We start from the raw sequence: 144,179 nt of genomic DNA, 5'->3' as shown, positions 1-144,179 counted from the left end.
TCCTGGGCTGTTCTTGCTAGAAAAGAAAACCCAGAACCCCTTTGGTAGGAGACACTTTACTTTGGGGAATGAAAAACTGGGAGGGAGTGGGATGGGGTGGGGCATGCCTTTCTAACTGGTCATTAGGGTGCTTTGCCCCAGTGATTTTTTTCATTCCCAAGTCATGGATTTAGGACAAAAGCAGAAGTTGAAGCAAATGCCTCTTCCCCAGTGCAGTGCTCATTGGCTTCTCCCCAGGGCTCTTAACAAGCCATGCCAGACTGGGCTGCTCCGTGAGATATAGCGGGGGGATAGGGAGTGGGACTTACGGCCAGTCACCCGTGGGGCATATCTAGATAGCATTTTGGCCTCTGAAATATGAGGTCTAGTCACTGAGACTCTGGCACCTTTTTTTCCTCAACAGTTGCAATGCAATGATACAAACTCTGCATTTTACTCATGAGGTGATTGACCCAATACTCTGTTGACTTAATCAAATCAAAGGCAAAAAGAATCATTCTGATAAGACCGTAGGCGTGTCTTTTTAGGGTGTTTATTTTGCTTGGATAGTATTTCCTTAACTCATTGAATTTCTTTGGCCCCCTACGTGAGTGTCAGGAAGACAGAGGCTGGTTAATATATTCTGTGAACCATCAATGAGTGAGGAATAAGCCCTTAAAGTGTTTCCCAAGCACGTTTTTTTTAAAAAAAAAAAGAAAAAGAAAAAAGAGAAAAAGAAAAGAAAAGCCATAAAAATCATAGTACTGAAGATTGGTTGGCTCTGGGAACTCATTCACTCAGATGTATTTTTAGGCTTTTGTTTATCTTTCTTGATTGATAAAGTAATTATCAAAATGCGTTAGAAAATAATAGCCAAATGGTGAGAAAAGGAACAGTTGGGGGAAGCAAAGCAATGGAGGAGAAGCATCCATAGACTGTACTTGAGGTTTTCCAATGAAACCCCATGAAAATTCATCTTCTCTTTTGCCTTTCCCTCCTTCGGGAGGGGGTGCTGGATAGAGCCTCCCCCCATCACACAGTATCCGATGAGCTCCCCCAGAAACTCTGCCCTTGGCTTCCCTTCCCCGAGTTCCCCTCCTCCTTTCCCCACCTTTCTCCATCCCCCTCTCCACTCTGACGTCTGCCACAGGCCAACCAGAACCCCAGCAGATGTTTGTGTTCTGTGCGCCAAATGGGAACCCGAAGGATCAACCAAATACCAGCCCCGCTGAGAGGTGGAACCAGGCCATCTGACATTAGAAACACAGAACATCAGTCTGTCCAGCAGGCCGGGTCTTCCAGGGAGCAGAAGGAGGGCTAGATAATTAGCTGGCACAGGCTGCATATTGGCCCATTGCTCTGCCTTCTGAAAAGCACACAGAGGCCTTTCACAGAGGCTCAGGGAGGTTGGGCAAGGCCCTCCATGAGTCTACCACCCCAGCTGGCAGTGCTGGCCCACGATGGCCTCCCTTCATGCCAGAGCACCATGTGGCACCCCGACTGTGGCTCCTGGCCCAGGCCCGAGCAGGAGGTTAAGGACCACTACCATTAGTAGCTTGGAAGAGCCATGTGGCCCAATAGACATCCCTGCCCCCCCACACCACGGCAGGACCAAATAAGGAGAATGGACAGCGTGTGGGTGTACAGATGGGAGATCTCAGTTTCTGTTTCAGTTCCACGATTTACCCTTGTGTGTTGTTGGCTGTATTGGTTTTTAAGGTCTTCAAGGTGTGGTTTCTCCATCAGTGATATGGAGATTATAATACCTACTTTTGGGGTTACTCTCAGGATTAAAGGATGGCATGTATGCTAGCTCTGGGCCTATTTTCCCTCAGGCCCAGTCCGTACCTTCCCCTACTCCGCCCTGTCCACCAGGGGACCGGACCCAGGCTGCATTCAGCCAATGGGAATGTGGGAGGAGGTATCTCTTTCCCTCTCTCTCCTCCTCACACAGCTTCTCCAGCTGCAGCCAGTCCCCTCCAGAAAGCCTCTGGCATCACAGCCTCCTCCCTTTGTCCCTTTAGCCTCAGGGTGACCTCGCTGTCCCCTGCATAGCTCTGCGGCTCACCCCTTCACCCAACCGCCTTGCATGAAAAAGCCTGCTTTCTGTGTTCCCGGTTGGACCCTGGCTGATAGAGTGTGCAAATGTGCAAACATGTCACACGTCTGCATGGAAACAGACCCCCGAAGATCTCATTCCACGGAGGGCACGGGGGCAGGGCTACTCCCCTGGCTCTTCTCACCCTGGGCATCAGATCTGGGACTTTTCCCACAAGGTCAGGATCTTCCTGGGGCCAGTTGTCAACCTGAAACAATTTCTAGGGAGGTCCCTCAACTTGGGGAATTATGAAGACAGAAAAAAATAGGATAAGAATTACATATGTTTTTTTTTTCAAAAATCATACATTAGTTTATATGCTATAATTAAAAATAGCCAGCAGCCTTCTGCTGCCCCTTCCATTTACTCTGTGCTAAGGAACATGAGGTGATGGGGTCTGGTCTGGCTAAGGCTCTTCTAGGTTTGCTGACCTTTCTCTGTGTCTCCCGCTGTTCCACGCCAGCTAGCGTTTTGCTGTTTCCCAGCCTCGGCCGTGCTCCGGTTCAGTGAGTGAGTGTTGAGCTGGGTCATGGTGCTACCAAAAAGGGCAGTCTGGGTCTGTCTCCTTCCTGCATTGTGCTCTGGCCCCAGGGCCACTTCTCTGTCTGCCTCCCATCTTCTGGTTCTGCTGCGTCGTGGGGATGGAGAAGGTTGTACCTCCTTTTGGCAGGAAGAGTAACTTCCTCATTGAGGTCAGGATTGAAAATGAATTTCCCCATTGGGCAGAAAGAAGGAGGCCCACACTTCCTGTGTAGTGTTATTAATTGGCGGCCCCTCCCCTGCCTGTGGCCGTTCTGGATCCGGACTGTCAGGCTTAACCATTTCCTGCCCGACACTGGGAAAGCTGCAAAGGCACCGTGGGAACCCTAAAATGCTTTCTATTTAATGATCAGAACTCTTGGGCCATCACTCACTGGGTATTGAGCTGCTTGTGCTAGGCCTGCTCCTGCCACGGGCGGCGGGGGGAGAACCGGGTGCTAAGAGGTCCTGGGGGAAGGGGGGGGGCAGGAAAGACGAGTCCAGAAGAAGCACCAGGGCTGAGGAAGATGGGACAGCAGCATACTCAGTCCATCTTTCTCGCTCCTGTCCCCACGGACAGAATTCTGTTATTTCATCTCCTACAGGCCTTGAAAGAGTCTTTACAGGCAAGGCCTCTCTCCTCCCCTTTGTCTAGAACTCACGTCATCCTTGTTGAGGTAACCGAACAGCATGGGAGCATCTTAAACATATCTGTGACTTTGTGAATGACATTGGCACTGAAGGATGGAGTTGGGGGTCCTTCGGTTGGCACGTTGGTGCACACCCCAAACCTCCTGGATCGCATTCCTGCAATTTGGGAGTGATCCCTTTCTCACGGATTCCTAAATCATGACAATTGAGAGCAGGGAGGGACTTTACCGTTCTTCTGGTTTAATGCACCCACCTCCCATGTGGAGGAGCCGAGGCAGGCTGAGTGGGTTGGCAGATGGCTAGCGAGCGGCTGCACATCCTCAAGATGAGATCCTGGGTCTTCCTGGACTCTCAGTCCAGCGACCAGCATGACAGTTAAAATGGACTATAGGTTTTGCAGCCTCGACAGGGGCGAGTTGTGTTCCACAGAAGTGAAGCTCAGAGAAGATGAATGGAGCCCTGGCCAACGTGTACCTATGGGCTCTCTGGGGGAAAATACGTGGATACACAAGGTTAACATAAATTTTGCTGATACGCAGGTGCACCTCATTATGCAATATTTACAATTTACAAATAATACAAAGTATGCAACACTGTTATGAATTCCTTTGGCCAAATTGATTCTCACAGAATTCTTTGGTTGGTTTTTGCTGAATTCTCATACCTGTACTTGGTCACAATTGCCGAATGAGTGTTTGGTGATGTTTTCCTGTATGTTAACATATGAGACAAAAGTGAAACCACAAAGACATAGGTTGGAACTTGGCTCATTCACCATTGACGTGAGTGGCTTCTTTTCTAAATCAGATGTTATTTTTCAAATACTGGGAATGTATTTCCTCAAATTTTTGTGCGACCCACAATGGACACCCGTGGACATGACAATGAGGTTTCATTCTCATCATTAGCATTTTCCATCACTTAAGCCTAGACAATTCAGAGGATAATCAATCAAGCCCTGATTTCTAGCATATGCTCATTTCCATGGTGTATTTTCACCACAATCAATTGCAAGCTAACAAGGTGATGCCCCTGAACTTGGAGTTGGCAAGACCCCACGCAGGTGCACCTCATTATACAATATTTCCACTATTTAGATATAAGAGGTATAAATAACCTCAGGAGCCTGGATAATAGTATAATGTGGTGAAATAATTGGGAAATGATGAGTTCGGGGCATCTATTAATTTTGTTTTTAACAAAACTTATTTAATTGTCATGCATATAATTTAATTTTTAATGATATCTGTACTTAACAAAATGTTCCTGGAAATGGAGAATCGGCTCCGCGAGCTGATAGTAGAGGCCTCCAAGCCACACACCAGCAGAAGAAGGTTGGGGTTGCCTCGGCTTCCTCTGGGTTTCCGCCCAAGGCCACTGGGCTGAGGCAAGGGACGATGACCGTGAGGACAAGAAGGCTTGAGCAGAACTCAGGCTGAGCGGGTACAAGATGGATTGAAGAACATGGATCAGATCCTGGGTAGGAAGTAACTCGAGGTGGGTTTTTTGGTACATCTTTCCAAAAGCTACCAAAAGCAAAAGTCAAGGAAATTGAGAGGCTAGAGGGGGAAAGAAGAAAGAAACAGGATGGAGAGTAAGGACTACTTTGTAAGATGTCCTTCGTGGAGAAGGTGATCTGGGGGCAGGAAATCCCAGGCCCGCTCTTGCAGACAGCTCCAGCCCTGCCCCATGTGGGCGGTGTCCCCGCATGGACGGCACCGTCCAGCCCTTGGCCACCCCTCTCGGTGAGGACCTGACCTCTTACTGCTTTGGAAGGAGAGGATGAAGTTACCAGAGCTTTGGATCCATTTTTGGATCAAATGAAAACGACAGGCTAATCCTTAGTGCGCTGCTCTCCTCTTACAGATGCTGGCCTCACTGTCGGGGCGGGGCTCCAGGTCTCTAACCGCAGGGCCTGGGGACAGCACAGCGGCTGGAAGTCACGTGCAGCTCACCACGCCTGCAGAGCCCCTCCTGACCTCCGTCAGCAGCTCCTTGGTGCCCCTGCTGGGCCCATCTTCCCAGGCGACTCCAGCGTCCCCTGCCCTGTGGGACCTTCAGGGAGGGCCTCTCCTCTCTCCTCCTTGCTGCCACAGCATTTGTTGTCACTCACTGCACCTTTTGGGTTGCTTGTCCACATTCCCAACGGGACTGTGGGCTCTTGGAGGGGAAGAGTCTTCTCTTGTCAGTGCCAGGTGCATAGGAAGTTCTCAGACACTGTATCACCTGGTTCAGTGATTCTCAAACATGTGTGCGTGCGAATTACCTAGAAGAACTCAGGCGTCTAGGTGTCCAGCTCTTTATCTGGCTCAGGTCATGATCTCAGGGCCCTGGGATCAGGCCGCGTCAGGCTCTGCGCTCAGAGGGGTGTGTGCTTGAGGATTCTCTCTCTCGGCCTCTCCCTCTGCTCACAGGCACACACTCTCTCTCCCCCTCTTAAATAAATAAATCTTAAAAAAAAAAAAAAAAGAATGGGACCAAATGCAGATTCTTAGACCCCGGACGAACAGTTGTGAAATTCGGGTCTTTAATTAAAGAGTGGGTGACATTGATGCACCTATGTTCACAAGCCACACTTAAGAAATACAGATTTGTTCAAACTTCATTTCACAGGTGGGAAAACAGGGCTGGAGACGCAGTGACCTGCTTCCCCGATGCTTAGCTACTTAGTGCAATGGGGCGTCATGGTGCTCTGAGCTAGCACTGCCTTAAATTTTTATGAAGTGAATTAAGCAAATCACAGCCACACTGATGATTACTCTTAGGAACATTAAAAATATCTTGAGCTAAAATAATTGCACAACACATCTTAAAACAGTGACGAGACTCTCCGCAGTAAGATGCCTCTACCATACGGGTATGCATATGGATGTCACAGGTACCTTCCTCCTATCACCAGCAGTGTCGCCTTAGAGGTTGAAGTGCTTTCTTGCTGACCTAAGAACAAATCCCTCGGGGGCACCTGAGTGGCTCAGCGGGGTAAGCATCTGCCTTCGGCTCAGGTCATCCTCCCAGAGTCCTGTGATCCAGTCTGGTGTCACATCAGGCTCCCAGCAAAGCGGGGAGTCTGCTTCTCCCTCTCCCTCTGCCCTTCCCCCCAGCTTGTGCTCTCTCTTGCTCTCTCTCTCTCAAATAAATAAATAAATAATCTTAAGAAAAAAAAAGGAACAAGTCTCTTGATTTCTGCCTCTAAAATGTCATTTACCTCCATGGCAATCACAAGAGGCTATTTGGAACAAGCTCTCTTTCCAGCAGGTGTCCTCTGCCCACCTTCTGAGGCTCGGTTGGCGGCAGCAGGCACAGGGCCTGAAAGCAGACTTGGTGTTCAGGTGTCTGGTTCATGCCTATTTTTATGAGCAAATCCTTGTTTCATCTGTCAGTTGTTTGGCGAGTGCCATGCATGCCGGTTACTGCCTTGGGCAGCAGGTGCCATCTAGAGGGCCCTTGTGACTGCCACCGCGCTTGACAGGAGCGAGGCAGCCCGGGCCGTGGGGCAGCTCTGCAGGGACCCGCTCAAGGTTACACGGGCCCCAAGCCACCCTGCCACATTGGGTTTAGCGGAGACAGTGGCCGAGGGAGCCCGGGCAGGACAGGAGAGAGGAGAGCTGGCTGGTTTCCTAACATTCAGCTTCCTTTCTTGGTGGGACTCTAAGCAGGAACTCCTTCTCGGCCACAAGGTGTCAGTAGTGGGCTGGCCAGGTGCTAGCTCAGTGCGCAGCCCGGGGAGGAAGGCCCTGCTTGGGAGACCAGGTGTGGCCAGGTGCCCTTTGCAATTTCCTCGTTGGGAGGAAGGCCCTCTGATTAAGTTGCCCCAAGACCCTCCCTTGGTCCTGCCTCCTTGGTCCTGCCTCCATCTACCTGCAGAAGAGCAAAACCACCGCTGCAGGACTTCTCCCCCAGGCCTGAACCGGAACCCGGAGAGGTCGGCACAGGTGGAGACAGAAGAGGGTAGGATGGTTATTTTCTTTTTTTAAATAGGGACATGAGTCCTGGCTGGTTTGCTTTCTAGCCGTGAATGTGCCATATTCCGCATTTTCCAAATGGCAATAGTCACAGGATCATTACATAGACCAAGTGACCCAAAATGATTCGCAAAGTCTCAGGTACTCCATCCACGGGGCTGCCGTTCTTGGGGTTTATCTTTTGGCCCGAGCTGTGCGACACAGCTTCCTCCAGACCGGAGGGACGGACAAGCAAGGCAAGAGAAGGGGCTCCTCTTTTCCATGTGGGTCGCCAGGGTCCCCTGCAGGAGCTGCGGCCACCAACTCCCGATCTGGTCCTGATAGAGTCGTCTTCCAAGAAGGTTCTTCCCGGATGCCTTGCCATGGCTTGTTTCCAAGCGGAAAGCTGGCAACGGCTACTCACTCTTCCTTCTTCGCTGAGCCTGCTTTTCCATGTTGGAAGAAGATGAAGTGCACATTTCAGAATGTAAGTTTTTCCTGCAGGACACTATCCCCAATGGTGGAGTGATGGAGAAAAATATTAGATGAAGTCAGGGGATAACTGAGTAACATACTGATTTATAAACTCATGGAATGAAATGAAGGCGTTTTTTCCACTGGTGGGGTTATTTATTATGTCCTTGCTGGCCGGATCCCAGGGTTGAAGAGGCTTTGGTTCCTGAGCAATAGAAATAGCAGGAACCAATTTTCTCTATGGCGCCTCTTTCAAAAACACAGAGCTCAGCTGAGGCTGAAATATAGTCAGTCATAGGCCCAATTCAGGACTCTCCTGCTCCTCACCTTATTGGGGTGAATGGGGGCCGAGGCCCAGATCCCATCACCCTGGGATGATGGCAAAGAAGAGGTGGGGCTGTCACCACCGGTCACTGTGCCATGGAGCCTTTCCTGTGGCCCATGCCTTGGTGGAAATGAATGACCCCAGAAATATCCCATGAAAAACTCTGATGGGATTTTTTTAAAAAGATTTTATTTATTTCATGAGAGACACAGAGAGAGAGGCAGAGACACAGGCAGAGGGAGAAGCAGGCTCCATGCAGGGAGCCCGACATGGGGCTTGATCCTGGGACCCCGGGGTGACGCCCTGAGCCAAAGTGAGATGCTCAACCAATGAGCCACACAGGCGTCCCAGATTTCAATTATAATTTTATTAAGTTATATTTCAATTTATGGAAAAGTGGCACCATTATGATACAGCTTTTCCTTCCGTGAACATGGTGCTTCTTTCCATTTATTTCATCTCTATCTTTCAACAAAAAAAATTCTGTTTCCTTGTAAAGACTTTGCACATCTTATGTTAGATTCATTCCTAGATAGAGTACAGCTTTTTATTGCTATTGTGATGGTATCACTAAAAATATCTACATTTTCTAATTGTGGCTGGCACATAGAAAAATGCATGTGTGTGTGCACATTGATAGCAGTTGACTAAAGCCTTATTAGTTCTATAGATTATCAGTTGTTTTGGCTTTTTTTTCAAGATTTTATTTATTTATTCATGAGAGACACACACAGAGAAGCAGAGACACAGGGAGAGGGAGAAGCAGGTTTCCTGCAGGGAGCCCGATGTGGGACTCGATCCCAGAACCCCGGGATGACGCCCTAAGCTGAAGGCAGACGCTCAACAGCTGAGCCACCCAGGTATTCCTTGTTTGGGATTTTCTAGGTAAACCATCATACCAAATAATGCCGGTATTAGTTATCCCTTTTTGACCTTGGCATGTTTTATTTCTTTTTGTTTTCTTACAGTGCTGACTAGCATTCTGAGGTCATCCTGCAGACAATGATTTGCTTAGGATCACAAGTGAGATTAGTTTACAATTTTCCTTTCAGACACAGTTCTCTGCCCCTAAACTACAAGGGCTTGCACCTAGGAAGCCAGGAATATCTCTTATTTATCACTAGGGGAAGTCATAAACATGAAAGTTATTGCCTTGAGATACAAGGAGATGGTTAAGAACAGAGAAGCAAGGGAAAGGGATGGTATCCGTGTTGGAGAGGAGGAGGGCGTTGGGTCTAAGTCAAAGTGAACCGCCAGCCTACCCAACAGCTGCAAGAACTTTTCTCACTTTACTGTTGAGGTCTTCCCCACACATCCCTTAGAATGGGGGGAAGGAGAGGCACACTTGGTGGGGGGACACCTCCATGCTGCTTAAGAAACTCGGCTACAGAATAAGAGTTCTGTGACCTATGTGCGTGGGGTGGACATTTACTTTGTTTCCTCAGTGTTCCTTCCTCAGATGACAGCACTTTCTTCCTTTAGAGAATTGCTCCTCCATGCCTATGGCATCAGTTCTGATGAGGCCACCAGTCCCCGTATGCCGGCTCACACCCCTCAACGAGGGTGGGCATGTGGCCAAGCTCAACCTGCCCCTTGACCTTAACCATCAGTGCATATGGTGGACAGGAGACCCAAGTTGGCCTCAGGAGAGTCCTTCATGAGATGCAATGTGCTGATGGTCTTAATGGATCTCCACTTCCTTCCTCTTGGATCCTGAGCTGGCAGGGATAAGTCTGGAATTGCCTCTGGTCATTTCCCTTTCTTCTGTCCTCCCTGCTGGAAAAGAGTTTCTTTTCTTTTCTTTTCTAAAAAGATTTTATTTATTTATTTTAAAGAGAGAGAGAGAGAGAGAGAGAGAGAGAGGGGTGGAGGGAGAGGGACAGGGACAAGCAGACTCCCCACCCAGTGCAGAGCCTGATATGGGAGGGGCTCAGTCAGGGATCATGACCTGAGCCGAAGGCAGACGTTTAACTGATTAACCGAATGAGCCACCCAGGTGCTCCTGAATGGAATTTCTCGAAGGAAGAATGAAATCAACACAAAGAAAGAAGCTGAGATGGAAAACAGAGGAACAGTCCTGCTGCTGGACTTTGAGTCCCAGCTTCAGCCTTGCCCTTATCTAGTTAAGCGAATGTGATCCCCCCCTCCATTGGCTTAAGCCACTTGGAGTTGCACCCCCTGATCACTCATGAAATCTGCTGAATAAAGTCAGGAGCGAGGGTCGCCAGCTGCCTCCATGTTCTCCGTACAAATCCCTCTTGTAGTCGGCACAGCCTGTGACAGTTGGTAGTGCTGACTCAAACAAGCTGCCATCATTTACGGGTAGGCAGGAAGGGGACAGGGCCCCCTAAGGGACACGCGAGCCTGCTTGTTACACAGAACCCTCAGAGTCCTGTGCCACGACAGTGGTGGACACATCAAACAATGGAAAGCAGTACCAACACCAGCACATCTGTGACATGCTGTGGACACTCAGGTGTCCTTTTGGTTTTTGCTCGTTGTGCTTAGAAGAGGGTGATACTTTGCAGGGGGTCCCCCCTCAGGTAGGCCATTGTTGCCAAGAATTATTTAATAAAGGAGTGGGCTGGGGGACCCACTTTCCAGTGAGGGGGAGCCTTGTTTGCCACCTAATGCCTCTGCACCCCCACACACCACGAGTCCAGGCTTGCTGATGTGCAGCTGGGCTTACTGTCCAGGTGTGTCAGCAACGTGCAGAAGAGCGAGGCGAGACCCCGAGGGCCAAGGCAGGGGTCCAACCTACAAAATGGTAATTTCTGTTCATTTTTCTTGTGATGCTCAATGTGGTTTTAAAGTTGAGTGATTTATCTGAGGCCAAAGAACAGGGTTCTTGAAAATATCTTAATTTTTTCCTGATAATAAAACAAACAACACTAAGAACTGCAATAAAAGTTAAGCAAGTGATACTCTAAAATGCCAACACCCACAGATCAGCACCCTTCATATTTTGATGTGTATCTCTCTCAGACTTATTTCTATCCAAGAGCAAGCCCAGAAGCTGAATCCAGATCAGATTGGAGGCCTCCTGGAGCCTTTTAAGAATAGTTGTTTTTATTTATTATGACATATTTCAAATATATGATAAGTATAGAAAAGGGTGGTGCAAAAAGTCCATGAACCGGAGGCCCACATAACAAAAGTTCACATTTCTATTTTTTCTTCAGATACCTTTTGTCTTAATAAGCACAATGTTGCAAATTTTTGACATCCCCCTCCATTCCTTTCCTCTCCCCCGGAGATAACTAATTTCCTGAAGTTGAGAGTTTCTTTTCCATATGTGTTTTATACTCTTTTAATGTATATTTGCATGCTTGAATGATAATAAGGTATCATTTTGTTTTTTTTTTAAGGTTTGTACAAATTATATCAATATGTATCATCTCCTTCAATTTTATTGCACTCACCATTATATTTCTGGCATTTGTTCTGATGCACACTGACACACCTGTATCATTTGAGTTACTGTATAGTTTTCCATTAAGTGAATCTATCAGAATTCCTTTATCCATTCCCTTGTTGATAGACTTGGAGATTGTTTCAAGGGTTTTGCTATTCCAATGTCACCACGAATATATTCCTTTGCACCTTGTGAACATCTGTGAGAGTTTCCAGAAGTGGAATTTTGGTGCCGAACTATAGGCCTATTTCCAACTTTATTAGATATGATCGTATTTCCCTCTCAAATAGTTGTCCATTCTGAACTGGCTGTGGGCACTAGCCACTCAGATCCACACATTCTACTTGGATTTGGGTTGGCGTGAGTCTAACTACAACTTGCGCTGTCCCCTTTGTCTTGGGGCCAGGAGGCTGTGGCTACCTCCACCACTGCCATGGATCAGGGGCTTCCTCGCAGGCATAAGGTGACAGTGATTGTTCTACAATGTTTGTGAAGGCAACCGCAGTGGTCCCTTGCACTGCCATGTGGATGCCCATTGCGGTGTGCTTCTCTTACTCCTCCCATCCAGAGGCCTGTTTCCCCTTCCTTGAACCTGGACTGGCCTTGTGACTTCTTTGACCAAGAGACTGTGTAGGAGTGACCCTATGTGACTTCGGAGCCTCAGCCTCTTGTCCCCCTTTTGGAATATGATGCTGCTATGTCAGGAAGCTCAGGCTGGCTTCCTTGAGAGTGAACAATTGCTTGAAGAGAGGCACCCTTATTGGCAGGCAGCAACTGCCCGATGTGTGAGTGTGGCCATCTTGGCCAGTTCAGCCCCAAGTGTGCCCCAGGTAAGCCACCAGATGACTGCAACTATGGGACTCACCCCTGGCAAGACCAAAAGAGCCCCCCCAACACTGAGCCCAGCCCAAATTGCTTGGGAACAAAATAAATGGCTGTTGCTTGAAGTCATTAAGTTTTAGGGTGGTTGGTTCCCCAGCAATACACAACCAAGGCAGTGCCTCTTCCACATCATGCTGTGTATTTCTTGCCTCTAAGCTTCGGTGGCAGGGCGTTCCTGTCACTATTGAGATGCAAGATGCTAGGGGACCCACCTGATGCCTAAATAGACACAATCCAGAAAAGTGTTTGATTTGCACTCAATTGATGTAATGGCAATTGGCAAACGAGCACCAGTAGGAGATGGGAGTCAGACATCAAAGCCTTCTCCCTTCTTCCCCCGGGAAGGACTGTTTGGGGATGGGTAGTGTCGTATGGTCTCTCTGAGACATCCTGCAGGACCGAGCCATCAGTTTCGCATGGAGCTGTGGCCAGCTTGGCGATGCACCTCCTTGTATTTGCTCTCTCTCTTCCCCCAAATCTTTCTTCTCTTCTGCCTCCCTGGAATTCCATTATGTGATAAAGTCTTAGCATATAAGCTTTTGCTCAGCCTCTGTTTTCTAGGCATGTGGGCCAAGACAGACAGTTCCAAGAGTGGCCCTAGGAAGCAGTCCCCAGGGTGGGAATTTGGAGCTGAATTGCCAACTTGGCTGAAGGCAAAGGGCCCCCACTGCTGGTGGTGAGCAGACTGGTGAAAACCCCTGGTGTGCAGTGATGCACTGAAGCTTTCACCGGTGGTTAAGAGCAATGACGTGGAGGTAGAAGACGAGGCACTGATGAAGCAATATGCCACGGCGAGGGATGGCCTGTGCTTTCCAAATTGCTCCACCTTAAGATTATGTGGCAAGTTTTAAACTAACCCCATGCTTAGGTCCCACCCCATATCTATGAAATGAAACTGTCTATAGGTGGAAACCAGGTGTCAGTATTTTTTGAAGATCACCAGGTGACACTTACATGCAGGAAAATTTGGGAACCACTGAGATAAGCATTTGCTGTGGCTTTTGATGGGTAGAATGAGGTAAGTAGGATTGTGGTGAGTGATAGCATCGCCACGTTTGATAAAAAAGCATTGAGGACAGCTGACTCCCAACCCACATGGGAGTTGCTGCGGAAGCCAGAGCACCTCTGTGGCAACCCATAACTTTTATATCCTGTATCTATGGGACAAACTGTGCTGAAAATCAACCCTGAGGTCTGATAATAATAGTAGCAGAGCTGCCAAGCCTACTGAATGCACAGCCTTAGGTCTCCCGTGTTAAATTCACAGCCCTAACCATGAAAAAGAGTGGGACCCTGAGACTTGGGATAGGGACACTGACTGCAAGCGCTTAAGGATCTTCATCACCGATTCTCCTTAACTCTCCAGGCCAGCAGCAGCAGGCCTCTCTTCTGTGATGTAAAAAAACAGCTCCTGGGTGCCTGGAGGCAATGTAAAGACATCCTCCAAAGCCTCACAAGGTGGTACGTATACTCTTCAAGATCTGCTCTCTGACCCCCACCCCAATCCCTCTTGTCTCCAGGTCAATAGTCACACTCAAGTCTCAGCGTCAAATGAGGGAAGTTCGGTCCCTGCTTTGAGACCATGTGTCTACACACCAAGGGTGCAGGTCCTGGCTTGTGTGTGCTGCAGAAGCAGTATGTGCTCATGTGAAGTGAGTCTTGAGCAAGTGGACTGAGGAGGAGGCACTGCAGGCTAGATAAGGACGACTTGGTGCCCGTGGCTCTACATGTCAGGATTCAATATTCCGGCAAGAATACTCATCCTAATAGTTTGCAGATACCACAATGATCTACAGTAAAGGACGGGGCAAATCTCCTGCTGCGCTGTGTGTGTGTGTGTGCGCGCGCATGTGTGCGCACCTGCTGAGAAGGTGTTTTATCCTTGGCTTCCTTCAGGTGGGCTAGGCGGCAAAAAATAGAATCTCTGCTCATGTTTGTGCTTGACATCTCAGCAGCTTTTTAGAGGCCTGTATCCCAAGTCCCTGAAAGAAGTAAGAAGGGTCCATGTGGTCCGAGGCCTGGCCTATGAGAGGTGGGTATTACCTAGGACACAGGCCCAATCCCAAGGCCAGACTACCCAGCCATGGGTCCTCATGGAGGGGCCAGAGGTCTTACAGGGAGACAGGGGCTCCTGCTAGTCCAGCAGGTGGTCTGGTTTGCCCCAGGAATGTGCCTCGAGCCTGTCTGCCATGTGCCCATAGAGCAGAGGCGTTTGAGGAGTCAGCGAGATGTTTGCTGTTCGTGGAGCACCCAGTGCCGAGCCTGGCTCAGAGGAAGAGCCAGTTTGCATGCCTTTTTCTCGCCTGCTTTCAGCTGGAGTGAGACAACCACTTTCCCAGGCTCTGAGTTTCCTAAGGCCCTGCCCAGAAGTTTCTTCCAAGCTCCCATTGCACACTGCTGGTCCAGTAAAAGCCCCCCGCTGGGAACTGGCCCATGTTGAGAAACCTGCCTTTTAGAGGGGGTGCCGCCCAGCTGCATAATCAAACATTAGGAGCCCAAAAGAGAAATCACTGCTTGGAATTACATCCAAAGCCTTGACCAGCTCTGCAAGTCATAAATCATATTTTGCTCTCTGAGAACAGTGGGTCATGAGGACCTCCAGGCCCCCCCTCACCCCCATACACACACTAGCTGTTCCAGGCAGCAGTCAGTGTGAGCAATGAGTAGGAAGGCCACAGCCCATCAGGTTCAAACCTTCCCTGCCCTGGGGAGGGGAGGAATTCTGTGTCAGAAAGAAGGGGACAGGACCTCGGCGCGCTTGGTCTTAGCCTTTCCCAAAGCCCGGGCCTCCTTCTGGCCCCCTCACCAGACAGGGGCCCGTTGGGGATGCTTGGAGCTTTTACGGAATGCCTCTTAAAGTGTCTCATTTTAATGAAGAAATCTTTCATCTGCCATCCTGTTTCCAGGAGACAAGTTTGGAAGGAATTTTCACAAGTCACTAAGGCCCTTGGAAGTGTGTTTGCTGGTGGAAAAATGTAAGGCCGAGAGACATGCACGGAGATGTTCTCACTGGGGTGGGGGTGGAGGAGGCAAGAGGAGGAAATAAAACACCAAGAAAAAAAAATGCTTCCATAGCCAAGAGTGGGCAGGGTGCAGAGGTGCCACCGAAAGGGGCAAGTGACTGCAAGTGTATAAAGAATAATTCAGCCAGGAAACCCGAAGTCCCTCCTGGGGGAAATGACAGGCAGCTCTAAGAAAGGCTGGGGGACCGGAGGGCAAGAGGGGGTGGACTGGAGGCCGAGTGGCATCTACTCCCCACCCGAGGTAGGCCACTCGCGCACCTGCACCTGCATGACACGCTGGGCCCAGGAAGATGGTCAAACTGTCTCCTCTGAGCTCTCGGAGGCAAAAGGAAAAAATAAGCCAATGAAACAAGACAGCTTCCCTGTAAAGAGGGGTCCCGGGGACACGAAGAGCAGGTGTGCTGGGTGTCCAGCGGGGGCGGAGGGGGGGCCTGGAAGCCTGGCTGCGGTCCCCCTGCCTCCCAGACGTCTCCCAGGTGTCTCCCACCACCTGTTGTGCTGCATGGTGCACATAGGGAAGAGCTCCCCTTGCCCCCCCCTGCACCCCTTCTCCCAGGGCTCCCCTGCATGGGCCCCTCCACGGGGGACAGGACACCACCCTGGTGGGAGGGAGGGCCCTTCTCGGAGGTTCCCGCCCCCCCCCCCAACAGGGCTGAACGTGTGCCCTGCCTAGAGAAGCCAGGCCTAAGGGGCCTCGTTATGCAGGCAGGAGTCCAGAGGGGCGCCAGGGAGATCTGGGGAGTGCAGGGGGGGGGGGGGGTTGTGCAGTTCTCTGGCTACACTACGTGCCCTGGGCCCAGGTGCAAGGGGGTTACGGGCAAGGGGTCTCGCTGAGGCAAAGCCCCCCTCCTGGATCACTAGGTCACCCGAAGAGCCTCCCCCAGGAGAGACAGGCCTGGGATGGCGGGGACTTACTCTCGGGGGACCCCAGCGTGTGTTTCCTGCAGCTGGTGATGAACAAAGCAACAGTCCCCCCGACCCCCCATTCACAGTCCACACAGGCCCCCAGGCCCGGGTAGGAGGGAAGCGGCCACCGAACAGCCCGGGAACATTGGGGTAAAAACATCAGCCTGAGCTGCGCACAAATGGCATTTGCCGAGCGCTGCTGCTTACCTGGTTCTGCTAACAAGACACTACCTGTCGGCGCGACAGCTTGAGGATGTTATCTTCAGCCTGCAGAGAAAGAACTGGAGTTTGCAGCTTGTGCTAAGAGTGATAGCCTTATTAAGTAATGGGATGCGCTGATTAGCTGCTGCTAACAAAACATCATTGCCAAACCTGTCAGTCTGAAGCCCGCAGGGGAGCTACCTACGGTTCAGAGCCGCTGCTCCACCTCCCAATCCCAGGGGATTTTATGGAAATATTCCTCATTTGAATAGCCTTTGCCTTTCACCCTTTTTTACTGCTCCCGCTAACAGGTTAACAATAAGTTAGGAGCCACTCCTACATGGGTATCGAACCAACCTTGGGGAAGAGTTCAAGGAGAAAAGCAATTCTGCTTTAAAAATGACTTTTTTATGAAAGGGGTAATGGGAAAATGTGCAAGTTCATTGAGCACTAAAATGAATGGAAGTTCTTAGAGATCAGAAAGCAAGATCTGTCCAGGCTCAGTGTGTGTGAGGCTGCTTTAAATTGCAACAGTGGAGATTCTCTTTTCTGATAACTTGCCTGAGAAAATTAACTCCATTCTGATCTTAAAAGCTACTATCCCTCTGGGCACCTGGGGGGCTCAGTGGTTGAGCGTCTGCCTTTGGCTCAGGTCGTGACCCCGGGGTCCTGGGATTGAGTCCTACCTTGGGCTCCCTGCATGGAGCCTGCGTCTCCCTCTGCTTATGTCTCTGCCTGTCTCTCATGAATAAATAAATAAAATCTTTTTTAAAAAACCCAAACAAACAAAACAACAACTACTACCCCTCACGGATTCTTAGGAGAGGCCCATGAGGTAAGTGGTCTTCCCAGTCTCTGCCACCTAAGCTCCTTCTTCTTCTTGGGGCCCCGATGGGTCCTCCCAACTCAGGACTCTCAAGACTGCAAAAAAGAGAATCTAGTTATAAATGGCTTATTCTGCTGCTAAGGCACAGACCCAGGAGCTCTTGGAGAGAGCCAGGGTAGGGGCGGGGGAACATGGACCTCAGCTAGTCCAACTCCCTGGTGTCCGGAAAGGGAAAGCAAGTTGCCTAGTGGCCTCAGTTGGTCAGTGGGAAAGCCAGGGCTAAACCCCAAGTTTGGCTTCTGGTCCAATGTACCCTCTGTCACTTAAGAAATAGGGACGAAGGCAGGGGCAGTGCATGTACATATACACATTCAGAGCACTTGTAGGTGGTTTTTTTTGGGGTGTGGCCCAGGGACTAGACATATGAAAGGCTACCTAGTTTAGATCTGTGCCAGAGGAGAGAGGGGAGAGATGAACTTGGAAATGGTTTTGTTTGGGGCAGAGCAAGTAGCAAGGTTAATATTTTCAGAATCAATTAAGTTTTAAGCCAATCAAGAGCAAATAGTGAGAGAGGCTTTGGAGGTCTGTACCCCCAACTCTCCCCAAGAACTGTCCCCAGGTCTTCCACTGGCCTTAGCCAGCCACAGAGAACACTGGTATGGGAGGACCGCTTCCTGTCCCTGAATTGTTTCACCGAGAACCGTGCTGCCTTTGGGGAGGATCCTTGCAAAGAAAGCACCAGGGACAGGATGGTGGCCTCTGAGACGCAATTGGCATGTCAGGGTGAGGGTGGGCTCAAAACCCAGGAGCAATCATGACCCCTGAACAGCCAGAGTCACAACCAACCCGCCGGAGTAAACAGCTAGAAGAGGTTTCCAGATTCAACTGACACTGTTTGGAAGGCTTTTCCAAGCACTGCAATTTATTTCAATCCCCCTGAGCACCACAGGAGGCGGCCCTCCCCTTGGGCCTGATTACTAACCAGGAAGGAAATCCTAGAGGAGAGACTGGTCCAAGAGGACCCTGGGCAGACACCCCGTATCCGGGGCTCTGAGCAGCTCTCACATTCCTTCCCTGCCTTGGGCTACCCCCTTGTACTCACCAGAATAGGGAGGTCAGGAACTATAGTCACTAGAGAACCCCAGGCTCCTGGAACAGGTCCTCCCAGCCAGCTCTGTGCCAGCAATGGAAGTGCTGCCTGCAGCACTGTGAATGGGGACTTTTCGGCCTTGGCTGTCAAAAGACCCCCTCTGAAAGGCTTTTCCTTGCCTATTCCACCCATGGGAATTAGATCTAATGAAATAATAATGAACACAGGGAAGTTGATCAGAGAAAAGATACACAGTCTCATGTAAATTCCATTCTTTATTAAAATACAGAAATACCTTTTACAGCATGAACAGAAAATACTGCATTGTCTTGGAATCTTAAGATTTAGAAATTTTATTGAATCACTCCCAGGCCCACAATACACTGTATTTGAAAAAAAAAAAATGCTGCTTCAAAAATGAAAGGAAAAGCAGTCCAAAATATTAAAATCATTAAGGCCAGTAGTGTTTATTGAATGAAACTACATATCTGACTATAGTGTACCTACTGGTCACTATTTAAAGGAATATATTAAAATAGATCTCTAAATAATGAAAGAATGGACCCAACAGAACAAATTTACATACAATAACAAAAAGGCTTTGAAAATTTTTAAAAGCACGTTTTGATACGATGCTTATATATAATCATCTATTTGTTAAAACACTGTACATTGTAAAAAAAAAAAATGAGCACATCCACCCACTCCTAAAGAACATGCTTGCTTGGAGCCTACTTATTACAAATGAGAGATCTGTAAATATATGCAGTAAGAATACATATATGTTTATACACAGATAATTATCTGTATGAACAGCATGTGATACAATTAAACCAGAGGATAAATAACTCTAATAAACTACATTTTGAGGCACATGAGGAATAAAATTCATGTTCTTTCTAAGTTACGGACACAGCATCTCCCCCCCCCCCCGTTTTTTGTACCTTAGTGTAATGCTTATTTGCATTTAACCTAGTTATCTTATGTTTGCATGCTTTGCAAACTGAATTACAGAACCAAATTGCCTGTTACAATTTACCATTACGTGACACAATTACATAGGAACATTGCGAAGTGAGAGGATTGTCCCGATATTAGGAAACACTGATTTCATCATGCTTACAGAGAGCAAAAATTAAGGAGAGGCTTTTTCCCCAGGTGACAGAGTTTACTGCTCTTTCTCTCCGATGTAAATGCTGTTCCCCATTATGAGTTCTATTCATTGATTCCTGGTCTGCAAAATTAGATCCATTGAAATTAATGGAAAAAAAAAAAAAACCCTAGGCCCTAAAACTACGCCATTTCTTAAGCTCAAAGCTCCACACTCTCCAAGCACTTCTAAATAAAGCATGGAATTGAAGTAATGTTCCAGAATTCCATTATGTCCACAAAAAGTGAAAGCACAATGAATTTTCAAGTATTTCGAGTACCTGCAATACATATACCAGGCCCTCCTTGCACACGTGCCTCGGCACGAGCCAATGATGCATAAACTTTCACTGGATGACCTTTATCTCAAATTCCCAAACCTAATCATAAGTACACACATGAATATGCATACACACACCCTTTTAAAATCTTTAATTAGAAGGGAGGAAGGCCATCTAGGTAGAGAAAAGGCAATGCAATCAACCTTATTTTTCTCTTAGGGAGATGGGGGGATGACCTGTCTGTACTCTTGGTTTCTGGCTCTTTCATGCAGTGCATGGTTAAGGACAGAAGCTTTGCCAGGAAAAGGGTTTGGCTGCCCTTCTCCCAGGTGAAGAGAGATCAGAAAGTCTCCCGTGTGGGCATAGTGGGTAGAGAAGTAAAATAAAGAGGTGGAAACATGAGATTAACTGAGCCTGAGTTGAAAGAAAGAATCTGACGATAAACCCCTCAACTTCGAAAACAAAAGGCCTAACATTTCAATCACCATCATTCAATCTCACGAGCTTGGAGAACATGGATTTCCACTTGCTCAGATGCCCTTGTTCTTTAGCAAAAGCCTCGTCAGATAATTACAGCCTGGCCTAGCTAGGAAAACACAAACCTTTTGGCCCAGTGACGCTTTGTGATATTACAATGGCACTTAATTAACAAAAAGTTTTCGCCGTTAGTGTGAAGAGAAAATGGCAACAGAAGACAATTATCATGAAATGATTTTGATTCATCCATTTTCACTGTGTGTATGGAATAAAAAGCCAGTTTATCAGGAAATGTATTTAAAGGAGAAAATCTTTATATTAATAAAATTACATGTAGGTATAGGCAGGAGAGAAACACTGTAATCAAATGATGTCTATAAAATGGAAATATTTGCTACATAAAACAAATGATCTTTCAACATTTCTGGAGGATGAGATGAGAGGAGCTAATTATTTTTTAATCCTCAAGTGATCAAAGATCTAGCCGGAAGATGACAGCAAATTAAATATTGTGGTTTCGAATATGCTGGATAATAAAAGAAATTAAAGTCCTCCAAATTCTCACACTTTGGCAGAAACACTTTCAGGCCCTGTGGTGGAAACAAGTTTGACTTCTAGAAAGACCTCGAGGGCATGTGATTTGCTGAATAAAGGCCAGGAACAGGGCATCCCCTTTCCAGAATTTTGCTGCCTTTCTCTCTCCTCTAAACCACATTTTCCTTTGAGAAATATGTCATCATCTTTCCCTACCCAGACTTAATATTGCACACTTCTCAGCAGATCTGTAACTGTCTAAGAACAAAACCCTACCCCAGAAATTCTGATAGAGGTCACTGTGCCTCATCTTCGATCGGGGCTGGCCCTCCTCTTTTAAACTGAGGCGCTGGCCTGGCTTTGGTCACAGGGGGTGTAGTCAGTGTTAAGTGGGTCTGGACAAAGCCACATGTTCCATTAAGAACTGTGGAACGATCTGGAATTGCTACTGCATGTCAGAGTGACCCCATGCAGATCGCAGGAGGCAGCGCAGCGGGGAGAAACAACTCATGCTTCTCAAGAGGTATGTCAGATTGTCTCCAGGTCACTTGGCTCTTGACCTTCAGGACCGAATGAGGAGGAATCCCTAGAGGGTTGGGCATCTGGGCCTGCACTTGAGGAAGGTTGATGAGTTATATTACTGAGACATCAGGGTGAGTCACAGAATGAAGCATTTAAAAGGGATAGGGACTCAAAAAAGAAATAAAAATAAAAGGGACAGGATTCTTGGTCCTAAACTGAAGGATAGATAAGAGGGCTAGACCTTGAGAAACAGAAAGAGCAAGTGGAGATGGGGCCGGAGGCATGTCAGAGCCGAGCAGTGCTGTGAGCAGGCAGTGAGAGGGCAGTGGAAGGCAGGCGAGGGGCAGGACTGCTGGGCCAGCAGGGGAAGAGGCCACCTGTTTGTTCTTTGTTTCTCTCTCCATCCCGCTCTCCTTCCCAAAAAGCATTTGAGAAAAACAGAAAGGGGGGAAAGAAAGAATGGAAAGGAAGAAAGGAAGAAGGAAAGAAAGGAGGGAAGAAAGAAAGAGAAAGGAAGGAAAAAAGAGAGAAAAGGAAAGAATGAAGAGAAAGGAAGACTGAAAGGGAGAAAGTAATGAGAAAGGATGGCAAACATCACACTTATGTGGCTTGGAGGAAGAGTTATGGGCCCACGAGAGAAGAGGATAAGAACATATCCAGATGAGGTCAGGCAGGGGGACAGGCGGAAGCTACAAGCCATAAAACACAAGCGTGAGGAGCCAGCAGCCCCACTGGGCTTTGGTGAGAGTGATGACTGTCTGTGCTTTAAAGGTCATCGGGGTGCCCCCTCCTTTTCCAGCTGAGGAGATGAGGGTATGAGGTTGGAGAGTTTGGCTCCTTTGCACCGCCCCCATAATCTGCCCTCACAGAGTCACGTGGGACCCATGAGAGAAGATGTGGAGATGGGCAGTCCAGGTGTCCCCAGTGCTTCTTCCTCCCCATTCCCCTGGGACTTGGGGGCTCTAGGTGTATTTGCATATGCTCACGATATCCTGAGCTTATCTTGCTTAAAGATACAGCAAGACTACTTTAAAGCGAACCCTGTGGATGTTTACATTTATCCAGATGAAGTGGCCCTTCAAAGGAGTCTACGCATTGCAGCTCCTTATACTGACGCCCGCCTAATATATTTAAGAAATGAATTGTGGATGTTATCGCTTGAAGTTTTTGACCAACTGAGGGAACACACAAGGAGAAGACAAACTAATGAGATATGCCCTTTAAAATCTCAAGTGGATTGATTACCTGTGTTGCTCACCTGACACCACCCCAGGGGCTTTGGCGTGCTCCATAAAGAAAAACCATCCACTCCCAAGGGACGACAGTACGCTTCCAGCCACACTTTGGAAGGGATGTGTTCTGGCTTCTAAAGATGACCCCAGAAGAGATGTATCTGAGCAGTGACAACATCCTTGGAACACATGCCCAGGCTTTTAAAAAGAGATTTCTTTGAAGGTGGAACACTCTACGTTTTGGTGTGGTTATGAAATAATCAGTCCCATGATTCTATTCTCAATGTTTCTATGTAACGATTTTGAAAAAAAGAGAGAGAGAAGTCCCAGATATTTCTGAATCCGCTCTCAAGGACGGAAATGGGTAAAGAATAGAAGAGGACACGGGAAATTTCGCTTCTAGCCATCTCCTACAGGCTGTGTCTTCTCAAACAGGCCTGCTGCCATCTGCACGCACGACAGAGTGGCTTGTGCGGGAGGCCCGGTTTGGTAGACCTGCTGTCTACCAAGGACTGGGTGGTGGGGGGTCACGGAAAGAGCACCCTGGCCCTCCCCGAGAGATAGTTACCTCCCTGTGCACTTTACCTGCAGGTGGGAACCCTACTCGTTTGTGAGGGAGCATGTGGACTGAGAAGGAGAACGAAAGATGTTTTAGGAGTAAAGCCGTACATACTGCTCCCTAATGCTCACAGTAGACCACAGGCCAGTTGGAATGTGAGACCTTAAGACAAAGAGAGACAAGTGAGATGCAAGTGGGTGACTGTGGAGGTTGGGAGAGCCAGGAAACGAAAGGCCTCATGCTCTGCTTTGGCAATTCTCCTTTCCATAAAGATCATGGAGTTCAAAGAGAAACGAGTGGCTTTTCGACAAAAATATGAAACCTGGCCAAGCACGCGTTCATTCAGTTCATTAACAAGGTGCCGTTTATATGGCAAGGGCTCTGCAAGGGGCTAGCTGGTATCTACTTTTTCCAAGCGCCAAGATTTAAATATTTTCATAGAGAATCTGCCCCATAACCCAGAATTCTATCTAAGTGAGCTACTTAAACCACATGTCATGTTTAGTTTGGGGTCTGATTTCTAAATCCTTGCCAGATAGTTCTTCTGTTGAAGACAAAATGCCCTAGGAAGCAGTATCTCCCTTTGCAGCCCCTTCGCAAACATCCCCCAATTCCCACTTCTTGTTGCGTGAACTCACAGCCACACGCTCACTCGTGCATGCACACACAAGCGTGTAATGCAATTTGGGCTTGGGGTCATAACTGTGTCTTTCGTACTTTCACAACGGACCATGTTCACTTTTCTATCATCAATTATAACTTGTTTTTATCTCAACTAAAGCTTCCTTAGTTCATTATATCACTAATGAGTACAATTAAGAGATAGGCCCTCCACGTCTCATAGTATATTTTTTCACAGTTAATGAAGCCCACGGCCTTATAGACTCCTTCACACAAGCCTGCGTAGCTCACATGCGTATGTGAACACAGCCGGATTTACAGCTGCACTGAAGATCTCTCAGGGCACCCGTGTGTGTGTGTGTGTGTGTGTGTGTGTGGCCACAAGAAATGCAGCGCTGATGAATCTGATGGCCATGACCTAGCTAAGGTCCACATTTATATCAAGTGTCTGCTCCTCTCCCCTAGTGTAGCGGAGCTGGGGTCTACCCGCCAGCGTCGGTGTGTATTGTAGGTGTGGGTACCGCGTGGACAAGCTCTGCTCAAAAGAGAAAGGCTGCGGGGTTGGCTTCATCTCTGACGCCTGCGTCTGATTCACAGACATCTGTGTCTCCCTGAGAAGCACCTTTCTCGCCACGAAAACTGTCCAACAGGGACATAAGCCACTTCCTCCGGGAGTGGAGTCCCCTCGAATGGGAAGCCGTCAGGGGGCTCTCGGGGCTGTGGGGAAGGCGATCCCACGCTGGATGGGGAGGCAGGGCCCGCCTGGGATCTGAGGGGGCTCCCGGGCGATGGGAGGCACGTGGGGTCACCCAGGTGACGGTGCAGTGGCACCCCGTTAGTCGGCTCTTTCACAGGGAGCTCTTGGGAAAGGCGGGGCTCCGGGTGTGCCCCAGAGAGGCACCTGAGGCAAGCGGCCTGCCTGGCCTTGTGAAGCAGCCTCAGTGCGTGGGCCGCCCCGACGGCCCAGGTGGGGTGGCGGAGCCACAGAGCCGGGCTGCTGGGCCGGCAGCGCAGAGCAAGTCTCCGTGGTCCGCTTAGACCCTTCGGACGGATGGTGTGGCTGTCCCCACACTGTCCGGGGTCGTCCCTTGCCAGGCTGCTGCGCCGCCCTTCCAAGGCCTTTGGCTGGACTGAGGCCACATGCCCTCACCACCGCCTCGGGTGCACGTCCTGCCCACTAAACTCAAGTCCTTGGTCACCCCTGGGCATCCCCAATTATCTTCAGAGATGTGACGAAATTCTCCTAAGAGAAGGCCTCACTCTTGCGTGCTCCTTTCTGTCTTCTCCTCTGGAGGAACCTAAACCCAGGACTGAGCGGAGGCTGAGGCCCCCCGCACCCCACCTCCCACCCCGGTCCAGGCCCTGTACGCAGGGTCTTGAAAGTACAGGTCTGGGGCCCTGAGAGCAAACCTTCCTCTAAAAATGTGCTTGTGCCCAGAGCTGCTTCTAAGCTGGGGGAGATCCCTGGAGCCCGGGAGAGCCGGCGGGAACGTTCCTCTGAAGCACAGCGTTCTGGTGAGGTCCATGTGTGAGGACAGCGCCGGAACCACACAGGAATTTACCGCAGGAAGACTCCCAGCTGTTGCTTATTAGCATTAGGACAAATTACACAAAGCAAATTGTTAGCAGACATGTTTCCGTAATATTTAACTGGTGGCAATAAATCAGAGAGATTCTCTTTCAAGTGAATGTTAGATTCCCCAAAATCCAGCTTCCAATTGTCCATGAAGGAACCGTCTTCCATTAGGGGAGCCACGGAGGCGAGGCCTCCCTGGAGGCCGAGGCTCCCAGTGCTTTTCCCTTGACAGCTCGGCGGCGCGCGGTGGCTTTGGAAGGCGCTGGAAGGCCTGGGGTGTGTGAGGGCAGCGGGCGACGCCCCTGAGGTGACATCACCAGACGGAAACAGGAATGACGGCATCTCTGGACGTCTGACCATCTCTGGGGGCTCTCAAGTGGCCTTCTCATGCCACCGGCCTAGGACACTCAGTGCTTGGAGTGTGTTTATGACAGAAAATAAACCGCCGTCAGGTTTTCGCCGCTCTCCTCAACAAAACATGGCAGCTCTGCAAAGGTCATCTCACCTACTCCCTCACAATCCCATGTCTGAGGTTTAAAAAAAAAAAAAAAAAAGGTGAGGCCCACCTCTCCGTCCTGAGGCCCACCTCTCCGTCCTGGTACGCCGCTAGGGAAGCGCTGAGGAAGGGCCCGTCGGAGAACCTTCTCCGTGGGCCCTCACCTGCTCACAGGTGGGGAAACTGGGAAAACCCGGCCAGTGAGAAATAAAGCGGGATCTTCCCACCTGCTGAGACCTTCTGACAATGACTAAACTCAAGTCCCTGGTCACCCCTGGGCATCTCCAATTATCTTCAGAGATGTGACGAAATTCTCCTAAGACAATCTCAAAAAACAATTTAAAAAACTGATTTTAATCCAAAAAAAAAAAAAAAAAGAACTGTTCCACACAGCACAGAAATACGAAAAATAGGTTATTGCCACTTCCAGGCTTGGGCTGTTAGGCGAGGTGCTCTTTCATTGTTTTCCTAAGAAGTTTATAGTTGCGTCTTCCCTCTCTCACTGGGTTCCTTCTCCAGCAAACCAACCTCAGCTCAGGGCTCCTTCCCAATATATCGACTTAAATAGCCTATTTGGTTCTCCCGAGGAGCTCTTCGTTCCTTTTTCCTGGGGAAAGGAAAAAGAAAAAAAGAAAGCTTGGCAGCCCGGCTGAAGGGAAATGATGGGGGCCTGGTGGACGCTCTGGTGGGTGCTAGACAAGGCGCTCCGGACGTCGGGTCCCTGCCCCGGGGGGCTCCCAGGCTAGGTGTGCCACCTCGGCACAGAGAGCCCGGGATGGGCTGGGTGGGGGCAGGTCAGCGCCAGAGGGAGGCGGGCCCAGAACCCCCAGAACCATCCCCGGCTGCCTCTAGGGCACCCCCTGCTCACAGTAGAGGGGGGCTTCCTCGTCCTAAGAGGAGCCCAGAGCAGGTGCTGGGGAGGCGTCTACACCAGATGGAAGAGCTGACAGGCTCTCAGCCTCTTCCTTAGGCTCTTCCAACCACTGTTGGACACACACACACACACACACACACACACACACACACACACCCTCTTTTACCCGAAGCCTTCACAAAGGGATTCATATACTTATGAAATATTTAAAATGATTCAGGCAATAGAATTGCCTCTACAATTTTTTTTTCCTTCCCAGTGTTTAACAGACACGGGTGATTGGAAATGTCTGGCCATGAGCACACACACTCACACACTCTAATTTGGAATTATGCAAAACTATATCATTATTCACCACAACCTGAAGCAAAGCTACCGCCACGGAATGACAAGTACCCTATCTGCACAAGTGTGAGGCTCCCCAAATCAGCTCACATTTGGACGAAAGTGACACACATGGCCTGACTCTTTAAGGTCCATTTAGAGGAAATGGCCTGGCATGTTTTACATTTGCTAAGCTATTTAGCTGCCTGGTTTGACAAGATTTTTGAAAGGGGTGAAAATTAATTATAATTGCAGTATTGCTACAATAATTTGGTTGGCTAATTGCATTTCAGTGCAAAAAACAGGCAAGGAGGCATTTCCTCCCTGGGTTATTTTCTGATATGGCAGCGTTCATTTTAAGAGTAATGAGATTTTTAAAAAGTCAAACCTTAAATATCATGGCTCCAGCAATCTGTCCTCCTGCTTCAAGTTTCATGCAAAATGAGATCGCACCTCGGTGACAGCAGTTACACGTGAACATGGATCCAGTTTTCTCCCAGACTTGAGATGAGAAAATCCCTCTCCCCCAAACACTACTCCAAGTATCTCCTTGACCTTGTTTGGGGGTGATTTTCATTTGTTGGGGGGCACCAACGTTCATGCTTTGTAGTGAGGGAGGCACTCGTGAGGGTGGGTAGGAAGTTTTGAAGGTCTCTCCACGAGGTATATGTTGATGGAAGAGGCAGAAGCTTCAGAGGCCTGAGCAAAAACGCCACAGGTGGAGACAGTGAGGATCGGTTGTCGGGGGGCTTTCTGGATCTCACCATTTTCACACTGGTGGTGCTGAACACGTAACCTAGCCACGGCCTTTTGAGGGAACTTATCTGACTCTGGACCAGCCGTGAGCACTGACAATGAACAAACATTTTATCACTTTAAAATCTTGGAGGACTCTGTCTGGGGCCTGATTCAGGGTAGTTTTGTCAGGTGTCGAAAGCAGCAGACACCAAGCCCTTGCACAGCCTGATGACTCAAGCTCAAGTAGCGAGCACGTCTAGGACATTGTCCTTCCCGTCTCTGTCATGCTTTAGGTCTAGCCACCGGTTGTGTGTTCAAAAAAGTTATTTTGCTATGACGCATTTTCTCAAATACTGCTCATCAGAGCGGGTCTGACGGCATGGCATGGACTCTTTCTTCTGATCTTCCTCTAAGTTCTAACTGACTTCTAGAAGATCCCTATGCAAATCTCCCCTGGCTGCCCTCAAGGCTGTACAGCTCCTGTCCGGCACCTGGTTGAGGGGTGAAGGGAGTGAAAGCCCACCCCGCTCCATAGAGGAAGGTGTGCTTCTCATCTGCATTTGGGCCAAGGGAGGCCCCGCGTTTTCTTTGATCGTCACCCTTCCAGAGATTGCAAGGCCTAGTTTTCATCCCCTCCCCTCCAGCACTGCGAATGTTTTTAAGGAAGAGGATATGCCCGCGTCAAAGGTGAATTCGTTTTGAAGATATGTTTCCTCTTCAGCAAGGGAAGATGAATAAAAGAGGGAAAGAGAGAAAGGAGAAGGATAAAAAGAGGAATGAGAGATGAGGATGCCCTCTGCCTAGTAACTCGGGGATTCATCGTCCTTCCTTAGACACAACTGTGAAGGGGTAAAAAAAAATCAATTTTTTTCCTATTACTTCACGGTGAAGAAGGAAAACCTATTTGTAAACGGAATTAAATGCACTGATAGCATATCTGTGTATTTGTTGAGAGCTAGAAAAAATAGCCAGCGATACAACTACATAATCCAGCAATGTCACTAAAATCACTCTCTCATTTCGAAGCTTATCTCAAACATTTTTTCCTTCTTCTTCTTCTTCTTCTTCTTCTTCTTCTTCTTCTTCTTCTTCTTTCTTTTTTTAAAGAAACACCCATGGCTAAGTGTCACCAGGACTCTTTAGCGTGCCAACACATCCACACCCCAGTTAGGACTCTGAAAGGGAAGGAACTCCCTTCAGGAAGAACAGACTTCCAAATTCTTGACTTTGCTGCTTGTGCATCTCAGGTCAGTCGATAAGGACTGGCTATGAGCTAGAACGTTCTAGAAGAGTGTTTCTTCCCAAGTTGCAATCTGTGGTACGGACTGTGGAAGAAATTCCCCGTTTGCGTAGGTTAGATCTTACTCACCGAGACCCTAACCCGGCCACCGAGAGCCAAAGCAGCAGCTACTGCTGCAGGGAGGGTCCTGAAACTTCATTTGCAGTCTGCCCTCTAGCGAGACAACACAGTACTTCAAATAACGAGGAATAGAAAAGATTTTTTTTTCCCTTTCTCTTTCAGGGAGCAAAAAAATTCAAGTTTTCCAGATAGTGCAAGGTGAGGCATGTTTCCTCAGAAGACAGCTTCCAGAGCTGAATTAAGCAAGGCTCACAGGGATAGGTCCCCCGGGCTGAGTTAAAGACAGGTGGTGCTGTGGTAGTGTCCCTGTAGAGACAAAGATCTTTCTTCTCACATCCCTGGAACCCTCCAGGGTTCTCCTTGGGCAGTGGCATTGGGTTCCCTGACCTCTCATCATAAAAATAGGACCCATTCTAAGAGCAACCAACCTATCAGAAACGCTCAAATAATAGGCTTTCCATAATTATTATTATTATTATTATTATTTGGCTAATCATTAACACAGAGGAGCCTTTCAGAAGGGCCACGTTGAATTTTTAAAAAGGCAGCGATGCACACGTTTTATAAAAAGACCAAGTCTTTGTGGCTGTGATTTTTCAGGTGAAAATCCATCTTGTGGAGGTGGCTTGGACGTTGGTAAGGCAGATGATCTTGAGACTGGTTGTCTGGACTTTGCTTCTGTCCTTTTAAAAACCTTCAGAATTTGGCTTGCTTCAGTTTATCAATATGGTAACAGAGTTTCAGCGCGGGTCCCAGTTTCAGACCCAAGTACTTCATGATCATATCACTCTTCAGCAACAAGAGAGCATTGCCATCGATCTCCTGGTGGAACAGGATCAGAAAAAAAGAAAATCCAGAAGATGGTCAGATTAATCCAACAGTGGCTACGGTTAACTGGTGGTTGGGGGATGAGGTGATGGAATATGGATTCACTCGGGCACGCATTCTCTTAGTCCCAGGGCAGTATCTTCTTTAAGAAAATAAATTAAAGCAGGCCAATACCATGTGCCCCTCTTCCCATAATCTCCCTGAGGTCATATGACACACTGGATATTTCATATTCCTGCTCCCTCGATTGAAGGAACCAAACCTAAACCCAGTTATGCTCCCAATGTCCCCCATGTGATCCTTCTCTCCTCATCTCCTCTAGGGCTAAAGGAGCAAAACATCTGCAATGGACTGAATGTTTGTGTCCTCCACCCAAATTCAAATGTTGAAATCCTAACCACCCCCCTCTGCCCCAACCCCCGAGTGATGGTATTTGGAGACGGGGACTTTGGGAGGTAATGAGGTCATGAAGGTGGAACCCTCAGGAATAGGATTAGTATCCTAATACAGCAAGATGGTGGTCTGCAACCCAGAAGAGGGTTCTCACCCCGATCTTGGACTTCCAGCCTCCGGAGCTGAGAAGTACATTGCTCTTGCTCAGGAGCCAGCCAGTCTATGGTACTTTGTTACAGTAGCCTGAACAGACTAGACCAAGTGTCATCCGTCAGACCCCAAAAGTAGCTGTTACTCTTCCATTTCAGGTGCTGGTGTGAGGCCCTGGTATTCCATCCATCACCCTAGTCTCTTGTTTCTTTTCTTGGTAAGCCCACCGACCTTGAGCTGATTACCGAATTGCTAATTACACAATGACGAGGGAGTTCAGGGGTTTAATAATACCAGGTGGCATACAACTAACTCATGCACCTGCTTCATCCCAGGGTTTAGCACAAAGAACTACTAAGGGGATGCCAACCCCTCGAGGTCGTGGTCGAGGCCGTTCCTATTTGTCTGAACATGGTAAGTCTCCAGAATGTTTGTTGAATTCATGAACCTAGTAAGGCTGGGTTTCCTCGATCACCTATACTGTTATTTTCAGGTCACAAGAGACAAAAGGTAGATAGTTTGGGTTCTCAGGTGGCGGGAAGAGGCAGTTACAGGACTCCTACAACTGTGCGAGGGCCATCAGCCCCTCTCATGCGTCTAGCCAGCCAGCCGGAAGCACCTACTCCATATCACTCACTCTCTGCGTCCTTGGCAAAATAGCAGAGTGGACAAATCTCATCTGCGGGCCTCATCTTCTCTCTTTACCCCACCCCCCCCACCGGTCTCCCACCATCCCCTACCACTCTGGAAGAGGGCCAGATCTGTCTCAACAGAACCCACTCTGTGGTCCTTGCTTGCAAGGCCCCACTGTCCAGCGATGTCAAATATATCTCTAATGAAATGTGAGGGTCGGGTTAGAGGAGGAGTCTCCCCAGATCTGAGAATATGGTTTCTATGACAGAAGCACCAAATAAAGACAGGACAGACAGGAGAATATCGTGGTAACTGTGCTAGGCCAGAATAATGCTCCCATCCTTCCCCTCAACGTGTCTATGTCCTACTCCCCGAAACTATGAGTATGTTAGCTTCCCTGGCAAAAGGGAATTATGGTTGCTAATGAGCTAGCTTTATTTATTTTTTTTAAAGATTTTATTTATTTATACATGAGAGACAGAGAGACACAGGCAGAGGGAGAAGCAGGGCCATGCAGGGAGCCTGACGTGGGACTCGATCCTGGGTCTCTGGGAACAGACCCTGGGCTGGAGGCGGTGCTAAACCGCTGAGCCACCCGGGCTGCCCTGAGCTGGCTTTAAAATCAGGGAAGTATTCTGGGTTACTGGGTGGGAGAGACCGTGTAACCACGGGGATCCTGAAAAGTGGAAGAAGAAATCAGAAGAGAGAATCGGAGTTGGCAGCCTGGGAAGGCCTCGCCTGCTGCTGCTGGACCTGAGGCCCAGGGCCGAGGCACACGGGCCAAGAAATGAGGGTGGATCCAGATGTTGGAAAAGGCAAGGAAACGAATTCTCCCTGGAGTTTCTAGAAAGGAATTGTCAGCCCTGCAGAGGCCTTGATCTCAGCCCCACGGAGATCCCCGTCAGACCCGTGACCCCCCTGAACTGGAAGATAATAAAGCTGTGTTGGTCTAAGCTAGATGTTGGTGGGAACTGGTTAGAGCAGCCATAGCAGCAGATGGGCAGAGTAATCCTGGCAGGTGAGGTCTTAATTATTACCTGTTTGTTTTGTTTTGTTTTGTTTTCATTGACCGTCTTTATTTCAGAATCTCCTAAATAGTTTTAAGACTACGTGCCTACACGCACTGCTGGTAAAGGCCAAAACGGAGGAATAGATGGGACAAAGCTCCCTTCCTAAAAGCCAAACCAAGTGGCTGGCCTCGGCGAGGGGCGCCCCCAGGACCCTGCTCCCACCCCCCCTCCTGCAGCCCCGGCCCTCCCACCCCCAGGCCCGGCCCCCACCCCGCACCTACGTGCTTTCTGAAGAGCTCCACGTGAGGGCCCAGGGCCTGCGGGTCAGCGTCTTTCACGAACCGGACCACATCCTCCACGGTCCAGGTGGAAGGGTTCCTGCTCCTCGGCCGCCGGGCGTCCTGCCCGGCCAGGGAAGGGTTCGAGGCTGGATGGGTAGGCACAGAGGAGGACGTGAGACACAGGACAGGGCCTACCTGGTGCTGCCTGCCCCCCACCCCCGGCCCCAGGCCGCAGCACCTGTCACCTCCTGTGACAGGCCCCTGACACCCCTGGATGGGTAGGCACAGAGGAGGACGTGAGACACAGGACGAGGCCTACCTGGTGCTGCCTGCCCCCCACCCCTGGCCCCAGGCCGCAGCACCTGTCACCTCCTGTGACAGGCCCCTGACACCCCTGGATGGGTAGGCACAGAGGAGGACGTGAGACACAGGACGAGGCCCCGCGGCCTACCTGGTGCTGCCTGCCCCCCACCCCTGGCCCAGGCCGTGGCAGTGGCCTGAGCCACCTCCTGTGACAGGCTCCTGACATCCCGTGACACAGAAAGGCTGGGAGTGGCTGCTCTGGCCAGGAGCCTGGAGCACACAGCTAGACCCCTTCTGGAGGCAGGGCCTCCCATCCAGGCCTAAGTCCTCTGTTCTCCCAGGGAGGGAAGTGTTAGAAAATGGATCTCCTTCAACAGGCTGGGATCCTCCCGGTCCAGGTTGGGGATCTGCAAACCCTTCCTGCCCAGCTCTACCTCAGTGAGCCCCGGGCCTCATGGAAGCGGGTACTTGGTGACCAGAGAAAGCTTGCCAGGATCCGTGTCCACCGGACCCCTAAAGTGCTGGGAGGCCAAAATGAATGCAGATCCTCTCGGCCTCCACTGGTGACACTGAGACAATACAGCCATGGCAGGATTGAGGTGCATTCTGGTCCCTGTGCTGGGTCCCTGTCCGTGAGGGGCCGTCCTCTGTTCTGCACGTGTGACTGCTGCAGGCAGGCACCGAGCACCTTCACGGCCCCCTGCTCTCCCGCGCCTTTGCTCCAATCTACCCCACTAGGCTGGGACGTCCTTGACAGCGAAGGGCCTAGTCCTGTGCCTGGTGCGGAGCTGGCCTTGACGAACGGTGGCTGCGTGAGTTGCACTGTTGCACATGTAGGTCTCCCACATGGCAGATTAAAAGGTGCAGGGCAAGTGAAGGAGGAGGAAAATAAGGTATCAGATGTCTGGCGCTTTTTAGGCATTGACTTTTTTTTTGTATGTCCCAAACTACCTCATCCTCTTTCCCCAGGCTCAGCATCTCCTCCTACCCCTCAGGTTTCTGAAACCACAATGACATCTCTATTTCCACTCTATCTCTCCCACCCGAATCTGCTCCCCACATTGAATTATTCTAAAGCTCTTAGAAGGATGCCTCTGACCCCTCCCTTCCACCCGGCTTTGCCTATCTGGGAACCTCTTACCCAAGCCCCTGCAATGGTTTTCTATGGACATCCTTGCCCTGGGATCTCTTCCTTCTACAGAAAAACTGTCTACTGGCTCAGTGCGTTCCCTAGACCCAGCTCTGTCCGTGCCTTGCCTCGGCATGGATTCCAGAGTCCCCACTCTAGGTCAAGGTCAAGGATTCTTTTTGATCTTAATCATATCTCTCCTTCTGGGACAGAGGGGAAGAGTTTTGGTGCCAAGAGAGACCTAGGAACAATCCCGCCGCCCTCATTGTTAGCAATTTGACCACGACTCAGCTCATTAGCTGTAAAATGCAACGTTGTCCTCCAAGAAGGGCAAGTGTCAGGACTGAAATGGGATCAGGCCTAGCCCCGGAGCAACCATGCATCAGATGCTCCAGAGAGGGAAGGAGGTGCCCTGCCTGCCTCCCTTGCCCCTCCTGTACCCTCCCTGCCCCCACCCAGGCACACGGACCAAGTGTCTCCCCAGCTTCCCTTCTCCGTCTCTAGCCGATGCTTTTGGCTTTTCTCTAAAAGCATTTACCCTGGTGCTTTTCCACAGATGTTCCACCAGCCATCAAAGCCCAGGCGGGCTCCTTTACAGGCAGCATGTCTGTGTCCTGCCACCTGGATATCACTTTCCTCTGCTTTTAACCCCCACAGCTTTGTGCCAAGATGCTGTCCACGATGGCCTTATATTGCAAATAGACATGCCTGTAACCTCCAGTTCGGTTTACATTTCTTGAGGATGATCATTCTCATCCCCCCACCCCTACCCCATTCATTCCATAAACATCCACAGAGGGTCTCTTCTGTACCAGGTCCTGGGCAAAGTGTTTGGTGAAAAACAGGATCCTCTTGTTACTGGGTTTATAATCACTGATTCCTCCACAGTTCTAAGTAGATGTGTTTGTAAATATGGGCTCAAGAAGTGTAAAATGAATCAATATATTTTGTAGAAACACTGTACATAACTCCTACAAAAACCTTGAGCAGGTAATCCTTCATTCTGTCTTTGGACCAGAAGAAAGTGGAGGCTCGAACAACGAAGCAGTTTCCCTACAGAAGCATCCTATGGCCAGAAGCCTCAGTTTCCCTTTGCCTCCTCCAGCCTCAAACTGCAGTGATTCCCTGATGTCTCCTACTTGCTCCTCTTCTTAATGAGCCCGAGAACGGCACGCTTCTCCTTCAGTGCTGAGCAGTACAGCATCGTGTTTCCAAATCTGCCCTAAACTCACCACGGTTTGGCTGAGAATTGCATCTATTTGGAAGTTTCCCCCTGCCTCTTCCTTGCTGGGCCCGGAAGGGTCCCCGAAGGTGGGTTGGCATGGGGCATGTGGCCGGGCACCTCTTAATGCCCCCTGGATGCTGATGCATGCTTATTAGAGAGATTTCACCGCGTTTAAAGACATCTGCACTCAACATGGGGATGGAGGTCCTATTCGCCTTGGATCTCACCCCATGGGAGCTCTGGCCCTAATCGGGGTGACAATAAAGGCTCTGATGACAGACGTCCTGGGTGCTGAGAATGATTCTAGATGGATCAGAGCAGAGGTCAGAGGGAGGTTTCTGTATCGTACAGGAAGGAAGAGTACCAGACCGATTCTGCATCGTCCCAGGGAGCCCAGGCCCCTTGTGCAAGGTCAGGGTACTACTTTGCTAGGCGGCCAGAGCGGGGGCTGAGAAGGAGGGGCGGGCTTGCCCTCAGTGAGGACGGCTTGTCTTTGCAGTCCAGGTCATGGCCGTGGAGGGAGGCAGCCCCGTTGGAAGAGGCTCCGCTCCTGGAGCCCAGGGCCCGCTGTGGGCATCACTGGCCCTTGCTGGATGCAAGGCAGCAGCCCGGCCGGCGTGGAGCCTGTCTCGGGGCCCTCTGCATCGTGCAGGGCAGAGAGCAGCGGGAAGCCTGGCACACCTTGGGAGTTGCTCAACATCCAAAGCACATAATGTCACTGTAGAAGGAAGAGAAATGGAACTTTCCAGTGGCAGGTTTGTAAAGCCTCTGCAGTGCCGTGTGCTCTCAAAGATAATAAATACGCCAGCACCCCCTCCGGTGGCGGTGAAGGTGTCAGGAAGACGGATGGGTCGGGCCTGACACCGCCAGGCCAGGCAGGGGTGATTGGACAGCAATAAGGCATGATGGATGTGAAAAGAATCCTGCTCGTGGAGCACCAGGGCGTGCGAAGCGCTCACCGAACGCCTTTATGGGGAGGCAGCGGCGTTCTCCAGCTCAGGGAACTTTGTGCACGGCGTGTCCCTTTACTGGAGCTGCCGTGAAGAGTGAAACCCGGTTGTGAGTGGATGTGTAGTGGAAGATGGGGTGGTTGTTTCTAAAGTCGATCTCACACGCCCAGGAACGGAGTGCCCGTGAATCAGTGTTCAGTGCAACCCCAGGCGTTGCCGCGGCCCAGGTACTTGCACTGCTGTGGGTGAGTCCCTGTGTCTCACACATGCCCGCAATCACACACATCATGTCCTTTTGCTCATCCATAATTCAAAGAAAGCTTGTTAGTTAGCCGTAGCATCATGTGGGAAAATGGAATGAGCAATGGGCTGGGGGTCAAAAAATCCCCACCACCCACCAGCTGTGTAAGCACCTTTGTGCTTCTGGGTGTGAAATGAGGGAGGTGGGAAGAATGTCTAAGGCTCCTTCCCTCTCTGCCATTGTTTTGGGCCCTTTATGCCACAGGCTGTCCTGCATGACACTGAGGGAGTCACCTTCTCATGGATCAGAAAGCCTCATGGTTGTGTCCATGTGCAGAACACACTGAACCAGGAGCCAACAACCCCTTCCTGGCCCTGACCATTCTCAGTGGACTTTGGTTCCTTCATCTTGTTTCTCAAAGTATTGTAGGACTCAAGTGAGTGTGTGGCTTCGGGTTGGAGCCTGATGACAAGCATCTTGAAGCTCATCAGTCTCCAAAAGGACCCCTTGGCCCTCTCAACCCCTCTAGCAGCTGGATCTGGGTTGGGAGGGATGGGGGTGAAGGCAAGAAAAGGGTAGATCCGTTCTCAGCTCCTCCTAGCCACCTGGTCCCTGTAGAATGTGTCCTTCCTAGAAGCGAGGCCATGCAGAATGTGAGAGGGGTCCAGGCTAGCTGGGCAACATAGTAGTTTAAAACAATGTTGTTTCTCATTATTTCTATTATAAGAATTTTCAAGACTCCGTGAGGTGAGAAAGATAGGAGATGGGAGAGAGTCTGACCAATCCTCAAATTTTAATCAGGTTTTTCTTTTTCCCCCTAAAGATTTATTTATTTTAGAGAGAAAGAGAGCATGTGAGCTAGGGGAGGGACAGAGGAGAAGCAGACATGGGGCTCTATCTCCTGATCCTGACACGGAGATCAGAACCTGAGCCGAAACCAAGAATCCGATGCTTAACCAACTGAGCCACTCAGGTGCCCCTCAGATTTTTCTTTTTTTCCTTCAAGAGCAGCGGACATACTATATGAGAAGAGAGGATGCCCCTAGAGGCAAGGAGAGCCCACAGGCCTGAAATGAGGCCAAATTGGGCTGGATCCTTCTCTACCACCGTAGACACTGGACAAGAAATTTGACCTCTGCTGAGAACCTTCCAGCCACTCCTTCTCCCCACTGCCCCTGCCCAGTCAACGCCGGCTTCCCTGGTCCAGCTGGCTCCACTGTCACTCCTCAGGGAAGCCTTTCTCACCTCCCTGGAGTAGGCTCAGTGGCCCTGCCTAGCTGATTCTCTCATAGCATCCATACTTCTCCTTTGGAGCGATAGTCTCAGCTGTCATTAAGTTGGTGCGATACTGCCATTGCACATGGTCAGAGAGCAGGGCCCACGTGTGTCTTGCTCACAGCTCCATCCCTAGACCTGAGAGAAGCCCCCGGCATAGTATCTGCTGGCTGAAACTGAGCAAAGCCTCCTTGAGTCTCCATTGCCTCACCTATCAAACACCTGCCACGTTATGAGGATTAAATGGGATAATGTGAAGCATTAAACAGTAAGAATTCATCAAAAGGTAGTTGCTATTCTTCTAATCGCTATTATATGTCATTCTCCAATGGCCAATAGATTTGTCTTCCTAAAGTCCATGGCCATCAAATTACCTCCCTCTTCAGAAATATCTGGTTCCCACAAACTAAAGCCCAATTTGCCTGACCTGGACCCCAAGTCTCCCAGCGTGCTTTCCCTCGGCATTTCTGCACAAACTCTCTTCTTGCCCTGGAATGAATAAGCTCTTGCCCTGCCTTTGCTCACTTCAGCCCCTGCACATTGAGCAGGGGCCTCATTCTCCTTTCTTTTTTCTGACTGAGTGGTCTCTCTGTCTATCCACCCAACACCTCACCTGATGAAGCCAACTCTAATCCGTGGGAAGCATTTGGGCAGTCCTACCAATGTCGTATTTACTTCATTTCTTGATTCTGAAACTTGGACCTAATTGTGGTTGGGAATCCTACAGCATGCAAAAGTTAGGAAGCTTTTGTTATTTGAAAACTTTCTAGCTCTTGGTGCTGTAACATCTTGGATGAGAGACGGGGAAGAGCTCTCAAATTTTTACCCAAGTATCAGCACAAACGAAGGAAATGTGTCCTGTGACGACATCCCCTCAGAGTCCACTGGCAGAGGTCATAGGTACGATATGTCGAGACAGCAGGAGGCAAGGGTAAGCACTCCTCAGAAGGCTGAGAAGTTTGTCGTGTCATCTATACCTACTCTCCTGCCTGCAGCTCGTGCAGTTTTCTGGCTTCCATGGTTTTAAACTATTTTGATTAGCACCACAGGAGAAAATCCATTTTTAGGTCCCTTCTAGGGTTTATGACTTGGGTCAAAGTCAAACCCTCTTAAAGAAGTACAGTTTCTTTACATCAACTACTTTCACTTGGGATGGAATTCCAGAGCAAGACAGAACAGTTTCTTGGGTGAGGGAAAACTTAATAACCCTCCAGAGGGCCCACAGTAAGCGTCCACACTGGCAGCCAGGTGACAAATGAGCAAGGAAGCCAATGGTTTTCTCTCCTACTTTAATATACTGCCACTCAGTTGAGCATGGCTTATCTCCATGGGTTCCAAATGTGTTTAGCTGTGCAAACTTGGTTCGAGCAAAGCATATGCAAAGCCCACCCTGCAAATGTGAAGAGGCCCTGGTTAAAGAGGGTGGGGTGTTGGAGTCCTATCTGTTCCCATCCCCTCTTCCTTAGCCCCCAGAACCTCAGCGAGACCCCCTGCAGCCCACTGACCATAGCTTGGAAATCCTTGGGGTAATTTTGAAAGACGCAGGCTTTGGAGCCAGTTAAAGTCAAATCTTGGCTCAACATGTGAACGACCTTATCTGGATCTTCGCTTTCTTTACCTGTGCGCTGTATACGATAATACCCACTATAATAATATACATGTACTGTAATAGTAAGTTATAAAATTAACTGATAAAAGTCATAAACGATGTATGGAAAGTGTCTGGCTCATCGTAGGTGCTCAATAAGTAGCTATTTAGTATAGGCCTCAAATAAGCAGGCCCCTTTTCTGGGGCTGTGGAGGATTCAGGGATGAGCAAGGGACCTTACAAAGCTGAGGGGCTGCGTCCTACCATGGGACAGGAAAGAGGAAATGCTAGAGATGAGGGAAAAAAGTGCTACAGAAGGAAATCGAGGAAATGAATATTTCTAATCTGAAGGTGTGGTTGGGACTGTTATTGCCTCCCCAATATCTTTTTTCCACTTCTTCTTTTGTAAGAGAATCCCTGATTTCCAGCTGGGATCGTGGCTGCTTAGAATGAAACCGTATTTCCAGGTTCTCTTGCAGCTGGTGGCCATGTGACAACTTCTGGCCAACGAGATGTAAGCAGAGCGGAGACCTCTTTCAGAAATGTCAGCACTGCCCTCGGTCCTCATATTCTCCTACCACCTCCTTCCACCTTGATGCTAGAATGATAACTGGCTGGCTTTTCTGGTATCAGTGGTTCCATCTAGTGTACTGGTTAAAGGAATTGTTGGAGCATTTGAGAGGTAATGTACCTACAAAGGGTGAATAATTTTATTTTTCTTCAGTGTAACATAGAGGCTCAACAATGACTTTCAGCTGCTACCTCCTGCAGCAGCTTTACTCTGAGGAAGCTGGGCGGCTGTGTGATTTTTTAAATATCCTATAGCTCAGAAGGGTCTTGCTAATTGTTCATAATTTACTCTGATTTGCTGGGTATCAAAGTTCTCACTAATATTTCTAAGTTTTTAAGAGATGGTCAGTCTTCAGGATATAGTTGGCAATTTGCTTGGAGTGGAAGTTAGCAGGCACTGGTGGGCTCCAGCTCTCTGATTTTACCCAAGAACCCAAGAGGAAGAAGTCCTAAGTGGGGCTCTCCTCTTCAGCTAACGATAGAAGTTCTCTTCATCCAAATCACGCCTTCTTCTTACTCCTTGAATCCTATAGTTAAGACCTAGGGCCAGATACCCCACCAACTTTAACGGAAGAGACAGTTGAGAGGTGTGCTCATATGATCCGTGACTAATAATGTTTAGTGAGCTCTTACCATGTCCTAGGTCTTCCTAGGTCTTGCACTAAATACATATATAAGCTTATTTACTCCTTCCAACAAACCTAGGAGATGCTATTATTATCATTCTAATTTTACAGGTGAGGAAACTGAGGCACAGCGTAGTCCAGACTTCCAAAAGGTCATACAGTCAGGAAGAGGTGGGTCCAGGATTCCAGTCCCGTGCATCTGGCTCCACCATCCATGTAATTATCCACTATGTTCTACTGCCTTTGTTCATTAATGCAATACTGAAACTTTAAAATAATTTTTTAAAAACCCATAATTCACAGTGGACGCCAAGCTATCCCTGGAATGAGAGCATTTCCATGCATTGCGTCCCAACAAGGTACCTTTAATGGGTGAGCCAGAGGTGGTATTACAACCAGCACTATGGAAATGTTTAACTCTGGTATTTGTATCCTGCAAATGTCACCCACTATGGGAGAGAAGATGCTTTAACTGATATCTGGTTCTTCTTTCTCCTGGCACAGAATTTGATCTACATCTTCCAGATTCCCTTAGAGTGAGGAGTGGCAAGATGGCCACCTCTTGCCAATGAAATGTGAGTGGAAGTCGTGGGCATCATTTCCAGGCTCTAGGGAAGAGCATGTGCCTTCCTGCTTACTCTTTCTTTTTCCTACCCGCTAAGTGTTGGGGGGCATGGAGGCCACAGGGAATAGCCGAGCCACTCAATGGACAAAGCTGAGCTCACAAATTGGGATGCATCTGCCAACTGAGAGCACCCACCTTGGACTCTTGAACAAAAAATAAATTTCTGGTGCATTTGAGCCACTGTACGTTTTGGAGTCTACTTATGCCTACAGCCTAGCCTACTCTAATTTACCACTTTCTTTACTGTGTTCAAAGGTTGAAATTAGCTGCCTTTAAAAACAACAGACATCCATGAAAGGGCTTCTGATTTCCCAGTGTTCTCATGTTCAGACGGCACGGTTCCCCCCTCCACTGCCCCCCGCCCCTGTCCCCCTACATGCAGTGATCCCAGGGCAAAGGCCGAGGAGGTTCAATCGCGGGGAAGTCAGAGCATGCATTACATTACCACATCTGTTTCCTTCAAGAGAGGTCCCGTTTCTCTTGGGGCTGGAGCCTGGGGGCCTCAGCCCAGGTGCCAAGAGGCCTCCAGAGGACATGGGGCTAGAGCGGGGACCACCGGCAGTGGTGACCAGGCCTCCCCCAAGATGGCCATCTCCAGAGTTCTGCCTCTTGCAGTACAGCGAGGAGGAGGTGGGCAAGGAGCCCCTGTGGCTAAAGGCGGAGGCGGATGGGTCCACACTGTAGCGGTTCATGCCTACAGGGTTCACCAGGCAGTCCTCAGTGGTGACTGTTTTTGCTAAGTGAGAAAGCAGGACAGAGAAGTAGAGATCAGAAAGCAAGTCAACAGGCTACTTGACAGTTTTGGCAAATGTTTCCCCCTAGCACAGCTGTCACCATCTGCCGGGATGAGAGATGAAGTAGAATGGACCCCACATCACAATCCCAAATAGTTCACCTCTCAACAGACTGAGACCCTTGCCTCACCAACAAAGCATATTATAGTAGGGATGGGAGATGTGCCTCCCTGTGTTCAGAGGAAAGTGATGATTTTGGCTACTGATGACTTGAAAGTAAAATTCAAAGGTCTTTATCCTTGCATGGTCTTGCTCTTCCAACAGTCTCTCCCAGCCTGTCTCTGCTCTCTTTTCTCTTTGCCCACTAACACTGCCCTCCTCACCTGGCCCGGGAGGCTTTAGAGAGATCAAGCAGGAGTCACAATATCCCTGAGTTAAAGAAACAATATGACCTGGGTGGAGATACAGGGGCAATGGTGCTTCCTCCCCACACTTTTAGTCCCAGAACACATGAGGGTACTGTCCTTCCTCCAAAGCCAACAAATTGGAGACACAAATGCTGATCTGGTAAGCCCCATGGTCCTCCCTTGCACCTGCAGGTAAGAGGTAAAGAGCCAATCAAAAGAGCAAGAGGAGTAAAGGACCTGAAGAGTCAGCCAACCTCATCATCAGCTCCCCTTTGTCCAAGTAAATCATGACTTTCTACACTTTTAAGGCTCAATCTCAGTTTGTTGAACTCTGTCTGTGAGTTCTACCTATGGTCAAAAAGTGTGGGGTGTTTTGTTTTATTTCTAAGGACAAAGTTCAAGGGCATTATGGGGATAGAAAGAGAAAGGAAAATATTCTACAAATTCCCTCCCATCCCAGACAAGATCATATATGCCTAGTCTCATCAATAAAATAAAAATAAAATAAAATAATCGTCTCTATACCACATATGATCAAAACGGATCTTGACACCCACAAAGAAAATGTGCTAGAGTAACAAAAACAAATAGATCCTTCAAGGTTGGCAATGAGGAAAAACAAGATCCAGATGTCTTCTTCATGCATGGATTCCTCTCATAATGCAGATATTGAAAGATTAAGATTTGATTTTAATCAAGGAGCTAGCAATTATTCTCATAGATGGGGATAGATATGGAACTTGCCTGGAAATAAAAGCCATTGTATACAGGATGACACTAAAGCAGGACTTAGAGCAAAATTTATAGCTGTAAATACTTACATTTAAAAAGAAGACAGAAAAAAAAAATAAAAAGAAGACAGATCTCAAATTGATAACCTAAACTTTCACAATAAGATACTGGAGGGAAAAAAGAACAAACTATACCTGAAACAAGCAGAAGGAAGGAAATAAAGATTGAAGCAGAAATTAAGTAAAGACTAGAAAAACAATGGGGAAAATCAATGCAGCCAAAGGTGGCCTTTTGAAAAAAAAAATCAACAAATTTGATAAACTTTAGCTAGATTGACCAAAGGAAAAAAGAAAAAAGTCAGATGACTAGAATCAGAAATGAAAGAGATGACATTATTACAAATCTTATAGGAACAAGATGGATCATTAAAGGGTACTATGGACTATCATATGCCAATAAATCAGGTAACTTAGAAGAAATGGACAAATTACCAAACTGACTGAAAAAAATAGACAATCTAAGCAAACCTGTAACATGTGAAAAGCATGAATTAATAATCAAAAACTATTCACAAAGTAACCCCAGGCCCAAATGGTTCCATGAGTGGATTCTATCAAGCATTTAAAGAAAAACTAAAACCAATTCTTTACAAACTCTTCCAAAAAATAGAAGAGGAATGTTATGGACTGATGTGTACCTTCCAGAATTCATATTTTGAAGCCTTAACTCCCACAGAGACTACATAATAAAGATTAAGTGAGGTCTTAAGGTTAGGAACTTAATCTTAGAGGACCAGTTAAGGCAGATAGTACTCACAAGAAGATGAAGAGACATAAGACAGGGCATGCACATGCTGGCTCACGTACATGTGCTTTCTCTTTCTCCCTCTCTCCTTGTCCCCCAGGAACACAGATGCACAAAGAAGGGGCCAGGAAGGGACATAGCAAGACAGTGGCTGTCCACAAATCATGAAGAAAAGAGAGCTTTCAACAGAAACCAACCCTGATAAGATCTTGATCTTACACTTCTGGCCTCCAGAACTATGAGAAAATAAATTCTGTTGGTTAAGCCCCCTAGACTATGGTATTCTGTTATGGCAACCAACCAAAATGATAAGAAAGGGATACTTCCCAACTTATTCTATGAGGCCATTATTATTATTACCCCGCTACCAAAACCAGAAAAAGACATCTCAAGAATAGAAAACTATTAATATTTCTTATGAATATGGATGCAAATATCCTCAACAAAATCCTAGCAGATCAAATCCAGTTACATATAACATGACTTATACACCATGACCAAGTAGGATTTATCCCAGGAAGGCAAGGTTGGTTTAACAGTCAAAAATCAATTAATGTAATATGCCATATAGATAGAATTTTAAAAAAAAAAGAGCACAATCATCCCAATAGTATGACAAAATTCAATGTCTTTTCCTGATAAAAACACTCATTACACTAGGAATAGAAGGGAACTTCCTCAACTGGGAAAGGGCATCTACAAAAAACCTACAGCTAACACCACAGTGAATGATGAAAAGACTGGATGCTTCTCCTCCTAAGATCAAGAAAAAGACAAGGATGCTTATTCTCACTGTATCTATGCAATATTTTGCTGGAAGTTCCAGTCAGGGCAATTAGGTAAGAAAAAGAAAGCAAGGGCATCTAGATGGGGAGGAAGAAAGAAAACTATCTCTTATATGTAGAAAATCCTAAAGAATCCATTAAAAAAATTATTGGGGGGATCCCTGGGTGGCGCAGCGGTTTGGCGCCTGCCTTTGGCCCGGGGCGCGATCCTGGAGACCCGGGATCGAATCCCACGTCGGGCTCCCGGTGCATGGAGCCTGTTTCTCCCTCTGCCTGTCTCTGCCTCTCTCTCTCTCTCTCTGTGACTATCATGAATAAATAAATAAAATCTTTAAAAAAAAAATTATTGGAACTAATAAACAAGTTTAGCAAGGTTGCAGGATGCAAGATCAATATGCAAATATCAGCAGCTGTGTTTCAGATTAAACAGTCTGAAAATGAAGTTAAGAAAGAAGTTAAGAAAAACTTCACTTATAATAGCATTAAACAGAATAAAATATGGAGGAATAGATTTAACAAAAGAAGTATAAAACTGAAAACTACAAAACACTGTTAAAATAAAGTAAAGAAAATCTAGGGGCACCTGGTTGATTCAGTTGGTTAAGCCGCTGCCTTTGGCTCAGTCCTGATCCCGGGTTCCTGGGATCAAGCCCTATGTCGGGCTCTCTGCTCAGTGGGGAGCCTGCTTCTCCTTCTCCATCTGCCTGCTGCTCCCCCTGCTTGTTCTCTCTCTCTCAAATAAATAAATGAAACCTTTAAAAAAGTAAGTAAAGAAGATCTAAATAAATGGGGAAAAAAATCCCATGTTCATGAATCCTAGGATTACATATTGTTAGGATGGCAATACACCCTAAATTGATCCACAGAGTCAATGTGATTCTTGTCAGTACTCAGCTGACTTCTTCATAGAAATTGACAAGCTGATTCTAAAACTCACATGATTTTCGAGGGACCAAGATTAATCAAAACAATCATGCAAAAAGAACAAAATATAGCCTTCACACTTCCCAATTCCAGAGCGAACTACAAAGCAATGATAATAAAGACAGTGTGATCTGGAATAAAAATAGGCACGGAGATCAATGGAATAGAATGGAGAGCTCAAAAATAAACTGATGGGTCTACGTTCAGCTGATTCTCCACAAGGGTGCCAAAATCATTTAATGGAGAAAGAAAAATCCTTTCGACAACTGATGTTGGAACAACTGGATATCCACATTCAAAACGGTGTCATTGGACCCTGACTTCATACCATATACAAAAATTCACTCACTACGGGCCAAAGACCTAAGCATGAGAACAAAAAGGTATAAAACTCTTAGAAGGAGACATAAGAATAAATCTTTATGACCTAGAATTTGGCAAGATATTCTTACATTTGGCACCCAAAGCATGAGCAACACAGGAAAAAATAGGTAAACTGGACTTTAACAAAATTTAAAACGTCTTTGCATTGAAAGATAGCACCAAAAAAGTGAAAAGATTACCCATGGAATTGGAGAAAATACTTGCAAATCATATATTTCCTGAGGGACTTGTTTCCAGAGTAACCCAATAAGAAAAAGACAACCTGATTTAAAGATGGGCAAAGGACTTGACTAGACCTTTCTCCAAAGAAGATATACAAATGGCCAATAAAGACACGAAAAATGTTCCCCATTATTAGTCATTGGGAAATGCAAATCAAAACCACAAAGAAGCGTAGCTTCACACTCACGAGGATGGTTATAATAAAAAGTCAGATAATAACAAATGTCAATGATGCTGTAAAAAAACTGGAACCCTCATACACTGCTGATGTGAATTGTAAAATGGTTCAGCTTCTTTGGAGAACAGTCTGGCTCTTCCTCAGCTGGTTCAAACGAGAGTCACTCTACGGCCCAGCAATTCCGCTCTGAGGTGGAATTCACTCAAGAGAAATGAAAACATGTCCACACAACCATTGGTACATGAATATGTACAGAAGCACTATTCTTAATAGCCCAAAGGTGGAAATAAGCCAGAAGACTAACAGCTGATGAATGGATCCACAAAATGAGCCCTATCCACACAATGGAATATTATTCAGGCATAAAAGGAAACAAATACTGATGATACTGCCACAGTGTGAATGGACCTTGAACTATTGCGCTAAGTGCAAGAAGCCAGTCACACAAAAGGCCACATATGAAGTGATTCCACTTACACGAAATGTCCAGGATAGGCAAATCTATACATCTATAAATGAGAAAAGGTAGATTAGTGGTTGCTGAGGGCACGGGGGCGGGGGGATAAGGGGTGCTAGCTAAAGGATACGTGCTTTTTGAGGTGTTGAAAGTCTTCTACCGTTGTGGCTGCACACTTCTGTGAATACACTAAAAACCACCGTGTTGTCGCACTCTTGTACGATACGTGAGTTACATCTCACTAACGCTGTTTAAAAAATTCATTGCAGAAGCCTGGTGCTAGGTGTGAACACGTCCTCGAGTGTTGTACGGGCAAGTCCGACAAATGCTGCTTTGGCCGCTGCGACACGAGTAAGCTGCGTGGCCTAAGTGTGTGCATGCTCTGTGCTTTGTGTTCTGTGGCCAGTGGAGTGCTGCAGGGTGTCTTCAGGAACCTGGATGTCTACACCTTCACCTCCCACCTGGGCCGAAACCAAGAGTCAGACGCTTCCTGACTGCACCACCTAGGGTGCCCCAGGGCCATGTTCTTTCTTAAGGCTCAACATTCGTCGGTATCCGTCCTTGCCTCTTCACCTGGATGACCTCTATTGCATCTTTTTCATCAGAAGACATCAGTAGGAAGACTCCAAAGAGGACCAGGCTACGGAGCCTATATATCAGGCTGCCTCCTAAATGGAGTGAGGAGGAGGAAAACTATACACTTACTGAGCACCTACTAGGCTAGCACCATTCTAGGTCATAAGCAGTAAGGCTGTCATTATGCTCCCTGTTGGAATGCTCTCGATATCTGAGATACCGATCCTTCTTGTGTCTCTGGTGGCAAGTGCCTTGGTACGTGTGAGGAGGCAATGTATGGTATCTGGCATAGATAGTGCGTGCGCGCACATGATAGTTATTGAGTAGGCATTTGGGCCACTGCGAGCAGTGTACACTGAATATGCATCACAATTCAGGTTATAAAGGACTAGATATAAATTTTTCATGTCGTTGCATGATAAATAGTGATAAAGATGTAATGAAAACATTTATTCCGTGAATTAAATATTTTAAAGCCAAATTAAATATGTCTTCCTAGCTCTGAGAGCAGTAAGGTAGAGAATGCAGATAATTCCCCAGCCTGCACGATAGCTGGGAAATACGGATGCAGGTGGAAGATTGCTCTCCTATGATGATGTGCAGAAATGGGGAGCAAGGGAACATGGACTTTCTTGCTTTAAAAACTGCTGACGACCATGGGTGAGATCAAAGGTAATAAAAGCCAGCTTCTGGGCTATGATCCAAATGAATTCATCAAAAAATAAAACCGACTTGAGACACCATCAGGCAAGAGCCCTGTACCCAGCAAAGGATACACCGGTTACTCCAGAGACAGTGGGTGAACCACCACGGAGACAAGCCCTCTACCCACCCCCACCACCCACCATGGCTCCGTAGAGCCTGTAGCCCCCAGGAAGCCTGGGAGTGAACAGCACGTTCAGGTGCACGCACTGGGGTGCCGCTCAGAATTGATGAGACACATCTGCTCAAATGTGGTTAAAACAGCCTTTTCCTCACCTTTATAAATGGGGGTGCTGACACTCACATCATACCAAAGCATGAAAATGACTGACACAATGAAGGCCATCATCATTCACTCACAGGACGGAAGAGGGCCTGCGCAGAGCAGCTAGCCCAGCATTTCCCCCAAGTGGTAGATGCGTCCCACTAGTGGGACAGGGGACGATTTTGGGTGGGACTTTGGTGTATTCGTTTCCCAAGGCTATAGAAAGTAATAAACTTAGTGGTCTAAGATAGCAGAAATGTATTCTTGTATAGTTCTGGAAGCTAGAAATATGAAATCAAGGTGTTGGCAGGGCCAGGGCCATGTTCTTTTTTTTTTTTTTAGATTCATTTATTGTTTATTCGAGAGAGAGAGAGAGAGAGAGGAGCAGAAGGAGGGGCAGAGGGAGAGAGAATCTCAAGCAGACTCCATGTTGAGTGTGGAGCCCAATGTGGGGCTTGATCTCATGACCCTGAGACCACAACCTGAGCCTAAACTAAGAGTTGGATGCTTAACCAACTGAGTCACCCGGGCACCCAGGGCCATGTCCTTTCTTAAAGCTCAAGGGTAGTTTCCTTCCTTGCCTCTACCTAGTTGCTGGTGGTGGCCAACAATCCTTCGCTGTAGAAATATCCTTCCAATCTACCTCTAAGCCCACATGGCATCTTTCCTGCGCCTCTGTGTCTGTGTCCAAATGTCTTAGAAAGACATCAGTCACTGGATGAGGGCCCATGATCTAGTATGACCTCATCTGGATTACATCTGCAAAGACCCTATTTCTTTTTTTTTATTTAGAGAGAGAGAGAGAGTACAAGCAGGTGTGGCAGGGGCAGAGGGAAAGGGAGAGAGAAAATCTTAAACAGGCTCCATGCCAAGCGTGGAGCTCGACATGGAGCTTGAACTCATGACCCTGAGATCACGACCTGAGCCGAAGCCAAGAGTCAGATGCTTAACCAGCGGAGCCCCCCATGTGCCCCAAAAGACCCTATTTCTAAAGAAAAGTCCTAGTCACAGGCACTGAAAATTAGGACTTGAACACGTATCTTTTTGGAAGACATGGCAACAGGTGAACGCTGTTTTTTTTGTAGGCATGTATTTTAGTGTCCAGCAATAAAATACAACTAGTCCATCAAACTATGATTTCCCTGATCCGGTATCATTGCTTAAAGCGACGAACAGCTAAAAAGTTAAAAGAAATGGATCTGTTTAAAGGAATATCTTGAGAAAACACTTTTGCAATTGTTACGTGGACGTAGCAAAGATTGTGAAGGTGGTGCATTGACCCCTGGAATGCACCCAATTGGTACCAAGCCCTCTTTTCAGGTGGGTGGTAACTAAGGAAAATAAATGAGCCTCTTCTTTGAAAGCTTCCTGCAAGAGACTTTACAGTCTCCCTCACAATTAAGCCATTGTACTGCAAATCTCACTGCCCAAAAGTTCCTTGCATCTAACCCCAATTCCTCTTGATTTAGTCAAAAAGATGACTGCTGGATACCTCGCTTTCATACTATTCAAAAGTATGAAGTCAACATCCAGGGAGAGAAATTATGGGTATGCAGAGCTTCTAGGAACTAAGAATTTCACAGCATGACCCGTGGATTGTTGGTTGCCTGAAGCCACTATTTCGAGTCCATAAGAAGAAGGACCAAAAAAAAAAAAAAAAAAGAAGAAGAAGAAGAAAGACCAAATCAGTACCTGAGGAGGGAATTACGCTTCTCAGCGGGTTTTGTAGCTTTGGGGTCAGCAGTCCTGGGACTGTGGCACACGCGTGCCCTCTGCACCTCTGCACCTCCAAATCCTGCGCACACACCCGCGGCAAGCCAAGGGGCTGGCAGGTTAAGACGTTCTCTGCCCTCTTCTCCTGGATATTTATTTATTTATTTATTTATTTAAAAAGATTTTATTCATTTATTCATGACACACAGAGAGAGAGAAGGAGAGAGAGAGGCAGAGACACAGGCCGAGGGAGAAGCAGGCTCCACGCAGGAAGCCTGATGTGGGACTCGATCCCTGGTTTCCAGGATCACGCCCTGGGCTGAAGGCAGGCGCCAAACTGCTGAGCCACCCAGGCTGCCCTTCTCCCCTATTTTTAAGAAAATTGCTTCTCATCTGATGTTGAGCTTATCACCCCGGCACCTCGCATTAAACAAGAGGGTCCAACCCAGTCTCTGTTTAGGGGCATTTGATCTCCATGGAGAACATCAGCTCAGCAAAGCGGGGTCAGGGAGAGGGGATCTCGTGCACTTTCCCCAAAATCTCCCTGCCTCTACCCAAGAGGCAAAGGATGCCGCTTGTAAAATCATTAAATCTTCCCTTCAGAAAAAAGGAATAATCTGCTCTTGTACGATCACAGGAGGAGGCTTCAATAGAAAGGCAAACACGCCAATGGTGCCAACCAAAGAAGGCGGCTACATTCTCAGGGTTTAATGTCTGGAACCGTCAGGAGGGCCTGGTGTTCCTTTTTCAGAATTGCTGATCTGTGAACTACATCCTCCTCACACACCCCTGCTGCTGCATATAAATCCAGCCCATGAGCAGAGCCAAAGAACACTCTAGAAGAGTTCAAACCCACTCGAGCCTCAAGGTGTACCCATTTGCTTCTGATTTTGACCTGTGTCCAAGCCTCCCTGTTTGGGAACAAACTCAGGGGCCAGGCATGTGTGGGCACCCCCCCTCCTCCCTCACCTCTGCAGAGGCTTCTGGGTCGCCCGCCCCATGCGACCCGTTCCTGCTGCAGTTCTGGACAGGTCGGGCAAGAGCACCTGGAATGTTAAGAAGGTCCAAAGGGAAGCAGGAAGAGACAGAGGGACAGGAAGGAGAAAGCCAGGAGCCAGAGAGAGAAAGACAAAGTCCCAGAGCAGCGAGAGGGGCCGAGGGAAGCAAAAGGGACCCACGTGTGTGAAAGTACAGATGCCGCTGGCAGAGTTCTAGCTCAGGCTGCTGGTGACCCCTTGTCATTTAGGACCCAAGGCCTAGCTGCTCATAGTAAGTGAACTTGGCCTCTTGTTTAATCCAAAACAGTGAAGCTGGCTCTTTATTTGGATTCTTTAAGCAAACGAAGCCCTGAAAAAGCCACAATACCACCATCTGCAAAATTATTCTCAAATAATACCTATTCATGCAATAATAACTCCCAAATTCCAGAGTCTTAGAAACTATTGTTTTTCAGTACAGTTCTCCCCGCCCCGTCTCACGCATGCACACACACATACACACACACATGCACACACACACACTTGCCCTCCACTCCCCACCTTACTTCCCCACATCAGTCATAACTTCTCGATTGAAGGAGCAGCTGCACAGCGAGCCCCTTCTGTGACCATCACTGCCACCCTCCCCCGGGCTGGGGGCCGCGGCCTTGCTGGGGATCCACTGCCAACTGGTCTACCCAGGCTGGCAGGCAAGTCACCCCCCTGGAGCGGCGTCCAGAGGGCTCCACAGGGGAGCAGCCCGGCAGCTCCAGGGATCCCAGCTCTGACACCCGGATGAGAAGGGGAAGTGGCCTAGGGGGCCCCTGGGGCCCTGCTGGGGGAGACCGGGCGACCACCTAGGGGTGCATGCAGCCTGTAAGCTCTGGAATGCAGAGAAAGACGGACAAGGAGAGAAGCAGAGACTGGAAGGGGGCCAGGGGGTGAGGAGCCCGGGAAACAAGAGCAGGGCGCTGGGGGAGCTGCCGGGCCTTTGTTTCCTACCTTGGTGGCTGCCACCGGCCGCCTCCCTGGCTGCTCTCAGCGCCCTGGGGCCCAGCACTCAGTGCTGCTGCTGCTGCTGCTGCTGCTGCTGCCGCCGGAGCCAGGGGACCTCTAAGGACTTCTCGGTGGCACAAATCAGCACATTTCCTCTCTGCCCTCGGACTGCCTTTCACTGAGGCTCTAGGGGAGGTGTGCAGACTTTCCTTCTCCCGGGCTCAGTCCCGCCCTCGTCCTTGCTCAGATAAGCTCATCACGTTCTCCCTCAGGTCCCTCTGCGGCCTCCTGTCCCGGCCTTCCCGGTTCAAAGGGCACCAGGCCACACCACCTATGGGGCTTGGCATTTCATTCGCTTCAATTAAATTTTCCATTAACTTGGTCTCTGGCCAGTATAGATTTTTCCCTTTAAGCTCGTCTCGAAGCTCAGATCACTCAGGCCTCAGAATCAACCTTATGACTCCCCTCTGGTCCATTTAAGTACATTTATATATTTTCTCCCCTAATGAGATGCACAGAGACCAGCCATAATTTTAACGCCTGACACCTGAACTTCTGCAGCCCTCCCCAGTGTTTCTGGTTTGCCTAAGACTTTGTTCTAGGCCTATGGCTTGATTTTTGCCTGTGAAAATTTCGCCCAAAGGCAGTTCTGCCCAAAGTCAGCCGTCTGGGATAATGAATGCCCTTCCAGTCTCACGAGGAGAGGAGAGCAGGTTCCATTAGCAGCCCCCCTCAGGTCTTGCAGCTTTGCCAGGCCTCCACCCACGTTGTTATGGCCAACTCCTAAGAGGTGGGGGAGGGCGAGGGTAGGGGGGCACCTTCCGCAGGCATGCTGTTTCCTCAACAGCCCCCACACTTTTTGGTCTTTTTAGAACTTTCGGGAAATTAGAAGTGGTCCTCAAATCAAGAAGAGGTTGGAGTCACCAGGATAGAAGACAGGTTGTAAGTTCTGGTTCTAAAGGGACATCCTGACTTTCAGGGAGGCTGAGGATACTTTCCAGGATTCCTAACGCTAGTGAAGCAAGCTGCCAGGTTGGGAGATGCTCTGTGGAGAGGCCTATGTATGGCAAGAAACCAACAGCTGAATCCTGCCAACAACCCCACGAATAAGCTAGGAAATGGATCCTTTCCTAGTTGAGCTTCGAGATACAGCCTGGTCTGGGACCCAGAGCCGGGGGACCCAGTTAAGCGGCCCCTGAACTCCTGAGTCACAAGAAACTGAGATAATAAACGTTATTTTAAGCCACTAAGTTTTGGGGTAATTGGTTGTACAGCTAACTAATACAGATGAGAAAAGTGTATTTGTTTCATTTCTCTTGACTCCAAATATCAGGTTGGAAATCATAATGATTAATTCAGTTGCAGCTAGGAAGTTTCTGCCAAAGAGTACCTATTCGGTTCTCTGCCAGAAAGTTTATGGGATTTTTTTTCAGCAAATGGCTTACTGCTTATGTACAAGACCCAGAAACTACCCAGGAATAGGAGAGAGTTCATGAAATTTATCTTAGAGTGGTATATAATGGCTTAATTGGAACATCCATGCATTTAACAATAATTATTGAATACTTGTCTGTGCTTCCTCAGCATCTACAGGACTCAAAAGAGAACATAAGCCTTGCAATGCAAAGAGGTTCAATGAATTACTGAACATTGAAAAAATCAGTTTTAAACTCCACAAAACTCAGGCCTTTTCCGAGAGTTTTCCCTTTTAGCTCAATATTTTTTTTTCAGATTTTATTTTTTTAAGTACACTCAACACCCCAGCGTGGGGCTCAAACTTACAACTCTGAGATCAAGAGTCACGTGCTCTACTGATGAGCCAGCCAGGTGTCCCTAGCTCAGTGTTTTAAAATATGTACAGAGAGACGCCTGGGTGGCTCAGTGGTTGAGCATCTGCCTTCGTCCCAGGGTGTAATCCCGGGGTCCTGGGATCGATCCCCCATAGGGCTCCCTGCAGGGAGCCTGTTTCTCCCTCTGCCTATGTTTCCGCTTCTCTCTCTGTGTCCCTCATGAATAAATAAATAAAATCTTTTACAAAATTAAATAAAATATGTACAGATATTATAATTTAATAAATGACATAATCGAAAACACAATAAATAAATTTTCCTAAATGAACTCATATTGATGCCTGGGGCAGAACTCAGATTAGAAATCCTACCCTGGCGAACACTCCGCATCTTATGCTGTAGTAGCTCTGGCGGGGCTCCCCCTGGACCTATCTGAAAATATAGGAGTTCCTTGTATTTGCTGCAGGCCTTGTGGGACACTCCTCTTTGAACCTTTCCATCAACACTTTCTAGAGGATTCTTAACACCTGAGCTGGATACTGATACTTTTTGCTCTCCTCCCACATGACCTTCTTTCCAACCCTTGGCTTGAGAACAGGACAGCTCATTTTGTTCACATGGGCCGGGCTGTGATGGGGCGAGGACAGCTCTGGGATATTCCAGTCACTGGCTTGCAGTGAGAGACAAGCAGCTGCAGGGAATTTGGTATAACACACTTTTCTTCTTCTTTCTTCTCCTTCTTCTTCTCCTTCTTCTTCTTCTTCTTCTTCTTCTTCTTCTTCTTTCTTCTTCTTCTTCTTCTTCCTTTTTTTCCTTTTTTTTTTTTTTTTTTTTGCCTCCATCGTTCCACATATTATTTAAAATACCGGTCAAACTCTGCCTAATGTCTGGTGGAGTAGGCCACTCTGTGTGGGTTTTGTAAAGACAGGTGAGCTCTCCTGGTGTCTGGAATGATGGGCTCGGCCTATCCTGTGGCTGTCATCCAGCCAGGATGTACCCTGAGCACAGATGCATGGATGAAACACTCTTTGGAGTCAGGATAGGAAACCCAGAAGGAGAAAAGAGAATTAATGTACTTGGCGTACAGTTTTGGCCTGGATTTTGCTAAATGGGGGGTTGGGGTTTGTTTTGTTCTTTTACATCGTGACGAGATGAATTGACACAGGTGCACCACAAGCCACTTGTGAACATCCATTTTGTGCAGTCAGGCTTCTGAGTTTCTGAGCCGGGGAAACAGGACGTACACCCTACCTGGCAAGTGTTGGGTCACAGGACGCTACTGACAACTGGCTTGGGAGGCAAGCAAAGGGTCAGGGAAGAGAAGACCTGGGCTCACTTTCCTCCCCACGGCGACCTTTCTGTGTGGCTCTGAACCAGTGGCCTTGACTCTGCGGGCCTCAGTGCATCCCAAATGGGAAAGCTCACTCAATGTTTGCTGACTGACTGAATGATGTTTCCACGTAATATAACTCATGGGGCACTTGATAAGCTCTATTTCCTTGTAGGAATCAACAATCTTTCAGAAAGATAGGTATTCCCTGTGTAGTCATTCTCTGTAGTGCTATCATGTTAGATGAACCTGTAGTTCAACAAGGAAGCAGATTTGATTTCCAGAGGCTGGGTATATGGGTTCAGCTGTAACGGAACACACTGTGAATGTCTGTTATGCCGATGATTTTCTGGAACCTGGCTCAAAGACCACCAAGCTGGGGAAGAAAACATCAAGCTTCAAGAACAAATGTCCTTCCTCATCTCCCACCCCTACCATCTGTGTATCGAAAAAGCTACTTGAGAAAAAGTAAACAGTTTGTTCCCATCACGTTAGAGCTTCAAAGGCAGGAAACCAATCATGAAATTAGATCTTGCAGAGGAGTTCAGCTATCACATTTGTGGTTTCCAGAGGTCTCCCGCACTCTTGGCGAGCGGACCACGTGTTCCGTTGTGTTGCATAGAGTTCAGGTCATAAACATTTGCTGCAGACCTGTTACATCTCAGTCTCCCACCCCCCACCCCCCAAGTCTATCCAGCAGGGAGACGAGATCCGGACCCAGATTCTTGCAAGAGAAGGCAAAATTAAGTGTCACTGAGGATGTGTCAACAAGGGTCTGGGAGAATGGATGGCCATCTTCTCGGGACTCGGGGCGGCTTGAAGGACGGCAGGGATCCTGCTGCGGCAGGTGGCCAGGCCACACTGAGGACTTTGCCTGTCTTCTTTTCTTGAAGATCATCTCACCAGTGCAGCAAACCTGCCCTTTCTCACCTGGACTTGCACACCTGCCTCCTCCTCTCCATGGGCATTGGAGCATCTTCAGTGGCAACACTTGTACAGGGGAGGCACTGTCCTAATGCAAACAGACTTATTTTACTGCAAACCTGAAATGAAGTATACATTTCCCTAGATGAGCCCACGCTTTATCGTGCAAAATGTGGTCGCTGCCCCATAGCAGCACCAATATCACTTGTGTACCTGTTAGAAATGCAGATCCTCAGGCCCCATGCCAGCCCCCCGAGGCTAGAATCTGCACTGGAACAAGAGGCCAGGTGGTTCCTGAGCACAATAAAGTCTGGAAAACACTGGCTAACATTTATTTATAATTGAGGCTTTTTCTTTTCAATATTCAAAGATTAAGGTAAAATTTCCCTGTGATCAACGCATGGCTTCTGACAGAACCACGAATGCTATCAGATCCACGTTTCTGCCTCCATTCTCCTAAAGCACCAGAGAGCTGCTCTACTTCCTAAAACACACACCACGTGGGGCTGTCGGTTAAGAGAATTAAAGGGAAACAACCAAAGTTCCTGATTTCAAGCCAAGAGCTCTACCATCCAGACTGGATTCGGGTAGTCTGGTCTTCCCCTGACACAGGAGAAAGATCACAGGAGAAAGTTTAGGTATCAAAGGTCTGAGAATGAGATTTGGGAGATGCCCTCTCTCTGTTCCGATGTGAGCCTCTCTGTCTTGGTTTCCTCACTTTCATCTCTTGGGGCCCCCCGGGGGGCACCCGCTGCTCAGAGCTAGCCTCTGTCACCTCCAGCTGTGACATCTCCTCCTACTTCTCCGCTGGGTTATTAGCGTTCCCCCTAATGGCTCCAACAGGTGGGCATCTGCACTTGTCACTGGTAATGGGGAGATCACAACCGTTCAAGCCGTCCCTTCTACTTCTGTGGCTTTGACATTTCTTTTTTAAAAAATATTTTATTTATTCATTCTTGAGAGACACACACACACACACACACAGAGAGAGAGAGAGAGAGAGAGAGGCAGAGACATAGGCAGAGGGAGAAGGAAGCTCCTCGCGGGGAGCCCGATGTGGGACTCGATCCCGAGACCCCAGGATCACGACCTGAGCCCAAGGCAGATGCTCGACCACTGAACCACCCAGGTGTCCCTGGCTTTGGTGTTTCAAAGTTCCTTAGGAATACAACCTACCTAACTCCCAAGGGAGATATCTTGTAAGTGTTCCACCTGGGTCAGCAGCTGCCAAGTTCTCTTAGTGGAGAGTAAGGAGAACATTCCTTAAATCCACAATTCTCAAACTATAATGTGTCTTCAAAAACACTTGGGATCTCTTGTTAAAGAGCGTGGGAGGGCCTCTGAGCTTTTGCCTTTCTCAGATGATGAAGTTGCTCCTGACCAGAGTCTGAGTGGCGAGACCTTAGGTTGAATTAAATCTATCAGCAGAGCCACAGAGAGCAATCCCACATGACCTGCTGTCATATACTGGATCAGGAAATCATGTGTTCCCCCAAATCATCCAGTTTTTGACCACAAACCTTGTTTCTGGGGCACCTGGGTGGCTCAGTTGGTTAAGCGTCTGCCTTCATTCAGCTCAGGTCATGGTCCCAAGGTCCCGGAGTGGAGCCCCGCATCTGTGGGGCCTTAAATAAAATCTTTAAAAACAACAACAACAACAACCTTGTTTCTTTGATAGTTCCTTATACGTCATGGTTTTGCATTTTCTTATCTGATTAACCATCTTCTAGAAATGCTCTCATAAGTGTTGACAAACCCTGAAACTGTGTGGCACCAAGGCTGATAGATTAGAGCTTGGACTGAACAACACTGGGGCAGAGAGCGGCCTGGTGCAAACGAGCTCAAGACTGTGCAGTCGTGTTTAGGAATGACGTGGAGGGATATGGAGCCTCCATCCTATTCCCCTTACATGTGCCCTTCTTGCCACAATAGTGGGTGATAAGCTAACTCTTCATCTGAAGTAATAATAATTTAATGTGTTACCCTTTAAGGGAAATTTGACAAGGCAATCTTAAAGAGGCCATGTCTTAATCTAAAGGCAAACTCTCTACTGGTGTCATTTTAGGCTCCACAGCAGACTGGTGGAAACGACTTGTGGCAAGGGGGCTGCTTAGAGCATACAGTGACATAGCTGCTTCTTCCACCTTCCGTTTGGTTCCCAGACACATGAGACATACTGTGCTCGGTTCTGCAACACCTATGGCATGGAAACAATTTCCCCAAGGTTGGTGGATTTGGAGCAATTCACGTTTTCAAATCAGCCATGGGCTAGGGAAGAGCTCATGAAGACAATTCGAATCATTGCTTCCGAAGCCAAGCCAACTAGGAAGCAAAGCAGCCTTCAGGTAGAAATAACTGTCTCCGTCAAGGGAAGAAGTGAGGCAGCTGCACTGCTCCAGGAAAGAGACAGGAACTTCCTCCAGCCTGGTGAGCTAGGGAGGGAAGAGAATACCCTAGAAACCAAGACAAGAGTTTCCTCAATAATCACTTAAGGAAAGCTGAAGGGGGGCTCCCGGGACAGGATGTTAAAACAAAACCATTTTAGTTTCAGTTTTGGCTGAGGCTGCAAGACAACAGACACCCCAAGGTAGAGTGAAGTGTGCAGATCTTGCAAAAAAAAAAAAAAAAGATGGTGGAAAGCCAGTTTTATACCTATAGGTGACTACCTACATCTAACCTGCAAAAGAAATATAGAGGTTGAGAAACAGGCTGACTAGAAGATGAATTATGGAGAGAACAGTCTAGTATATTCCCAAGGGTTCCAATGTGGCCATATGAATAGCTTGATATCTGTCCCTGGAGCTCAAGACACGCAAGGGATTATTGTTTGATTCCCATGGGAAATCCAAAAGTGTGGCTACTCTGATGGCAGAACAAAGGAGAGGTGCCTGCAGGGTTCAGCCTGCATGCCCAGAGTTTGTTTGGGCAAAGGATGTGCAGTGTTTATCAGGGGCCAGATGTGGGACATTGGAAGAAAGATCTAGGGGCGCCTAGGTGGTTCAGTTGGCTAAGCATCCTGGGATCGAGACTCAGGTCTGGCTCCCCACTCAGTGGGGAGTCTACTTGTCTCTCTCCCTCTGCCCCTCCCCACACTGTGTTCACTCTCTCGCAGATAAAGAAAATCTTTAAAAAAATAAAAAATTTAAAAATAAAAAGTTTGCTTTAGAACAAGAAAAAAGAAGAGAGATTTAAAGTAAGGTCTTTGGAGCGTCTGGGTGGCTCCGCTGGTTAAGCATCTGACTCCGATTTTGGCCCAGGTCATGATCTCAAGGTTGTGAGATTGAGCTCCCTGTGGGGCTCTGCCCTGGCCTGCTGAGGATTCTCTCTCCCTCTCCTTCTCACTCTCCCCCTCCCTCTTAAAAAAGTTAGATCATCTCAGATTCTTTCTGTGGGACTGCCTGGTGGCACAAAGGGACCTCTGCAGAAAGAAGCTAGAGATTTACCTGCAGATTTGGGGCCATGGAAGGAATTGTAAGTGACCAGGTGACCAGCCAGAGAAGAGTTAGATTTGTCCATGTCAAGGAAAGTGCAGGTGAGAGATGGTAGGATCACCAAAGCACCCGTGTAAGAGCCCAGAGGATGAAGAATCAGCTTTAAACACCTGCCAGAACTAGGGAGCATGATTCCTACTCACAGCAGGATTAGTCAAGTAAAAACTCTCCTACCTCTTGCCTCTCTTCCTTCCCCTACTCTGGTCATGAAGGATTCAAAATCATTATTAGCTAGATATGAGAAGGGGCAAAAATACAAAGTTCGGAGCGAGGTGGAGAGAAGCCAACTGGCCTGAAGCACGTCTGGACTGGGAAAGGGGAGTAGTTCTAACTTTGAGTGAAATTTGAAGTTTGATTATTACACTGACCTAGATATATTAATTATTGAGTAGAGAATGTTTCATTACCTGAAAGGAGCAAGAGAAGTCATAAGATTTGTCCAAAATTTCATCCGTGGACAGAATAAAGTGGTCCCATAGGATTCATTTAAAGAAGAATGGGAGACATGAATTATGGGACTTTATGATTATATCCTATGGGTCATTGCTTGTTCAACGTAACAGTGCTTCAGTGGTTTGCACAGTGAAATCAGATCATTCTGCTCTCCCCACTGCAAGATTCACTAAAAGACACATTAGCTTTAAGATATGTTCCTGAGTCAGCTAAGGCTTACAGGAGAGGCCAGAGCCATACTGTCAGGACCAGAAAGCGCACCATGCATGAGCAACCCCAACACCCTATTTAGGAAATGAAGGCTCAGAGAGAAGAAAAGATTTTCCCAAGCTTGCACATGTAGAGACATCAAATACAAACAAACAAAACAAACAAAAACAATAAAACACAAATATATATAGTATCTGCTCACATAGACCATATTTAATTAGGTAGCGTTTTTTGTAGAGGCCAAATTTCTTCCCATTTCCCAGGCCTCAGGGAGATTAATGTAAAATCGTAAACAGCCTTCTTGACAGTATCTAAAAATAAAAACCTAGGCGAAGAATCTGGGTTTTTTCTTCCCTGCTGTCCTCTTAAGCTTAAGATAGAGCCACTCTTATTATAAGCATCTTTTTGTTGAAGGCTCGAAGCCTATCTGTGACCACATACGTGTGAATGTATTCATTTTGCATTTTTTGTAGTAGTCACTCAATACCCCTAAAACTTTCCTAAGCTCATGCATTTGTCTTATCACAACACAAGATCTCACATGATGCTTAGACCAGAAGAGGCTCAGTAAATGTTTGTAGAATGACATAATGCCTAGGTTCCAGTTTCACTGGCTATGCGTTCTTTATATATCAACAATACTGCTTCCAGACAAAGAAAAAAGGCAACATTTCTGCTCATCCTCGGGAACTTGGAATCTGGGCCTAGAGTCATGTTCAACTTTTTTATTATTATTATTATATATTTTTTTCATGTTCAACTTTTTACGAATCCATTACTCAAGATCACTAAGTGGAGGTTCCTAGCCCCTTGAGCAGACAACGTTGTGGCCCCTACGTGCCCTTACCAACCTTCCCAGCAGCTTTCCTATGCTGAGCTACTCTGCAACAAAAGGCAGTCAGCCCCTGGATCACTTTCCATCCTGCGATGACAGAGAAACACTGACTCTTACTGAAAAACCTATTTGACTCATGGCCTATTGATGTGGGTGGGTGGGTCCCTGTGGCCCTCAGGTAAGACCAAAATAATCTATTCCTTAGCCCTAGTTTCTTCAGGATTCCTTTGTTCCTCACTGTTGTAGACTTTCAGTGACTCAGCAATGATGGATAAGTGTCCAAGAGTCTTAATTAGAGGAGAGTGAAGAAAATCATTCATTATATGTGATGTGGTCTCATTGTCTAAATTCTAGCACCATAGGCCTGAAAGCTCTAACATCAGCTCTCAGTAGCTGGAATAATCTCTTCCCACTACAGCCTGTATGGGGACTGTCTAGGCAGCCTTCGTCCTGGCCATTCCTGACCTTCCCCTGGGTAGGAGGTAGGCAGAGAAGCAGCCTGGGAGCCTCCAGCAGGAGAGCTCACCAGAGCTTCCAGGAGGGCAGGGACACCTGGGACCACCTGTGCGCACAGGGAAGACAGACAGACAAAGCCTACCTGACTCCATCCTGCCTTCCTTCTTCTCCTGGGCTTCCTCGGAGCCCCTGGAGCCCCTGGGGAAGGGCTGGTGGCTGAAGAGGTCATCACACAGGAGGCTTCGGCACAGCTTGGCGAGGAAGCGGAGGACATACCCGATGCTGTTCACCACAGGCAGGCTCCGCAGGTGCTGCTTCCCATCAAAGGATGCCGAGACTGGAAAGCCACAGAGACAGCAACTCACAATGGGGCACGAGGGCCATGGGTCCATGCAAGGAGGATTTTGTTAAGTTGTGCTTTGTTCTTAACTAAGGTTTATTCAGATTTCACCTGTCACTTAATGTCCTGTTTGTGTTCCAGGATCTCATCCAGGATCCCATACTGGGTTTAGTTGTCACATCTCCTTAGTCTCCTCTGGTTTGGGACTGGTTTCCAGTCTTTCCTTGTTTGGCATAACCTTGACAGTTTTGAAAAGTACCGGTCAGGTATTCTGTTAAATGTCCTTCAATATGTGGTTTTCGAATGTTTTTCTCATGATCTGACTGGGATTAAGGTTTTGGGGGAAGAATCGAAGCGCCCCTGTCATCACATCAGATCAGGGGTATGTGATGTCCACAGGACATCAATGGGATGTCAGCCTTCATCACCTGGCCAGATAGTGCTTGCTGCATTTCTCCACTGCACCCTCCCTGTTTCTTTGGAAACAGGTCACAAGGTCATGTTCACACTCAAGGGCAGTGAAGGGATTAAGCTCTACCTCCTGAGGAGGGGAGAGTCTCTATATCATTTGAATTCTTCATAAGAGAAAACTTCCGTTTTCCTTCCTTCCTTCCTTCCTTCCTTCCTTCCTTCCTTCCTTCCTTCCTTCCTTCCTTCCTTCCCTCCCTCCTTCCATCCATTATTTATTAATATCAGTGTAGATGCAATATATGTATTTTGCATTGTAGGTTATCCAATACTATACTATTTATTTTGTTGCTTAATTTGCTCCATCTTTTGTCTTTGGGACTTTTGGTGTCCTGTGTCCCTATGACATGCCCCCATTTTTTAAAGCAATTTTTGGTTACTGACACTTCAATATGCTTCAAATTCATTGTGAATTTTTCCTGCCCCTGCCCTAAATCAGCCATTTCTCCAACAGCCTTAGTTACCTGTTACTGAAGAGTGATCTTTAGAAACCAAGATTTGGACACTGGATATGCTCATTGCTACTGGAGTGTAAATAGCTTTGGGTCATTCCGGTGGAGAGAGCTAAGAATCATATGTATGTATACAATTCTATTATGATTATTTCTCTGGGGAGAGAGAGAGAGAGATGGATAGAGCGAGTTCAATCAATAGATTGATTAGGGGATCTAGATCTAGATAGACAGATATATCCAAATAAACCTGGGTTCATGCTGAGGTCTCTAGTTCTAATCCAGCATCATAGAGTTCAGGGTTCTTTCTACCCTTCTGGGGAAGAACCCTTAAAAGGAACAATAATTTCTCCACGGTGATTCTAGATGAAATTCAATTTCTATAGGGTTACTAGAATTTAGAAGAAATATGTTTCTTCCAGGATGTTCCTTTCTATAATTGTCCTCGCAGCCTCTCTCACCCCATGACGCTTGAATACCAGCTCCGCTGTTCCACAGGAGCAGACCCTAAGAGGACAATTTGCTCCCAGCCAGGTCTCCGCCATTCATTGTCAACACCTACAGGGCAGCCCTGTTTTCCATATTTTATCCCAAGGCAGGCACATGGCAGGGACTGGGGCAAGGGCAACACCAGAACTAGTTTTGATTTTAGAACTAAAATAAAAACAAGATATTTTAATTAGAAATCAAAATAATCCATTTTTGGTTTATAGTTTGACAAGAGCATTCACATCCATCGGCTCATTCAGGCTTCCTGACTCTCTGGTGAGGACAGTAGACAAAAAGTTATTACCCCATGTTACAGATGAGGAGATTGGGAAGAGGGTATAGAGTGATTTTTCCAGCTCATGTGGCCTCTAAGTGGCACTTGCCTGTCATGTTAATGCTCCAGGTGACTCTATTTGGGAGATCTGGCAAAAAGCTGTCACTAAGGGATTTATCCTAGCCACTCACACACTCTGGAGATTCCCTCTTAGTACGAGTATTGCTGTTGACCTCCAATATTTTAGAAGACTAAGTGTGATGGAAACTGAACCCACAACAGGAGAGTCTGGGTCATCAGGTCTGTCCCTTAAATCAATGTTCATACACTCCCAGAGGTGCTTGGAAGGGCCACATCCTAGAAGCAGATGTGGCATTTGTGAGACCATAAAGTCTACCCCTCTGGGATAGTGTGGCTCAGACAGAGTGAGGGATCCAGGGTACTGCACTACTGGTCCTTCGCCAAGGCCCGCTCATGGCAGTCGGGTTCCTTTAGCTCACTGTGCCAGCACCAATGTCACCATTTCCTGTGTTGTGCCATGGGAATGTTTGGAAAGCAGTGCCTTAAGGATTAGGTTCTAGGTAGAGAGTGCGAGAGTCTAGTTATTTCTCCTTGAGTCCCTCCCTGAGCCATCCTGGTGCTATCACAGTCTTGCTGAGCCTCCATAGCATGTCAGTAATGTCAAAGGCCACCTTACCACTTTGCAACCTCAAGAAGGCAGCATGAAGAGTCCCCTAGTGCTTCCGCCTTCTCCAAGACACTAAGACCGAGTGAGTGCTCAGCTCTGGACTTCCTGGGAATCCCTCAGCCAAGGGAAAGTTGGCAGGCCTCCGCCCAGGCTTGTGTTGGTGCCAGGCACTGTGGAACCTGCTCCCCAGTGCCAAGGCCCCTGAGGCCACAGAAGGGCTGAGCAGGGAAAATGTGATTGGCTCTCCCAGCTTAGGGAGAGGGGCCATAAAGAACTCAGGTAGAATTTGCTCAAGAGGGTGGGCGCACAGTACAGGGGAAGCTTTCTCTCTGCACCATGTCTCTGTGTCTTGGGCCCTGCTACTCAGCAAGGAAAAGGACAAAGCCTTCAACCTCAGAGGGCAGCCCAGGTTTGAGAACCTGGCTCTCAGACAAAAACCAGGAGAAGAATGGCCAATGGGATCCCAGAAGGCTGACAAGACTCTCCTCTTGGCCTCTTTTGGTGCAGTATTTTTTCCTCTTGTCTCTGCTTCTGCTAAAGTTTCTTAAAAGTCATCCTGGGTCAAACACATGCACCTAGACCTTGCCAAGTTCTATTTTAATCAGTTACCAGCAAGTCAGACCCAGCTTCCTGCTCAGAAGGAACTCCAGAAGGTAGGCAGAACCAACCAGGCTGGGGAAGCTGTGTTGGACAACTTCCCCAACCCCAAGCCCTGAGGATCTAGAGTTAAATAAAATGCCCAGTGACATTAGAGGCCCCTCTCCCCCGACCCCCTCTTAGACAGCTGGCAGGGTCATCTGCAGCTCCCCATTGCTAGGGAATCTTCTCCCTATCTCCTGGTGGTATGGAGGCCATGCCCTTGACATTGGGCCAAAGAAGATATCAGAAGATATCAGACTGTCCCCTTGGAATCAAGACACCTTGCAAAGACCTGGTGCTCTAGGGCTTAAGGGCAGGTGGTGACAATTGTGTAAAGAGCCACAGGCAGGGCAGAAAGAGCTCTGCAGGCAAGCATTGGGAGGGGGCAGAGCTCTCAACCTGCCTCTCACCTGGGGTGACACTGCCACTACCACTGGAAGCTGCTGAGGTAGGGCTGAAACTGGAAGATGGTTAACAATGGGAGAAGGGACTGACCCTGAAGCATCTTTTAAAAAAGACAACAACCCACCTCTTGAGAGGTGCTTGGGACCAAGAGCTTCCCCACTGCCCTGCATGGTGATGATATGTACCATGAAGAAAGAGTGAGGCAGAGTAAGGGACAATAGATAGTGACAAGGACTGATATCTTAGACAGGGCGGTCAGAAAAAGGCTCCTGGATAAGGCACCATTTGAGTAGAAACCCGAAGGAAAAAAAAAAAAAAAAAAAAAAAAAAGAAACCCGAAGGAAATCCAGAAGCAAGTTACACATAGATAGCTGGGGACAGAACACTGCAGAAACAACAGCAGGTGCAAAGACCCCAGAGATGGGATGGTTGAAGATAACGGGGGGAAGAGGAAGGCCACCATAGCTGCAGAAGAGTGAGGATTCAGGAGAAGTGACCTCGCGATCAGAGGTAGGCGGGCCCAGGTCACATAAGGCCCCTGGGTCCTCACAAGGAAGTGAGTTTTTCTTGGAGTAACATGAGAACCACTGAAGGTGTAGGGCAGGGGAGGAGCATGATCTGACTTTGAGTTTTAAAGAACCAGAGAGAGCTAAGAATCATATGTGGTTTTCGAATGGCTGCTGTGAGGTGAAATGTGGCTGGATTCTGGATATATTTTGAAGTTAGAGCAATAGGATTTCTTGATGAGCTGGAAGTGAGGGATAGTGAAACAAGATTCAGATGTTCAATCTTCTTGTCCAGGTCTAGAAGGATCTTCCCCTTGAGCCCAGAGAAAGGACCTCAGCACACAGACTCATTCAAGGCTCCTGGAGCCCAGCAGATGGAAGACAGACCCTGGCCACACTGTCCCTTAAGCCTGACTATGGCTTCTTTCCTCTTTGGAGAGATACCCACGGCCCTCCTCATACAACCTGCCCCAGGGCCTTACCTGACACCATCTCACCACCATAACCCTGTTTGACCAGGGAGAAGACCAACTTCTGCTGGTGGGCACAGTCGATGCATGCTTGCACGGCCTGCTGCAAGACCGCCGAGGGCCTCTCGGGCCCAAAGTGCTCGGGGAGCTGCTGCACCTTCCTCCTCTCCAGGTACGGCCCTGCATTGGCCTGCTTGTTGATGTAGAGACAGACTGTGGAAACAGAGACCCACAAAGCCCTTAGCATCGGTTGCATCATGCCAGGGGGCTGTTCCTGTGTGCATGGGGGATGCCTCAGCCGTGCCCCCCTGGCCCTCACCTTGGGGAAGCTGAAAAAGACAAAAGTGATAGTGATTCTTCCCAACTTGAGAAATAAGAGAGGCCAGAGAGCCAATCACTCCGGACTTCTGGGCCTGCTCTCAAGAGAACCTCTTAGTTGGGAACAAATAGACAGGTGGGTCCCCTCTTATGTACTCAAGTCAGAATTGCAGACAATTATGGAGGCCCACGTGGACCATGTGTATAAATGTATTTCCATACCGGGCATGTACCCATACAAAATCTTCCTTCATCCTCCAAAGAATCTGTGAAGTTACACGTAATGTTTGCCAATTTTTTTAGTTAACTTTCAATGAATGAAAAAATTAAGACGATGCTGATTATTCCAAAGACTATATATTCAATGAAATTCTAAAGAGAGTGCTATTTATAATCCCAGAGATGTATTACTCAGCTGCCCATTTAGGTGAGCCCGACCAATGGTCCCCACACTTTAAAGTCATAAACCCCATCAGTATATTTGAGCACATGCCCCAAAATGTGTTTATTTATTTATAGGTTATATACATTCTTGACTGTTTTAATATATTTGCATGCATTTTAAAACATAATCAAGACATAGAGAATTTTAAAGAATGAGATAGAAGTAAAAATTAGTGATAGGTGTCAATATTTTCTTCCCTATAGCAACGACGCCTCTTTTGTCTCCCCCTCACCCCTAGCCCAGGGTATGAGGATCTTACCTTGGGGGCCACTAGGGCAAAACAATGTCCAAAAAGAACTTAAAGAAGAGAACAACAGGATTTGGAAAGGATTAAATGGCAACAACAAAGGGGAAGAAAGTTTTTATTCAGCACTTACTCTATTCCAGGCTCTTTGTATGTTTCATCTTGTGTGATTCTCAAGACAAGCCTGGGAGTGGGGTACGATTACTTCCTCCACTAATGAAGAAACTAATGAAGAACTGAGGCTTAATGGTCAGATGGCTGCTTTAAAGTCTAAAGTTTCATTAGTGGTGCAACAGGGATTTGGACTCAAGTCTTTGTGATGTCAAAATCTGCACTCTTTCCCCTCCACCAGGCTGCCTTCTCTTTACTCATCCAAGATAATTATGGAAATCTAATCAATAAGGGACCTTTATGCCAGGCACTGTGCTAGGTAGGCAGATTCACAGGGTCCTTGGCTTCACGGAGCTGGGGGGCCAATTGGGAAGGCAGAGCTACTGGGAGCACTACAGGAAGCCATGCAGGACTGTCACTTCAAGACACCCTGAGGAGGTGCTAGGAGGGCCCATCCTGGGGACCCTGGCAGGAAAGTCAGTGAAGGCCTTCTGGAGCAAGGAATGCCTGAATTGAGATACACGGGAGGAGATGGGCGACCAGAGAGAAGATTGTTCCAGAGAGAGGGAAGGCAATATGTTGAAGCCCTAAGGGGAGGGGTTGGCTCTAGGGACTGAGAGAAGAGCCGTGAACTGCAGGGCTCTGTTGGCCACATAAACAAGTTTGGTTTCTTCCAAAGAGCAATGGGAGGGAAACTGATGGGGTTCACGTGAGTTAGGGGGTATGGGTGGCTTGTGATGAGGGGGAGAGTGTGTGTGAGAGAGAGAGATGTCATCCTACTGCAGGTACTCTTATAATAGAAATGTTTGCTGGCAGACATGAGAAAGACCAGACTGAACTCTATTCTGACTGGATTGGAGACAGCAGGTGGGATTAAGGGAAGTTAGGGTCCTTAGGAGACCTGGAAGCACAAACACAGGGATGGAAGTTCTCTAAGGTAAGCAGGCTCACTCTTGGTGCGAAGTAAACTTGGCTCTGTGAAGAGCCACCAAACTGGACCACCAAACCCCCCTTTCTAGTCCCATCTTAAGAAAACCAGCTGAACCTAAGATGCATTGAAAACCAAGTTTCAAGTAATCCTATCTATGAGACACTTAAGCTAATGTTCTCAGAGAATTCGGTTGTCCTCCCTGCTGTCCAGCTAACACACTAAGTCCTTCATCGGAGCTATCTCAGTGGCAGCTCTCCAGTTCACAGAGTAACTGCTAGATGGCCTGCTGGCCATCACAGCCTTTAGAGGTCATTCAGCTGACCTACCTGTGAGAGCCTGTGGGGCCGCCAAGCTGGGTATGGTGGCTGCATCCTGAGGGATGGAACTGAGGTCGGGCTCCGGTGTGCTTCGTGGAGGCGAGAGGGCTAAAGGAGTCATAAGAACCCGAGACTTGAGCTGCAAGACAGAGCCCATTTGGTCAAGGAAAATCTGGAAATGCTCTCCACACTTGCCCCTAGTTTTTCCTGGACATCAGTTAACCATTGCTACTCTATCATTTTTCTACACCTTTCTATTGTGCAAGTAAGGGGCTGAACTTCAGATTCAAGCTCATGATCAAAATTCATGAGTGTTTGGGGTCACACTCAGAGATCAGCTCTACACTCCACCCTTATGGTGGAGCCACCCAGGAAATGACTATCAGCCAATGAGTGTGGGAACAGAAGAGGTATGAATAGTTGAGGCCTATGAGCCCTCTGAATGCAGGATGCAGGGCAGTTCCCAGGCTGCAAATCCCTAGAATCCTGTGGACAGGGCTTTCCCAACAGCAACCAGAGACTGATTCTGAAGCTCTCCTCAGTCTCCGCTCAGCTTTCTGCTCACATAGATCACTACATCCTGCTGGGGAAAAAAGAACAGAAACCATTTCTCCAAGAGGTTGACATACTGCTCAGTGTTTATTTCCAACAGCAGAAACTGTCAAGGACAGCCTGAGTGTGGTCCTGGGTGTATTCTCTGGTGGTGAGAAGCAGCCGCCTTAAAGGACTCACTGGAAATCACAAAGGAGGAGCTGAGATTTGCTGTTATGGAATAAGATGGAGATGACTGGTTGGTTGATTATGTCAATGCCAACAAGTCACTCTCCGTACCAAGGTTTGACAGAAAATCGTCTAATCCTTGTTCACCATCAAAAAAATAATGAATAATTCAGTCACTTCTCCTCTTCACCACTGACCTGTCTGTTTTCTACTCCAGACCAGTTAAATCAGTCTCTGGGAGTGGGACCAAGGCATCAGGAGTTTTAAAAAGTACTCAGATGATTCTAATACACAGTTAAGATTATGGGCCACTGCTCCAGTGCTTTTCAACTTTAAGATGCAATCAGTTACCTAGGGGGTCCTATGAAAATGTAGATTCTAATTCAGAAAGTCTGGGGTGGGACCTGGGATTCAGCATTTCTAACAAACTTCTAGGCACTGCTGATGCTGTAGTCTGTGGACCACACTTTGCGTAGCAAGGGTCTGCATTCTGTTGTTAATCATAGGCAGACCTCACCCATATCCTAACTTGCTTCCTGGATTTTTAAGATAGAATAATAATAACAGTCATGAAAAAAAGCAGTATTCTTACTGCTAATTATGCACTCATTCCACATTTATTCATGTCTTCACTCAACAAATATGTATTGAGTGGCTATTGCAAACCAGATACTCTTCTAGTTACCAGGGATACAACAGGAGAACAAATCAGACAAAAGTCTTTGCCCTCATGGAATTGAAGGTAAAATTGCTATTGGGGGTAATAGACAATAAGTAGAATAAATAAGTATGTGATATAGTATGTTAGAAGGTGATAATAGCTGGAGGTAAAAATAGAGAAGGGAGATGGAAGTTCAATTGAGGAGTTGTACTTTAGATTGAAATTTTTAAATGGAACAGTTAGGGCACTCTTGGGTGACACTGCACAAAGATTTCAGGGAGATGAGGGAGCAAGTCATACCAGTGCCTGTGGGAAAAATATTCCAGTGAGTGAGACTATCAAGTGCAAACATCCTGAGACAGACGCATGCCTAGACAGTTTATGCCTCTGTAGGGAAGCAAAAGTGATACTGGAGAGGTAACACAACCACAGGGCTTTGCAGGGCACTGTAAGTTCTTTGGCTTTTACTCTGAGTTCTTTAAAGCAGAGAAGCTACAGGATCTGACATTTTAACATTGATTGAACAGGCAAAAATGGGAAGACCAGTAATCTAGAGTAGATGAGAGATGATGGTAGGTTGGATTTTCATGACTGATAGCAGTGGAGGTGATGAGAGGTAGACAGATGGGCCTCCTTGAATAGATTTCCAAGGTAGAACAGCAGGACTTATTGACACACTGGTTGTGATGTGTGTGTGTGTGAAAGAAGTCAAGGATGGCTCTGAGGTTTGAGCCAGGAAAGCTGCAAGTGGAGTAAAGGGTTTTTTGGACAGAGGAGGGAGGAGTTGACTAGGGAAGACCAGAGGCTATTTTTGGACATGTCAAAGTAGCAATGCCTACATCCAAATAGAGATGTTAAATAGGCAGGTGCATGCATGTCCTGGAGTACGGCCTTCTGAGGGAAAATCTAAAGGGAGACTTAATTTGAGAATCATCAATATAGAGCTGATATTTAAGGGCCATGATAATGGGTAAGATAATCAGAGAATAATAGAAGGAGTGTAGATGGAGAAGAGAAAAATCCAAGCACTGAGTCCTGCAAGACTCCAACATGAAGAGTCTTGGAGAGACAAGGAGGAACCAGAAAAAGAAACCAGGAAAGACATCCAGTGGGGTAGAAAGAAATCTGGGAGAGTATGGCCTTGTGGGAGCCAACTGAGAGAAAGTGTTTCACAAAGGAGAGTCAGCCATGTCAAGAGCTCTGATCACACACAAAAAAAAAAAAAAAAAAAAAGAGCTCTGATCACAAGGAAGACTAGATGTGTCCATTAGATGTAGCAACTTCTCAGCAAGAGAGGTGGTAGTGCAGTGGATGGGATGAGAACCCGATTGAAATTATCTCAAAAGTAATGGGAAGAGAAGCATTGGGATCAACTCTTTCAAGAAGGCTTGTCTGGAGGGGGAGCCAAAAATTAGAGCAAGAAGGAAACGTTGGATCAAATAATGTTTGCCCCACGATGCGGTATCACCTCATACCCATTAGGATAGCTACTATCAAAACACAGATAAAAATAAAGTGTTGGCAAGGATGTGGAGAAATCAGAACACTTGTGCACTGTTGGTGGGAATATAAAATGGTGCAATATAGCAGTTCCTCGAGAAATTTAAACTAGAATTGCCCAGGAATTCCATTTCTTGGTCTATACCTAAAAGAATTGAAAGCAGGCTCTCCAAGAGGTGTTTGTACACTCAAGTGCATAGCAGCACTAGTCACAATAGACCATAAGGAAGCAACTGCAATAGATAGATAAAGGGGGTGTCTACACTCCAGGGAATACTATTCAGCCTTAAAAAGGAAGGGAATTCTGACACATGCTACATCATGGGTAAGACTTGAAGATATTTGCTAAGTGAAATAAGCCAGTCACAAAAAGTACATGATTCTACTAATTTAAGGTACCTAGAATAGTCAAATCCATTGAAACAGAAAGTAGAATAGTGTTTTCCAGGGGCTGGATGGGAGGAAGGAATGGGGAGTTATTTAATGGGGATAGAGTTTTGGTTTTACAAGGTGAAGTTCTGGAGACTGAAAGCACAACAATGTGAATACACTTAACACGACTGAACTGTGCTCTTAGAAATGGTTATGATGGTACATTTTATGTCATATGTCTTTTACCACAATTAAAACATTTAAAAAAGATCCTTAAAGATTTTTTTTGAGATGGGAAAGATGTGTTTTAATGCTGATGGAAATAATCCAATGGAGAGGGGGGAAGAAAGAATGATACAGGGGAGTGCTTGGAGAGCTGCGGGCATCAGGACTTTGAGTAGGTGAGAGGGGATGAGAGTTTGTGAATGGAGGCGGTGGGTGGGAGGGATGTGTCAAGTCCGTGGAGAGAAACATGGACCTTTCATCTATTTTTATTGCAAAGTAGAGTATAATGGCCCAGATCCGAGCAGGGGGTAGGGAGGGTGGGTGGGGGGTGGATGTGGAGATGGGAACTTACAAAGGTCTCTTCTGTTGGCTTCTAGTTTCTCAGTGATGCCAGGAGCTTGAGTGTGAGGATGGAGGAGGGCGTTTTAATGAACTAGGAGGGAGGAGGAGTGGGGGAATAGGGTGTGGCTGCTGAGCAGCACTGAGGGTGCAGTGGGATGTGTGGAAATGAATTTAAATTCATTGAATGAGTTTAAAATGAGATCAGTCAAAAGTGAGCATACTAGCTGCACAGGGCTGTATGGGCACAGAATCTGGGGCTCTTGCAAGGGACCCTACATTAGTCGGGAGCTATAGTCAACAACAGATTTCATCTTATCCTGTGTTTACCATTTGAAAAATTAAAGGGCTCACCACGTGGCCATCCTCTGTTAAATACTATAAAAATAATCCAAAAGAAACCTCACTGCTGGGAAGGAGTAGACCAGAAACCTGCTGTGACTCAGTCACCATGGCTTTGGCACGCTTCCCTCACCCACCAAGGGTGACAAGGGCTATCATTACCCTGCCTGTTCTCGCACGTCCTGCACCAAGGGTCCCTCTGATGGTCCTTCTAGGAATGATATGCTGCCCTGCATGGCTTGTGGTAGAAAGGCTGGTGGGGGCAGTCCCCAAGGACCGTGGACAGCGGGCTCTAGAAAGACCTTGGCTAAATCCTCCTTCACAGGGTTAAAGCCCTCCCACCAATGCACAGATAATAATGTTGGTGGCGAAAAAGCAAGATTTGGCAAGTTGTCATTCCACCCCCGCTCCCCGCCCCCATGGTCTTTAAGTAAATCACACAAAGATCCTCATGATCCTTCCCTGGAAGGATGGTGATGTGACAATGGTGATGATGGTGAGGAGAGTGCTGGCAGCTAAGACAGATGACCAGATACCGCTTACCGCTCATATAAGCATTGTCACAACCCTAACATCTAATGCTTGCTCACTATTTTCATATTTACTAGAAAAGGATCTGTTCATTGAACCCACCTCCAGTGAAGTAACACAGTTATAGTTGGCTGTTACCTCTGCCCCTCATTTCTGCCCAGATAAAGCAACTGAAGAAATTAGAATAAGTCAGCTGGTTGCAGGGCAAACTGTCTGCATTCATCTAGCTCCTAAAGCAACCATCAGGACTTTTGAACAAAGAAGACATCTCATGCAACTCTGGGTGGTATGTGACTTTGTAAAAATTGTTCTCGGTAAGAGAATAAATCATCAGTAGGAATACTTTTGACCCAGCATTCTGAAATTTCTATCTCATTGCCTAATACAAAGGAAAAATCCTGGCTTAGGAAAGGGAGTCACATATGATTTAAGAAGGGCCTAAAGTAGAAATGAGCCCATTGTCTAGGAATGTCCCTTGGTGTGATGTGGGTCCCTCTCTGTCAGTGCCTCTTCTGTGTGTGGAATGAGGGGCTCTCTGTATGCCCCAACATATCCAAGCTATTATCCAGCAAGGCGTTTGTCTTTGCAATTGCTGTTTTTTTTATTGTTTTTTGTTTGTTTGTTTTTTAAATGGACAAAATAAAACAGAATGCTCCTATCTTGGTTTCTTTTTTTTTTTTTTTTAAGATTTTATTTATTCACTCATGAGAGACAGAGAAAGAGAGAGGAAGAGACACAGACAGAGGGAGAAGCAGACTCCCTGGAAGAAGCCCGAGGCGGGACTTGATTCCAGATCCCATGATCATACCCTGAGCCAAAGGCAGACATATAACCGTGGAGCCACCCCGGCGTCTCCCTATCTTGATTTCTAATACCATGCTTCAGTAAAAGGTACAAGGGCTTCCTGGAGAAATAGTTGATTTTAGGGGATCCTATGACAAGGGCAGGAAATCTACAAGATGAGCCTAGGGCATCTTGTCCCAGAAAGTAAGAAAGTACTAAACACACACACACACACACACACACACACACACACACACACAATGATGACGGTAGGTCATAGGAACACAGGAGTCAACTGAAAGAGCTTCCCGTGTCCGAATCTGGAGAATATGAGCAACAAATAATGAGTAATGGGTTATGATTCCAAGTATATAATAAATATATCCATGACCCCATACTGATTTAACTGAATGAATGACTGACTGACTAAATACCTGGAGGAGACTAGACCTCTTATGCATAAATATTCCAAACAGTTTATTGTGGAGCATAATTTCCCACTCCTTAAGTGTGGGCTGCACATGGTGACTTCCTTCCAAAAAGGACAGTATGGAAATGGGGGAAAAGTAATTTTACAGTGGAGAAACCTGTCAAACGCTACCTCAAGCAGGCGCTCAAGGTCACCATCCACAGTGATAAGTCATGTTGATAGCAGGCACCCTTGATGTGGCATGATGGGAATAGCCCCTTTCCTTGGGAATCTCCTTCCCCCCAAACCCATAACCCCAGTCTAATCATTAGAAAAACATCGGACAAACTCAAGTTATACAAATTTTACAAAACGCTTGACCCATACTCCGCAAAACTGCCAATGTCATCAAAAACAAAGGAAGTCTGAGAAACTTTCACAGCCCAGAGAGCCTAAAGAGACGAGATGACTAAATGTTAATGTGATATCATGGCTAGATCCTGGAACAGAATAGGGAAAAACTGATGAATCTGAATAAAATAGGGATATGTTTTAACAATGATGTATTATTTATTACTGGTTCACTAGTTGAGACAAATGTATTGCAGTAACATTAAATGTTAACAATAGAGGAAACTAGGTATGGGGCAGATAAGAATTCTCTGTTTTACCTTTGCAACTCTCCTGTAAATCTAGAACTATTCTAAAATATAGTTTATTTGTAAAGTATCGAAAACAGGATCTGGCAATAAACTGGGTAAAATGGAAAGGAAGAAGGAAGGAGAAGCCTCTTTCTTGGAAGCATAAGGCTAGAGGGAGATTAGGTGCCCAGGACGCCGTGCTCTGACATATGTTGGAGCTAAGCCTTGGCCTTCAAAGCCAACAGCCCTATACAGATGCTGGCAAAGTTGGCACCTTCAACCCGAAATTCAAAACCTCAATCAAAAGGGTGTGATGACTCCTCATCCAGGGCGTGGTTGCCAGCAGCTGCCCGAGGGGCTGTGCTTCGCTGGGGTAGAGTATCGTGGTGGGTGACGCAGAAGAGTGAAGAGTCGGCCCCTGCCAGCTGGCGTCTCCACCAAAGGGGGTTGGGGAATGTGGGAGCAGCTCATCTTTCTTTTCCATTTACAGATCCAAAATAAGGGGCCGGAGAGTTTCTTGCTCCAGCTGTCTTTGGGGGAAGACCTTCTCTAAGATATTTGCTAGAGAATCACTGGAAAGAGTTGGGGAAGGGGAGGGTTTGTTTGCAAACTGAGGTGTGTGGCCAGGGGACACTAATGGAGAAGGGGTTAGTTGATGCAAAAATTGAAGGGTTTTTCTAGAAATATGCAATTGTGCCACAGAGAATGTGTTTGGGGGAGTAGGATGTGCAGAGACTGCCCGTACATCGGCAGAGATGGACCAACAAAGCAAAATTTAAAAATAAGTCAGGAGTGACAGTGGGCACATTCACTGGGACACTGGCTTTTGGATCTGGGCTCAAAGTCCAGCTCAGCCATTCACCAGGAGGGGCTCTTATTACTTAGGGTTTTGGAGCCTGCCTGTCCTTACCTGTGTGAGGATAATAATATCTCCTCACAGGGATGTGGCAGGATGTGAGTGTAAACATTTAGCATAGGGCTATAGCACAGAGTGAGGACTCAATAAATGTTCATCATCACTACTGCTGATAGTACTGGGGGAGGACATGACCAGAAGGAGAGGACCCACATTTCCTCCCCTGGGAAATGGACACTGAGAACCGGTATGCTAAAGAGACGAGATGACTAAATGTTAATGTGATATCATGGCTAGATCCTTTCAGTCATCAATTACACATCACTCACGCCCTGCAGGGCAGTGGCTAGAACATGAGGCATAGAGGCAGGACTGGGGTTGGAATCCTGGGTCTGCCACCAACTCACATGGGACTCTGAGCAACTCATTCAGTGCTTCTGGGCTTCATCTTCCAAAGCCATTAGATTGGGTAGATTGTTGGTTTCTAAATTCTCTTCCAATCCAGGATGTGTATATACCCTGCATTAGACTACTTTCCAGAAACATTAAAGCACTTGAGACCAAAAAAAACAATGTTAGTGCCATATTTTGAATGTTGATTAGAAGAAATGTGGCATCCTAAATTTCTTTGGAATTCTGTTTCTGGAAATACAGAAAACCAGGTTCTTTGGATCTATCGAAAACAATCATAAATAATGGATAAAGTGTAAGATTAATAAAAGTATAGAGGAACTGACAATATATAAAGAATTATCAGGCCAGGAGCACCTGGGTGGCTCAGTCAGTTAAGTGTCCAACTCTCGATTTTAGCTCAGGTCCTGGAATCAGGCCCTGCATCAGGCTCCACGCTCAGAAGGACAAGGCTGCTTGTCCTTCTCCCTCTGCTCCTCTCCCACTCTCTCTCTCTAATAAATAAATAAAATCTTTTTAAAAATTATCAGGCCAAAATATAAGTGAAATGTAGGCCTTGGGAATTGCTACTGAGCTCAGGGCTCATCCAAAGGGCTATAACCTCAGGGAAGGGCGAGACAGTTGTAAATTTGTCCCAGTCAACCGACCCTCGACCCTCGCTCACACCTGACAATGAGGAAAGTTGCCTTAATGTTGGGGTAGAGGAGCATGCAGATCTCTGAAAAGATACTTCCATAAGCCAAATAGTCATACAATATAAAACAGAGTGCTTAAATTTCAATGAGTAGGAAAAAAAAAATACTAAAAGAAAAAAACAGAAAAAAAATCCAAAAGAAGCCAGGAAAGATGGGTAAAAGGAACAAAGGATGAATGGACAAATTGCATACACAAAATAAGACATGCGCAAACCCAAATTTATCAGTAATCTCTTTAAACATAAATGGACCTAGTTAAAAGACAAAGATTATCATGTTACTGGATATTAGGAGTTGAAATGTGTCCCCCAAAATGATGTTGAAGCCCTAACCCCCTCAGGACCTGTGAATGTGACCTTATTTGGAAATAGGATCTTTGCTGATAGTCAATTTAAAATGAGGACATTGGGGTGGGCCCTCATCCAGTATGACTGTGTCCTTGTAGAGGGAGAAATGTGGACAGAGACAGACAAGTGAGGGGGAAGACAACAGGAAGACGCAGGAAGGACACCATCTATGAGACCATGATCTTGGACTTCTAGCTTCCAGAACTGTGAGACAATAAATTTGTTATTTAAGCCACTTCATTTGTTGTACTTTGTGACAGCAGCCCTAGGAACGCAATAATATACCACATTAAAAAAAAAATCGGGGATCCCTGGGTGGCTCAGTAGTTTAGCGCCTGCCTTTGGCCCAGGGCGCGATCCTGGAGTCCCGGGATCGAGTCCCACGTCGGGCTCCCGGCGTGAAGCCTGCTTCTCCCTCCTCCTGTGTCTCTGCATCTCTCTCTCTCTCTCTCTTTCTATCATAAATAAATAAATAAATCTTAAAAAAAAAAAAAGAATCATGTTCTCCCTCTCTTCCTTTCCCTGCCCACCCTTACTTGAGGATAGTTTTGTCCACGTACTTGCCATAGCTTTTCTTGGGGGCACATACCTCCTTTAGACTCTTTCTCCACACAAAACTCCCTCAGGGTTCTGGGGAGATGCTGTGAGGAGCAGGCTTAGGGAAAACTGAATACCTCACTGTGTTTAACCTCAGACTTTAGTCTAAAAACTTGCCTGTTGGAAATGCAAATCAGCTCCAACAACAAGAAGCTTGTAGCCAATGACCTAATTCCATTCCTAGGAGTCAGCCTGTTTCTGGGTCCACCCATACCTTTTCCTCCCTGCACTTGGGGGAGAGATGAAACACCTAAGGGATGGAGGGGCCACTATCCTTCAGCCTTGAGACCTGCTTTGGCAACATGCCTCTCAGTTAAATCTGAGATCCTGGCTAAGCTTTCTCTGAATTAAAACTTCCCTGGGAAAATAAAACCACCCCAATACTGTCTACTTCACAACGAAAACAGAAGGGGGTGCTTGAAGGTAGGAGGGCCAGCTCTCTAATGCCTTTCAGAGGTGCAAACAGGGTGCGGATAAGGTGAGGATGCTGGAGTTTTCTCCCACCCTCTCTGTGCTGGGTTCAGATTCTCCTCTGGACCCAGAGAGCCCCTGCAACTGGTGAAGTTCTTTCCTACTTCGTCGAGGGCAGGAAAGAATGGCTTAGTTTCCTCCTGACAGGGGGAAGCTGAGAGAGGAGACCATGAACCCAGCCCTCCAGGGTACCAGGAGAGAGAAAGAAGGGAAAACAAAAAACACCATCACTGGAGAAAGTGAAATTCAGAGAAGTGGCTCTATGTCTGAGAATTCTTTAATGGAATGCTGGGCACCCTGCCCTATGACCCCAGCAATTTTGAGTAGAGACCACACATTTCAAGGAATGCTTGTTGTGATTGGGTTTCTTACAGAAATTGGTGAGGAGGCCAAGTTCTCTGCATCAGCGGGTGTAGGGTCGGCCCTGCAGATGGGAGAGGAAACAGGGCACATCCAGTTACAGGATTGGGTGTTTAGGGGAACTCAAGGCAGTGGCAAGCTGGGCCTGGTCCACAAAGAATGACTAAACATTTTCAGGAATATTGCACATTGTTTGTTAAACACAGTGATCGTTAAACATTAAAGTGTATACACTTACAGAGTATTAATTTAAAATATGTTAAAAACAAAGGGAATAGCTACTCAAAACTCACCACTTTCTAAGTATTTTATTGTGGCACCCCTATGGATGTACAGACGCAGGAGTGCAGTGCCCCACTTCTCTTACCAGTGCCATGTCTGGGGATGTCATCCCGGTGCCTTGAAATGGGACATGTTGGGAATATTTACACCTTGGAAATTGCTGAATGATACAAATTAGGGCTGAATTTACTATTTTGTTGACTTACAGACTTAAGAAAGTGATGGAGAAAATGTTAAACACACAAATTCACCTTAAAATATGCCTTGTCTGTGGCTGTTACACCATGAATAGCACGGAGAAAGAAAGAAAGAAAAGAGAAAAAAGCCCAACCCAAAACTGAATTCTTTTTTGTTTTCACTCTCATCCAGTTCAGTGAAGAAGTCAATCACATTCTCCACAAAGGAGCAAAATTCCAACATACAACTTCACTGCTTACATTTCTTTTACTTCTTAACATAATTGAAAATATCAAGTAGCATTCATGTTGGAGTTACACTCGGGATGCTGGTGGGGAAACATTACCCAGCATACCAGTGCCTCCCAGCCACCACTTGAGCCTCAACCTTGGCTCTTGCTCCAGCCCTGCGGTGGGGGGTAGAGGGTAACAGAAAAACCACAGGAGAGACTGTCCCTACCCCGAGTGCTTAAGCATTGCTGTGCTGGTGCAATGATTCTCCCCCACAGGGCACAGGTGGCTTGCCACCCCCACCGTCAGCAAGGGAGGACCTAGAAGAGAAGCACAGGAAGGCTTGGAGACATCTATCCTTCCCTTGCATGCAGTATCAAGCTACGGTCGGTATTCAGGAGGAGGATGACTCCAAGACAATACAAGGTCTGGATAATCAAAGAATCACTGAAGCCAATTCAACAGTTCTCATGAAAACACATTCGAGAAAGCGGCTTTAAGCGAGTGTTAGAACAAAATCCTTTCTACGTAAGTTCGAACATTCTCTTAATTGACGCTTTTGTGAATTTGACTTCCTTGTTACACAACGCCAAGAACACACACTTTCTGGTGGGGAGGTAGGTGCGGGGGAAAGGATGGCAATAAAAAAGAAGGAAATAAAACATAATGTTACATTACTTACGCTTATTAGAAAAAGCACTCTCTTTATAGCATGAATTTTCTAGTTAACAGAAGAACTTAGCAGAGGCTGCTTGTTATCCCCAAATATCCATGCTTTCTTCTTTCTTTCTTTATTAGTGGGATCCCGGAATTTTGGCTGGTCACCTGGTCACCCAGCATGGGCATTTCCTCATCTCCTTTGGTGCTAAGTGTGGCCAGGGGACTAGGTTCTGGCCAGTGAGATGCAAATGGAAGAGGTGTGTGCAGCTTTGAGGGTTGAGTCCTTAAGGGGGACAAGACATGCCTCCAATACTGCTGCCCCCCATTCCACTGGTGAGACAAGTGGAGTAGCGGGAACTGGAGGAGCCATTGTAGAGCATGAGGTCGGGACTTCGTGTTAAGGGGCGCCCGGGGGGCTCAGTCGGTTAAGTGTCCAACTCTCGATTTCAGCTCAGGTCCTGATCTCAGGGTCCTGGGATGAGCCCCACATCGTGTTGGGCCCCGAGCTCGATGGGGACTCTGCTTCTCTCTCTCTCTCTCTCTCTCTCCCTCTGCCCCTCCCCCTGGACTCTCTCTCTCCAGAATAAATTTAAGAAAAAAAAAAAAGAGTAGCAGAGCAACAACAGAAAGGGAGCCTGAGTCCCCAACACCATGGAGGCATCATATCATCCTTAGATGGGCTTCCCAGACTTTAACCTGAGAGCGAAGTTAGCTTTTATCTTCTTAAAGACACTGTTGTTTGGCCTCTGTTACAGCAGCTGGATTTGTATTCTGAATGATACAATTACCAACATTTTAGACCATGGTAACCATTTGTTTTTAATATTTTAGGGATGATATTCTTTTGAAACATGCTACACTTTTCGAAGCTCATTAAACAGCAGACGGAACATAATTTACCCTTTTTTGGAGAGAGTAAATGGGAAAGCATAATTAGTATTCTGAGCAATAAAACAAAGAGATTGCCAAGGTCTAGAGGACTGCTGGCCCATCAGTAAGTGGCCTCAGGCTGTGGGACTTGGTTCATTCATACCTAATTCCTGCAGGTTTTTCTGACTCCCCTCATTATCAGGGGTCAAATAAGAAAATACACACAAAGAAGTGCTTTGGCCCAGAGCCTCAAACAAGGAATGTTACCTATGACTGTTATTGCTATTATGATGATGATGATGATGATGATGATGATGATGATGATGATGTAGGGGGACAAACAGCTATTTTTAAAACCTAGCACTTTTTTTCTTCCTGCTTAAATCATAATCCGAATCATAAAGACACAGAAGCTGGAAATCCCACTGTTCGGTGACATTACAATCAGCTGCATCTACAGAATGGAAGCTAGAGTTTCTCCTTGATGTAGACCCTCTCTGTTTATCTCTTTCAAGAGACCTTAATGGTCTTTGTAGCCAAGAAATATAAGGAAAATCTATCTGTTGACCCTGTGTTGTCTCTGAACTAAACCAGCAGCAGATGCTTCAAACTGAGATGTAAATTCTGTTCCGTAATGAAGAAGGCTGTTTTCAAGGCAGTCAACGTATGGCTTTTCAGAGAAAATATGAGGTTAAGAGGTTTTTGCTTCCTTCAACTGGGGTGAGAAGGGGGCATAAGGCCATAAAATGATGTTTTCACAGCAGTGAGCATGCCCTGGCAATGTGGTCACAGGCCTGGGCCGAGAGTCACGGGCAGATGGGCCCTGGGAGGAGGCATCACCTATGAACTCTGGAGTGCTGACACCTGACTACCAGTTGAATTTTTCCTTTTCTGCCTGTAATTCACTCAGATTATTCTCAAGACCCAGAGAAGGGGTTAAAAATCACAGCCTGGGTTAGCTGTGCTTGGATCTTAAACGGAGAGGCTTGTGCCCATACTTGGACCAAAGAGAGTTTCCAAACGTGCCGGGACACAGAGGTGATGGACAGTGCAGTTTGGGAGAGCACCAGGCAAGGAGTGGCAAATGCCAACCAGCATAGACACGTGACACAGTCAGCACAACCAGGCGTCCTCAGAATCTCCGGAAAAAGAGCCTTCTGAAGACTCAAACACTGATTATTTTATTATGACAACATCGTTAGCATGAGTATATCATAACAGTGTTATTATCGGCATAACAATTGTTATTCATTATTTTATAATATTGATCATATTATTGCATTTTTTTCTTGCTCTGTATTATTCATAAAATACCATTTAATTACGACAAAAATTATTATTATGCTTTCCACGTCCAGCTATGTGTGCTTGCTTCTCCCCTGAAATATCTTCCCCTTCAAATCGAAGACTATTACTTTGCTATAATTGAGCTTGTGAGAAATGCACCTATGATAAAGGTGAGTAGACTCTGAAGGGGGGCTTGGAAGCATTTTACTGGGAGTAAAATACAAGGTCTTTAAGGTTAAACCAAGTAATATCTTAATTCACTCGCTCAGGATTTCTTTTTTAACAACTTCTGTCTCCCCAGCTGTATCTCAGATAGTGAAAATTGCCAAATTAGTGGCCATTTGGTAAATGATATGAAACTGTACAGTTTCCTTGCTGGCTTCTCCACAGTTAAACCCTGTTCATTAATGGTACAATGGGGCTTCTGGGTCTCAGAAAGTGTCAGAATAAAACCGGGGAGACTTGATAGGTTGCCAAATTTATTTTGCCAAGTAAGGACATTTTTTAAATTACCAAATCCTGACAACATACAACATTCAATAAAACACTTTTCTAAATTCCCCAATCACTTAAATAAAATAAACGTTAATGCCAAATAGGAGGAAGCAGATATTTCAGAATAAAGGATGGTCCTTTAGGTGGGATCATTTTAACTTTATGAAGATTCTCACATGGTTCTTATTTTTGTTGTGTCGCCATGAGGGAGTCAGCACTTCCAGCAGGCTCACACCTGGTTTGGAGGCATTCTTGAACACCAAATCCATGGCTTGGGGAGCTGTCTGGGAGCTGCTGGCCTGAGATAATTCCCACACATTTCCCCAAATATGTGGAAGGTGGACTCAAGGAAGAGCTGGGGCCTGTTGTCCCTGTGAAGCATGGGCACGAGACCTGCCTACCATGTGCAAGACCCATATTGTCAGCTAACCAGCCCCAAAGCTTTCTTCCTGCCCTGACGTGTCTCTAAGTATTAGAGGCCCTGAGAACTGCCCCTTTTAGGACACAGGAAAATTGCCAAGTTGGGCTCATTCCACGGACTGAATTTCCATTTTTCCTGGCCCCAGAAATGCTGCGTCTGTTGGTAATTTTCATTCTTGGGTCACAGCTCCCAGGAGAGTAGGAGAAAGGCCAAATAGGAGAGAGAAGTTTTCAGTGTGTTTCCTGGACTTGCTCCCTGGCTCTATCAACAGAAGGGCTGCCCTCCCTGCTCCAGCCTTCCAGATGCAATTCCCACACCTCGGCAATGGTGCAGGTAACCGAGCTGGGAAGACCTGCCCTGGGCCCACTTCGGAGACACCATCCTGAAGCTGATGTGCCCATGAGAAAAAAGGAGTCTGTCTTTGTTGGAAGAATAACCAGTGACAGAAGACTTTACTTCATGAGATGGCTGAGTAAAAGCTTCTTTTACGAAAGCCCATGACCCCCAAATAACTTGGAGTCACCTCCACACCCCCCCCCAACCTACCGTTCTGATTTTCTAGCTGTTGGAAGAACTGCAGAGAACCAAAGGGATAAAGGTTGAATTCATTACCAATTCTTCCGGAAGCTTTGTCTTTCTGCTGACCTGAAATAATCTCCATACATTTTCCTAAATATATGGGACTTAATTGCCAATTTGCATTTTGGTTTGAGTGTTCAGATCTCAAGATGGAAACATAAGCTCTTTCTTTCAAGAAAAATAAATGAAGGAAGACTTCTGAAGCTCATTTTCTAATACCCAAAAGGCTCATGGAGAACAAACTCAACAGTCTTTCTTCTCCAGTAGCCTCTTCAAAAACCTCTTGGAGGAGACGCTCTCCTCGGGTTCAGATTGCTTTATGCGATTGCAATTACATCAGAGAATTTCTTTTCCACCCCCTGCCACTCCAAACTGTTAAGTCTTCAAAGGGTCACAGGATTTTAATTCTGCCTCCAATGCCTCCTTGGAGCCAAACTTGACGTCAGCACTTTTTATAAGCAGGAAACTATGAATTAACACCCTGAATATTTGTGATGAGTCCCTTGGCCGGGGGGTGGGAGGGGGGCTGGGATTGGGTGGGGGCTCTGTTTGGGAAAACGCTCCTATGTCCTTTGACACTAGCCTGCACACACTGATGATTTAAGTGTCTCAGGAACATCAGCTGCTTCTACTAAAATAAATGACCAAGGAGTTCTGGAAGGTGGCTTTGAGTGCCGCCCTAGTCTGCACAGTGAGGGGATCCCTTGGTGTCTGAAACACTAATTTAGATGCAAAACTGAATAATGCGTGTTGAGCTGTGACCCTAAAATCTGCTGGCCTTACAGCTTTCCCCATCTGGTGCAATTTGCTGTCTCCACTTGTAAAAATGCACACGACGGGAAGGCGGGCATTGTGTGCCGGCCTGTAACAACGAGGCCCAGGCCACCAGGCTCCCAGCCCCTGGTTGCCCAGCGCCCAGCCCTTGCTCACGTCTGCCCAAGCACCCGGGGCCCAGCCCAACGTCACTGTGGAGAAAGGAGATGATGGAGCCGTACCTTGTACCCAGGCTTCCGCCCTCTTTTCTTTGGGATCTTCACTGCTGGCAAAGACCCAGCTGAAGCGGAATAAAGGTTATGGACTGCCATCTTCATGGGTGTTGAGTGAAGTGGGGGCCGGCCTCGCTTCCTCCCCGGGGTCCTCTGAGACTGCATGTCTGCTGGTGCCAGGCTTACAGAAGGAAGTGACAAATCGCTCACAGGCAGAAGAGGTGCTAAGAATGAGTCCAGACACAAAGCAAAACAAAAACAGAAGGGTTTGTTGGGTTTGCAAGGCAAACGTGTATCCAGTTTGGTGTTCTGGGCCATGCCCATCCTTTACTGGGGGGCAAGACCAAATAGGAGACAGAGCCAGGCAGCACACGGAGTTTTTACAGGGCTGTTAGGCTTCTGGTAGAACTTTCCACAGGGCTATCATGAAGTAGGGAAGATACTGGCAACGGGGAGAGAACGTGGTTTCCCAGCTCCAAACACAACCAAAGAGTGTCACCAGCAATGAGACGACTTTGTCAATGTGTGTCTCAGTTTCCCCAGTCAGTTTAACTTTGAGGTGATATAATAAGAGTATTAAATAAAGATGACCATTCTCTCAAAATCGCTCCTGTCCCTTTGGTTGGGTTATAAATGGTTAGGACCTTTATTTTTCCTGTGAAAGAAACTTAGCAATACAAATCGATTGTATTAAAGTTATGTCCCTGGGGGCGCCTGGGTGGCTCAGTCGGTTAAAGGTTGGACTCTTGATTTCAGCTCTGGTCATGTTCTCAGGGTTGTGAGATTGAGCCCCACAAGGGGCCCTGGTCCCTGGCATGGGGCCTGCTTAAGATTCTCTCTCTCCCCACCCCCAAAAAAAGATTCTCTCTCCCTCTCCGTCTGCCCCTCCCCCATCGTCAATCTCTCTCTCTCCCTCTCTAAAAAGAAGTTATGTCCTTTGATCAAAATGTGGATAGAGATTTACATACAGACATGTTTATTTTAACATGATTTAGAATGGCAAAAATATAATGGATAGAGCGCAAATAACAAGCAATAGGGGAATAGTTCACATATCTATGGAATAAAACAATCTATGGAATAAAACCTTTTAACAAGGTTAAAAGCCTTTAACCCTACTGTTTCAATAACATGAAGCTGAGTGAAAAAGCATCTCATAAACTTCACATAAAAATTATCTCCACTATGCAAAAATTCATATGGTGAAAAAGCTAAAGGAAACATGTTAAAATGTCACCAATGGCAAAGATGTGTGATTGTGGGTGATTGTTCACTAAGGACACATCCTTTCCTTCAAGCAGATACTCCACATACAATAATATTCATAGCATTAAAGATACTAATAATGAGCTCCTACAAGTAGAGTTGCCTAAATCTTGCAGCAAGAGGTAGTTGACCAACTCCAACCCAGAGAACACAATGCTATCATGAGCTCAGGGGTCAGATTTCCTTGAATGTTCAGGAATGTGACAAGTGGGACAGAATGTTAGACTCCAAATCAGGAGTGATGTTAGGTGATCAAATTTATTTCTGAGGATTAGTTGTAGCCAACAGTGGAAAAATGAGAAGCTTTCGATCAAAAGGCTACAGAAAGAGTCAGGAAAGGTGATGGAAGCAATCCCTATCCTGTGGTCTGGGCAACACTACAGGAACCAGATTGCTTTGCTCAGGAAGGAAAATATCAAATAGCAGATATTTGATATCTGAAAACATAATGGGAAATTTGGGGTATCTTTTACCAATATCAGTTCACTTTGTTAATTCTCTGAATATTAAATAGCATTCTTTCAATAATCCTGATTGCTCTTGGAAATAGCACATCTAGTACATAGAATTTTAAAACATCAATTTATTGGTAAATATTTCAGATAGATGGACAAGCTGTTGAAGGTGTCCATTTTGCCTGGTTTTGTGTAAGAAAAATACCACCTGTCTTTGATTCTAAGATGCATGCTTTATCACTCATTAACATCTGTGAAATCACAATGCACCTTCAAGTGCGGTAAGCACATCAGAATTCCATAAGAAGCAATTTTTCTTTCTTATGGTACATGGAACAGTGAGGTGCGCTATTGTCAAGAGTATCTTACAGTCAATGAATCATGAGCAATGAGGATAAACCCAACGTGTGAACAAAGACTATCATTCCATTTCTAGACTTAGCATCAGTACTCCACCGTGCCAATAAATACCCCCAAACACTCATTTTCACAAAAGAAGCTTCCTAAAATATTAAAAATCCACCGAAATTTATTCAATAGGATTTTTGTGGTGTGAAAATGAGAACTTGATCTGAGCCCCATTCTGAACTATCATGACCAAGTTCCTGCTGCTGCATTATTAGATTATCTTTCCAGATTTTGGAAATAGGATTTTTTTTCCTAGCCTAGGACCTATTTTTCTACCTCTCTACTTTGCTTCTAGTGAGGAGGTCAGCAACGTAGCTAACATTAAGATCGAAAGTCAGTAAGAGAAAACCCAGGACCAGAGAAGGCATTGAATCTCTTTGCTCCTATAGGTGAAGGTTCAATGGGCTGCAGTCCTGCTCTGGTGAATCGTGGTTCTCTGCTAACTTAGATACTCCCTTGATAAAGTCTTCTTGTTGAACAGGTTTTGGGGAATAAAGGAAGGGTAACAAATTAATTAGCATATTGTCCTAAGAGTTGGTGTCACTCAAAATTATACTGAACTACCCCCACGTTTCTCAGTATGTAAGAAAAAAAATATTTCCTAGAAAAAAGTCATATTTTAAGCTGGCCTTTTCTGTTCTTCTACTTCTCTTTCTTGACTGGGAGGGAAAAACCGGACTTGTTCTACTTTCTACTTCCTTCTGTAGAAGTACATCTATCTTAGGATATGAAGGATTCTTCCTGAAAACGAAATCTAATGAATGAATTTCATGCTAGTGGAGCAACAATGAACCACTATTGGTGCATACAAAGCACCACAGCTATTGGGGAGACACTTGGAGATGGTTTACCACTGATCAAGAATGCTATTTTCCCATTCCTTCTCACACACCAATACAATTTTAATACACAAGTAAATGCAATTTTAAGTAACCAGACAGAGACTTAAAGACAGAAGAGGGTTTTTTTTTAAATTATGGGAGATACTCTGAAAGTCTCCTTGGAATAATTTTAAAGAGATGGGGGGGGGGGTGGGAAACATTTACAAAGTGGCAGTTAATAACAGACCCAGACACTTTGTAAATGTGTGATAAATGGTGACAAGAGTTTAGCATCCCCAAATACCTCCCTTTCCAAAACTAAGATATGAACTTAAAAAAAAAAGGAAAAATAGCAAAGAATAATACTGAAAATAAGGAAGAGTCCCAATCTTGGAATGCAATGGAAACAAGACAGATGGGATTTTTTTTTTAAAGGGAGAATAACCACTGAAGATAGACAATGACAATTTATCAGATGTTTAATGAAAAAATCAACACTAATAGGAAAGGAAAGATATATTAAAATATCAAAGATATACTAAGAGGCCGTCTTCCATAATGAAGAGGTTCTCCGTATCTTAAAAAAGTTCTTCAAGAACATACAACAGCAACAAATCCTAATGAAAACGATACACTTGAAAGCAAAAGGAAAAAAATCTCTAAGCACTTCGGCAGAACAAATAGATCATTTATAATGGGAAAAATAAACAGGCTAGCTCTCTATAGCACCATTAGCCAGAAAAATAATGGAGTCACCATATTGACTTTTTTCCAGGTGTTTATAGTTGCTGCAATGCCTCCCACCACAGGGCCTTGGCACATGTAGTTCCCTTTGCCTGGAATGCTGTCTTCTCCCTTGGTCCTCTCATTCTTCATCAGTTAGGTCACAGAAGTCATCAAATGACCTCTTATTTGATTTCCTAAGCCTAGAGTGCCTCAGCTATGACAGGAACCCACTGCATATGCAGCATCCGCCATGGAACTTGGACAAGGGAAGAAGGTGGGAACGTGAAGTCAACACCACCTGCTGTGCCTCTGGCCTAGGAGCCACTTTCTCCTACTGTATCCTTAATATTGTAGTAGGCTGACTTGTTTGCTAGCAGAGGAGAAAACTGCAGACCCTTCATAGTTCCTCATGAAACTTAACCAGAAGTAGAAGGACTTACACAAAAAAAATAATATTTAAAAAAATTCTACTTATGCCCTAAAATAAGACTCAAATAAATAAAAAAGATTATTCTTTTATCAGAATACTAAAATATATAAAATATATATATAAATATATATAACATATAAAATATATATATAAAATATATTTTATATCTAAAATATAATTTTCACCTAAATAATTCTATAAATTAAGTACAATCACATCAAAAATCCAAATGGACTTAGAAAAGAAGGACAAAACAAAGGCCAGTGAGGGACATTTGCCCTCCCAATTTCTCAAATGCATTATAAAGCTATAACAATGGCAGCTGTATGGTAAGCAATCAGATCAATGGAAAAGTTAGTCCAGGAATTAAACATATATTAAGTTTCCATTTGTTTTAAATTTGTTTCAGGAACACTCAACAAATGAGTTGTGGAAAACAGACACTTAGAAATAAATAAAATTTCAGCTATATTGAGCAAAATTAATTCTAAAGATATGTAAGACTAAAATATATCTTAAAGAAACAAGAAGTACCAAAGACAATAGAGGTCAACATTTTATTTATTTATTTATTTATTTATTTATTTATTTATTTATTATTTTAAAGATTTTATTTATTTATTCATGAGAGACACACAGAGAGAGGCAGAGACATAGGCAGAGGGAGAAGCAGGCTCTCTGCAGGGAGCCTGATGTGAGATTCGATCCCAGGACCGAGGATCATGCCCTGAGCCAAAGGCAGTTGCTCAACCGCTGAGCCACACAGGTGTCCCTATTTATTTATTTTTAAAGATTTTATTTATTGATTGATTTGAGAGAGAGGGAGAGCAGGGGAGAGGAGCAGAGGGAGAGGGACAAGCAGACTCTGCGCTAAGCTTCGAGCCCCATCTCATGGCCCTGAAATGATGACCTGAGTCTAAGTAAAGAGTCAGAGGCTTAACTGACTCAGGCCCTCAGGTGCCTCAAAGGTCAACATTTTAATACTCTTACGGTCGGACTTTCTAAGTGCATTGAAATACTCAGGAAGCAGAAGAAGAAAGACTAATACACATGACTACATAAACTCAAATGCTTTTGTACAGTGAAGGTAAAATTATGAAGGAGGGTAAAAATAAATTAAAATCTGAAGAAACTATTTGCTACATACAGGACCAAGAAAAGGTTAGTACAAAAAAAAAAAAAAACTCCTTCAAGAGGTGCCAGGGTGGCTCAGTTGGTTAAGTATCCGACTCTTTTTCGGCTCCGGTGGTGATCTCCGGGTCCTGGCATGAAGCCCTGTGTTGGGTCCTGCGCTCAGAGAGGAAATTTCTTGTCCCTCTCCCTCTGTTCCTTCCCCTGCTCTCTCTCTCTGTCTCTCTCTCTCTGTCTGTCTCTAAAACAAATAAATAAAATATTTTTTAACTCTAAAAACTGTAAAAAAAACTTTTTAAAAAACTTCTTCATATTATTTTTAAGAGATTTTATTTATTTATTTGAGAGAGAGAGAGAGCACAAGCAGGGGGAGCAGCAGAGGGAGAGGGAGAAGCAGACTCCCTGCTGAGTGTGGTACAGGGTGAGAGGCTCCATCCCAGGACACTGGGATCATGACCCGAGCCAGAGGCAGACGCCTAACTGATGGAGCCTCCCAGGTGCCCTTTCAAATTGTTAAAATACAAACACTGCAATAGGAAAATGGGCAAAGGACAGAGAAAATTCAGAGAGAGAGAGAGAGAGAGGGAAAGGAAGCATGGAAGGAAGCAAGGAAGGGAGGGAAATAGATCATCAATTATCAAAAGAAAAGATTCTAAACTTTACTGGTAACCTCCCCCCAAAGGTACATGGAGATTTCACTAATCACTGATTGGGCCGATCAATGTGAATAACCGGATGGACAGTTCCTTGCTGGTGAGGGGTAGAGGAACAAGCATTCCATTCACCGTCGGCAGGGGTGGAAACTGGCTTTCCTTCCTGGAGGACAATTTGAAAATCACTTGAAAACCTTCACATGCACACTTCCTAATCCAGCTGTTTTACTCCTAAGGATCCATCCTGAGCAGATAATCTGAGAAGAACACGATATATGGCCAAGGATATTCTTTGCACGTTGTTTCAAATGGTGAAATACCGAAAGCAATCAAAATGCCTCTCAAACCATTTTAGTTAGGTAAATTATTTCACATTCATAAAATGGATATTTTATAAATAAAATATTTCACACTCATAAATTGTAAATCTAAATATGTGTGTGTATATATACATATGCTTCTAGCATCCGAAGTATGATTCTATTCATAACTTTTTTAAGTGTATAGATATAGACAAGTCTGCATGCATTAGGTACAGAAAGAAATCTTGGAAAGATAATCATCAAAAGGCTGATGGTAGTTGCCTCTGGACAGAAAGATATTGAAAGATGTTTCTGCTGTCTTTGTACCATTCTGCATTATGTGAATTTTTAAAACTATAGGCACACACACACAAAAAAAAACATTAGAAAAATAAACAAATGAGTGGATAATTCTCAGTGTTTGGAGGGTTTTTTGTTTTTTAATTTGTGCTTCTTTAGATGGCTTTTTGCTTTCCTGTTTTCTAATGGTTTTGTCTCCTGAGCTACAGAACTTCACTGGCCACTGCTTTAACATCCTAAACAAATTGCGACCGCCACCCCCCCACCACCACAAAAAAGGACTTTATCACCAAAAATAATGGAGAAGTTATTTCAGAGCTAATAAGAATGCCATAAATAAGGGGCACCTGGCTGGCTCATTCGGTAGAGCATGCAGCCCTTGATCTCAGGGCTCTAAGTTCGAACTCCTCGCTGAGTGTAGAGATTACTTAGAATGTCACAAACGGATGGTGGACAGGGAGAGAGAACCAGCTCTCAAGAGAGAAACAGCTCACTGTCTGCACCCTCCTTCATACCACCTCCCTCCAGGTCCTTCCACTGGAGGGACCAGGGGTCGGTTGGGTTCCTGACCTCCCTCAATGATTTCCCTCATCTCCAAAGACCTTAAAAGACTTCAAAGACTGTCCAAAGACATCCTTTCCATGGACACTTGATTTGATACAACCAAACATATACATCACTTGAGAACTCTCAAAATCCTGGAGCTAGGTTGTATGATACCTCTGAATTTCTCTGCTTTCAATTGCAGACTTCAGCAAATAGAGACTGCCCTAGCTCAGGTCAGATTTGGAAGCCATCTTGGAGCAAAGAGCTCCAGTAAACATAAAAGATTCTGTCTCTAGAACAGCCTCATCTTCAAGTCTATAAATCTTCAAGTTATAAACCTTTCAGCAGTTGTCAAATCCTGGCTTGACATATTAAATCAAGTGATTTACTGCTGGTTTCCTAAATCTCCCTCTTCTTATCAAAACAAGGCTTGGCTGGAAATATCACAACTGAACCACGAGAAACTAAGACCTGGTCTATGAATTTGGGGCTGACATTTTACCTGTTAGCGTGGAAAATCCAATACATATAAACCCCTGTCCAGGCTAACGGTACTCCATCAAGGTAGAGAACAAGGAATGACTAAATCCAAAGCAGACACCAAACTGCATGGCACCACTGAGTCACCTAACTCAATCCCGAGGCATGTTTTCAACGCGTTCACTCCTCTGTTTATTAATTCATCCAACAAATCGCTGTCAAATACTGCGTGAGGCACTTGGATTACAGATGAGAATAAGTAAAACACACCTCCTAAGATGCTCACTATGGAGAGCAGGTGAGTAGAGAGGTGATAATAACATGTGGGATAGATGGTTCAAGGAGGTTCCACGTGAAATGCTATAAGGAGGAAAGAAATCAGTTCTTTTAACAGGGTTGGGAGGAGTGAGTGGTGGCAGGGGAGGCCCCAACAGGTAACATCAGACCTAGGATTTTCTTTTATTTTTTTTTTAGTTTATTTTTATTTTATTTTATTTATTTATTTTTTTCAGACCTAGGATTTTCCCAGACAGATTAAGCTAAATGCACCGAGTTGGCAATAGAGCAGGTGAATGCAGGGCTGTTTGGTGGTGCACAGAGGGTGGGCCAGCCAGACTGGAAGCACAATCAGTGGCTTTCTGTTGTTTCTAAGAGCTTCGAGAGGAGCCCATTAGAAAGATGTCTAAACTTTTAACGGACTCGATTTCCTTCTGGTAACTATATGGCATGGGTTCTTATCCTTGGTGTGATGTCCTTTCTGTCATTTCAAAAGTACAACTGCAATCCTGTTTTCCTGCACTCTGAGGCACCCTACTGAATCCACTATAAGCTGGTGTGGCCAGCAGCCTCGTACACACCCTCCTACCCACGGCTTCACAGGTGGCCTAGGTCTGTATGTGCGTGAGATTGTTTCCAGGGAGAAGGACATGTCTGGGCATCAACCATTTCCCAGGTGGCCCATCCTCTCCTGCTACAGAGACCTTTCCTTCTCCACACACCGACCTCTCCTCTCAACGCCTTCACCAGGCCCCGCCTGCACCACCAGTCGCAGTGCGCACCAATGCAATGATGGCTTACACAGTTTTCTCATTGTTTCAGGCACATAAATGACCTCTGTGCATTCCTGGACGCTTGGGGCCATGTCTCATATGTCGCCCTGCTCTTCGCAGCACCTAGTGCAGTACTGCACCCTGTGGGTGCACCTGACACCTGTGGCAGTACCATTCACCATGGAGCCTACCATCTCACCTAGGCTAACAACCCACAGCTGAACTCAGAGGTGTGCTTTCATATTTTTAAACTTTGGATGGAAGTGTATCAATATAGTAGAACACTTTGATGGTCAATGAAACCTTCATACCATAAAGAAGAGGGACAGTAAAATCATCTCTTAAATGGAGAAAAGGAACTTTTTAAAAAAGATTTTATTTATTTATTCATGAGACACACACAGAGAGAGAAGCAGAGACATAGGAAGAGGGAGAAGCAGGCCCCCCTCTCAGGGACCCCGATGTGGGACTCGATCCCTGGATCTGGAGATCACGCCCTGAGCCGAAGGCAGACGCTCAACCACTGAGCAACACAGGTGCCCCAGAAAAGGAACTCCTTAATATACATTTTCTCCAATTCTGACGCAAAAAATTGGGCCGACAAAAGCCAAAGCCAATGTTCATGTGTACTCATGAGAAGTTGAGCGCTCACGTTTTGCTTTTTGATACTATTCTCCACTTCAAATAAAACCAAAATGCCTTAAACATAGCCAATTCCATATCTTGGGGAAGAGAAAGGTAAGGATCAGCTTGAAATGTCTTATTATTACCAGAACAAGAATGGTTTTAAGAACATCAGTGAGGGTGCTAAGAGGACAATGAAGCAAGTTATAACAATTTATGAGTCAATGACAGCAGCAATGGTAATATGAGTTGAAATATCTGTTTGTTAAAAGCTATGAGCTCTTTGTGATACTCAAAAACCTAAGATAAAGTGCACCAAACTCTAGCTGCAATCATTTTACTCCAATAAAAGGATGAATAGGATAACATGTAATTAATTTTTGTTGATTTTTTAAAATATGGGAGAGCTTATCTATAGGTATTTTATTCCATTAATTACGTACCAATATGCCCTTATCTCTCTACCTGTTTAAATAAACAAGGGTGAGTGCAAAGAAACTGTAAACAAGCCAACTTGTCCTGGAAAAATAGGAACTGGCTCAAGAACAAAAGGGACTGGTTAGTCCCAGTTGTTTCACAAAATAACCAGATAGAAAGCAGGTTCAACAGAATGTTCAAAGGTGATGAACTTATTAAATGTCTTGAGAGTAGTTGCAACGTGGTCAGCAGAATCAAGGCTATGTAAATTGAGAGCAAACAGTCTTCATCCATATATGCTTCTACGTGCATAAAATATCTCTAGAAATGGTTAAAGATGGTAGACGTCATCTCTCGGAGCTAGGGGTGTGGGAGGGCTTGGGTCTAGGGACGGGAGAGAGAAAGAGACTTCCCTGCATACTGTTTTCCACCTTTTGTGTATATTCAAAAATATAAAGGCAAACAAGTAAACTCAATCTACGACCTCTTACACTAGAGAAGGAGAGTGCCTCTGCCATCTGCAGTACTGATCCGCCAGGGCCAGCTGCACCAGCACGTGGGAGGCAGGACGGGCCAGGTGCTCCGACACGTGGGTGCTGCACGCGTCACAAGCCATGGTTGTGTGCATTTGCCCTGGACACCAGAACACCAAATAACCCCAGAGACTTGACTGATCAGATCAACGACCACTTCAGGGGGCGCTCATGGTGGCAGTGACTCCAGATTTAGAAGGCTGGCCTCCAGTCCTGGCCCTGCGCCTAATCAGCTGAGCGTCGGGGACAAGTCACTCAGCCTCTCTGGGCCTCTGCACGGGTTCAGCTCTCTAAAACTGCCTGTTGAGCGAAACTGAGATTCAATCAGTCAGGAAGCAACAAGCCCTGGTTTGATTCAGTGTCTTACTGGCATAGACAGCAAAAGCAAGGGGAGTGTCAACTCCCTGGTGGCCCTTGTCCCCTAGGGCAGCACAGAAACAAAAGGGGCCGGATGACCACATTGTGAGAGTGTGGCACCTGCTGCTGAGGAGCCACGAGGCTGCAGAGAAGAAGTCTTAGAGTCTGTAGCTGTGCCTTGAAGGAAAGCCAAGCAAAGGCCCCATGGCTCCTCAGCACCCGGGAGGCAGTGGCAAGCTGTCCTCCAAAGCCTCCGGGGGAGATGGGGAGGTGAGTGGCGGGTGACCTGGAAGCCTCTCATGCAGCCACGCTCTGGGAGGGATCCTTCTTGGAGTCACAGGGATCCCGCCAAGACTCGGATCAGCTGCGGTCAAGCCTTGGCTGTGTGGCCTGGGTGGAGACAGGGCAAAGTCTCCAAGGTGCCACGGGGGGCCGGTCCTCTACATTCCCCTTCTGCCCTGAGAAGCTTACCACTTAGAAGAGCAGAAGAGAGAGCTGTACATGATCTGCCGGGAGGACAGCTCTGAAGCGATGCATATCCTCAGGAATAAGGACCGAAGAGCCCAGAATGTTCAGAGACGAAAAGTCCTGTGGGGCTGAGGTTCTCGGGGCCACAGGATGATGAAGGGAAGGCCAGAGCTCAGGGTGGGCTGGCTCCTCTCCACCCTACCCTCACCAGGTTCTTGCAGCCTGGCACTCCCTGGGGGATCTCCCTGGCACCCTCCCCCTTAGCCACTGACCCTAGAGGACATCCAAGCCGAAGGGCTCCCCTGCGTGCAGCCCCTGGAGATGACTCCCATTACCTACCTCATTCCAGAAGGCCTTTGGGGGCTTGAACATAATAATGAAGGTGCCCTGCCTCCAGCTTGAATGAAAAGTAGAAGGAGAACTGGAGGTAAGTCAGTCACAAAGGTCCTCCTCGGACACCTCTACTTTGGTGCCTCCATTCACAGTCGCTCTCCTCTACGGCTGGAGTCAGGAAAGTGGTATGACCTGATCTTCGCCCACCTTTTTAAGAGAGCTCTATCTCTATCCTCTTTTCCAAACACATCAGCTTCTGCCTGAAACGTGAAGCCTTTCCCCTTGGCTAGATAAAAAGAATCACCTGCAAAGACTTGTGTGCCTCAAGGAGGTGGCATCCCAGGGGTCCCTTCCCGTTCTCTCCCTGGACAGAATGTTTCTGCTCTTCATCCTCCTCTGTGGCTGTGACTGAACACTTCTACCAGAGCACCTCCAACGTGCCATTCCACTTATTTGTACACTAGCCTATCTCTTCCAATATACTCAAGCGCCTTGAAGGAGATGCTACGTCTTGACCAATGCAGCCCTCCTGTTTCAGCATCTGGTACACCTTAGGGATTCAACAAATGTTCATCAAATAAACGATGAATGAATGAATGAATGAATGAATGAATGAATGAATGATCAGTAACCCAACTCTTCTTCACAGACTCCTCCCACCCCCCAGCACTGAGGCATCAGGATCCAGTCCAGGGCACTTGCCTCCACCAGGCTCAGCTCAAGAGCCACTTTCCAACGGGGCCAGTCCTGAAAGACATAGTGGGCTGCATGCTGCCCAGATGGGTCTTCATCTGCTTCATCTCTATTAATTTTCCCAACAACTCTGTGAGATAAGCATGACTGTCCTTGGTGCAGGGATGAGGCTCTGAGGCCCAGAGAGGTTGTAGCAGATGGCCCATTAGTGGGCAGAACTCAGATTCCACCCCAGGGCTTCTTGCACAAATCCCTGCAGCTGCCTCCCAGGGTCAGCTTGGGTAGCCGAAAAGAGGCTGGCAGTGGGGCTGCCTAGGGGGACAGGAGGGAAATCTGACCCTTCAAGCCACACCTCTACGTCTTACAAGACAGAAAGAGAAGGTATTGATACGAAGTCAAAACCTAGGTGGTTAAGACAGCCCAATCCACTTGCTGACCCCTGATGACTGGATGGAGAGAAGAGCACCCTTACTGAATCAGCACCTGCGTCATAGAGACCCACCCAAATATTTCCAAAGGCTGGTTAAAGAGTAGTCGCAGGCAGCAGTAGGGCAGTGCTTGCTGGAGACGCTTGTCTCTACGAGGAGCTGGAGCCAGCGGCTTCTCTTAGTCTCCGAACTCACTTTTTAGGGCAGCTACAAGTATTTCTTTCTTTTTTTTTTTTTTTTTCTTTTGCAAACCACTATTTCCTGTTTTGTTCTCTATTTATACTTTACGTTTAGTTTTGAGAAAGCACTGGTGGTTTGGTGTTTTGGTTGTTTCTAGTTCGGTCTTTATCTACAAAGCCAATGCTCTTTTCGAAATGATTTTCTGTAATGTAAGCCCACGGTAGACCTAGATCCTCTTCAAATACTTTGCTAAGGAAAATTCTCGAAGCTTGAACAATGAAACAATACCATTCAAATAGCACAAATCACTCCTCTCCAAGTCAATGCCTCATGGAATGGGAAGCCACTCGCCAGCTTTGGGGATTTACAGATTTCCCCAAGGCTTCTTGGGGCATTGACTTTTCCAATGCAAACATTTTCACCTAAAATTCCAGGCACGTGGTTTTTCATCCGGAAGCACAGAAATGTGTAACTAGGATATCTTCATTGTGATACTCTCTGCAAAACTTTGAAGTGTCTCAGACACACTGTTAGTGCTATGGAATGAGGGTAGCAACCTGGTGTTTGCCCTCGAAGAAGTCACTGTCTAAGAACATTGCACACCTTGGATGGATGTACGCAAGATACAGTGGTCAGCAGAAAACACGTATGAAAACCATCCGTGAACTACCACCCTCACCCCTTGTGCAAGTCAGAGAGATGCCGTTTAGACGTGAAAGGCAAGAGCAAGTGCAGATAATGGAAACTGCTTTTACTCCTCCGTGTTTGGTAACTGAGAACCTTGCTTCCCCAGTAGGAAGGACCAGGTTCCTGTGGTTGAGGGATCAGTGAGGGGAGCAGGTGGTCGCAGCCAGCAGGCAAGCATCAGGAGAGCTGGCTTTGAGTTTATGGTGGGAAGGAAGTCGAGTGGCAGTGTGACTCTTGAGCCTCAGTGTCCTGACCTGGCAAACGGAGACACCAGGACTTGCCAGGATCACACCACCAGGCTGCCGTGAGGATCCATTGAGAAAATGACCAAGATAATCCATAAACTGCGAAGCCTTATATGACATAAATTACTGCTGGGGCCAGACAAGTAATTCTTTTCTTTTGTCCCCTCTGCAAAGAATGGGTTTTCAATAGGAACTCTGTTTCCGAACCAACTTGTTTGCAGGGTCCCCAAAGTCAGCACACAGCAAAGGGTTTCGTTTGTATCCACCACACTGAAGAAAGACACCCAGATGCATCCAGACGACACCACACTCCTCATCTCTGCCTGCAGGGCGTCCTACGGTCCTGTCCCCCGTCTAGATTGCACCCACTCATGGGAGTGCAGCTGCTGCTGACAGCCTGGCATTGGGACGTTCCATGGCTCTCTAGAAAGCCAGGAGGCTGAGAGGTGGGGAGGGTCACCAGCCGTCACCTGCACAGGCGGTCACTGTGCGCCGGTTCCCTCTCCTCCTTTATTTCACAAAGAAAAATCCCAGGGTCTTCAAATATTAGGAGTGCAAACTCTCACCAGGGCCGTGAAGGGAAGGGATAAAGGGAGGGCAAGGCTGGAATCAGGAGTCCAGAAAACTGGCCCCAGATGGTTTTTCTCTAACTCAAAGGCAGGAAAACGAACTTCAGTCCTAATTTGCTTCTGACCACCAAGGATCACGAAGTCTTCTCAGTTATCCTGTTAACTGTGGTCACAGCATCATCCTGTCACGGACACGGTAGGCAGGTCACTACTTCTCTGACCAGCAACCCTGGGTGGCTACACTTCCACGGACTGTGGTCCCATGGGCCAAAAGGAAACTTCTTAAGCCCCCCAAAGGGAACCGCTGGCCAGGAATGGACTCTTCCCACCTGTCTCAACACTTCAATTATTTGACAAATGTTTCCTGGGCACCTACTATGTGCCAGGCCCTGTGCAGAGCCCACTAGGCCCACAAAGATGAGCCTGCAACAATCCTTTCCCCAGACAGTCTCAGGAGGAGGGAAGGGACACAGAGCATATAGGTCTCCGGGTCTCCTTGACTTCCAGCCCTCTCCCCCTTCCAGCCCCTCTCCCCCCTCGGGCATGTGCACACACATACATCCCCTTCCAGGGAGCCCCACTGGCACATTGTCCAGCCCAATGCTCCATGCCTGTGCTGTCAACACACAGCTTCTCGGTCTCAGTTCCCCACGATGGCTCTGAACCTGGTCACACTCGCAGGTCACCCGAGAAGGTGAAGCGGTCACAACACACACTCAGTTCCGACAAGGAGGGCTGGGCAATGACCACAAAGACAGAGCCTTCGTGGACCAGGCCTACCAGCCGGTGGCAAAACAGCCAAGTTATCTTTCAGGTCTTCCTTGGGCAACCCCTTCTCCCCCCCAGAGCATTCCACCCTTGGACACACAGGCTACCCAGTCGCTCCAGCTCATGTCGGTTACTTTCCTCACACCTGCACCCCCCACTCCTTGCTTCCAGTACTGTCTCTGGTGGACACAGTTATGCACAGGGCCCTGCTGACAGGACCAACAAGGCAATAAATAGTATATGAACAGATGAACCAATAAAGCACATTTCCATGCATACATTATTTTGTTACTTCTCACTACAAGCCTTTAAGGCAAGTAAGTATATTAGGTACCCCCCATTATACAGATGAAGAATCTACACTGATGATGGCTCAGAAAGGCTCCATGTCTTGTTAGAGGCCACACAGCCAATGCCCAGCCCAGCCTGTCTCCACCGGGCACCCACTTAACAAGAAGTTAGCTGCTGGGACCCAAGGAGTGTTATCTCCAAAGGTTATTGCTTCTGGCTGGGTGATGCTGTAGTTTAAAAAGCTGACTCCTCCAGACCAGAAGCCTTGCACACACCCTGAGACGAGTCAATGAGGTTCTCAGCGCTGTAACTAGGCTGGGTAAAAGCTTCTGTGACCTCTGGGGGCCTTACACACGGTGAATCCTCAGGAAATAGGATTTGATTGATAAGAAGGAAGGGAGGGAGGGGCGCATTACAACAATGCAGTTGTGGTCCCCCACTTCTTGGTTACTAAAGGAAAGGACAAAAAAGGAAAAACTAACCACTCTTTTGTCCTGTCCTCTCCAGTGGCTTAGCAGTCGGCAAACAGGGGCTTCCTGGATAATTTTCCAAACCCTCTCCCCTCTTCAAAAGTCTCCTGAGGCCATGTAACAACAGTTAAATCAATTCGTAATTAGCTTTCAAAGTTTACCTTTTGAAAATCTATATATATGAATATTTATTGAACACTTATTAGGTGCAAAGCATTTGTGCCAGGCCCTGGAGATACAATGGGGCAGCGGGACAAGCATGCAAAAGAAAAATGCTTGCAGCCAACAGGCCTGCCTAATCTAGGACAAGCCTTCCATACTTAACTGGAGGAAGCAGGAAGAGAAGTCTTAGCAGAAGTCAAAACACAGAAGGTGCTGACAGTTACAACATCCCTAAAGAATACAGGGATGTGTCATTGGGTTAATTTTTATTTTTTATTTTTTTTTAATTTTTATTTTTCAAAGCAAGAAGAACAAGGACAGAATTACCCTACCACTCAGAAAATACTTGGGAAGTTCACAAGTGGCAGTGGGAAGCCAGACACTATTTGTTTCTCTTTAGTTTAGCACAGAAAAGCAAGGGATCTCAAACCAGAAGCCAGGGAAGCCAAGGATGGAGAGGTGAGGCAGGGATACTGACAAGCTGCTTATCACTTCAACAAGCTCAACTCTCTCCAGGCTCAGACCAAACAACCCCCTGAGTGCAGCAGGAGCGTACACTGGGGCTCCCAGAGCTGTGGTTGGGAATTCCCAAGAGTCATGGATGGGAGAGGAGTTCTAGAGGAGCGGAGAGACATATTTTAATCCCAATTTCAAAAGACATTGGATTCTGGATGTGGAAATTCATACGCTCTCATGGAAAAAAAAAGTGATCATCAGTAATATTGGAACATTAGCTTTCTAAGAGCAAATTCCCTTTACATTTAAGGTTTAACCTAGTTCGACGGACTTTTGAGAGGGGGTGGTAATCAGGTTGGAATTCAGAGGAACACCATTACCATGGCCTGTGTTGATTATCAAAAAGCATTTGACCTAATTTCCCAAGATTATTTCGTGGGTCAAACAGTTCACATGAGCAGAATCATGATACTTTTGTGTAAGATCCTAAGGGAGTCTCCACGTTGCATGACTAATGATAGTACTGACCCGCTGGTTGTCTCTGATGGTGCACCACAGGTCTCTAGTTTCTGTTATATTCCCCTGGTGACGGAGCTGAAGACTTAGAAGACAGGCCTACCAAGTAAGCAGATGACACATACCTAGGAGGGACAGCTAATGTCGCAGATTAGCGAGTTCAGGTTCAAACTGTCTTAATTGGATGGACCGAATCAAGCAAATGGCAGTTTAAGAAGATAAATGGTTGACACCTTATTCATAGGTGTACAGGGAATAAGGTGTACACCTTATTCATAGGTGTACATTCATTGGCAGGAAAGGTTGGCTGCATGGAAAAGGTCTAGGGATTTTAGTTAAGACCAAGTCTTATTTAGACTACGGGGTGACCCATTTTATCAACAACAACAACAACAACAACAACAACAAAACAAAACAAAAAAACCTCATGGGAATATGGATGGCATCGTGTCCAGATCCAGGGGGACAATAACACTGCTGTCTGCAGAACATCTGGAGTTTTACAGTCATTTCCAGGGCAAGGGTTAAAGGAAATATTGTCTCCAAAAGGGTGGCGGGGGGCGGGGAGTGGGGCATCTGGAAACTTTCTTTTGTGGAGCAGTTGAAATAACAGAGGACACATAGCCCAGAGAAGAGACAGATTAGCCCATGTGGCACCGCAAGGCAGAAGCAGGATGCGATATGCAGCCTCCTAGATGGTGCCCGGTGATCCCCATCCCCTGGGGAGTGCATTCCCACCCTGAGCCAAAAATTTAAATTGTTAATTAAAAAGATGATTACTCAGAATTCTCATTATGCAAGACCCAGTCTAATTCAAAAGCAAGAAGGCAACGCTCACCAGGCTTCCTTACATCAGCAGGAAGAACTGAATGAGATACCATGTTATAGCCAGGGGCTATTTCACAGGCCGGGAAGCCCCTGCACGCACACTAAACAGGACTAGAAAATGCTGGATAATTGCAAGACAAAACATTTGGGTTTCTCCTCACTGCTTCTAGGATCGTGTCTTTCTCTCTGTGAATCAGACGGAACCCGTTCTCTGTGCGTTCAGCAGTTTTATCACTTCTTTACAGGTTGAGTTGCACCTTTATATTGGGACAAATTCCAAATCCTAAGAAGCCCAATTAAGTAAGGACATTAGAGCCTATTAACATAAGGAGGTAAGCATGGGAAAAGAGAAATACTTTCTCCATCTCAAACATCAATCCCTTTTACTATGGTCTTATTATCAGTCTCTTGTGTTGGAGTTCAAAATAGATTTTCAAGAAGTAGGGCAGCCCGGGTGGCTCAGTGGTTTAGCGCCGCCTTCAGCCCACGGCCTGATTCTGGAGACTGAGGATTGAGTCCCACATGGGGCTCCCTGCATGGAGCCTGCTTCTCCCTCTGCCTGTGTCTCTGCCTCTCTCTCTCTCTCTGTCTCTCATGAATAAATAAGTAAAATCCTAAAAAAAATTTTTTTTAAGAAGTATCTTGAATTTTCAAGAAGGACCTGAAGGGGAGAGATAGTCAATCAAGAGTAAACCCAAATGTGATCATAGCATAGTGGTTGGCACAAAGACGGAGCTCAGTAGATGCTTACTGAATTGGTTTGCATGAGATTGAATTGTATTGAACAGATTTAAACTGAAGCACTCAGGATGAGGCTTTTAATAAACCTTCATCTAACTGAGCTGGCTGGCAAAGTAAATCATGGTAAATCCACATCCTGAAATACAGTTCAATCTTTAGAAAGATGAATTCTCTGGTCCCAGAGCGGGCCAGAGGGGCATGTTCAGGCTTCTCTCTGTGTGCTAACAAGGAAATGTCTTCAGGATTTATTGCCCCTTTAGAAAACAACAATATGAAATAGCCAAAGAGTCTGTACACTTATCTTGTGTGTTATCTGATTGTATACTAAAAATATAAAGACGTGTATTTTTCAGAGCATATTTTATTTAGTTTATTTTGATGAAAGTCTACTCAAGTACGCCAAACAGATTGTTGCATACTTCAAACTTTACCCTTTGATAATTTAGTGAGTAGAATATTTGCTTCCTAGTGCTATCATAATTAATGTGGTGAATTAGAAAAAAACAGCAATTTATTCTCTCACAGTTCAGGTGGCTAGAAAACTAGAAAATCAAGATTTCAAGCAGTGTTGATTCTTTCTTGGGGCCATGAGGGAGAATCTGAGAATCTGTTTCATGCCTTTTTCTAGATTCTGGTGGTTGCCAGAAATTCCCGGCATTCTGTAGTAGCAGTTCGACATCGCCCCAAACCCTTCTTCCATTGTCACATGGCCTTCATCTCTCTCTAGGGTCTCTGTATCTCTATATGGCCTTCTTATAATGACTCGAGTCATTGGACTTTGGGCCTACCCTATTCCAGGATGACCTCATCCTACCAATTACATGTGCAAAAATCCTAATTCCAAATAAAGTCATATTCTGGGGTTCCAGAAGGACATGAATTTTGAGGGGACATTACTCAATCTAGTACAAGCACTATACATCATCCTTTCAAATAGGGGAAATACTATATTTCACCTTATCAACTATGGTGGTATGTTAACTCAAATATGAATTTCTATAGAAGTCTTTTGCTATCATTTAAAGGCATTTTGCAGGGCACCCAAGTAGCTCAATCGGTTAAGCGGCACTCATGGTTTTGGATCAGGTCATAATTTCAGGGTCCATGGATTAAGCCTGGTGTCAGGCTCCCAGCAGGGAGTCTGCTGGAGGATTCTCTCTCCCTGTCCCCTCGGCCCCTCCTACAGCTTGCATGCCTGTGTGGGCTCTGCCCCCCTCTCTCTCAAATAAAAATAAATAAATATTTAAAAAATAATGGTAAAATGAAGGCATTTTTCTTCCTACATCCTCTGGGAAGATGAAGAAAATTTGATAGCCCTTCTTGTAATATTATTATAAGTGTTGTACCCCCAGGCTAATTTGTGCAAATCAAGTTTTCCAATTAAATTTACATTTTCCAAATAAAAATATTTGTTTTAATTGAAGAATAATTTGCATACAGTGAAATGCACAGGTCTTATGGGTACAATTAAATGAGCTTTGATAAATGTATACGCTAATGTAACTCATACCCTAGTCAAATATAGATTATTTTCATCACCCTCTAAAACTCCTTCATGCTTCTTTGCAGTCAACCCCAATCCTTCAAAGACAACCTCTATTCTGATTTCTATCACCATACATTAGTTTTCTCTGTCCTTGAGTTTAATATAATGGAATCATACAGTTTGTACTTTTTTGCAGCTGGCTTCATTAGTTCACAAAACAATTTTTGCATATCTCTCTTTATTGATGAGTAGTATTTCGTTGGATGATTATACCACAGTCTGTTTGTTCATTCACCTGTTGATAACCATTTGTATTGTTTCCAGTTTTAAGCTATTTTGAATAAATCTGCTAGGAACATTCAAGTATGAGCCTTTGCAGATATTTGTTTTTATTTTCTGGAGTAAATCCCTAGGAGTGGAATTGTTGGGTCATAGGATAGGTTTCTGTTAAACATTGTAAGGAACCAGGGATCCCTGGGTGGCGCAGCGGTTTGGCGCCTGCCTTTGGCCCAGGGCGCGATCCTGGAGACCCGGGATCGAATCCCACGTCAGGCTCCCGGTGCATGGAGCCTGCTTCTCCCTCTGCCTGTGTCTCTGCCTCTCTCTCTCTCTCTCTCTCTCTCTGTGTGACTATCATAAATAAATAAAAATTAAAAAAAAAAAAAAAAAAAAAACATTGTAAGGAACTGACAATTTCCCAGTGGTTGAACTGTCTACACTGCACCAGCAGTGTGGAAGAAAAGCAGGGGTTCCGTATCGTCACCAACATGGGTGCTGTTGGTCTTTTATTTTAGCTGTTCTATCAGGTGGAATTTAATTTGCATTTCCTAGATGAGTAAAGACATTGAACAACTTTTTACGAGTAAATTGGCCATTCATATATCTTCTGTTTAAAGTGCTTGTTCAAGTCCTTTGTCCAAATATTTATTATTGGGTTGTTAGCCTTTTTTAGGCTAACAAAGAAGCCTAAAGAAGCCTGTAGAAATTCTTTATCTATTTTGGATCCAATTTCTTTGTCAAATATATGCACCACAAAACTTCCCCAGTCCATGGCTTGCCTATTCACTCTCTAAATAGTGTCCTCTAGTAAGCAGAAGGTTTTTCTAAAGATTCTACCAAGAAATTAGTATAACTAATACAGGGATTCAGCAAAGTCATAGGATATAAAATCGATGTACAGAAATCTGTTGCATTTCAAGACAGCAATAATGAAGCAGCAGAAAGAGAAATCAAGGAATTGATCCTATTTACAACTGCATCAAAACCCGTAAGATATCTAGGAATAAACCTAACCAAAGAGGTTTATTCTGGTCTCTGAACACTATGGAACACTTATGAGAGAAATTGAAGAAGATACAAGGAAGTGGGAAAACATTCCATGCTTATGGATTGGAAGAACAAATATGGTTAAAATGTCTATACTACCCAGAGCAACCTACACATTTAATGCAATCCTGATCAAAATAACACCAGCATTTTTTTCACAGAACTAGAACAAATAATCCTAAAATTTGAATGGAACCAGAAAAGATCCTGAATAGCCAAAGCAATATTGAAAAAGAAAAACAAAATGTGAGGCATCAAAATCCCAGACTTCAAACTATAATACAAAGCCGTAATCATCAAAACAATATGGTACTGGCATAAAAACAGACACATAGATTAATGGAACAGAATGGAGAACCCAGCTTTATGGTCAACTAATTTTGACCAAGCAGGAGAGAATGTCCACTGGAAAAAAGATCTCTTCAACAAGTGGTGCTTGGAAAACTGGACAGAGACATATAGAAGAATGAAACTGGACCACCTAATTACAACATATCCAAAAATAAATTCAAAACGGATGAAAAGCCTAAATGTAAGACAGGAAACCATCAAAATCCTAGAGGAGAACACAGGCAGCAACTTCCTACTAGATACGTCTCTGGAGGCAAGGGAAACAAAAGCAAAAGTGAACTATTGGGACCTCAACAAGATAAAAAGCTTCTGCACAGTGAAGGAACCAATGAAGCTAAAAGGTAACCTATAGAATAGAAGATATTTGCAGTGACGTATCAGATAAAGGGCTAGTATTCTGAGTCTATAAAGAACTTACCAAACTCAACACCCCCCAAATAAATAATCCTGTTAAGAAATGGGAAGAAGACATGAACAGATATTTCTCCAAAGAAGACATCCAAATTAGGTTAACAGATACATGAAAAAATGCTCAATTACACTCATCATCAGGGAAATACAAATCAAAACCACAATGAGATACCATCTCACACCAGTTAGAATGGCTAAAATTAACTGGAAACAACAGACGTTGGTGAGGATGCAGAGAAAGCGGAACTCCCTTGCACTATTGGTGGGAATGCAAACTGGTGCAACCTTCCTGGAAAACAGTATGGAGACTCCTCAGAAAGTTAAAAATAGAACTACCCTACAACTCAGCAATTGCACTACTAAATATTTATCCAAAGGATACAAAAATGCTGATATGAAGGGGCACACGCAGCCAAGGCATATAGCAGCATTATCAACAGCAGCCAAACGGTAGAAAGAGCCCAAATTTTTGCCCATTGACTGATGAGTGGCTAAAGAAGATGTGGCCTATACACACAATGGAATATTAGCCATCAAAAACAATGAAATCTTGCCATTTGCAACAGCTCCATCCATGGAGCTAGAGTGTATTGTGCTAAGCAAAAGGAGTCTATTAGAGAAAGACAAATACCCTATGATTTCACTCACTCATACGCGGAATTTAAGAAACAAAACAGTTGAACATAGGGGAAAGGAAGGAAAAGATAAAATAAGGTAAAAAACAGAGAGGGAGGCAATACGAGTTAAAGACTCGTAACTATAGAGAACAAACCGAGGGTTGTTGGAGAGGAAGTGGGTGGGGGTGGGTTAAATGGGTGATAGGCATTAAGCAGGGCACATGCCGTGATGAGCTCTGGGTGTTATATGTAAGTGATCAATCACTAACTTCTCTTAAAATCTATACAGCTCTCTATATTAACTAATTTGAATTTAAATAACATAACTTAAAATCCCATCATGTAAGAATCAGAAAAAAAATAGTCTATAATTGATCTCAAATTAACTATTGTATTTGGTGCAAGATAAGGTTCAGGATTCATTCTTCCCACACACACAGATATCCAGTCACTCAGCACAATTATTTGTTGAAAAGACTTTTCTCTCTCCATTGAATTACTTTGGTGCCTTCATCAAAACCAATTAACTGTATGAATTTTAGTTTCTTTCTGGACCATTTATTCATCGACATATTTGTCTATCTTTATGTCAATACCAAACTCTTGCGGTTATAGTAAGTCTTAAAATCAGGTAATGTGAGTTCTCCAACTTTATTTTTCCTTTTTCATGATCACTTCATAATTTACATTTCAATTTCTATTTAAATGCCAAGAACCGGGCAGCCTGGGTGGCTTAGAGGTTTAGCACCTGCCTTCAGGCCAAGGTGTGACCCTGGAGACCCAGGATCCAGTCCCATGTTGGTCTCCCTCCATGGAGCCTGCTTCTCCCTCTGCCTGTGTCTCTGCCTCTCTCTCTCTCTCTCTCATGAATAAATAAATAAATAATCTTTAAAAAATAAGTGCCAAGAACCCACTGACACTCAATTTGCCAAGAACTGAAATTTGAGCCTTATAGTCCATAGACATGTGTATCTCTCTATTTCTTTATGACTTTGGTTTTTCTCAGAAACATTTTGTAGTTTTTGGTGTAAATATCACACACACGTTTTGTTAAATTTATTACTAAGTATATTTCATTTTTGACACTATTGGAATGGCACTTTTACTTTATTTTCCAATTGTTGCTTGTACATAGAAATACATTTATACATGGACTTTGTCCTGCTACGAAACTACTTCTAAATGACCAGATCTAGTGAGCCGTTTTGTATACACCTTTTCTATATACACAATTCGATCTGTGAATTAAAAATTCTATTTCTTTCCAATCTTTTTGCCTTTTAATTTTTTTAAATTTCTTTTTCTTGTCCTTCTATAGTGGCTTGAACCTCTGGAATAATGTTGAACATAAATGATGAAAGAGAACATCCTGGCTTGTTCCTGATCTTAGGGGGAAACTTTCCAATATTTTATTTTTTCTTTTTTTAAAAATTTTATTTATTTATTTGACAGAGACACTGAGAAACAGAAAGCACAAGCAGGGGGAGGGGCCGAGGGAGAGGGAGAAGTAGGCTCCCCACTTTAGCAGGGAGCCCTACATGGGGCTCAATCCAAGGACCCGTGGATCATAACCTGAGCCTTAGACAGATGCTTAACCAATTCAGCCACTCAGGTGCGCCAATACTTTATGTAAGTGTGGTATTATCTTTAGGTATTTACACGATGCCCTTTATCAGATTGAGAAAGTTTCTTCTATTTTTGGTTTCCTAACAGTTGTTGTTTTGTTTTGTTTTGTTGTCATGAATGGACGTCGAATTTTGTAAAATGCTTTGTCTCCATCTATTGAAATGTTCGTATAATTTCTATCTTTTATCCGTTATTGTGAATAATATTGTTTTGGGTTTTTTTAGATTTTTATTTTATCTTATTTATTCATGAAAGACACAGAGAGAGATGCAGAGACACAGGCAGAGGGAGAAGCAGGCTGCCCATGGGGAGCCCATTGCAGGACTCGATCCCCAGACTCCAGGATCACACCCTGAGCCAAAGGCAGATGCTCAACCACTGAGCCACCCAGGCGTCCCTGCTTGTTTTTTTTTTTTTTTTTTAAGATTTTATTTATTTGAGACAGAGAGAGTGAGGAAGCGAGCGTGCACAAGCTGGGGAAGAGGCAGAGGAAGGAGAACAGACTCCCCGCTTAGCAGGGAGCCTGATGCAGGGCTCCATCCCAGGATCCTGGGATCATGACCTGAGCAGAAGGCAGACGCTTAACTGACTGAGCCACCCAGGTGCCCCACAATATTGGTTTATAATGCTCTTTTCTTATACTATCTTTGTCAAGGTTGGAAACAGGTATCACGGATGGCCTCAAAAAAACAAGTTGGGAAGTCAGCTCTCCTTTTCTATTTTCTCAAAGAACTTGTGTGAGAGTGGTATTATTTCTTAATTAAATATTTGATAGAATTCACCAGTAAAGTCATTTAAGTCTGAAGCTCTAAGGTTGTTAATTATAAATTCAATTTATTTAAAAGCTAGAGAACTATTTCGGTTTTCTATGTCATCTCACATCCGATTTGATAAGTTGTGTTTCTCAAAGATTTTGTTGAATCTATTAACATAAATTGTTCGTAATACTTTTGTATTATCATTTTAATATTTTTAATATCTGTAAAGATGTCCTCTACTGATAATTCACAATTTTCTTTCTTTTTCTTAATCAATCCTCCTAGAGAGTATCAATTGTATTAACCTTTTTAAAAGACTAACTTTTGCTTTTGCTAATATTTTCCCACTATCTGGTTTTAGTCCATTGATTTTTGCTTTTAACTTGATTGTTACCTTCATTCTACTTACTATGGGCTTAATTTGCTCTTATTATTCTAGCTTCTTAAGGTGGAAATTTAAGTGATTTATTTTACCTTTCTTCTTTTTCTGATGTGAATATTTGAAAAGATAAATTCCTGTCTAAGCACTCCTTTCACAACATCCAACAACTTTGAGCAAGTTAGGTTTCTTCCTTTCATTTTCCATCAGTTTAAAGTATTTTCTAATCTCCTTGATAATTTCTTTTTTAATCCAAGGGTTATTTGCAGGTTTGTTTTTAATTTTCATGTATTTGACATTTTCCTGATATATTTCTGCTATTGGCTTTTAGAACATTCTGTATGCTCTCAATCCTTTGAAATTTATTGAGATTTGTTTTATGGACCACCTTTTGGTCTATCTTGGTGAATGACCCACATATATTTGGAAAGAATGAGTATGCTGCAGTTGTAGGAAACCGTGTTCTAGAAATACTCATTAGGTTAAGTTGGTTGATAAGTGCTGTTTAAATCCTCTGTATTCTTATAAATTTTTGTCAAGTTGCTCTATCAATTGCTGAAAGTGTGGTATTAAAATCTGCAACTCTAATTGTGAATCTGTCTAACGATAAAATTGTGAATTTGTCCATTTATCCCTTTAGTTCTGATGGCTTTTGCTACATGTATTTCGAAGCTTTGTTATCATGGTGAAAATACATTTAAGATTTTAATACTTTCTTGATGATTCGACTCTCTTACCATTATGAATGTCCCTCTTTATATCTGATAAAACTTCTTGTCTTTAAGTCTGCTTCATATGGTATTAATATAGCCACTCCATCTTTCTCATGATTGTTTGCATGGTTTCTCTTTTATTGATCTTTTACTTGTAACCTATTTTCAATTTTTATGTTTAAAATGTGTCTCCTGTAGCCAGCATAGTTAAGTTTTTTGTTGTTATGCAGTCCATCAGATACTGTCTTTAAATTGAAGTGTTTGGTTCATTCATATTGAACGTAATTATTGAAGGAGTTGATGTTGAGCCTACCATTTCACTATTGGATTACTACTTGTCTTTTATTTCTCTTTTTCTGCCTTCTTTTGTATTAATTGAGGTTTTTTCAAGAATTCCATTTTATCTCTGCTTTTGGCTTCTTGGCTTCTCGTTGTCTTCCTTCGTTGTGTTCTTAGCTGTGTTTCTTAGTTTCTTAGTTCTCAGTTTCTTTATTAGTTGTGCTCAGGTTCACGTATCCATTGCTCTTCAATGGCTACTCTGTTATTAAGTCTATCATCCAGTGATTTATTTTTATATCTTGTATTTTATTTTTCAGTTCTAGAATTTCAGTTTCCCCTTGTTTTTATCATTAGTTTCCATTTCTCTTCTGCAATATCCATCCCTTTTCCTTAAATTATTTAACATGTTTATAATAGTTAATTTAAAGTACTTAACTGAACTGATAATTCCAATGCCTAGGCCATCGTGGATATTTTCCTTTGGTCTGCATTTTTTCTTGATCATGAGTACTATTTCCCTGTTCCTTTATGTGTGTCTCTTTTTAAAAATTCTACTCCTGGAGCTGAGATGCAGCTTTATTTTAAACTGAGTTTACTTTTGATTTGCCGAACTCCTAACCAGTGTCCCAATCCCTGTAAGAGTTGAATTCAATTCTCACAGGCCCCCAGAATTCAAAGACCAGGAGAATGTTTGTAGCTACATGATTTTTCTCTGCCCACCAGCCCTTCTTCCACTAGTGCTGTCTCGGTAAAATTCAGAAAGAAGGAGATGAATTTGTGGTGGTTTTGTGTATTTTTTATGAATGTATTTTTGTGCCACTTAGTAATTTATTGTTTCTCAGCAACATACACATTTTTCTTTGCTCTACTCTGTGATCCTGGGGTGATTCTACAGATTACATTTCTTCCTTGCCAGTTGGCTTAATGTTAGGTCCTGTCAACAGAGGGCATTGGAGAGACATCGCAAATCTGGAAGGGAAGAAAGGGGCTTTTTCTTCTTCCAGTGTTTCGTTTCTATTTGGTGGCAAATGGATCAGCATGCAGGGGCCCTGGCAGTGTTTCCCAGAGAGGAGGATAGTCCTTGGTTCACGTGTGTTACCAAAGGTCTTTCCTTTGTGTCTAAGTTTCTTAATTACTTACTCTTCTGTCAGCTTTAGGGGTAGTTATTACTTTCTGCAGTTACTACTTTAGGGTGCTCCTTTCTTTGCCTTCTCAGTAGTTGACCACTTTTCATGTAGTTAGCAGTTCTTTTTTTTTTTTTAAGCAATTCTTTATATTGAGTCTTTGTTATTGAAATTTCTCCGTGGCTAATGTCTTCTGACTGAACCCAAGGGTCTTTCAGATTCTAATCCCTCCTACCAGCACATGCTGTGTACAAAGCCCGATGGGTTTCTCCTTGTAGGGTTCTCTGTGTTTTGCAGGTCCACTCCTCCATTCCAGATGCAGGTCACACTTTCAATGGTCCCCAGGCAGCACTATCTTTGCACACACTAATCCCAACTTCCTGCCATCCCTTCCCCACCTCCCTTACGTAAAGTTACCCTTCCAAATGGGCATCTCCTTCTAGAAAACTCCTCACACCTGTATCTACCTGTATCCGTCCATTCCCCAAGGTGTAGAGTTTTCTGCTATACTTGGGAAGGGCTCCTTTCTCTCTGGAATGTAGTTCATCAGGATTTCTTTGCATCCATCACTTTTTGCTAGCACCAGTGAAAAGTGCTGTTGCTTCCCATGACCAAAAGTTGTTCACATCCTTCTACATCCTAATTAGAAAGCAGAAACCTCTAGGTATACTTTCACATGCAAAGAAAATTTCTAGAAGGATACACTGTTACAGTGCTAAGAACTGAGAAGCGTGGAAAGGGAGTGAGCACATAAGAGAGAGAAATTCTTACTTTCTACTATAATCTTCATGAATTCATTCATTTAGTCCATGAATATTTATTGGGCACTTACCGTGTGCCACTGTTTCAGGCACTAAGAATATAGTAGAAACAACAACATAAAGTCGTGGAATTTGCATTCTCTCATAGAACTTATGTTCTAGTAGGGAGAGGCAGGCAACAAACAAATACATAACAAGCCAGGTGATAATAAATGCTATAAGACAAAATCAGGTGAAGGGAGCTAAAGCATGACAGCAGCGATGGTGCTATTTCATAGTGATGGTCTGGGAAGACTTCTGTCATCAAAGAATATTTGAGCAGAGACCTTAAGGAGCCTGAAGAGTGAGCAGCAGGGAAATGCAGGTGAAGGCCATTCTGGGTAGAGAAGAAAGCAAATACAAGAGCTCTGTGGTGGGTGTGCCCTGGGTGTGTTACAAGAGAGCAAGGATATGAGATTCAGTGTGACTGAGGGGAGAAGGGAAGGGACATGATTGCCCTATAGGCCGCTTAGCATCACTAGTTCTTTTTCTGAACCTGGCAGAGAAATGATGTGACTCACATTTTAAAAGACTCACTCTAGATGCTATGAGAACATGACTTTCATAGATTCTGTACTGATTTACTAATTTTCATTGTAAACATGAATATATGTGTGTACAACTTGTATAACTTGAAAATATAATTTTAAAATAAATAGATAACCTCAGCAGCCTGCTCCAAAACTGAGTCCCAACAGAATGCCCAGAGTTGCCTGAGGCCAGGTCCCATGAGAAAGCTGGATAGGGTCTAGGGCTCCACTTCTCAAAGTTCTTTTTAACCCTTTCAGATTCAGGGTACCCAAAGGGTACCTGAGGACATAGGAGATGATGCGGGCCACATACAAATTGTGATTTGTTTAAGCATTCCCAACAGACCTGATATTTGGAATAATAGTAATAATCATCATTACTATTGTATAATTAAATATAAAAATAATAACAGGTAAGTACATAAAATTATATTATAATAATTATAAAGATGGTTACTATTACTGGAATAATAACATGTGGAATGAAATCACAGTACTCTGTACCATGCCTACACACACGTTTATGCACATACACATCCATTTTTTTTTAAACATTGGCTAGCTCTGTAAAATCCTGCTACCAGAAGGTATTATCCAATTATTCCCTACCCCCCCTTTTTTTTCTTATCCCTTAAAGGGAAAAAGCATGGCAAAACTGGAATTCTTGAGGCAGCCGTGAGCTGAGTTGGACACACAGCCCTTTTGGGGGAGGGGACCTTGAGGTGTGAGAGGCAGCATCAGCCCTCTGCATGGGGTGAGGTAGGGGGAGCATGGCCTGGGCGTGGGCTAGGAACAAGTTCATCTCTCCTGCCCATCCCATTTAATTCCCCCCCACTCTCTGCACCTCCCTCACCCCCAGGCCTTGGTTCCTGCTTGCACATGTCTGCTCCACTGCTGAGATGACTGATGGCAAACTCTTCCTAATCTTGAGTTGAATTCTGCCTCCCAGAAACTTCTCTCCTCTTCCCCTCTGGATGGGGAAGTCCACTCTTCCCTTCCTATGGTAGAATAAGTCTTCATGTGTCTAGAGGAGGATCAAGACAAGGCTTACACTTCCAGCTTGCCTTGCTCACCTCACCTCTCTGTGATCTAGACCGAGGGCAGGCTCTTTGTACCCCTAGTCAGACTGAGAGCTTCTCTCGGGCAGGGACCGCTGGGCCTTTCACAGGGGTGAACATCTAGCAGATGCTGAATAAATATATATCGAGTAGAGTGATTAGTTAACAAATGAAATCAACCTGGGTGCTTACCCATCTTTACATGACTAGAATCTCACATTACTTTTTTTGCAAGTCTTATCAAAGATGAAGAAAAAAGAAAAGAAATGTCTAGGCATGTCTCCCCAACTCGATGGACTGTAGTAGATACTTTTTGGAATAAAAAATAGTCCCTATCCATTTCCTCCCCATTTCCCCAAGGACAGAGACCCCTGCCTTTCCTTAAACAGCTGGTAGAGGGGAAAGAGAACAGAATTCTTTAAGTGTCACATGCTAAGCCCTGACAAGGTGCCTTTCACCAATCACCTCACTTGATTTCTCATAATCCCCTCATGGAGGCAGCCTCCCTGTTCCCGCTTCACAGATGAGTAACTGGGTGCCATGTAAGCTGCCCAGGGCCTGTGACACCACAAACAGGACTGTGGAGATGCGTGCTTGACCCTAAAGCACTCCTTTTCCACAGCCCAGTATGTCTCTGGGAAGGAAAAAACAGAAAGAAGGAACAGAAATGAACAAAGAGAAATAATAAGAAAGTGAGGCAGTTGGAGATACTGGGTAAAAGAGAAAAAGAATGGTGGCTGGAGGAGGATGTAAGGTCAGATAGAGATTTCTTCTTCCCCTTCCCCTTCTCCTCCCTCCTCCTCCTCCTTCTTTAAATCTATCTTTGTACAGAAGAGACCTAAGTGTGTTGCAGGCAAAGTGGAGCAAGACAGAGGGGTGGGGTGGGTGTTTGAGAGAAAGAGCTGAGTAGGTGAAGGTCTTGGAGAAGAGGTCTGAGCTGGGGTTGGGGCATGGCTAGATGGCTTCACCTGGAAGAGACAAGAGGGATTTTGCTGTCTCAGATTCATCTGGAAGGACAAGAGGGAGGCAGACTAACATTTTTAAGTGACAGCTAGAGCCTGAGCAAGGGCTTTGCACACATCAACTCAGTTTGTCCTCGCAATCTGCTTATGCTATAGCCATTGGTGTCTGTCTTACAGGTGTTCTGTTATTGGGAACAGAAGAGAGGGCCCAGCAGGCACGAGGGAAAGCAAGGGGAATGGAGAGGTGAGGGCTGTGGGAAACACATGGAACTCCATGTGGAACTCCATGGTCTCCAGCCCACATGGACTGATGTGGGCCTCGCCATCAAAACCATGTGGTCCCCCAACATAGAAGAGTTGCTCTGTGGCCCTTTACAGAAAATGTTTGCTGAGCCCTCTAGTACTCCATCGGCTCCCTGAAGACTAGGACCATGTCTTACTCTTTTGTCTATTACAGGAAAGTGCCTAAAATGCAGGAATATCAATAAATATTAAGAAAACATCAGCACTTTTTTCAACAGTCTGCTCTTCACTCATTGTGAGGAAGATTGGGATTGTGGCCTTTTTAAAGCAGTATGCTCTGCCATTTTGATACCCTCATTTAAAAAAAAAAGGGATGAGGGATGAAGGCACTGCAGGAATATTTAGTATAGCACCTTGAAACTCTGACACTGGACTGATTTTATGGACCTTGATGTTTCTGTTAGATGTAAGCTGTCAAACTACACCTGAAAATCCCAATTATGCCCAGATCCAGCCAAAGCCACATTTTCAACTTGATTCTGTTCTTCTAAACTATAAATTTTCCAACTCAGCTCAGTGAAGAGTGACATAAAGTTGCACATATGTGGTGAGTTATTTTATAGGCCCTCAGATCTAAGAGCACATGGCAGCTATAATGTTGGCAATGAGACCCAATGAGAAATTGGCCTGGTTCTGAAATATCATATTCCTAATTAGAATAAGGACAATAGCATTGAACTGGACAGATACGATCTCCAGGGAGAACCAGGCCTGGTGGTGGTGGTGGTGGGGGGGGGGGGTATCAGAGAGCATGAGAGCCCAGGGATGCATATGGAGAAGGCCACGGTTATTTGATAGATAATCATGTATATTCCCATCAACCTCAAAGGAATGGCTAAGGATGGGCTCCTTTTCTGTCTTTTCCTCCTGGAATAAAATAGGGTTTATCACGGGACCAAGTGACACAACCGAGGGTCCTATGCCTACCACCTTCTCTATTTTTCCCAGACAGCTTTTAACTTGGAGGGCCCCTTCTCAACTCAAGAAGGAAAGACAGTCGAATAAGATCTGTTCCTATTAGACAATGAACAGAGGCTCAGTTGACCATCCACGTGCTAAATGACACAGTCATATTAGCTTCAATCTATTGTGTATTCCCTGTGAGCCAGGCAATATACAAAGTGTTGGAAACAGCTCATTTGCTCCTCATGGCAACCTGTGATCAGGTGCTAATGTCTGCATTTTCACAGTGGGAGGGTTGGAACTCAGGTGAAAAGAGGCAACGTAACCACTGAGGCAGTGACAGGGCTGGGAGGCAAGGACTAGGCTGCCTAGACACCAGTGGTATACCACGGAGTCTCATGTGCAAGGTAGTAGCTGTCCTCAGGGTTTGCCCTAATTGAGAAGAAAACTCAACTACACACACACACACACACACACACACCCCAGTGAAAATCCAACCTAAGGACGCAGGGGACTGAGGTACAGACCCGAATGGCCCTCCAATAGTAAATACAGGAACCGGAGGAAGGCTAGGAGGCTCTCTGGAAGAGCTGATCCTTGGAGGACCGCAGACCCACTCCCGGCCCTGGTGGACACTTGCTGCCTTTGCCTGCTTGGCCAGAGGGGCTCCATTATTATTTGTCAAGTTGACTAATAAATGGAAGTAATGCCACTAATCAGTGTCTACTTCTCCATGAACACAGTGAGACTCAGTACCCACCATCCAGGGCATAACTGGGTGGCTCTGTCCCCTCAGGCTGGCCTCTGGTGGGCCCACTGCTCTGCACCTTGCCTGCCTGGCCTTAGCGCTGGCACTCACTTCCCTGAGCCGTCACAGAAGAGGCTGGTTTCACTGTTAAGTCCCCATCCCGGCCTGGCTGTGGGCCCTTTACCTACTCTTAGGCCCACTGTCTCCCACTGAAGCTCCCCTGCTCCAGCCCCAGGGCTAAAGGTGAAAGAAATGGCAAGGAGGGCAGCACAGAGAGACCCTGCCATTTCCAAGGCTGCACAACCGACCGGAGGGCATTGGCCATGGCTTTCTTGTGCTTCTTGGCTCTTTGCCCATGTGGCCTGGTGCCCGGGCTGCGCTTTGCACTCAACCTCGTAAAAATCAACCAGCCTGTCTGATGGCAAAGAGGGGGCTCCTTCCACCCTGGGACTCAGATGCTCCTGTGCAGTAAATGTGCATCAGCAACAGGGGATGGAGACGAGGGAAATTTAAACGAGGCTTAGGGGATTGGAAAATTATTCGGTGAAATGTTCCTAAGCTTTCTCTGCTTAATACCCATAAATTTCAGGGGTCGTGTACGCTAACAGCTTTTGATTTATGATGTGCTTATTCTCGCCTTGTGTCTCAGCCAAATCATGAAAGAGGAGCAAGAGTAAAAAGAACCTTTTAAAAATGCTTCAGGATCCATCATGGGGCCAAGCCATTTCTGCCCATCTTTGCCCACCACTTTGTTCAAACAAGGGCTGTGGGTGCTGACAGCCCAGGAGCTAATTGGTGTTGGACGCCAGCCCACCAGGAGCCCTCCTCCTCTTAGAAACTTCTCCTCGCCCCTCCCAGGCCCCTGCTACCGGTGAGGCCTTTGCATGGCTGCTGGGGGCAAGGAAGCAAAGCAGGCCCTGGGTAGATTCTGTGCGGCCGGGTCCCACACGGATATTCCCAAGGCCGCTAATTAAAACACCTGCAAGCCCACCGGCGCGCTCCTGTTTCAGGGCCCAGGGGTTGCAAAGCTCCCTGCTAATTCAGAACACAAATTAGCAAAGCGCCACATCAGCCTTTCTTGTCGCAGTAGGGCGTCATTGTCATATTTATCAGCACAGTTCCCTGTAGGATGCTGGCGGGGTATCTACAGAGCCAGGGGAGCAGGCCCGGGGCCACGGGGGGAGGGCACGCCCACTGCCCACCTGCCCACCTGCCTCGGCACCTGTGCTCTAGGGACCCACCTGCGCTCCGGGAACCCACCTGCGCCCCCACTCCGACTGCAAGCTAATGCCTCCCGCTCTGCTCCTGCACCATGACCAGGGCCTTTGTGCTAGTTTTCAAGGTCTTTTTTGCCTTCTTAATGGAAATTCAGGGTTTGTTTTTGGTTTTGTTTTGTTTTCTCATTAAAAAAGAAAAAAGGTATACCTTTTATTTTATTTTTTACAAAAAATATATTTCAAAGAACAGTTATTCTTTTATTTCAAAGAACAGTTAGTTCTTTATTCGTCGACCAAAATGCAACAGCCGGGGACCCGGCCGCGAACTAATTACAGACGGAGGGGAACACAAGCACCCTTGGTCCCCAGCACCTTAGCCTCGTGCTTCCCGTGCAGAATTAAGGTTATTTTGGCACATCTCCCTCCACTCCTCTTCTTCTGCTCTGAGTCTGTCTGGCTTCTGCCCTCGGGGCCCTGGAAGGCGTATTTTACCCCCCAGACACTCAACCACTGAGCCACCCAGGTGCCCTCTATCTGAGATTTCTAAGCAATTGAGTGGCTAGAGCGTATGGGTGTCCTACAAAGATAACCTCATGTGATGCTTGGGGTGGGGGGTGGGTTGCTGCAGGCAGAGAGGTGGATCTGGAAGCCATGGCTCTGGTCCAGATGGAAGGTGCTAGTGAGAATCTGAGCAAGGGCAACAGAGGGGGGAAGTGGGGAAAGTACAGGCAACTCTTTAGGAAAAGCAGCATCAATTAGGATTTCCAACTGGAAGGCACAAAGTAAGGCAAGTTTGGGATTCTGAAACTGTTATCTTGGAGAAGTTGTAGTGATAGCTTCTGTGGAGACAGAATAAAGGAGAAGATGTGGGGAAGGAGACAAATGAGACGTCCAGCTTTGGAAATGTTGAGTTTAGGGCGCCTGTGGAACATGTGGGTGGAGACGGCCATTAAAATAGTTGAAATTCCAACCTGGAAGCTGTGGAGCTAGCCGAGCAAGCCTTCGGGTACATAACTCCCTCACGTAGGGACCCATCTCCTTTTCTGTCCATATATCTTCAGTCCATCTAGAAAACACGCAAGGAGTGCTCTCTATGCAAGGCCCATGCTCAGGTGGTCAGCAGGCAAGGGCAGTTCACAAGCTGGGCTGATAGGGTTGAGCCCTGCCATTAGCTACTTGGCCATTGGCCTCCGCGCTGGAGGCTCACACAGCAATCTTGATGCCATCACTACTATCAGGTGAGGAACCCAAACCAAGGGCAGTCGGTTAATCATCCAACTCTTGGTTTCAGCTCAGGTTATGATCTTGGGGTCATGAGTCGAGCCCTCGTCAAGCCCTGTGTCGGATTCTGTGCTCAGTGCAGTCTGCTTGGGTTTCTGTCTCCCTCTGCCTGTCCACCACCCCACCCCCCCGCCCACCTCCTTGCTCATGCTTGCGCTCTGTCTCTCTCTCTCTCAAATAAATAAATCTTGAAAAGGTAATGAAGTCATAAGGGTGGGGTCCCAATCCAACAGAACTGGTGTCCTTATAAGGAGAGACACCAGGGGTGCAGGCACACAGAGGAAAGACCATGTAAAGACACAGCAAGTAGGTAAGCATTTACAAGCCAAGGAGAGAGGCCTCAAGAAAAACCAAATGGCCAGCACCTTGAACTTGTACTTCTAGACTCCAGAATGATAAGAAAATAAATCTCTGTTGTTTAAGCCACCCAGCGTCTGGTATTTTATTATGGCAGCCCTACCAAACTAATACAGACACTATGAATACCTTCTCTTCTTTAGCATGGGAAACAGATCACCTGTTTTCATCCTACAAATACATAATCCAAATAAATACAACTTGTTCTTATAAACTTTTTGTTTTTATTGTATTTTGTGCTGCTTCTTCTTCATATTACTTCCGAATCAGCCTACCCTACTCCTCTCTCTAGTCCTACCATGGCTTATCATTATGGCATAGAAGCTTCCACCCCTCTCTCAGACAGCTAAAGATAGCTGAGGGCAAGAACTGGTTGCACTGATTTGTAGCCCTTTGTGTAAGCTGAGGGCTGCCCAGAATGTTCTAATCAAAAGGCACCCACTTAAAGAAAAACATGTGTCGTCTTCCATTCCACTGAGGTGCCGACACTTGAAGCCAAAGAAGCCAGAGATAAAACTGTTGACCTCAAGATTTTTTATCCTGCTTCTTGAGGGCAGTTTGGACACAAATTCACTGAGAGTGGACAGTGGGTAAGTGAAATTAATGGTGCCACATAGTATCATCTAAACGAGCATGGCCCAGAGGGGGACATGAAAATGTCTAGCTGCCTTCGTGGCCATGAGGCATGGACCTATCATAGCTCCTATGATGTCATATCATATACATCACATCTGAGCTCCTTGTCACCACTGAGCCAGACTTAACATTAACTAGGGAGACAGGATATCAGTGACCCTGACTTTCAGGGCAGACATTCTCTCACTAGAGGACTGGGCCTGCTGTGACATATGATCCTGCATGGGAGCCAGCAGGCAGCCTGAACTGCAGCTTAGAACTGACAATGAACATGGTGGCCAGCTGTGGGATGCTGGGAGATGGCCACTCCGGAGAGGGCAGCCAGAAGTCTAAAGGATAGCACAACTTCCTCAGAATTAGCTTCACCAACACGGACATTCTCAAAGGCTGCTCTGCCAACCAAAGGATAACTTCAAGAGACACTATGGGAAGGACTCAGAGGATCATGTCTCTATGGATGAACGAGGAATGCCACCTGGGATTTTAGCTCCAAACCCTTGGATTAGAGACGTGGACAGCCTAGGGCTCAAAACAGCACTTACCAAACTTCAGATCCCTTAGGTACAATCTTTGCAAAATTCATAATGTCTGAATACCTCCTATGATGACTGATTTTATGTGTCAACTTGACTAGACCATGAGGTGCTCAGATTTTTGGTCCAACATTATTCTGGGTGTATCTGTGAAGGTGTTTTGGGATGACACTAACACTTGTGGACTAAGTAAAGCATAAAATACCCTCATGTGGGTGGGCCTCATCCAATGAATTGAAAACCTATGAGTAGGATTAAAAAAAAAAATTGAGTAAGAGGGAACTCCTCCTGCCTGATGGCCTTTGAGCTAGCCATCCACTTTTTTCCTGCCTTTGGAGTCAAACTGAAACATTAGCTTCTCTTGGGTCTCAAGCCTGTGACTAGAACTGCACCATTGGTTCTCCTGGGTTTCCAGCTTGCTGAAACATTACACATTAGGTCTTTTAAGCACATTATATTACATTACACATTAGGTCTTTTAAGCTTCCATAATCATATGAGCCAATTCCTTTTTTTTTTTTTAAGATTTTATTTATTTATTCATAGAGACACAGAGAGAGAATGAGAGGCAGAGACACAGGCAGAGGGAGAAGCAGGCTCCATGCAGAGAGCCCAACGTGGGACTCGATCCAGGGTCTCCAGGATCACGCCCCGGGCTGCAGGCGGCACTAAACAACTGTGCCACCAGGGCTGCCCCGAGCCAATTCCTTACAATAAATTTCTGTCTATCCATATATGTAACCCATTGGTCCTGGTTCTCTGATACACCTAATAACCCTAAAACACCTCCTATACTGCATTTACTTAATACTTACTTTTTAAATGGCTTATTGAAATAAATATATTTTGAATCCAACTTCATGTCATATTCATAAATCCAAATCAAGTATTTGTTGTTAACAACATAAATATATAAACTAACTGTAAAATTAAATGTGCACTTACTAAAAAAAAATAGTCGTCCTGAAAACACATACTTCTGACGGTAACTGTATATGGAACGAAACTGTCTCTCATTTCAATTCCTAGCAAATGGAGATCAACTATATATCTTTTTAAAGATTTATTTATCCATTAGAGAGAGAGTGTGTGTGGGGGGAGGGCAGAGGGAGAGAGTGAATCTCAAGCAGACTCCCCTGCTGAGCACGGAGCCAGATGTGGAGCTGGATCCCAGGATCCAGAGATCATGACCTGAGCCGAAATCAAGAGTCAGGTGCTAAACCTCCCAAGCCACCCAGGTGACCAGAGATCAACTATATTTTATAGTGAATCTCACTTCTTTTTAAAGTAGAAAATCCTCTCTTAGGCATCAAAAATAATACGCAATACACAATACAAGGGAAAGAGTGCCATTAATGTGTGTTTTGGTTATCAGTTGCTGCTACACTCAGAACTATTCCAAAATGTGTGGCTTGTTACGTCTCACCATTTTGTGTGTCAGGAAGTCAGGGAAGTTTGGACTGAACAGTTTTTCTCTGATCTGTGTAGCATCAGCTGGGGAGGCTGGGATGGGAGGATCCCCTTCCAAGGTGGATTCTGCACCCACAAATCTAGCAGCTCCATGTTTCCTGTTTCTTTGTCTCCCCACCCCATCCCTACTCTGTTGTCTTTTTGTCCAGGGGCTTCCACAGAGCTTTGGCTCTCAGCAGCATGGGGCAGCCCTGGGGCAATCTATGTCTTACGTGGTGGCTCCAGGGCTCCAAGAGTGAGCATTTGGAGTCCCAAGTGGAACTGGAAGACTCCTGATGTCAGTCCTGGAACATTCCTTTGGCCACATCCTAGAAGACAAGCAAGTCACTTAGAACAGCCCAGAAACAAGGAGAAGGGAATCAGACCCCACAGCCTCGTGAAAGGGATGCCAAAGAATCTGTGGCCATGTTTATTCCTACTCCATTTTTATGTGCTCAACAAGAAAAAACGTTCTTAGACATGAGATTTCCGCATCACGGATAAAAGTGTATACCATATATCCAGAACTGTCACAGGGGACAGGCACACTGGAGTGAAGGCTTGGGTTTGACTTCGAGATCAGTTGTAGAACTTACTGGATGACCTTGAGCCACTGAAACTCTCTGCTTAAATTGACCGAATCTTGAGGTTTTTGCCTGTGAAGTAGAATAATGATACAGTCCAGGACTACTGTGTGGATAACTAGTACAAAGCCTACATCATCATGGTCCCTTGGTAACCGGTAATGCTTTGAAGCAAACCCAGAGAACAGTGGGGATTTTACAAAAGTGTTTTTAAAATACTATAGTTAGAAAAATAAAAAATAAATAAAAAATAAAATAAAATAAAATAAAATAAAAATAAAATACTATAGTTAGGATAAAAACCTAAGCCTAATCCGAAGGAGAATGAAACACGATAGGAAAGGTCTTCTCAGGCTCAAAGCCACCGTTTTTAGAGGAAACCCACCACGGGCATCTTTAGAGAATGTGAAGGTTACCCCCTGAAATTGCTGCCACAATATATTTGAAATGCCTCTACTTAGCAATCATGGCAAAATAGCACCATTTTTTAAAAACTCTAATTAATCAGGTGTTTGGGGAGGTAGGAGAAAGTGAAATTTGTGGCGGGTTGGCACGCTCTGATCCGCAGGTGCGCAGTGGCGGTGGCAGCCCTGCCTGCAGAGGAGCATTCTGGAAAAGGGCCCATATGGTCTCACCTGGCGCGATGCTGGGGGCAGGGTGAGCGTTACCGTAATTCCCTCTACCGAGGGCACAGACCAGGGATGCTGGGCCCACGGGCTACCCCGCATAATGAAGCGCTGTCTCACCAGATGGTCACAGGAGTGAAAACCTTGTTTTTGTGAAACCTAGACCTAACTCCAGTTGAACTACATAGTGCTGCTCAGCTACAATATCTGCTTTATTTTCCAAGAATGCAAATAATACAGAAATCGAAGGCAGACTGTTTTGCTCAGAATACTCCGAGTGGTTTTACCATTTTGGGAAAATCATGTCACTGGCAACAGGACCCGCTTGTGTCATCTGAGCCACCAGACAGCACTGGGGGAGGCCACACTTTGGGTAGCGGATGTCAAGCACCTGACCCCTCATTCTGGCATCCAGAGCAGGGGGCCTGCGCCCGAAGTAATTATAAGTTACTTTGCCTTTATTCCTCTTTTCATTTCAATTGTGACAAAACACTGGTTTTTCTTAGATTGTGGGTGCGGGTGGGCTGTATTATCTGGGACTGTAAACAGGGCATCAGAAATGCTGGTCATAAAAATGAGGGTTGAGTCTGATGGGACTGAAAGCCCACTGCTTTAAAAGAAGTTTGCTGTGGATTAAAAAAAAAAAAAAAAAAAAAGCCTTTCCAAGTGGAAACACTGGGGGAATCATTTCCTTTCTGGAACCTGCTGGACCTGGGAGCAGCCAGGCCGGGGCTGAGCAGGAGCAGCTGGCTCTGAGGCATGAAAGAGCTCTTTCTCTTCGGCCCTCACAGGTGAAAAGACAGGGACGCCCCATTGGCTTCCCAAAAGTGAAGGCAAGACTTCACATGGCCATGTGACCCTCCGCAAGTTATCTAACGTAAGCCTCAATTTCCCTACCTGTGTAATGGAGATAAAAATAGTCCTCATTTTGACTTCCTGTGTGGTTTAAGTCAGATAAATAAGATAAAGCACGATTAGTGCTTCTCTCAGCTTCCCTGAGCATATGACGCTCAATAAATGGGAACATGTATTTCTTACCACTTGCACAGCACTTTACAGTTTACAAAGCCCTTTTCCATATACTGTTTCCTTTGACCTTTATATACATTAACCCAAATAACCTTTGGGGTGTTATACAGCTTGTACAGTATTATATGCCGTGATCTAACAAAGTTGGGATGACACCAAATATTGGGCATGTTCTTTCCACCACACTGCGCTGCCTCTGCCCATCCTGACATTATCATTCGTGCAATCACTCATTCAGCAAATATTTATTGAGCACTTGCCCCATTCCGGGCACTGGAGCTCGGCAGTGGGGACTGACAGGGAAGAGCATCCTTGGGGAGGAAGGGAGGCCCAGGGCTGCCACCATAGACACCCTGGGTCACACTGGTGACCATTCAACTGGCTTTCTCCGCTCAGAATCCATGCTGCTCCATTTATATTTATTCCATACATCGCTGAGGTCAAAAGTAGCCCCCAGGAAGAAGTGGAGGAAGCTGGGGGAAGTTCTGGAGGGAAAAGTACCCCTGCTAACAATTGAAGTCCTCAGCAATGCAAGAGGGGGAGCCTCTTCAGAATGGGGGCTGGGCTGTCTGCATCCTTTGCAGACACCAGGGAAGAAGAGGCTGAGGCTTGCCCTGGGAGGAAGACCTTTAGGATCCATTCAATCTAAAGAATCTAGGAATCACTCCAAGACCACTTCTCGGAGAACAGGTTTTTGCTTTTAACGTGTCCCTTCAAATGTCAGATGTTTTTCCCTCAAGTTCATTATTCTGGTTATATTGTAACCTTGCAGCTTACACAGGAGGGGTGAACTGGCTTGAAAATGGTCTGGAACTTAAGAGATGCCGCGGTCCCAATGGAAACTCCTCTTATCCTGTCCTAAATCTGTATTCTCGGGGAAAAGAAAGAACACTTCCTGGAAACTGATAATCTACCAAGTGCACAAGCAGAACATGGGAATCTTGGCCAAAGGAGGCCTTGGGTTTGTTTGACTTTGTCCGAGAAGCAGTATAACCCACGCTCCCTGCTGTCAGAATCCTACAAGGACCAGCCAGGTCTTTGGTCCCACGGAATTTCTTTTCTTCAGGTATGAAAATGTTAAATATAGTCCATAAAAACAGTGACCTAATCTGTGCCCAGGAATATATATTTTTAAGTGACTATAGTTCCAGTTTATTCCACATTACTCTGATCTCAAACCAATTAGTAGAAACTCAGTACTTGACCTTAGCAGAGATCGGGGCTGATTTGGAAACATAAGCTTGTAAGACAAACTTTTCTGAGTGTCTTTTTTCCTGATTCTGCTAACGGAGAATTTTGGTCCCTTTATTTGTTTCTGGGTTCATGACAAATGACTCCTAACTGAAAGGACGGGCAATAGAAAGGAAAGACCAGTCCTCTATACCATTACAGATCACTGGCTTCCACACATTGTCACACACATCACACCCAACCTGGTTTTATAACTTCAGTTCCCTGGAGAGAGTTTATATTCACTTGGTCTCATTAAGGCATCACGCAATTGTTACAGGTCTCACTGTGGGACCAATTAACCATTTCCATATCAGGCACCGGTATAACCGCACCATACAGTTTGCCCTCATTATTTATGTCAAGTATTTAATATTAATCATGTTACAAACACTCAAAACAAGTGCTATATTTTCATACTGTGGGTAGTATCCACTTGAAGCATTTTTACAAATGAGCTCTTACGAGGGATACAATCATATATGCTGGAGCATCTCACGGCATCTGAAAGGGATTATATTATGTTATGTTCACAACATGAGGGGAAGTGCACAGACAGTCACGAACTGTATTGACCTCCAAACCTCATGGCAAATTCCCCCAGTACAGGCAACGACGGCAAGATACAACTCTCAAGACTGAAAAATGACAGAAATCTTTTCCCAGGGTGGCGTTCTTTACTCATCAATAAGCCCCATGCCTCACATGACATTTTCGAGTTATTCTCTTTGGGATGAACAGCATATTTTAATAGCTAATTGTTAGATTAAGTCCTGATTTCACCATAATTTCCCAATAGCAAGGGAATTGGGAATCCTAAAGGACCGTGAAGAAAGGTAGTCAGGCTCTTTCTCAAAAGGCCATAAAGAAGGAGAATGAACCGTATCAGCTTGTAATAGTTCAGAAACAGGGCCAAAGGAATTCTTTGCATTACATGACCTCCAAATCCTGTTCTCCAAAACAAAAAGCATCACTGCCCCAACGCTGGCTTTCACCTTGTGGTGTCCTCTTCGGTTCTTCCTGTCCTTGTTCACAGTTGCCTGTCACACAGGATTAGAGTCCTGACACCAGCCACAGGCCAGCTCGAAGGCTGCATCCAGGGCACACCCTACACCCTCAGGTATGGCCTCTGCGGTGTTAACATGGGTCAGGCGGCGGGGCTCAGGCCCAGCTCCGGACACCAGGGAAAAACAGACCCCTTGGTGTTGGACCCTGGTTTTCTCATCAGAATGATGATGTCCCGGGATGACTTGTGGACAAATGTGAAAGAGGAAAGAGGAAACCTTTCCTTCCATCCAAAAGGAAACAACCCAGCAGGTCTATAAGCTGACAGCCATATGCTCCTGTTGGCCCTACAGTCCCTTCTGAAGGGCACCAGCAGATGTGGGAGGGAGAGAGATGGCCAAGCACTCATGGGAAGGGGCATGGAACAGGCTCTCTCCTGTGGGTTTTATCCCAGCACTTCTTTGTTTCGTGCCATTTTCCGACGGCTGGACTGCAACCCGGTGAGGGTCATCCCTTGCTCGGCCAGCCCCGTGTTTGTTCCCGAGGTTAGCACCCAGCCTCCTGAAAAGCTGCATGTTCCTTTGGGATTAATCTCCAGCCGTATGTTTTCTGTTTTGAAACGATGACGGCTTTCTGCTCTATAATGATCAGCACAGAGACAGAAAAAAGGGCAAAGGCTTTTGTTACCAAATATTTAGCTCCCAAAAGTTGAGTCACTATCACGGGGCTAACCAGACAGCGTCACCACCTTGCACAGCACAGCACTGACACTCTTTTTCCCTGGCACATCAATTTTCTCGTAACGGCCAACTCCACTCTGTCTCTGTATCGTGCGCCTCATGGAGAAAGTAAAGCCGACACTCCTCAGCCAAGCCCCTTCCTCAAAGGGCTGGCACCGTGTGTGTGCAGGAGTCCACGATCATTCCCGAACATTAGCGACACCGGGAAACAAGGTCCGCTTAGGTGATCGACCAGCGCGGCCGCTGAGAAAGGAATGCACACCTGCTTCCCCACAAATAAAAAGTCAGGTGGACCGTGCCTGAGTTGGTGGGAGAGCAAAGAGGAGAGGGCGCAGGGTTCTGTGCCACCAGATTCTCTCTGAAACACAACTGGCCACGAGTAACAACAGCCACCGCAGGGAAGCCTGCGGTGTGGATCCCAGAATATGCTCCCATTACTCGGGGGTGTCACACAGACTCAGTGGAGTGATTTTCAGCTTAACACAAAGTGAGAACTGCCGGTGGGTAATAAATTCCTTTCTGTTCTAAAATAGTCCGCAAGGTAATCATTGCAAGAAGCAAGAGGTGTTTTATCTCCTTGGTGGTGGCAAAGTGCCTCTTTTGATTGCAAAGCGCTGATTTATCCCCAAATGCACAGATCCTGCTTGCTCGTCTCCTGTCTCACCCCTCGTCCCACCCTCCTGAAGGATGTTCTTGACTGTGTCCACACTGCCAGCGGAACCCAGCAGCAAAGTTTGTCACCAGCGTGCCATCCCGGCCAGGCTCTTGGCTGAAAGAAGCAGGAGCCCCACTAATGCTAACATTTGAAGGATGGGGGGGGGGGGACTGACCTCTGGAGGGCTGATTTGCACTCGACGCCACTTGCCTTCTGGCCACTGTGGCCAAACAGCAGCATCCCTCATCAGGCTGCCCCTGAATGTCGCCCACCAGTGCCTAGCAGCTGGGTGGTGGTGGTGGGGCGGGGGGGTGGTGGTGGTTGGGGGTCACTGTGGAGCCAGCTGCTCTGAAATCCCCAACGTGCATAAGTGTAGGTCAGAACAAGCCAAATTTCAATCAGCCTCGAGCATAACCGAAATGGCCCTTGTGCCTGCAGCTCCTCTTCTCAGAGTTTCAATCTAAATCTCAACATCTGACAAACCGCGGGTGAGGGTTTGCAGAAATATTAGGGAAGAACCGTTGCCAGAACTGAAACCGAGATGAATACAACAATGAAAAACACTTAGAACCCCGTGGGCTTGCGGCCAGGACATCGGGACCCAGTGTTGCGCGAACCAGCAAATGCAGGCGTCGCCACAGCGGTTCACACAGAGGTGCCAGCAGAGGTTTACAGCCGAGACTGGAGTGTGGCGCTCGTGCAAATGTGGGGGGGGGGGGGGGACATGAAGAAAGAGAAAGTGACAGATCCTCCCCCACCCCAAACCTTGCGAGCCACTCCTTCCATCTTGGAAATTTTTCCGCGGTTTGGGTGATCCTGAGGGTCTCTGAACCACACTGGAAAAATGTCACAATGGATGTTTGAATTAAAATCCGGTAGATCTGCCAAAAGACCAATTGTTTAAAATTGGCAGCATTCCAGAGAACTTCCTAGGCTGCCTGCTGCCCCCGGGGGCTGAGAGAATTGCTAATTCCAGAGAAAGTTAATTATCACCTTATTGATAAAGGGGTAATTTTTTAAAGCTTATGGTGTGGCTTTTGTGACTCATTAATTAAAATTTAGAGTAATTTACTAGACACAGTGGCGGCTTCTGTTACGTTATATACGGCACCAAACCATTTGATTTTTCTCCCAGGGGCTGTTGTTAATCCCCCTCCTCTCTCCTCACCTGTCTGCCTCGGGAGGCAAGAAATAAATAAATAAATAAATAAATAAATAAATAAATAAATAAATAAAATTAAAAACGTGTAAACCTCCCAGCAGCCTTGAGGGAGCTGGCTGAACCAAGACGTCCAGGGAGGCTCTCCAACAAAGCTCCCTCCCAGCCCTGTCAAGGTGCCCACCCAGACCGGGGAGCACAGATGCTCACGCCAAAAAAAAAGGGGGGGTGCGGGGAGGGGGCTGCTGCTTGCACAAACTTCAGCTGCAAACCGGTAGATGTTGCGCCCCTTGGGCTGGGAGCTGGGCAGGGAGCTGGGCAGAGGCTGCCCTCGTCCTCCCTCCTCTTCTCTTGCTCGCCCCCCCTCCCCGGGAAGCAGAGGGCTGGGTGGAGGGTGGAGGGTGGAGGGTGGAGGAGGAGCGTAGGGCCCCGACCGCCCGGTGCTGGGACTCTGATGCCCTCTCCCCCCGGGGGCCGCGGATGGGGGGGCGGGGGGGGGGGAGCCGAAGCCGAGCTTCTGCGGGGACCCAGCGCAGCCCGAGGGAGGGCCCGAGAGTGTGCGTGCGCAGGTGCGGGTGTGCACGGGTGTGCGCGCGTGTGTGTGATGCATCCTCCGGGGCCGCGCCGCCGGTCCCCACTTCTGCAGAACCCCGTGCACGGGAACTCCCCCCGCACACGCCCCGAGGGCCAGGGCTCCCCGAGCATCCCTTCTTCGCGTCCCGGGGAGCCTCAGTGCCGCCGCCTTAAGCCTGTTGCAGCCTGTTGCAGCCCTGTTGGAAGTACTTGGGACCCAACAGTGAAGATTTGAAAATGCATCGCCCCACCACCCCGGGGAGAGCTGGGAGGCCATCTGCTCGTCACTGTCCCCTCATCTAAAGTTTCCACCAAAAAAAAAGAGAAAAAGTTTAAATTGGATCTTTGTGCTTTGAGGGCACGGCTTGCATTTTTAGAAGCAGCAAATACTGCCTAACACTGAAGAAGTCGTTCCTGGTTTTGAGTTTGCCACATAGAAGTTCTCGCACCCCCCCCCCACCCCGCCCCCGTGAGTGTGACTCGTTTTCCAGCCCTGGTGGGCCGGTGTCACCTGCTGCTGGGACCCCGGGACCCCAGCCCCCAGGGCCCGAGGACCAGAAAGTGAAACTGCCTCTGCGGGTTTCACTTGCCTTGAAAACACACCACCAAAAGCAAACCAATGACCCCAAGCGATGTACTCCCCGTTTCTCTTGCTGCTTTCTTTTCTTTCTATTATCATTCATTTACTTTTTTTCTTACTTTTTTTTTTTTTTTTTTTGCAGCAACATAAAAGTGATTTTGGTGACACAGAAATGTAAACATGTTACACACGGAAGAACTGGGTTTTTTTGTGGGATTTGCCCTTGTAATTCTACAAAGCAAGCAGACTGACCGATTCTCCAAAAAGTTACCCAGGCTGTCCACACACACAATGTGGAGAGCTAAAGAAAACCTATTCACATTTAAAAAAACATATATCCATTTAAACACATAGGTTTAAAAGGTCAAGATCTGGAGCCACCGATCAACTTCCCTAAAACTGAAGCGTCTATGTCAACGTTTTATTTGAGTTCAGATGATCACCCGCGGCTTTCTAGGTAATCTCCACCCAGGGGCTCCTGCCAGGGCCCCCCTCATTTCTTCAGGCAGGTCCTACCCAGCAACACGAAAAACGCTCCACACAAATATCGTGCCCCTTGCTAGTTTACTTTACCACGCTGTAAATTTCTTTTTTAGTTATTTTTATGCTTTTGCTCCAAATATTCTATTTTATTTTTTTTAAGTCTTGAGGAAAAAAAAAAACCAAACAACTCTGCCTCTCACTCTTCAAAAATGGTTCCTCTGGTTGAAAAGAAAGAAAACCACAAGAGTGTACAACATCTCAATTTCGAAGCGCCTGGGTGGCTTTCTCAAGTTGGGCTCTGAGCCCAACCAAGGGCCACCGTCTCAGAAGGCTACTGGTGTCTAACCCTCTTGAGGACCATCACAGACTCTGAAGACAGCCCCAGGAGGCCTCTGCCCATTACTGTGACAGGGAGCAGAGGAACCTGGACTCAGCCCCTCAGCAGCTGTGGGTCAGAGGACTTAGACAGCTGACACCACCCTCATCCACTGTCCTGTTCCACTCCACAAGCTCCTGGAGACCAAGCTTCATGCCACCGGGGTCCCGGTCATGCAACGCCCTACCCGGGAGGGAGGTGACTCTGTATTCGAACTTGGGAAAAGCTGCTCCTGACACTCCCATAGCCACCTGGGTATTTTTTTCCTCCCAAACCAACCAGTGCCAGCTCCTAGCGGTAAATAGTATTCTCATCTATCTTGGTGAATCAAGAAAAAGCAGCACAAAGGCATATAAAACATTCCAGCTGGGTTATAAATAATGCAATCCAGTTCTAAAAAGTCCTCTTGCGTGTTCACAACACGTCAATTTTGATAATTAGGGTTTAGTAAATATGCATAGCCCGGGACCTAGAACACTGTCTAAATTCACAGAACAAAACAAAAGCAAAGCAAAGTCATCATGCGAAAAAGCAAAAACAGTTATTCGACATCCCACGTGGGGGGGGGGGGAGAAAACCCAACTTTCCACGTACTCCACCGCGGAGTTGAAGGGCAGGGAATGTGTCTGGGCCCCAAACCGAGAGACCCTGTCCTTCCAGACTATGGCCTCGTCTCTGAGATCCCGTTAAGAGACCAGGCGTCGTGTCTGGAGCAGGAGGAAGGGAAGTTTACCTGCTGGTCCGGGACACTCGCGGTGGCACCGGGCCCAGGCAGCCGCAGCCAACGCGTCACCTGTCGTGGCGACAGCAGAAGGAGCAGGATCCCGAGTCAGTGGCACCCCCTCCGCCTGTGCATCTCCCTCTCCTCCGGCTCGTTCGCCAGAGCCCCGCTCGGGCTCTCCGTGGGGCCGGGAGGGCTGGCTCAGGAGGCCCCGGGCGCTCTCGGTACCTGCGGCCACCGGCCACCGGCCACCGGCCACCGTTACAAAAGCTGCTCCCGCAGCCGCTCTAGGAGCTCACGGTCGGTCCCCAGCAGCCCCGCTCTCCGGCTGCAAACATCTCATTAGACTAATGCATTCAGCACGGGCAGAGAACTCGATTTACCATAGCTACAGCAATGAATTTCCATTACGATGACAGCTTCGACCACATCATGTCCGGAAAGGCAGCCAACCACTGGCTTTTAAAGAACACACACATTTTACATGCAGAAAACGAGGCGCGCCCGCGTGTGTGTGTGTGTGTGTGTGTGTGTGTGTGTGTGTTTCGTGTTTCCTTCCTCTTAGCAGCCCAACTAAGAGAAATGTGCAGTGGAGCTTTTTGCCGACATGAGCTGCAAGGTAATGACACCTCTGCATCCTTGGTAGTTACGTCCTTGTAATAACCTGAATTATGTCACAATTGTCAGAATGGGTGTTTCCAACATTTCGGTTTTCATTACCCCTCCTCTGTTGCCATAGAAACCAGACTGTAACATCATCTCTTTGTCCCAGTCCTGTAGCAGTGGGGGCCAGCACCAGTCTTGTCGGATACCGGTGATCTGAAGGAGCGACTGTTGGACTTTGCACAAATAAAACAACCACAACAACAACAAAAAATCCTAGTAACACCAACTGTGCAGGAGAGACTGTGTGTTTTGACTGTTCTTCTTTAGAAGAAGAGGGCTGCCTACACAGGTGAACACACCATGATCGCACGTGTTGACCGTACAGCTGTGTACGACACACACGGTCAGCGGATGGAGCTGGACTTGGGCTCCAGGTCTGTGTGTCAGGACAGAAGCATTTCTCCACTTGTGACCGTGACCAGGGCCTGCATGGGGCAGGATGGTCCCCACCTGGGAAAAAGACTACTATTCATCCTCCACACCCCATTGTGTTTTCTGTGGCAAATCAATTAATACCTGTAAAGGGACTTTTTCTCCTTTTTTTTTTTTTTTTTTTTTTAGTAAAGTGGAGCAAGACTGCCCATCACTCTTTTCACTCAGCCCATCCTGGAGTATTATTCCCAAGTATTTCCTATGAGATGAAACATCTACTCAACAAATATGTGGCCACCCGCAGGCTTACCTCTGGGGATGAGCAACAAGCAAATTTAGCAAATGTTTAGGACTTACATGAACTAGGGCCGACTAAGGCTCAGGGCACAGCTTGCACAGTTACTGAGAGTGACAAAAAAGAAATTACAATTTGAGGTTTTTCTGACTGCATATGCAGAGTCACATCAGAAAGAAATAAGAAATCTGTCTCCCCGAATTGTGAACATAGGAAAGAATTAAATTTCTTTGAAGTCCAAGCGTTGTACTTACTGAGCAAGAAATGAATGTGCTACTTGAGTTCATTCAATCATCGAATTTTGTTATTTTGTTTTGGGTGGGAGAAGGCAAATATGGGAGTTCTTCATTTTGGTCATTTAATACAAGCTGATTTCAGTAAAGGAAGGGGAGACGAGGTGGAGGGAAGGAGAGGAGGAGGAAAGAAAATAGGACCCACTGGGTGATTTCAATTGGCAGCATCTCTGTCGCGGGGGCAGCGTGTATTGTTCCCACAGCCTCCAGCACAACCCCGAGGTGTGCAGATCTGCAAAGCGCCTTGGTGTCTGGGGCGCTAGACCAGTGTTCGCTTTACAATGCTTCTTTGGATGAATAAGATAAATCCTTCTTAAATCATCAAAATATTTCTCAGATCCTGTAAAAGGAAGGAAGAAAGGAGAGAGGGAGGGAGGGAGGGAGGGAGGAAGGAAGGAAGGAAGGAGGGAAGGAGAGAGGGAGGAAAGGAGGAAGGAGGAAGGAAGGAAGGAAGGAAGGAAGGAAGGAAGGAAGGAAGGAAGGAAGGAAGGAAGGAAGGAAGGAAGGAAGGAAGGAAAGGAAGGAAGGAAGGAAGGAAGGAAGGAAGGAAGGAAGGAAGGAAGAAGGAAGGAAGAAGGAAGGAAGGAAGAAGGAAGGAAGAAGAAGGAAGGAAGGAAGGAAGGAAGGAAGGAAGGAAGGAAGAAGGAAGGAAGAAGGAAGGAAGGAAGGAAGAAAGAAGAAGGAAGGAAGGAAGGAAGGAAGGAAGGAAGGAAGGAAGGAAGAAGGAAGGAAGGAAGGAAAGAAGGAAGGAAGGAAGGAAGGAAGGAAGGAAGGAAGGAAGGAAGAAGGAAGGAAGAAGGAAGGAAGAAGGAAGGAAGGAAGAAGGAAGGAAGAAGAAAGGAAGGAAGGAAGGAAGGAAGAAGGAAGGAAGAAGGAAGGAAGGAAGGAAGAAAGAAGAAGGAAGGAAGAAAGGAAGGAAGGAAGGAAGGAAGGAAGGAAGGAAGGAAGAAGGAAGAAGGAAGGAAGGAAGGAAGAAGGAAGGAAGAAGGAAGGAAGAAGGAAGAAGAAGGAAGAAGGAAGGAAGGAAGGAAGGAAGGAAGGAAGAAGGAAGGAAGGAAGAAGGAAGGAAGGAAGGAAGGAAGGAAGGAAGGAAGGAAGAAGGAAGGAAGGAAGGAAGGAAGGAAGGAAGGAAGGAAGGAAGGAAGGAACTTTAGCAGAATCTGCCCCAGAGAAAGGCATTTCCAGTTTTCCTATCCAGCTCTGTGAGAATCTGCGATTCTGATCCTTGAACTCCGCACTGCCTCACCTCCTCCCAGAAGTGCTGTTGTGGCCTGTCCTTAAATCGAGTGTTTCTGGGATACAGGCATTGGCATCACACATCAACTGCACAGTGAGGCTTAAAATGGAAGTTAACTAAGATGTCTTGTTTAAAAAATGATAGAGATAATTGATAGATGATAGATGATGATGATGATAGATAGATGATAGATAGATAGATATCTACTAGAATTTCTTTTTTCATGCACCAGGACTTTGGCCTTAAGAAATTAAATCCAGGGGTGTCTGAGTGGGGCAGTGGGTCAAGTATCCGACTCTTGGTTTCAGCCCAGCTCATGATCTCAGGGTCCTGGGATCAAGCCCTGCGGCAGGCTCCGTGCTCAGCAGGGAGTCTGCTTGAGATTCTCTCCCTCTCCCTCTGCCCCTCCCACTCGTTCAGTCTTTCTCTCTCAAATAAATAAATAAAATCTTATAAAAAAAATTAAAATCCATGTTTTTAAAAATCCTAAATTCCAAGAAAAAAATAAGTCAAAAAACACGTAAAGGAAAAGTAATTTGGTGGTATGGCTGCACCCAAGCTAAGGGGTATGTTAAGCAGCAAAGGGACCCTTCCCAGCTAACGTACCTCTCAGTCTTATACACCCCTGGGCTGCAATCAGGATGCTTAGCTGTGCCACGTTGTTAATTTTCTTTGGCGCTGCGGTTACATTTCTGTCTCAGACCACAGCAGCATGTTCCACTCTTGCCACACAAATGCTACTGGGTTGGTGGTTAGGGAGAGGCGGCCAGTGGGAGCAGGTTAATTTGGGGGCATCCCAAATGCAAACCTACTCAGAGTGGTATCCATTTGAAGAGTAATCCCTGTCAGCTGCTGGTAAAGAGCTGTGGCTCCAACACAAGCATCAGGTAGAGAGGGCTGTGTCCTGGGCAGGGGGGTCGGTGCTACTGCAAAAACCGCCCATATTATCATAATAACAGCTAACATTTGCCGGGGAAATACTACACAGGAGCCCTTTTCACATGCAGCCTTTTTTGGTAACAATACTATGAAGTAAGTATTATGACACCATCCCCATTTTATAGATAAGGAAACTGAGACAGGGATGCTAATAAATTGCCCAAGGTCACATGGCTCAGAAGCGCTGGATTGACCCTCAGTCTGTCCCCAAAGACACATAATTAATCATTGGGCCACATGGCCTCCTGGCACTGCACCTGTTCCAGCTCTGTCGTTAACCCAAAGACATTGGTCAAATCACTCCTTAAACTGCACAGGGGGACGGGGTGGGGGTGGTGGGGGGAGGAGGATAGGGATTAGATCATGTTTGTAGTCCCTTATGGTGCTGACGTTCTACAGTCCAAGGCTTTGTTGTTGTGGCCTTGGCCGTGGCACCTAAGGGACAAAACGCACCCTCTCTCTCCATAGAATAAGACCTGGCAACCCAGAGCTTTGGAATGCCAATTTGGGATGGAGGCAGGGGAAGAGGGCATGCGGAAAGAACAGGCTGAGATTCCATTTCTGAAGTAGCAATGGGGGACCAGTCTCCCACATTCATGTGGCCACAAGGCTTTGCTTCCCATCATTCATCTCCAACTTTTCCTTAAGTATTCAAGAGCTTGAGAGTTTCAGGATTATGGAAGTAACGAGACTTATGTCACCATTTTGTCAAAGTGGAAATCGAGGCAGCCAATGATTAACCCGATGGGTCAGATGAGAGAGGCAAAACAGAAAGGGGATGCCAGACTCCTTGGCTCCTCCAATCTGAGTCTTTTTCGGCCCAAAGCCCTGCCTGCCACAGGGTCAGATTTTTGTATAAACAATGCAAGCAGGGATCTTTTGAAATTAAAAACAAAACTATTTTCAGTAGTGAAGGTAAATGGGAAATAGCCTCAAAGTCCAATAAAAAGAGATTACTTATTGGGGGCGCCTGGCTGGGGGGGCCTGGCTGGCTTAGTCGTACAGCATGTGACTCCATCTCAGGATTGTGAGTTCAAGCCCCGCATTGGGTACAGAGATTACTTAAAAATAAAATCTTTTTTAAAAAAGAGAGATTATATAAGTAAGTGGATCATGGGTCCACACCATAGATTATACAATGTTAAACTACCAAAAAGGATGTCACAGAAGATCATTTAACGACATGAAAAAATGTTCTCAATAGAGAAAAATTGAAGGTTACAAAGTATATGCAGAAGAGAATCTTACTTAGAAAAAAATAATAATTTGCAAAATGCTGGAGTCATATTAACAGTCATGTTCTCTTGGTGATAGGACTATGAGTACTTTGTATCTTCTTAATCTTTCTTTTTAATATTTTCTACAAGGAAAGACCCACTTTTTGGTGATAATAAAAAGTTATCTGAATCAATTGATTGGTAACCAAATTTTTCCTATCACATCTGCAAACATATTTGCTTATAATTCTCATAAATTTTAAGTCTCAAATTTCTTTTTTAATCAATGGAATCAAAATAAAATCCTTGCCTAGTGGCTGTAGGCCTCATTCGGCCATGGCCTTAGCCACTGTTTCAAGCATGAAGGCTGCCCCCAGCTCACTCAAGCTTGTCTTTGTTGCCCTTCACTCTGGGCTTTACCACCTCCTAATACCTTTAAGCCATACTGGGTACTCAGCACAGCCAATACAAAATCAGGGACAGACCCCCTACCCTTTCCCACACAAGGGCTCCCACAGTCTGTGGGGTCCTCTTCAAGCTGGTAATACTCAGTCTTGTCCGAGTAAAGCCATGTGCTAAAGACACCAGAGGTTGGAGAGGGGGGGAAGGTGATGGAATAAAGTGAAAAATCACTCCTGTCCAAGGAAAGAGTGACTCATTCAAGTTCTCTTGGGCCTAAAACATGGTTCCTTTCAGGTGGGGCCTCCTTTCTTTGTGGCTCTGGGCCTGTGGCCTTGGCTGATATTCAGGGATTGACTTAGTGGAAATATTTGTCTCAAGGTCTGGCAGTTTGGGTAGCAGCAAGCCCAGAGACCCTCATCCCAGGGGCAGCGTCTGCTAACACAAGGCATGTGTTGACAGCTGGGAGAGCTGAGGGGGACGACAGCAGGGGCTTTCTCTTTGGTCACTAGGCCATAAATTCCAAGATGGTGGGGCACCGTCCTGTACGCTGCTGTATCTGTAGCATGTAACACGTGCCTGTTCTATACCAAGTAGTCAACAACTGCTGCTGATGAATAAAATAAACTAGAGGTTAAAGACAGTAACCTAATCTCAATATTAGTATAAGCTTTTAGACACTATTCCTTTTCTCTGAAAAAAGTGATTGACTTTGGATGTCTGTCATCAAAAAAAAAAATCCTAATTTGTTAAAATTGAAAGGATGATTTCTATTTCCTACCTTCTTCCTCCTTTATACTTTTAAAATATTATCTTCTTCAGATCACTTCTGCTTTGAGCCATGTTTGTTTGAAACTAATTAACTTTTTTAAAAAGATTTATTTATTTTAGAGAGAGAGAGCAAGAGCACGTCAGAGAGTGACTGTGCAGGGGAGGTAGAAGGGAGAGGTGGGCAGAGCCTTCATTTCACGACCCTGAGATCATGACCTAATCACGACCCGAGCCAAAATCAAGAGTCAGGCACCCAACTGACTAAGCCGCCCAGGCACCCTTGACCCCAATTTCTACGGAAAGACACATGTGCGTGTGTATGTGTGTGTGCACACACATATGTAAAGGAGAAAGGACATGGCAGGGGGCACAGCCAAGAATGATTACTTTTTAAAAAATTTTTCATTTAGATATATTGTTAAGGTTGCCTGTACTTTCAGTTTCTAGAATAAAATCATTAATTACCCGAGGCTCTGTCTCCCCTTATTTGGGGGAAGATCTCCAAGATGGGCCTCTTGGTTACTAAAACTTGAATCTCAATGCAGATGATACAGTCTGAAAATTTTCACTCTCTTTAACCAAAAAAACCCTTGGTGGGTGAATAAAAAGCAATTGGTTGATGAATTCCCCTTAAGAAGAACCAACTTTAGTGTGGACCATGTCTTTGATAAGCCCACCTAGGGTAGAAGCTAAACTCAAAAAAACTGGGTCTGGGCCAAGAGGAAGGAAGTGGAAGTAAAACAGCAAGTAACAGTAAAAACCACTCAAACTGGCTTAAAAATAAAGATCATGCATTGGCAGGGTGTCTAGTGAGCTATAGGTGAGGCTGATCCAATAGCTCAGTAATGTCACCAAAGAAATGATCTGAATCATCCTATGCCTGGCTCCCCTCATGGTCACAATATGGCTGCCAGTTGCTCTCAGGCTGCCATACTTTCCCACTGACATCCAACACAAGGGAGAGCCTCTCCTAGGACTTTTCCATGGAAGAGCTAGGAAGTTTCCCTCCTAGAGAAATGGATGCTAAACAACCAAAATCAGCAAGAAGCTACTGATTAGTAGGAGGTGGTGGTGGGGGGAGATGTGGAGAAGAGATGGTAGGCTGCTGTGCTTGGTGCCTGTGACCTTCACCGCTACAGCTCTCAGACACAGATCTTCAGGAAAGACCACAGAATCGTGAAGTGCTTGATGTGGTTGGATTTCTTGTAGAAACTGTTGAAGAGGCTGAGTTGCGCATCCTGGGGCGACGCAGGTGAAACCAAAGAGCTCATGAGAAGCCAGGGCCAAGACCAAAGGGATTTAGAAACTATCGAGCCTGGGGGAATGGGTAGCCATAACCAGGAGGACTCTGGACCTTTCCCGGGTTGTGAAAATCAGGAATTTGTAGGGCGGAAAGGCAGCCAGCTGACCAAGGGGCTAGAGTTATGGAAGTTGGGTGTGTATTTAGCTGTACTGTATCCTTTAATAAAGATGAGGGGTCTTCTGGAGAGGAGGGCTTGACTGGAATTGGTATTCTCCAGATGAGTTATTCGAGAGAATACTGTGATTGCCTTAATGGGGCTCTGCGGTCTGCCCCTTGGCTCATGTGGGTGTATGTGCCATGCGTGGTATGGTGTGGGGTAGGAGTTAAGAGCCAGGCTCTGCCTGAAGGGAATTGTGGGAGGGGCATTTGTGCCCTCTAGGACCAAGTTGGGCCTAAAGGCAAGCCTTGGGAAAATGGCCAGGGGGGACCTGAAGGAGCTGGTAAGTGAGCATCACACAGCTTGGGGCTCAAGGGACATGGAGGGGACTTAGGGCACAAGAGGACATAGCAGCATCATCTAAAGATGGGCCCTTTACTGACCTTCCAGGGACTGAGCCCAGGAATGACCTCTTTGGACTAAGAACCAAACTCAGAGAGTTTGGGGGGACTGTCTGGAGAGACAGAACCCATTTTCCCAGATCGTTGGAAGGGGTAGAGCCCATAGATGAACATTCAAGAGATAGAAATGGCAAAAATGAAAAGAAAATTTAACAAGAAATGTACAAGTTTTATGTGAAGCTTAGTGGCTCAGAGCAGGGATATTGGCTCAACCATGTCTGTGACAGTGGTCAAGAACCTCAAATAAATACCAGGGGTGGTAAGAGAAACATGAGGTCAGGTCTGGCTCATCCTTAATTCTTCCCCAGTGTCCTCTAAGGCTTGGATCAGGAGTATTTGAAGATGGACAAATCATCACAGGGCAGTTGGTAGTCGTGCTTCATTCCAGAATAGAGGGTGAAGAGAAATTCCAGAATGACAGTTATGAATGGACGTAGTGAATTGTCCATCCTTGAGGAATGTCTCTAAAGGAAAAAAATAAAATGAGGAAATAAGGCTAATGTTTGAGCATAATGAAAGCGTTACAGTGCTGGTGGATAATTTGGGGATAAATTTAAATTAAAAAAATAAAGGTACTTGGAAAACCAAGTGACAAATAAAAAAAGAGAATTGTTAACTCAGAGAAAGAGAAACATAACTGTAGTATACCATATAGCTGAATTCTAAATAACATACACATTTTCAAAGTAATATTATTACTAGGTATTGATTTCACTAAAAATTACGCCATAACTTTTTTGGGAGCATGGAGCGAGGAAAAGGGGAGATGAGATTTTCAACCAAGCCCACACGTTCCAAAGTAAGGAATCACTATCTAAAACAAAAAAATAAGCAAGAAAAGGCAATATATACAGGTTAATTAGGAATTCAGAGGCAAATACCAGAAGCAACAGCCAAAACCATGGTTGTCATTAGAGAGAAGGGATGCAGGAACAGGAGACAACTATTTTTGATATAAATCTTACAGAACTATTTCCCTTTTTAATCTTTCTCAATAGATACATACACACACAGATATATGCATACATAATTTTGATCATAAAAAGTATTAAATAAAACATTTTAAGCACTCTCTTTACAATAAAAAGCAATCATTGATCCTCTACCCCTTAGAGTGGAAGAGTTCACAAAAAGCATGAACATGATATTTTTTTCACCTAAGGAGAGTTGTCATTTTTTAAAAACATTTCGTAAAATCCGATCATAAATTAAAATAAAAATTGTAAACAAAGTTCTAAAAAAATGTAAACCTAATTTTATGGCTTTTTTGCTCATAATAAAATGCCGGGCAGCCCGGGTGGCTCAGCGGTTTAACACTGCCTTCAGCCCAGGACGTGATCCTAGAGACCCAGGGTCAAGTCCCACGTCAGGCTCCCTGCATGGAGCCTGCTTCTCCCTCTGCCTGTGTCTCTGCCTCTCTTTCTCTCTGTGTCTCTCATGAATAAATAAATAAAATCTTTAAAAAAATAGCAATGTTATTATAAAGTCTTTTTTTAAAAAAGATTTTATTTATTTATTCATAAGGGACACAGAGAGAGAGGCAGAGACGCAGGCAGAGGGAGAAGCAGGCTCCCCATGGAGAGCCTGATGTGGGACTCGATCCCTGGATCCCGGGATCACGCCCCGAGCTGAAAGGAGACACTGAACCACTGAGCCACCCAGGTGTCCCTGTTATTATAGATTTTTTATGAAGATACTTAAGCCATTACTCTCTAGTCGAATTTTGGACTTTTTTCTTGGAGACATCCTGAAATAGTGCCTGCCATATGGTCGCACTCAATAAATGTTTGTTAATGATCATGAATGGATGAGAAATGCTAATTTGTTACGCACTTGTGAACATCTAATATCCTAGCTTGAACTCTGAATGAGTGGGAGAGAGTTCCTTGGAAGCAGAGGCTGTCAGATTGATCGCTGGGTCCTGATCGGAGACAAATAACATGAGCCACTATGTGCCGAGCACACACATCTAATCATAAGCAGAGATTTTATAATAAATATGGCATTTTTGAGCCATCTAGATAGCATATCAGATGCTCACAGAATCTTGACTTCTGAATGTCCTTCTCCTAACTCATAGGTGAAGTGACAGGGAATCTTGACTCCTCCGTTCATTCCACAAATAGTACTGAACGCCTTCTGAGTGTCAGGCACTATTCTAGGCTCAGCTTAAGAAATAGACCACAGGGGCCCCCGGGGGGCTCAGTGGGTTAGGCATCTGCCTTCGGTTCAGGTCATGATCCCAGGGTCCTGGGATGGAGCCCAGCATTGGGTTCCCATGTTGGGTTCCCTGCTCAGCAGAGAGTCTGCTTCTCTCTCCCTCTCTCTCTGCTTCTCCTCCCACTTGTGCTCTCTCTCTCTCTCTCTCTCTCTCTCAAATAAATAAAATCTGAAAGAAGAATGAAAGGAAGAGGGACACCTGGGTGGCTCAGTGGTTGGGCATCTGCCTTCCGCCCAGGGCATGATCCTGGAGACTCAGGATCGAGTCCCACATCGGGCTTCCTGCATGGGGCCTGCTTCTCCCTCTGCCTCTGCCAATGTCTCTGCCTCTCTTTCTGTGGGTCTCTCATAAATAAATAAATAAATAAACAAACAAATAAATAAATAAATAAAATCTTTAAAAAAATGAAAGAAAGAAAGAAGAAAGAAAGAAAGAGACCAAAATGTCTACACTCAGGGAGCTTACTTTCTCTTGTAGGAAGACAGACAATAAGCAAGATAAATAAGTGAAATATTTAAAATATTTATCACGTTAAATAGGGGTGAGTACTAAGGAGAAACATCTGAGCAGGAAAGAGAGCTAGAGAGGGTCAGGGTCATGGTGCCCGGAGGAGTGTTGTGATTAAAATGAGAGCAGCCAGAGGAGTCGGCTGGAGGTGAAGGTGTGCTGAGGCCTAAAAGCAGCGAGGGGCGCAGGGCCCAGTGAGAGGCAGCTCCCGCACCCCAAGGCCCGGGGAAAGAGGGTGAGCGGGTGCCGTCCTGGGAGAGCCTCCCTCACCCGCTGCATGTCGGCAGGAGAAGCACCGCCTGGGCCCCTCCGACGGGGCGCGGGGAAGTCAGCCTGAAGAAAGGAGGTGAAGATCTTCAAGACGGATTCACTTGCTCTCCTCTGGACTTCTGTGATGTTATCGGAGAAACGTCCCGCTCCATCTATCCGCTCAATCCCCAAACACGCCGTCTCCTTCCCGCTCCCCTTACATAGCATCACACAGTGGAGTCAAGGAGCATCTGCATTGATCAGTGTCAATACTTTTTTTTTTTTTATAAATTTATTTTTTATTGGTGTTCAATTTGCCAACATATAGAATAACACCCAGCGCTCATCCCGTCAAGTGCCCAACAATACTTAGTAGTTTAAAATGTAGAGTGGGGACGCCTGGGTGGCTCAGTGGTTGAGCTTCTGCCTTTGGCTCAGGGCGTGATTCCAGGATCTGGGATCGAGTCCCACATTGGGTTCCCTGCATGGAGCCTGCTTCTCCCTCTGCCTGCGTCTCTGCCTCTCTCTGTGTCTCTCATGAATAAATAAATAAAATCATAAGTAAGTAAGTAAATAAATAAATAAAATGTAGAGTGGTAGTCATCACCTTTTTTTGTTTGGA

General features: G+C 46.0%; 1 protein-coding gene across 2 annotated transcripts; it reads right to left on the bottom strand.

The window, feature by feature from the left end:
- Positions 1-27,362: 27,362 nt before the first annotated feature.
- Positions 27,363-132,839, bottom strand: SCML4 (Scm polycomb group protein like 4). Of its 2 annotated transcripts, XM_041768806.1 has the most exons (9): positions 132,543-132,839; positions 123,003-123,098; positions 84,599-84,813; positions 68,352-68,481; positions 65,989-66,189; positions 61,388-61,582; positions 41,346-41,636; positions 32,369-32,514; positions 29,533-29,895 (listed from the first exon to the last, which is right to left on the bottom strand). In XM_041768806.1, the coding sequence occupies exons 2-9, from the start codon at positions 123,031-123,033 to the stop codon at positions 29,770-29,772; spliced, it is 1,335 nt and encodes a 444-aa protein (XP_041624740.1). In that variant the 5' UTR covers positions 123,034-123,098; positions 132,543-132,839; the 3' UTR covers positions 29,533-29,769. The 2 variants fall into 2 exon arrangements, with proteins under 2 accessions (XP_041624730.1, XP_041624740.1); XM_041768796.1 differs by lacking the exons at positions 61,388-61,582; positions 65,989-66,189; positions 68,352-68,481; ... (1 more) ...; positions 123,003-123,098; positions 132,543-132,839 and adding an exon at positions 51,763-52,033 and having other exon boundaries at positions 27,363-29,895.
- Positions 132,840-144,179: the final 11,340 nt, after the last annotated feature.

The sequence above is a fragment of the Vulpes lagopus genome, chromosome 1, assembly GCF_018345385.1.
Source record: "Vulpes lagopus strain Blue_001 chromosome 1, ASM1834538v1, whole genome shotgun sequence".
In the NCBI taxonomy this organism is placed as follows: domain Eukaryota; kingdom Metazoa; phylum Chordata; class Mammalia; order Carnivora; family Canidae; genus Vulpes; species Vulpes lagopus.
This window is presented reverse-complemented; position numbering and strand designations above follow the sequence as displayed.

Coding starts and splice junctions, on each gene's coding strand:
- SCML4 (XM_041768806.1), bottom strand. CDS start 123,033: ATGCTCACTCTTGGAGCCCTGGAGCCACCAC. Junction 66,190..68,351: donor GGCCCCACAGGCTCTCACAG/GTAGGTCAGCTG, acceptor CTGTTTCCACAG/TCTGTCTCTACATCAACAAG. Junction 32,515..41,345: donor TCTTGAAGGAAACAGATGTG/GTAATGTAATGC, acceptor CTACCCATCCAG/CCTCGAACCCTTCCCTGGCC.